The sequence below is a fragment of the Myotis brandtii genome, unplaced genomic scaffold (genome assembly GCF_000412655.1).
Source record: "Myotis brandtii unplaced genomic scaffold, ASM41265v1 scaffold363, whole genome shotgun sequence".
In the NCBI taxonomy this organism is placed as follows: Eukaryota; Metazoa; Chordata; class Mammalia; order Chiroptera; family Vespertilionidae; genus Myotis; species Myotis brandtii.
Window position 1 is genome coordinate 96399 of NW_005363938.1, and position 144179 is coordinate 240577.

The 144179-nt window shown below is 43.2% G+C and overlaps 1 protein-coding gene, 1 long non-coding RNA gene and 1 pseudogene across 2 annotated transcripts; all 3 read left to right on the forward strand.

The window, feature by feature from the left end:
* Positions 1-45772: 45772 nt before the first annotated feature.
* On the forward strand, positions 45773-64260 carry LOC106727088. The gene is made up of 3 exons (XR_001363243.1): positions 45773-45782; positions 46985-46988; positions 64225-64260. It is a non-coding gene; the product is annotated as an uncharacterized LOC106727088 (long non-coding RNA).
* A 214-nt stretch (positions 64261-64474) lies between these two features.
* On the forward strand, positions 64475-70928 carry LOC102262711 (annotated as a pseudogene).
* Positions 70929-75265: 4337 nt separating this feature from the next.
* SHISA9 (shisa family member 9) lies at positions 75266-102709 on the forward strand. The gene is made up of 4 exons (XM_005872046.1): positions 75266-75296; positions 76323-76478; positions 83335-83382; positions 100022-102709. Exons 1-4 carry the CDS (start codon positions 75266-75268, stop codon positions 100399-100401), a joined length of 615 nt encoding a protein of 204 aa, XP_005872108.1. The 3' UTR covers positions 100402-102709.
* The last annotated feature ends 41470 nt before the right edge of the window (positions 102710-144179 follow it).

Below are 144179 nucleotides of genomic sequence, written 5' to 3' on the forward strand. Positions count from 1 at the left end.
GTACCCCACAAACCCTTGTTAGGTTGGCAAGGAATTAATGGTAGAATCTACTTGGCTTGGTGTGTGAGAAGTGTGTGTGGGGGACAACATGTAGATGTCAGGTTCTCCAGTTCTCATTCATGGGAACTGTCCAAGGTGGTCCCAGCTATAATGGGCCTTGGCTCCAAGAAAGCTTGTCAGAGCATCGTGGTTCATGGTGTGGCAGAATGACATCGCTGACGGTCTCAGGAAGGAGCTGAAATTTCAGATGGGAAAGGTGCTTAGAGAAGGTGGAGCAGAGATGTTGTCTGAGCACTGGTTTCAGAGCACGAAGCCAACCTCTCTGAGCCCGTGCCTGAAAAGAGTCTTGGGAAGGGTGCGTTGGAACCCAGTCGTTCCTGGCACATGGCAAACACTCAGTAAATATTTGCTGAGTATGTGAGTGGAGCCAGAAAGCCCTGTGGTCCAACCCTGGCTCTGATCCTTGCCCCCATCTGTGAGATTTTGGGCACATTTCTTATCTGAAATGAATCTCAGTTCCTTGTCTGAAAATGGTGACGATAATGTCTACCCTTCAGTGTTGCTGGACAAAGGAGATTTCGTAGACGTACAGTACCTGACACAATCACTGGCTCATAGTGTACGTGTAATAAGTACATTGCACTTAGTGTAGGTTAGGGCTCTTGTATGTATCAGGGACAAAGGCCCAGGAGACACACATGTATATATATTTGTTCCCATGCTATTTTAGTTGTGTGATACTGGGAAGTTTGTTGTTGTTTATTTGTTTTTAAAGACTCTCAGCTTCAGTGGGTAGGCATTAACACAGTAGACTTCTGATACTACGATGACATGGTGTAGTGCTGAATGTTGGCCCTCAAGAAAATATAGCCAAGTCCTAGTCCCCGGAACCTGTGAATGTGACCTTATTTGGAAAAAGGGGTCTTTGCAGATGTAATAAAGTTAAGGTTCTTGAGATAAGGGGGTCATCTAGAGTATCTGCATGAGCCTAACTCAGTGACAAGTATCCTTGTGAGGGACACACAGAGGAGGCAATGTGAGCTCGGGGCTGAGATCCTGGAGCCACAGAAGCTGGAAGAGGCCGGAACAGATCCTCCCCTAGAGCCCTCAGAGGGAAAGCAGCCCCTTGATTTCAGACCTGTGGTCTTCAGGACTGTGAGGAAATACACTTCTGTTGTTTTAAGCCACCAGGTTTGTGGTGATTTGTTACAGCAGCAATAGGAAACTAATACAGACCGTCTCTGTGCTAAGTTTTGTTTATATAAGAACCTTTTGCACACCACAGGTGCTTACCGAAATGCCCTTGAGAAGCTCACAGTCTAGGGATGGGAGGTGAAACCTACACCCAGTTACACAATAGAGCAGGGGAAGGTTGCCACAGAGGGAAGCACAGGAAGAGCAGGTAACCCAGAAGGGAGGGAGACGTGTAGGGGTTTCCAGGAATATTTCCTAGAGCTTATCTAAGCAGAGATCAAGGGGGAGTGATCCAGGCAAGGAAGCGGGGAGAGCATTTCATTAGAGGGAGCTGCACACAGAGGCATGAGACAGCAGAATAGGCAGTTATTCTTTTCTTCCTTACTCTTGGGAAGATCACATAGCCATCTAGAGTGGTGCTCTCAAACAGTGAGGTGCACAGAGCTCACCTTGGGGATCTTGTTAAAATGCAAATTCTGCCCAGCTGGTGTGACTCAGTGGTTGAGGGTCAACCCGTGACCCAGGAGGTCAGGGTTCAATTCCCAGTCAGGGCACATGCCCAGGTTTTGGGCTCAATCCCCATTGGGGATGCGCAGGAGGCAGCTGATCAGTGATTCTCTGCCATCATTGATGTTTCTATACCTCTCTCCCTCTCCCTTCCTCTCTCTGAAATCAATAAAAACATATTTGTAAAATAATGCAGATTCTGATTCAGTGGGTCTGGGATGAGATCAGAGATTCTGCATTTTTTTTACAAGCTCCTAAAAGATGCCTATGCTGCTGGTCTGTGGACCACACTTTGATGAGCAAGGCCTGAGTATTCTGAACTTGACAGCACTTTCCCTCCTTCCTTTCCACACATGAGCCTCCTTGGAGAGAGCCAGGTCCTCGATTTGCAGCTGAGAAGCCAGAAGCTTGAAGAGGGGGGTGCCGTTCCCAACATCACACAGCTTCAACCGATATCTTTGATTTTAGATCTCAGGTTTTCTGACCTTGAATGCAGGTGCTCTTTTAAATAACTCACCATGCAACTTATTCTGACATGCAAACGAGGGCTCCATTTGGATATCTTGACCCAGCCTGAGAGTCTTTTTCTGGCAATAGATTGTTTTATCCTATTTCCACTTATAGATATCACGGGCATGTTTATTAGTTGTCTTCGTTTTTCGGTGATGTTCTTGTGTTTCACACATTCTTGCAATTGCCCTTCCCTCACGTATCTTTCGCTGTACAGTGGTGCTTCCCAGCGTTAGCCACACACTGGAATCACGTACTAGAACAGTAACGAATTCTGAGGTCTGGCTCCCACCCCGGGCAGATGTATATGCTCTGGCATGTGGCTTAGGCATCAGGATTTGAAACCCTTCCCCAGGTATTCCAATGAGCAACCAAGGTTGGGCATCACTGATCTAGATACATTTTAGCCTCAATTTTTCCTCTCCCTTCTTGCTATTACTATGATTTCTATAGTCAATTCTAAAAGTTGTTCTGCTGGTCACCTTTATGTTTTTAACTAGTACATTCCATTTTTTTATTCATTCATTAACAATAAACCTGCAGTGGAATCTTTTAATTCTTTATTGGGAAAAATGGGAAAAATGTAGATGTTCACTCACACATACACCTCTTCATTGTTCCTCCTATGCCAGTGAGTCTCCCTTTCCATTTATTTACTTATTTATTTGTTTGTTTATTTATCAATTAAAGTTGACAGTCAATATTATTTTATATTAGTTTTAGGCATACAGCATAGTGATTAGACATTTATATAATTTATGAAGTGTTCCCCCCAATAAGTCTAGTACCCACCTGGCACCATACATTGTTATTATAATGTTGTTGACTATATTCAGTGCTGCCCTTTACATCTTTATGACTATTTTGTAATTACCAATTTGTACTTCTTAATTCCTTCCCCTTTTTGCCCAGTTCCCCAACCCCCCTCCCATCTAGCAACCCTGTTTGTCCTCTGTATCTCTTGAGTCTGTTTCTGTTTTGTTTATTTTGTTCTTTAGATTCCACATAAAAGTGAAGTTGCATGGTATTTGCCTTTCTGTCTGACTTACTTTACTTAGCATAATACCTTCTAGGTCCATCCATGTTGTTGTAAAGGGTAAGATTTCCTTTTTTATGGCTGAGTAATATTTCATCACTTTCAACTTAATTAGTAACCCAGGTGTATGTGTGTGTGTGTGTGTGTGTATGTGTGTGTGTGTGTGTGTGTGTGTGTGTGTCCCAGGAATGTAGGCAGTTTTCGTTTTATATTTCAGTGGTTTCCTTTGTTAAGTACTTTGAAGAAGCTGAAAATGCTAGAGGGATGGAAACAATTATTAGTAATTTTATAATAATAATAATACCATGTACCAGGACATGTTACCATCATTATCTATAAATCGTGACATCTTACTAATCAGGTGCTGGGAATTTAAGTGCCTTGAATCAGTTAGGTGTGTGTGTGTGTGTTGTTGTTTTTTTATTGACTGAGAATCAAACCGGCAACCTTTCGGTGTATGGGACGATGCTCCAACCTACTGAACCACACTGTCTGGGGCAATTTTGTTTTTGTTTTGCATCTGTATTCATAATAGAGATTGGTTTTATTGTGTGGTCTTTGTTTAGTAGGAGATATTGAGTTAGGATTCATTTCTTATGGTCTTTGTTCAATCGTGGAACCAAGATTATACTGGCGTCATAAAGTGACAAGGATAACTGCCCATCTTTCTTCCATGTTCTAGAACACTCTAAAATGAGATCAGTTAGGGGTGTGTGTGTGTGTGTGTGTGTGTGTGTTGTTGTTGTTGTTGTTGTTTTTTATTGACTGAGAATCGAACCGGCAACCTTTCGGTGTATGGGATGATGCTCCAACCTACTGAACTACACTGTCTGGGGCAATTTTGTTTTTGTTTTGCATCTGTATTCATAATAGAGATTGGTTTTATTGTGTGGTCTTTGTTCAGTAGTAGATACTGAGTTACAACTTTCTACTTTTTCTTGCGCCAGTTGGGAAATGTAAATTTTGCTTGAAAAATTGACCATTTTACCTAGATTTTTGATTTATAGCAAAACCTTTAAATAATATCCTCTTGTCATTTTTCTTATCTCTGTTGTGTCTGTAGTTATAACATCTTTATTATTTCTCACATTGTTTTACTTACAATATGTTGTCTAATCCCCACAGTGACTTTATGAGGCAAATACCACATATTATTGTCATTTTACTGATAAGGACATTGCAACTGAGAGAACTTCAGTGACTTGCCCAGGGCCAGACAGCTGGTTAGAGATAACGCCAGGGTCTAGAGCAGTGGTTCTCAACTTTCCTAATGCCGCGACCCTTTAATACAGTTCCTCATGTTGTGGTGACCCCCAATTTCATTGTTACAAATTGAACATAATTAAAGCATAGTGATTAATCACAAAAACAATATGTAATTATATATGTGTTTTCCGATGGTCTTAGGCGACCCCTGTGAAAGGGTCCTTCGACCCCCAGGTTGAGAATCGCTGCCTTAGACAATCACTACATGGTAAAGGTAAATGGACCTGTTTTCGTGCCAATAATGAGTCATAAAAGGTGGAGAAGAAGCAATAAAGTAAAACCATGTTCGTATGTGTGTGGGGGACTGGAAGTTTATAGCATCCCCCTCCCCTTCCTTACCACACCGAGCCTCCTCTGGAGAGAGCCAGGTCCTGGATTTGCAGCTGTGAAACTGGAAGCTTACAGAGGTGAGGTGCCACTCCCAAGGTCACACAGCCTCAAACGACATCTTTGATTTTAAAACCCAAGTTTTTTTACTTTAAATACAGGGGCTCTTTTTAATAATTTATCATGCAATTTCATTATAACATACAAATAAGGGCTAGATCTAAAATTTTTGACCCTGTCTGGGAGCCATTTTAATAGATTGTTGATACCCTATTTCCACTTATTGATGTAACATGCATGTTTGTTATTAATAATTACATTATATAATTAATTACCAAGTAATAATTATGAATGAATGAATATTAATTATCATCAATTAATAATTATATTAATGATCATTAAGCTGCCTCTTTTCATAGCCTCCTATAAGGCATGGATAGCAATCTATTTGCTGTTTCCTTTGGGGAGAGAGACCCAGTGGGGTTTGGGGCTGAACTGGGCTATACCCAAAGCAGTTTTCATTCTGATCAGAGCCTTTGAGGACTGCAGTGTGGATTTTAAGCTTAGCTCAGGCAAACGTGCTGTTACTGAGTTTTTGGCTAACTAGTTCTAACAAGTACTGAATATTAAAAGGGGGCTGATGTTTTGTTGTTGTTGAGGATTGCATGAGATTTGAGCTACCGTGCACGTTCACTGACAGCAGCAGCACTAAGAAGGATGATGAATGACCTCGGAAAAAGGAGAATGGACTCCAGGGAAGATACGTACATGGCAGAGAGCCATAAAGGGATGAAGACAGTGTAGTCTTAGCGGTCAGATGAGAGTGGGATGACTACAGCCAACATGGCCTTAAAAATGGCATGATTATAGTTGACCACAGGAGGGGCAGAGAGTGTCGGCATGTCTGCAGACAGCACTGAGAATGAATTTAAGGAAGGAAGGGTGCATATATACAATTATACACACACACACACACACACACACACATCTACTAGAGGCCTGGTGCATGGATTTGTGCACCAGTGTATATATATACGCGCACACACACACACACATATCTACTAGAGGCCCGGTGCGCGGATTTGTGTACCAGTGGGGTCCCTCGGCGTGGCCTGCGGGGATCAGGTGTATGGCCTGCAGGGATCAGGTCAAAACCAGCAGCCCTACGCCGCCTGTGGCTCCTGCCCGCCGCTCCCGCTCATCGCGGCCCCGCTGTGCCTGTCATGGGCTTGCACCCAGTCAGTCCCGATCAGGAGAGGCTCACGCAGCTACAGTGGCACTCGCCAGCCCTGTGCCAGTGGCTGAGTGGTGCTCCTGCTATGGGAGCGCACTGACCACCAGGGGGCAGCTTCTGCGTTAAGCATCTGCCCTCTGGTGGTCAGTGTGCATCATAGCGACTGGTCGTTTCAACATTCGGTCGATTTTCATATTAGCTAGGCTTTTATAGTTATATATTTATTTATTTTTTTAACTTTGGTCAAGCAAGTTTGGGCACAGAGTTACTCCCAGCACTGAGGGAACTTGCAGGGGGCTATCTATAGTTATGCTGTGAAAGCTGCTAAATTCCATTCTACAGCTTTGGAGTCTTTGGCATATCAGCAAGGACCTGCTCCAGGGGATTGCATGTCAAACATCTGTTCCTCCCCAGGACTCAGGATGAAGTTGGTGGCCCTGGTGCATCACCAGGCTGCATGGAGGCCCCATCACAGTGCCCCAGAGGCTCATACATGGGGTGGAGAACACTGGGAACTGGAGAACATAGTTTTTTTTACACATAAATATTAATGTCAAACCAGCTCTGCTAAGGAGGTGGTGAAACAAGGCATGAAAGCACATTGAGACAGCGCAGCCTGACATTTTGCAAATGCTTATGAGTGAGGAAAACGCTGAGAGAGAGAAATTGCCCTAGAAGGTTGGCAAAGAAGGAAAGAGAAACATCAAGATTGTCCCTAGCTGTGGGAAGGCTGCTTTGTTGAAGAGAGAAAGAATACAGGGTAGGGATGATCAAATAAGGCTTTTAGGGAGGGAAAATTTGACACTTTTGATTTGTGCTTTTAATCTCTATATGACAGTCACTTTGCTATAAGCACATACAATTCTTTAAAATAGGCATTAATAACCCATTTTATAGATAGGGAAACTAAGAGTCAAAGTGATTAAGGGATTTTTTCAATTTACTCAGCTAGCAAGGGAATTCCATTCACATCGAATTGCCGCCATCCCCATGGTCTTTCTGCCACTAGGCTGCAGCTGCCTGACCAAGTTCAGGCCTGGACAGTAGTGTGATGGGCAGAAAGAATCCGTATCAGCATTCTGTGCATTTCCTATGATAACCATTATTACTTTTGTAACCCAAATATAAACATTAAAGATATTAATGCAAAACTGTCATAGAAGAAAGGTCTAATATATGAAGAATTGTATTTCATGTATTTTTCTTTGGCATAGGCAATGTCTTCAAGTGTCTACACCAAATGGTGTTGGTGGTAATTTTAGGGGGGAGGGCAGGAAGGAGAATGTCAACTTTAATGTTTCATTTTGTCCATTTCTGTTTAGACTTTTACAGTGAACATTGTGACTTTTATAGTAGAATATCTCAATATTAAACAACATGCGCGCACACACACACACACACACACACACACACACACACACCAGGTCTATATAACAGGCATATCCTTCTCTCCCACCCTCAGTGTCCTCTTTGGTAAAATGATGGTAATAAAAGTTCTATTTCGTGGGATCCTCTGAGGGCTGAGTGAAACAATCCTCATAAATGACCTCAGCGCCCAGCCGGTCAGAAGCTCTCTGTCCATGGCAGATGTCAATATCATGTTTCTCAGCTCATTGAAGAAGCCCATGGAGGGTGGTCAGTGGTTGTAGGGGCTCAATGCTTTTGTTGTTGTTGAAAAAGGAAGAAATTCCCTGGGACTGGCAATGGTTTGAGGGGAGGAGGTGCAGCCTCTGTGTGTGCGCAATAGCTGTAGGCGCTGGACAGCCAAGTCAGAATTTTGTTGTTCAGCCAAAGGTCCTCCTCTCCTGTCCCTCGAGGGCATAGCCATTTCTTGCCAAGCCACCAGCATTTTTTTCTGCCTCTGGCAAGTAGTTATCTTCAGGTTGACTTGAGAGTCCTGTGTGGTTTTTTTTGTTTTGTTTTTTATAAATGCTGGAGGGAATGGAACAGAAAATTCTCTGTAACTTAGGAAACCAGCCAAGATGTGGTGGTGGAGAAGGAAGGAGATGCCCCTGAGATGTTTGGGCATTTTCTTAAGAAGAAGTTGGAAAGAAATATATCACCTGGGTTTATAGATTTGCTCCTAGTGTTATTCAGCACCAGTTTTCTATAAGGAGCAACTAGGCACATATAATGATTGGTGGTTGGGGGAGAAAAGGGAGAAGTGTGTTGACATTAATGATGGTCCAGTGTCCAGAAATTGTGTTTGGTGCCCTGTGTATGTTTTCTCATTTACTTTTCAAACAATGCTGCAGGGATGATAGCATCATGTGTGTTTTAAGGATGAAGAAGCCAACTTGCCTACGTTCACAGAACTCAAACAAATGGGATAGAACTGGGGTTTGAGAACTAGAATATCTGCCCAGATCCAAGTCTTTGGAAGAGTGTGTGGGATGGGAAAATAAAAAAGATGCGATAGTAAAGGCATACATCAGAGTACAGTCAGTTTGGTTTTCTGCTTTCTTGGGAAATGAGGCAGGAAAGAAGAGATTTTGTTATCTGAAAAGGATAAGCTTGATGAATCCACTCATTTACTTAGAAGCTGTGAATGGCTTGGGCCATAGATGGAGAGAGCCTAGTCTGATCTGTTGATAGTGGCTACTCAGTGGGCAATTGATTAATGATGCCTGTATGGATGTAGGATGGGGAATTAGTGGCCCATTTGCTATTTCTCTGATACCTACTCATGAAGCAGAGGGGTGGCTGTTCTGAGTAACACAGGAAGGCGTACTTTTTGAATGGCATGCATACGGGTGGTGGATTACACCCTTGTAAGAACAAAGGAAGGAGGTGGATGGTGAGCACAGATGGCAGATACCGAGAACCTAGTGAGAATGGGCAAAGGTCTCATTTTGTCTTATAACAGGAGATGGTGAACTCCTAACTCTTTTACTGAGTCCAAGGGAAACAGCCCAGTCTGGACAAAAGAGGGACTAGGAAAATCCAGGAGTTTAAGCCGTTCTAATGCTAAAGCAGTGATTAGCAATGGGACTTTTGGAGCTAGAAAGATCACACTTCAAATCCTGGCTCATGAGTTGTGTGACTTTGTGTTTTCACCTCTATATTTTGCCCACAAAATGTGAATACTACTTGTGACTCTTGGTGTTATTCCGAAGATGAAACACAATAACATGATTAAAGTGCTTTGCATACAGCAGGTACTCAATGTGTGCTGGTTTCCTTCTTCACTCAACCCATCATACCTTGCAGTTGGTGAGGAAAGTCCTCATGGGAGGGCACCAAATCTTGACCCAGACTTAGTCCAGCCCTTGGTGTACAGGTGTCTCTAATCCCTTCCCATGACCCAACGTCAGAACCCACTTGGCTTCCCCTATTACTATTAATGGAAACTGTGTTCCTAATTCTCCTCTCACTGTGCAGTCAATTTACCTCTTAATGCCCAGCAGAGGCAGCATGCAGAAAGATTGACAACATTGTTCACACTGTTTAAAGGTTCCACTGTGTGTTGAAAATTGTCTAAATGGGGGATAATGAACAATCACCAAATTGGAGCTTTCTCAAGCGGAGAGGGAAGAAAGGCTTTGGAGAGGGGTTGCCACGTGACCAAAGTTATTAACCAGAGTGAGGAGGGGAGGGAGATAGCGCCCGTTCCTCAAGCCCAAGAGAGGTTGGACCTGCCAGAGCATAACACATTTGGAGTCTGTCACTATTTGCAATTTACCTGGTAACTTTCCAGGGGATGCTGGGATAAGAGGGACAGCTACACACACCTTGGGCTCCATCAGCTGCGCACAAGTTCATAAAACTGTGAACCCATTGTTGTCCTCCACAATCTGGTCTGACTTGACATATGGATTCAGCATTGGTTTCCTGATAGTAACTTCCCTGCTGGGCTGGGAGATCCTGGGTGGAAGGATTGTGTCTCAAATTCTGGCTTTCAGCTGTATTAGCAGCTGGTCTTTGGGCGGGTGACTTCATTTCTTTGAGTCTCCTCTTCTTTCCTGAAATGCAGGGTTGATGATATATCTATCTCACAGAACCATAATAATGAACTATAGTCATGATACTTAGAAATTGTAAGTGACATCTACCAAGTTCTTATTTTATGAGGGAGGAGACACTGTGCTAGTCTCCATTATGATGAACAGCCTTGCAATGTAGCTATTGTTATCCACAATGTAAAAATGCGACATTGAGTCTCATAGAGTTGAGGTTTCTCACCCAAGACCTCGGAATTAGGAACCCAAATTTGTTTGATGCCAAATATGAGACTTAATCCCATGTATACAAGACTTCCTCAATATGAGATGCTTACTATTGCAAAACCACCCAGTCTGGTGCAAGGTCATAATAGTTGCTCAAGAAATATTTATGGGTTTATTGCTCATTAATCTGTTCTCATGAACACTGAGCATTGATCAGCTCTGAGGTAATATTAGACATCAGCTGGTTAAGACCTGACATTATCTGACTATTGATCATTACTTGGGATGGAGAGCAGACAGGTGGATAGCAGACCTTTTTTTCTCTCTCTCTTGACAATGACTATGGCTATTTCAGCAATAGCCAGCCCTACTTGATATTGACAGGATGTGAGAAAGGGTCCAATTCCATGCCATTCTCACTGGTGGCAAGCCCTTAAGCATCGTGTTGCACAAGTTGGTAAGTCAGAGATCTACAGAAGTGGGCAAAGCCTTGGCAGCCCCATGTGCCTGGATGGTGACATCTTGAGTTTGCACAGCAGTGTCACCAGTGATGTAGAGGCTACCCTGAAGAGAAAGCCTTTCCTGGGGCTCTCCTCCATGCTCCCAAAGCCCCCCGCCCCCCAATTCCCGCCATCATATTGCTCACCTCACTGCTGCTGTTGTCTGTTTTGCTTTTTGTGCCCCCTCCCTACCTGAGTGTGAGTTCCTACAGGACAGAGACAATATATAACGGATCTGCCTGTTCCCAATGTGTTGCATAAGGCCAAGCAAAGGGTAGGTAGTTAATTAACACGAGAGAGAGAGAGAAAGAGAGAGAGAGAGAGATGGGGGCTGAAGGAGGGAGAGAGAAACTGAGGAAAAGACATTGAGGAAGGGAGAGAGAGAAACAAGGAAAAGAGGAAAGAAAATGAAGGACAGAGAATAAAGGAAGAAAGTTAAAGAGAAAAAAGTGAGGAAGGAAGGCATGGAAGAAGAGGGAAGAGGAGGGAGGGAGAGAGGGGAAGGAAGAGCAGAGTTTATAGGACAACCTTGCAGAGTTTCTTTTGCCCTTTTCCAAGACATGAACTCTTAAGCTATAAATGTGAGCAATTTCCCAGGACACCGGGATTCAGGGTGAGCTTAGGAATTTTGTTCCAAAAGACCCAACTTTCTTTCTAAGGCAAGAGTCACAGCCCCCAAAACATGGGAGACTGGAGTAGAGATGAAGCAATTTGGAGGCGTAAGAGTCCTGAGAAGTTCAAACAGGAAGGAAGGGATCATCCTGGGAGAGCCCAGTTTCCACCCTGACCTGTCGGCCTTTTCTTTTCTAAGTATTGCAGTTGTTAAAATATTCTAATGGATAATTGTCTCTGCCTTAATAGGCCCATGCCTGAGAACAGGACCTTACCTGGGCTGCACCAAGACTGTGCTATTTTGAATTCTGCATCATTAAGATAATTAAGCACCCAGACAGAGTTTCAGTATTATTAAGGTTTGGTGCACACTGGCTGGCCCTGGTGGTAGAGTCATTTGGGGACACAGCCTCTCTTTGCTGCAGGTTTTAGAGCTCAGAACCTTGACTAGGATGACATGGGTCTCCTGGGCAAAGGACAGGAGGGAAGGGGAGGTGGCATCTTACTGAACTCCTCTAAGTGCCAGGTGATCTGCAAGGAATCCCAACTGCATTGTCTGATTGAATTGCATCCTCCCAATAACTTACCAGGTGTGTGTAGTTGCTCTCGATGAAGACACCAAGTGGTGGAAGGGTGGAGGCATGTGCTCGGGGTCAAACATTATGGCAGCTGCTGGCCAGGTGACCTTGAACTCATTCCTTCAGCTCTCTAAGCCTGAATTTGCTGACTTGCAAAATGAAGATAATCATGATACCTGCCACGTAGGGTTGATAAGAGAATTATGTAAGATGGGACATAGATAACACTCTTATCACAGTTCTGAGCAGCTACAAAGAAGTTAGTGTGAGTTAACATTGGTATTCATTCCCAGATTATCTGCATTCAAAGCCTAAGCTTGGGCTATGACTCTGTGCCCAGCTATGTCCCCCCTGGGAAATGGATGTGGGTCCCACATGGACATGGGGTCTGAAAGTCCCTTCTTCTGTCTAGGACATGAGCACTTTTGTCCCCATGATACTGGAAGAGTTCAGCCATGCTGGGTCTGTACCCATGTGTGCACCATGATGCTGTAAGAACTTGGTGTGGCCATACCTATATGCACTCTCTGTGCCTGTGTGTGCGCAAACCCACATCTGTGGTAATGGTAAACATTAATATCTGTATAGAACTTTGCTGTTTACAGAAGAGTAGTTTGTATGTATGCTTTTATATCTTCTGTTCAATGGTCATCAGTTGCTATTTATCTAGCCCTCACTTGCTAATATATTTTGTCTACAAATGTTTACTGAGTATCTTCTTTATGTCAGACTGTTCTAGAGAGATAAAGGTGAATAAGAATAAGTTCTTATCTTCATGAAGCTTCCATTTTGGTGGCAGTAAATGTGTAAAGAGGAAGGAAGTAAGGTATCTTATGTATTAAATAGGATACTAAAGAATAAAAACAACCCCAGACTCTCAGTCCATTAATGTAATAAATGTTTATTTCTTGTTCACATCCCAGTGAGCTCTGCTCCATGCAATCATTCAAGGACTCAAGATCCTTCTATCTTCTGGCTCCACCATTCTCTTAGGGCCTGATAGTCCTCCACTGGGTCCCCTGCATCTGACTAGCAGACTAGGAGAGAGTAAGACAGGGAATAGATGGGAGGCTTTTCCTAGGATAGGCTATGAGGGCCAATATAATTTCTACCTAGGTTCCTTTGGCCAGAACTATTGTATGGCTATATCCAATTACAAGGGATGCTGGTGAATATGGTGTAGTAGGTTTCTCAGGAAAAAGAGGGAACCAGTTTAATAAAAATGCATACACCCTCTCCCACAGTGTACATGCTGTATTGTACATTTGCAGTTGCATGGGTTTCTTTGGAGGGGCCCAGAGGGGCTCCTGTCTGTAAGAAAAGGAGGCATCCTTGGTGCATGTGTATGATGTGTGTGAGCTCATAGAGTTCAATAGGAGAAATGTGGCCTCTAGGCCTGTCTTTTTCACATAGTCCTTCCCTCCCTTTGCTGTCTCTTACCCCTTGGCCTATGCAGTGCTCAGATCTATCCAGTGCTCTGCTTGTGTGCCTTTTTTTCTTCTCCCTTCCCCGAGTTAAGCTCTTTCACTCTGTGAATCCCTTCCCCACCACCACTCCTCGAAGTCTTCTCACAACTGGGAACCCAGGTCATTTCTTGTACCTTTGAAAAATTCTCAGCCATTGGTAGCATTCATAGTAATTCCACCACTTAATTTGAATGGCCCTTTACCATGTTCAAAGAATTTTCATGTGCTGAATTTCTCACTCAAGGTTGTCTATTCCACTAGACCACAAGTGCCAAGATGGCGGTCATCAGTTGCTATTTATCTGTCTGCGCAGAGCTGGACACCTGATGACTGCCATAGCTACAGGCACTCAGTGGGGCAGCCATTTGACATATTCAATGAACAAATGAAAAAGCTGTTGAGCACATTTTATTTAATACTCCCAGCAACTTTAGAAATTATGTATAATTATCCCCATTATGCATTATTCCCCTTTCCTGGTTTAATAATGTTATCCTTAGTTAAGAAAACTCAGACTCAAGGGATTTAATAACTACTCCAGATCACAACAGTAATAATTGGGTAGATTTGGATTCATATGCAGGTGTGCTTGCTTCTAAATCCCATGCTGTCTTCCTTCCTTTCTTTCTTCCTGACTGTGCCACATTACATCCCCATCCTTTACTACTAATGCCACAATGCATATATTTCTTAGTACTTTTTCAAAGTACTTACACACATGTCATTGCATTAGTGCATCATGATATTTCAGTGTAGTATGCAGCACAGGTATGAGTTTTATTTTCCTGCTTCACAGATTTGGAAAGAAAATCTACAAAAAGATACCTCTACACTAGGGCTCAACCAACTTCCTCTGTGAAGGGCTAGATGGTAAGTATGTTAGGATTTGTGGACCACTCAACTCTGCTATGGGAGCACAAAAGCAGCCATAGACAGTATGTAAAAGTTGCGTGTGGCTGTATCCCAATAAAACTTTATTGACAAAAACAAGTGACTGCCATATTTGTCCTATAAACTACAGTTTGTCAACACCTACTCTATGAAGAGCTAAAATGGAAAATAACAAAAAGAAAACTCAGGCTTGAGAGTTTACATAACTTGCCCAGAGTTCCACAACTTATCTGTGGCAGAACTGTGGCCTGAATCTGGTTTCTTCCTTCCTGAAATAATGTTCTTTCCACTATACCAACCTCCCTCATTAACCACTATGGTGGAAATAGAAACCAGTCTCGTACTCACAGATCTGCCATTTGTTCCCCTCAACTGCAAAAGCATTAGTCACTGTTTCATTTTCAGTCCTGACATCTCCCTTCCACCCAGTCCTACACAAGTGCAAACTCTGCTTTGTTGCATTTGAAACTCAGCCTCAAGCACAGGATGCTGGTCTCTTTCCTAAAGAAATGAATCCAGAAGCAGGACGGGAAACCTCCCTGATTTCAATTCACTAAAGTGGCTAAGAATACAGATGTGGAGCCAAACCGTTGAGGTGGGAATAGCATCCCTGGAGGTCACTAGCTGGGTGAACTTGGGTGCCTTGGTTTCTATGGGGTGCGGCTACAGTGTTTGGACAGGCTCAAGCCTTGGACTAATGAGAGGGCAGAGTCCTCTCGTTGCCACATGCAAGTCCCAGCTGGAGGGCAGAGCCCTCCCAGCACAATGATAGCCAACAGCTACAGCTGTAAGCTTGAACCTGTGGTCCGAACACGTGGCCCCACGTGCCTGTGTGATAGAGTTCAGGTGCATGTAGTTGAGTAGGGTTGAAACTCACGAGAATGCTGTAAACAACTTGATCACGCCCCTACTTTGCCTCGTGGCATCTGCTGTAAAATAAAGACACGGTTTGTGGGCGCTGACGCTGTCTCCTCATCAGGGAAGCAGCGTCCCACCGAGACCCAGCTTTCATTCTCATGTCTGTCTTTTCTAAGCCTTTCACCCCCCCCCCCCCACTCAGGGTCACTGAACCAGGCTGAGCTGGCATGGCACATAGGCGCCCTAGGGCTGAGTAGGCCATGGCCGTGCCGGCTCCCCACAGGTTTCCTCATTAGTAAAATGGGGACAGTAATCTTCCCGGCCTCAAAGGGCCGTTGGACGAGGACTGACAGTTAAAGTGTAAAGCACTTAGAAGAGTGTCTGCCATCTAGTAGGTATTTACTGCTGTTGCTAGTTATCATTCTCATCATCATTATTCTTCCTTACATGGAATGTGTGACTTCCCATACCTAATGCTTCCAACCTCCAATGCTACCAATGCAGAGCTTCTTATCCTCTTGACATTTAGGGCTGGATAATTCTTTACTGTAGAGGCTGTCGTGTGCACCTTAGGAGGTTTCATAGCATTCCTAGCTCTACCTTTTAGGTTGAGTGGCATCCTCTTCCTCCAGTTGTGACAACCAAAAATATGTGCACACATTGGCAGAGGTCCCCTGGGTGCTGAGGGCAAACTCTTCCTGAAGTTGAGAACCACTGCTCTAATGTCACTGCCTCTTCCTCATGACTATTTGGCAAGTCCTGACATGTGCCTTCCTTATGAAGAGAGGAAACAATAGGTGTTCAGAAAAAGTCTTGAAAGCAGTTAACTCCTAATGGAGACCTTCTCACTGATATGACCAATTGAAGGTCATTGGAGCAAACTTTGGGGAGAAAGTGGGCAGCTTGTGAGAAGCATTTCTGATTGAAACCAAACATTTTGGGATCTGTCCCCTGACCCACATCTCTAGGTCCTCATGGGGAGGATATTGTGTGTGACCAAGTCCATCACTTGGGGAAGATGTACTAGGAGAGAGTCACCAGGCTAGACCATGACAGAAAGAGGCAAATCATCCTTTACTCACTCAACAGACTAAGGGCTACTTTCACAGCACTGGAAGCAATGAGGAATGAGGTAGCATTTCACATTCCAGAAACATACAGTCTAGTAAAAAAGACAGGCAAGTAGACAAACTGGTGAGCAGTCTTAGACTGAGACTATAGAGCTAAGTAGGATCTTAGGCAAGTCCTTTATTTTTCTGGATCTTGGTTTCATCAAACATAAGGGGATTCTGCATTGATGTGAAAGTGTGGGAATGTTGAAATCCCCATCCTCTGTTATGATAAAATATCCATAAAATTATCACCCAAGGGCCAAGAAACAGAAGTTCATCATAAGGAGTATTCGTGAATTTTATTTCTCTTTTCCTGAAGGAGTAACAGTTTGGTGAGCAGTGGGCTGTGGAAACTTGAGTCATTGCCCAATAGTGTCTGTACAACTTCAGATGCCAGATTCCTTCCTGAATCCTTCTTGCATCTTTGCAGCTCTGGTCATAGGCGTAGGCAGGGTCACCAAGGGGAGATATTTCTCTGTCCTGATGTGGCTGGGTGATGGCAAGCCCTTTGGATTTGCAAAATGGGTGGTTTTTATTCTCTCCCAAATGCCAGGCCCATCCAGCTGGGTTGGATGGTTTCCCCTCAATTTTGCCCACATTTCCCAAGGGAGGCAACGTGTCAAACAAGGCTATGGGCTTTGCTTTAATTGAAAGTCATGGAAGTAATTGGCTTGTTCTCTGTCAACTACTGCATCTTCATGATTCTCATTATCATGGATTCTATTAACTAGTTCATTCATTCATTTAGCAGCCATTTGGTGTTGCATCAAGGGGGGAGGGAGTTGGAAAGGATCGAAGGATTGGCCCTGGCAGGGAAAATTATTTCATCACTGACATTGTTTAGAATTGCTAGTGCATGGTGAGAATACCAAGCAGACCAAGTTTTAGTTGGTCTATTTATACATTTTCATGGTCACTGTATTCCCTCTATCGCTGCAGTAGGGACAGATCCCTCCAAATACGTTGACCTAATATATCATTGCTACCACTCAGCAAGTGTCCACTATGTGTAAGAAACTTAGTTAGAATCTGGACACAGGCGAATTGCTGCAGGGTAGCACAGTGGATTAGAAGTAGGTGATAGAACCAGAGTACCTGGTTTTGTCATTGCCAAGTGCCGACTAAGTTTCTTAATCTCTCTGAGCCTCAGTTTTCCCATTTGTAAACTGGGAAACAGGAGTAATACCTACTTTAATTTAATTTAACATAAATTAAATCAGATAATCTATATTGAGCACTTAATGCAGTGCCTGGCACACATTAATACCTCAGTATATGTTAACTATGATTTATTCCAACAAATACTTATTGGGCACCTGCTGAGTGCCTGACCATGTGCTAGGGCACTGGGCAGGGCTTAACAAAATAGGTTCTACCCAGGCCAATGGGGAAGATTAGAGTTGTTTCTGCCCAGGGAGAAGGGGTGAGGGAAAATTGCATAGAGTAGAGAACATTTGAGCTCAATCTTAGAGAAGGGGAAAAAAGATTTTCAAGAAGAGAAATGGGTTTGATGTGATTGAAGCAAAGCAAGGAGGTGAGGCATGATGAGAGACTGGAGAGATGGGCAGAGGCTGGATTATATTAAGCCTTGCTGTAGACCTGGGGCTTTATGTCTTGTAGGTGATGGGAGGTGTTTCAGTCAGACGAGGCTAAGTTATGCTGTGGTGACAAACAGCCCCAAACATTTTAGCTGCTTGAAACAACACAGGTCTCTACCTGACTCATATACATGTTCATTGTTGTAGAGGCACAGCTTTTGCTCTGTATGCCTTTACTCAGGAACCCATTCTGAGGGAGCAGCCCCTGTGTGAGACATCCTGGACTCTTAGCAAAGGGAAAAAGAAGGGAGAGAAGATGACACGCATGTAACGACTCTTAAGGCTTCTAATCAGGAGTGGTACATATCACTTTCACTCATAGCTCATTGGTCAGTGCAAGCCACATGACTGACCCTTCTGTCAGGGGAGCAAGTAATTCTTCCATAGGGAAGAACAGCACATATTTTGAACAATAAAATCTACTACAGCACACCATGATCAGATCTGTATTGCAAGGAACAAATGTGCTAACAGATATGAAAATGTCATACATTGTAAAGCTCCATTCAAATATCAGTAGTTAACATTCATTTTGGTAAACAGAGATGTACCATGTGGGTTCTCTTTCAAAGAAGCACTTGCTGTACAGCCACAGGGAGTGTGGTCAGCAGGGAGCCTAGAGCTGTCAGCCCTTTCTGGTCCATCGCAGCTGTGGAGAGCTACATCATCACATTCTTCCGGTGACTGGATGAGGCAGGTATGTAAAAGCTGGACCATGTTGGCCAAAGGGGAAACCCTGATGGATAACATTGTTTCAGAGCTCCTTGCTGGATGTCCCAGGCTTTTCCAGCATGATCGCAGTTCAACTTCTCCCTCTGCACAGTCTTGTTTCCTCCCATTCACAGGTGTTGATCCCCAATAATCATCCTGCACCCTAAATTCCATCTGAGATCTGCTTCTGGAGAACCCAACCTGTGACATTGTTATAATAGTAATACTGATAATAAAGGAATTATTGTAATACACAATAATATAAACAATAGGATTAATGTATTTATTTAATTATACTCCCCATAAAGGGAACTAAACCAGATTGCAGAATTAGTAATTAAAACAGCAGATCATTCCTTTGAGTTTTGTCTGATAAAACCACCATTTTGGTCCTTAAGGATTCTGTGCTCCTGGGGTAAACATTCCTGGGTCATTACCAGGTCCTTTTGGGATCAACCAGAAGCTGAAATTTGGGACACACACCATCTGAAACTTAGAGATTCTGGGCCAACAAGGGCCCTTTAAGAGAACCCACTGGCTCTTTTAACTACTGAGCTCTCTAGGAAAAACCACCCTGAAGCCCTTGCTAGTTTGTGGTCTTGTTTTTTCATCAATATCCTATCTGTGATGCCTTTGTTTATTAGAATCTACTGTAAAAGGACCCATATTTTAAGCCAGAGAGACCTGGGCTTGAATTCAAGCTCTGCACCAGCTGTTTGAGAGCAGGCAAGTCACTTTAGGGCTCTAAAGCTCCACTATAGAGTGTGGATAACAACATTTACCCCATATGGCTACTGTACGATGAGGACTAGATGAACTATTCCATATGTAAAGTCCTTAGGAATGTGCATGGCACATAGTAGGGGCTTATAAATGTGTACTTTCTCTCTTTGGGTGAAATATGCAAACATCACTTTCTGAATAGAATGTTAGTCACCCCACCTGATGACCCTGGAATAATGATTCTTCTTATTGAGAAATGCATACTATGGGGGGGGGGTTGGGATGGGGGATGATGTTGATCCTTTTTCTCCTGTGCCTGGTAAAACAATTATTTTGACTAATGTTCTCAGTTGGCCAGGGATGGTTTGAGATTGTTTCTGTGATAGTGTCTGGGCTAAGCAGCTAAGAGAACAGGAATTGATTACTGATGTCTGTCACAGGAACAGAATGAGGTAATGCTGGCACACATGCCATACACATATCCTCCCATTTATGTATTTTATTATACTCTCCATGGTATATACATCAAATTGATGTACCCTACTTTTCCCCTCTAGGAGTTTCAGGCCTGTCTCAGCTCCTGGGAAATTAGGTCCAGTTTTGCCTTGGAAATGTTGTTGACTTTCTGTGTCTGGTCAAGTGAATAAAAAATATTTGTTGGTGCTGAAATAGGAGGCAGACAATGGAGTCTCTGATAGATGCTGTTGTATGAGGTTCAATGTTACCTCTTTCTTTGGGACTCAGTTCAAATAGATCCCCAACCATGCTGCTTCTCAAATGTCAGCATGTGTGAGTCACCTGGAGAATTAAGTAAAACTCTGATTTCTAGGCTCCACCCTCAGAGATTCTGATTTAGTGGGTGTGGAGTAAAGCCTGACAATTTGCATTTATGCATACTCAAAGTGATGCTGCCGGCGGACCATGTGTTGAGTGGCTCTGTTCTCGGACTTTGCTTCTCCATGTCTGGGCTGTGAACCAGCAGCTGCAGCATCATCGGGGAGCCTGTTGGACTAGCGAAATCTGAGGCCCACCCCAGGGCTCCTGAATCAGAATCTGCCTCTACAAGATCCCAGGGAATTCATTTGAGATTCAAGCATGAGAACACTGGACTAGAAGCTCTTCTCTGACTCTCCTTTGCTGGGAGGGGTGTTAGCACTTTCTTCCCACCATCCCTGTCCTACATTCTGATAGCCCTTTATCGCACATTATTATAATCAGGATGATCTACCTATTAGATTTTGAGCTTTTGAAAATGGCAGCCACATTTTCATGGTTATGTATCATCTCCTAGGACAGTACCTGGAATATAGGAGGCTCTCGGAAAATGAATGTTGAATGAACAAAGATGGCAACTCCCCAGACCTTAGAATCCACTGACCACCCCAACCCAAGTCTTATTCAAGTTCTCTTTTGTACAGTCTTGGAGGAGAGATTTTTCTCAGTGATTCAGGGTTATGGGTGCCTTACAAGGGGAATATTTGAACCATTTAGGAGGACAAGGGATTTCCAGACACACCAGCTCTTATTTACATGCAAACAGTTGCTGCCCTAATTATGAATCATTTTCCTCTATTCATGTGAGCAAGTCATGAAGATTCTCTATTTGGCAACATCTTTTTGCAGGATTCATGGCTCATGAGATGGCCAGAGCAACTGATCTCCTATTTGAAGTTTTTAATTTCCATGATACCACCTTTGATTTTGGCTTCATTGGGTGTGTTGGGCTTGGCACATTTGTTAGGGCACCCTATTGCATTGTGGCATGGAGGGGAGGAAGATGTAGCTAATGGAACTTCTGTCTTTAAATGTGGTGGACTGATTGGGAACGAGAGGATGAGGGTTGTCATCATGACAGTGGCATCTTCTTCCTTTGTAAACTCAGAAACCTCACCACTCTCCTGAGTCTGTTTTCTCAGGACAGATTTGGATTTTATTAGTAGTTTTTCTCCTTTCTTTTTTTTTGTTTCTCTTCTTTCACATTCTTCCTTTCATATCCCCTTTCCTCCTTTCCCTCCATTCTTCCTATTCTTCCTTCCTTCCTTCCTTCCTTCCTTCCTTCCTTCCTTCCTTCCTTCCTTCCTTCCTTCCTTCCCTTATTTCTTTTCTTTCTAGTTTCTTCTTTTTCTCTTTCCTTTCGCCTTCCTTTGTTTTGTTTCCTATGTCCTTCCATCTCTCTCCTCTCTTTCTTTCCCTTCCTTCTCAATCCCTTCTTCTCCCTCCTTCACCCTTCCCTACCTTTGTTTTTTTCAGCAGAACCATTTCTTCAAGAATTTCCTGTGGATGCTAGCACATACGCCAGTTACAAATGGAGCTGCCCAGTTAATGTGCTCCAGTTACAAATGGAGCTTCCCCACATTCCTGTTGGTGAAACAGCTCTACAGAATCCCAGATTTCTGTGAAACGCAGTTTACAAACCACTGGATTTGATTATCTCTGATGGGTATTTTGTTCCTAACAATATGAGATACATATGAGTAACAGACAAGTCGGGTTAGAGTCTCTTTTTGGCATCTCACAGCAAGGCAACTTTAAAACTGTCACCGTGGAACCTCAGAAGGGGCAGCCCTTGCTTCTCAGAGTCACTCACATTGTTTCTGACTCAGATGAGGTTCCTGGTCATCTATATCCCTGTGCCTTTGTCGTGGTCCTACCCACCTCACCTGGCTTCCCAGCTTGGCTCTGGCTCTCTGCTTTGGCTCTTGGTCAAGAATTATTCTTTTATAAGTAGATAGTGGTCCCTTCTGGGGGTAGCCAAACATCTGCTGATGTGTCCACTCACTAAATCCACTCAACAAAGATTTATTATGGTGAGTTCCACATGCCAGGCACTGTACTAGTCCCTGGGGGCCCAGTGATATATTAGACACTATGCTGCCCTCAATGATTTTGTAGTTGGGCTAACATGTGAACACATCAGTACCAATCACTGTGATAAATACAATGATAGACAGCTGCATATGGCAGTGAAAGGAGGGTGTGATTTATATAGGGAGGCTTTGGGGGGGAAGGTGTCAAAGAAGGTTTCCCAAGAAAGGTGACATTTCAGCTAGGTGTTAAAGGAAACATCCAAATATTAGACTAGGGAGGAGGTAAGGCATTGGATGCTGTAGGACTAACAGGGGTCCTCAAACTTTTTAAACAGGTGGCCAGTTCACTGTCCCTCAGACCGTTGGAGGGCCGGACTATAGTTTAAAAAAAAAACTATGAACAAATTCAGCAACAGGCAGCGACGGCAAAAACACCCGGCGGGCCGGATAAATGGATAAATGTTTTCGGCGGGCCGCATGTGGCCCACGGGCCGTAGTTTGAGAACCCCTGGTAGAATAACGAAGACTCAGAGTTGTGAAACCACGGAGCATTCTAGGACAACTGTTGGCTTTTAGAATTATTCAGAAATACTGCCGTTTAAAGCAGGATGGGGAGTGGTGAAGGATGAAATTAGAGAAGCAAGCTCAGTATGAAGGTCCTGGTATATTAAGCCAAGCAGCTTTATGTTGTAGATGGCAGGGCAACAATGAAACCTTTTTGCAAATCTCTTTTTCCTTAAAAGTAATGGTGGAAAATTTAGAAGACAATCAAAAATTCAAGCAGGACAAAACCTCCACCTTACCTCCACTCACCCTCCAAAGGTAACAGTTATTGTCATTCTTGGTTATTTTCTTCCAGTGCTTTTTCTATGCAGTTTTGCATTGTGAGGTAATACCGATGGAGAGTTTTAAACAAGAGTCTCATTCAAACTTGCCTATTAGAGCAATCACTATGGGCTGAGTGATAGCTCGAACCCTACACAGAATCGCAAAGAACTAGAAATGCTTAATAGTCTTTTGTGTTTTTAATGTTTTTAGAATAGTTTAGATTTATAGAAAAGTTGCAAATATAGTCTAGAGAGCTCTGTGTACCCCTCACCCTAGTTTCCCACTTAACCGTCTTTTGGTTAATTGAGGTTTATTGCCATCACTTGTTAGTCAAATAAGAAAATAGGCAAGACATGGGCTTTGTCTAAAAACATTATGGCTGGGTGCTGCCTCCCCAGGCCTCCCCTATCCCGTGCAGCTGTAATGCTGGACATTGAGAGTTCCCATCAACAATCATGAAGGGACACATTGGTGGCTCTTCCACACGGCAGCAGGAAATTACCTCAGACGGTAGTGAGATTCTTCACCTCACAAGCTAAAATGAACACAGCTTGCTAGTCTACCTGAAATAAAGTCACCGTGTCCCCATTCTAGGAACATCTCTGAAGCCCGTCCTTGAATTCATAGCCAGTTGGGTTGAACTCACAGCGCTGCTGGGTTTGACTCTAGGTCTTTCTTGTCTGGGTGTAGACTGGGTGAAGTGGGAGCCCAGAAATCATTATGTTGGTACTAGAAACAGGGTGTCTAGCATGCCCAGGCTGAAGTATAAACCATCATGAAAATGTATCTCTTGCCACCGAAGAACAGAGTCAACCATCAAGCAGACAATGCTGAGGCAGATAAGGGAGTTCTCCCTCATGGGCCAACCACATGGGAAGCTAAATTACAATAAAAGGATTCCCGAGGCATGACCACTAGGGATGGCAGTGCCCACTTGTTAGACTTACAAGAACCAATTGCACTCCTCTCTTCCCAAATCCACATCCAATGGGTTGTACACATCTGTACGCAGAACTATACACATCTCTTCCCAAATCTAATATTCATGCTGGTTGCTTGCAATAGGCCATGATGGGAATATCTACAGCATGACAATTGGCAAAGGTTACAAACTAGAGCTTTTTTCTCCCCCAGAAATCTGGTTGTTAAACATTTACCAGCTACCACTTGTCCTATGACATCTGCCAAGTTGGTAGGACAGTGTATACATGTCATGGACAGTCTTGGAAGGGCAGCATGGCCAATGTCATCTTCTTTTATTGTCCTTGTTGTGTGTGTGGCTGGGTAAGAACCCTTCTGATGGATGGATCAACTGTTACATCCTAGCCTGGGTGATTTTCATTTTCAGTTCTTTTAAGCTGATGTTACTTATCTTTACTTGGCTGTCCACTTACATTCTGTGGCTAACCCGGTTTCTAGGTTCCAAATTCTTTGGAGCCACCTCACTGTTGGCATTGTGTACACTATTGGGGAGGGAGTGGCGGGATGAAAGAAAAAACAATGGTGAGGAGAGGGCCGTTGCCATTTTTAGTGACCGTTCCCATCTATCATGCAATGTCTTTCCTAAAACAATAGCAATGGATTGAAAGGAAACTTAAATTTCATGCCCAAACTGGCCTTCTGCTGATCGTGGGCCCTGGTTTGGACAAATGGAAAGCAGCAGAAGTCACCACTAAGTGGATTTTGCTCTTCTTAATGAGGGCTATGGTGCCAACAAAATTAAGTTTCTTTCATTAGTGAAAATGAGGCTCCTTCATCAACTTGTGCATTATATAAAGAAAGGAGGGGGGAAAATAAGGCAGTAGAAGAGGGAAGCAGCCTAGGCAAGGTAAATAATTATTTCTGATTTATTGATCTCTGCAAGAAGATAGAGCTTGTGGCAGAACAAGCAGCATTTTTCTTAATTAGTGTCATGAATTTTCGGCAGTTATTGACAATGAACTTCCTTCAGCCCTATTGTTTTTTACTGCCAGCCTTTCCTTTGTGCTCCTCGCCGTCTCCTTTGGGGCTCCATCAGAGGGAAAGGAGATGCTCTGCCTCCCCCAGGAAGGCTCAGGAGTGCCTGGATTGCAGCCCAGCTCAGGGTTAGAACCAACCTCAGACTTAGATCCCAGTGGTGTCACTTAGCAGTTATGTGGCCTTGGGCAATTTGTTAACTTCACTGGGTCTTAGAATATGAGGCTTGCTCATCTGTAAACTGGAATAATCAGACCTGCCTCATGATTTTGTTGAGAGAATTAGAGATGTGGTATGGACCGAATTTCACTGTTCATGTGGAAAGTGGCAGTTGTTAATAATAGCAATGATTGGACAGATTAATTTCTGCAACTGCTGACAGGAACAGTATTCATTATCCTAACAAATACTTCCTGAGCACCTTCTGTGTGTCAGAAATCATTCTAGATACGGAAGTTATATTGGTGAACAAAACAGACAAAAGATGTCCATGACCTCATGGAGCTTATATCCTAGTACATCGTTACAAATTCACAGTGAAAATGTTTATTTAACCGAAGAAGATGCTGGATGCCTGAGCTAATGGACAAGGCTCTTAACTGGAGCCACATTCCTGTATTCAGAAAACAAAAGGGGCCAGATCTAAGCCCATTGGGAGGAAGTTGGGTGCAACTTTTTTTTAAGAATAGATTTTTAAAAATAGGTCTTTATTGATTTTAGAGAGAGGAAGGGAGAGGTATAGAGAGATAGAAACATCAATTGCCTGCCTCCTGCCACTGGGGATTGAACCTGCAACCTGGGCATGTGCCCTGACAGGGAATTGAACCAGTGACCTCTTGGTTCCTGGGTCAATGCTCAACCATTGAGCAACACCGGCCAGGCAAGGGTGCAACTTCTTAAAGCCGACATTTATTGAGCCCTTACAATAAGGCAACATCTCATTAACCTTTTGAGGTAGGCTTGCTGCATGAAGCAATTGAGACACAGAGACTTTAGGAAACTTGCCTGACCACACATCTGAATGTTGGCAGAGTCAGGTTGCAAACTCAACTGGACCTACTCCTGAGCTCATGCCCTGAGACACTGACTTGATGGATGGGATCTTTTCTTCAAACTCTCCTTCTCTCCAGATGCAGGCACAGGTTCTGGGAGTAGGTTTCTGGACAAAAGTCTGATTTCAGTTCATTTGCATGTATAAGCTTTACAAGGGCAGGGAACATGCCTTTTTGGCTGGCGACTGCATTCTAGAAGCTAATTGAGTTTTTGAAACTTATTAATTTCCCCCAAAATACTTTGAACAAATGAGTGACTCATTCAATGAATGGGTTTGGTAGGATGTATCCTTTCTGGTCTTTGTTGGCTTTTCTGTAGAAGAGAAGACAGACGAGTTATATTTACTCAGCACAAGGATAACGACACATGTTTCTTTGTGCGATAACATTGCCTTTGATGAACAGCCAGCAGATTGGTGAACTTAGAAGGTCTGATGACATAGAAGAATGGCGGGACATGAGAAACTAGTAGAGTCAGGCCATGCAGGGTCTTGGATGGCATGCTAAAGTGACTGGATTCTAACCAAGGGCATAGGGAGCCAATGAAAAGTCGTTAAATGTGTAAATATGTGGCTGGAGTGGTTAAGCGATAAAACGAAGATTCTAGAACCAGTGATAGAAAATCTTTGCCTCAGGTTAGACCACAGTATAGTGACAGAGCAGAAACCAGAATCCCTGAAGCTGAAAGTTTTCTTCTAAGCCACACTGTATTTTAACTCTTATGGGAAATTATGAAGAGCTTTAACTCTAGGCTATTTCTGCTCAGGTCAGACTTTTTGGTTTGGGTTTGGATCGTCACCATCAGGAGGGAAAATCTGCCTGTAGACCAGAGTTTGAGAGACCCACATATGTACCAGTAACTGCTAACTTCTCCAACACCCGTGCCTGGTCAAAAGGGTCATTAGAGGCTGGAACCCCAGAGAGGCAAAGGAGGGCAGTGGGCCAGTATTCTGGAGAACACCTGCCTATTTGTCTCTGGGAATATGTAGAAGGGGGATTTAGAATATTTTAAATATTGGGGAGGGTGCTTAGGACTCTGTGACTATCTTTTCTGGTGTCATCAGCCATGGTGTGCACAGCGCGCGTACACACATACACACACACTCACAAGTACACATACACAAATAGGCACAAACCCCTTCCAACATACACCTGAGGCTGAACTCATACTTCTGGCCCTACCCCCACATGCACACTGTTGAATTATACTTCCCACATAGCCCCACACAATCTGAATACACACAAACACACATTACCCACACTCAGTAAAATACATCCTCCACACACTCACATAAGCAAAAGCAGATACAATGCCTTAAGTTCACACACCCTTACACATACCTGCAAACACATCAGCATTGCACCTGCCATGCACAGTTTCAGCAACACACCATACAACTCACACTCTCAGCCTCAGAAATATACCACACACTGTGTCAAAACCTTCCCACCCACAAAATACACACTCCTCATGCTCATCTACCCACCCAACTCACATTGACACTCATTCTTCTACACCTCACCACAGCCCATATTCTATATTTATATAGCTATATATAACCATATTTCTCCACCTCTCTCTATATTTATCCACACACACGCATCCCATACACACACATACACACTCTCATCACAGACATATATACACACACAAACATGCCACAATGACTCCACATATATCTGACACTCATTCTTCTACACCTCACCACAGCCCATAGTCTATATTTATATAGCTATATATAACCATATATTTCTCCACTTCTCTCTATATTTATCCACACACACGCATCCCAGACACACACATACACACTCTCATCACAGACATATATACACACACAAACATGCCACAATGACTCCACATATATATGCCACATTTATTTCCTAGGGATCATAATTCAACAGTGAAAAAATTGCCTGGGGCCAAACACCATCCGCACCTAGGATCACTTTATTATTTAAAGCCTGAAAATTTTATAGGGAAATAAAATTCTATTTGCCTATTTTTAGCTCCCCTGAGGTTAAATATGGCCTTATTCCATGCTCAGGCAGCTTCTGGGATTATGTAACTCCAACAGCTCTGACTTCTGACGTCAGCGCCTGCTCTACCCTGGGTGCCGGGAGTGCAAGGCCCTTTCATCCACCAGCGGCAGCAGCAGGTGTTCCAGGCAGAGGATATTAATGCTCTGGCTAAAGGATAGAATGTTTGGGGGGAAGTAATGCCCTCAGCCAGTTTGATGAGCTTCCTTGATCACAGTAAGCCCTGCTCAGTGATGACAGAGGCCCAGACCAACAAAGCAAGAATGGTCTGTTCTTGACATATACCCCTCTTTCCCCCAAGCTCTCTTAGTGTGAGACAGATGTCTGGGGAAAAGAGAGGAGACTCCAGCTGACCAGGCTCAAGTTCTGGGCCTGAATGTTGAAGGGCAGCTGGGAAGAGAGACCGTGGTTTATTGCCTTGCTCATGCTCACAGAGTGTTTCCAGAATCCACCTCCTGGCAGAGATGGAGTGCACTGTAGCACCAGGTTGGGTCAGTGTAGCATAATGGTTAAACCCATGGTGCCTGGAGCCAGGTTACCTTGAGTCAAATTCCAGCTCCTTTATCTCTTAGATCCTTGACCATGGACAAGTTATTTTACTTCTCTGAGCCCCACTTTTCCCAACTCTAAAATGGGGATTGTTGTGATATTCAAAAGGGAGAATGATGAAAAGAACTGAGTACAGTGCCCAACACAGGAAACAATAGTCATCACCATCGTCACTACTTAAGAATCTAAGCCTATTTTGTGTGTGTGTCAACTTTGGCCAGGACTGAATTCTCAGGAGTCTCTGCTCTTTTATTTTTCCTTTGAAGTCAACACCTTACTCTTCATCCATTTTGACCTTTCAGTAGTTCCCCAAATATACTACATTTGCTCACAGCTCTGTTTCTCTTCCCATGTTGTCTCATCGCCATATGCTGCCATCCTCTCACTTGTTGGCTTGGCAAACTTTTACTCACCCTTCGAAAGTGGGCTCAAATGTTATTTGTCCTGTCTGGCCTTCCCAGATATCTACCACAGACTTATTTTTTTTTCCTGCTCTCTCACTGTACCTTTTGCCCCCACCTCCACCCCCACCCCCAATCTTCCCCTTGTGACAGTCTTGGTCCTCTTTGGCAGCAGCAAGGGACAGGCAGAGTAGCTAAGAAGGAAGGTTCATCACAATGTTCAAGATAATTAGATCAATCTACTCAAAGCCTTACTACTCAATGTATGTTCCGGGAGTCATCCTCATCACCACAGAGCTTGTTAGAGATGCAGAATTTCAATCCTACCCCAGACCTACTGAATCAGAATATAAGTTTTAATAATGGGGTGATTCATTTGCATAATGATGTTTGAGAAGCACTGACTAGGGCTCCCCTATGCAGTGAAGGTGAAGATCAGGGTAGGTGTAGTCATGGGCATCCATGAACACTCAGTTTATTTAGTCTGGTTTCAACCATGACCATGGAAGAAACCACAAGAAGATATCATATGTATGCAAGATGCAATCAAGTATACAATCCTGGTCTATTCCTTTTATTGAATCCCTAAATCTTTCTCCATATTATCTTTATTATTGTCCTCATCTTTTAAAATTTTTTAAATTTATTGGGATGACATTGGTTAATAAAATTATAGAGGTTTCAGGTGTACAATTCTATAATACATCATTTGTAAGTTGTATTGTGTGTTCACTACTCCAAGTCAAGTCGTCTATCTCCTCTCCCAAACTCTATCCCAATATTTCCAAGGTAGAACCAGCACATTATGGTTTACCCTGCTCCTAATTATTAATAACTTTCCTTGCATATGGATTTCCTTTTTATATTATCATTAATGTGAGGAGAAAGCTCCACAAATGGGGTAACCAAGAATGGCACCCACCTTCTTTGAGTTTCAATGGACTGAATCTTCTCTCTATTTAGCTGAACAATAGACTTCAGTTTCTTCTTATGGTCATAAGAATATAAAGATTTTGTAGCTGTCTCCTCTTTCTATATCTTATCCACCAAGACATGTTCCCTCGAATCTCCTCAATTAGTATCTGCCTCTGTTGTTGTTTTACAAAGAATAGTCCAAATTTAAATGACAACATAATTAAATCTTTGCAAACTCTTGAATTAAATATGTTTGTATGCTTATTAATTAGCCAAATACACATCTCTCATTCAGAAAAAAAAAATAGATTTCCCTGCTGATCATTTTGTATATCAGCACATGCCTCCTTTATAGCCTTTATCTCTAGACTCTAATCTCCATGAAAACAGCACCAGGGAGTAGCTGGCACCTCATAAGTATGCTCAGGAAAATTTTCTTAGATGAATGAATAAATAGGACCCGCGAATCCAGGGAGTCTGACTTCTTCATCTCCATATTACCAAGGTTCCTGGCACAAACTAGGTATTATAATCTCTCTTAAACAAGTGAATGGACAGAAGCAGCAATCAGTTCCTCAGCCTTTGCCTATAGGGATCAGCATGGCTCTCTAAATGAAATTATGTGAGAAAAAGATCAGGGAAGGAAACAAAGCAGAAACCTTATTCCATGCATATTATTATACTGCTTTTTCATTTAGTGTAAACAAAAGGGGCTAGTTCCAACAGTGGAACTGTGAAAATACTCAGAGATTTATATAATAAGTCTACCACTCTCTGGAAATAAATTCATCTGGTCGAGCTTTTTATTTCAGATGAACTCTTTTTTCCCCCTTTCTCTAGAATAAGTATGGTGTCCTCCATATGAGTCAGGAGAGGTTGTCTGTGTGTCTGCTGTATCGTTAAGCTCTGTGGGTTTCTCTACTTATCTTCTCCTGTCTGTCTTTGAGTCTGAATCTCTCAGGACTTGTGGGTTGCATGCATCAGAAACCACTTATAAATGACTTAAATAAATGATCTATTAAGAAAAAAGTGGGTAACTCACAGCATTGGAGGAAATGCTGGAGAAGCTCACTTTAGGGAAGTTTCAGAGAACTGGAAATAAAGGTGTCTTTTCAGTACACTCTGTCATTGAGATGATTGAACTTCAACCATTTTCCACCATTGGGCCACTCAACCCAAGATTCAAATTCCAGTGTCTTATTAGCATACCTTGGGTCACATGTTCAGTCTTTGGACAGGCAAGGATAGAACACCAGTTTGATGGATTGGTCCATACTGCATCAGAAGTAGAACAGATAACATGGTTGGCAGAATAATGGTCCCCCAAAGATGTCCACATTCTAACTCCAGAAACTGTGAATATGATATGGAACATGGCAAGGGGTATTTAAGGTTGCTAATCAGTGGACTTCAAGATACGGAGATTATCATGGGTTAATCACAGAGGTTCTTTAAATGTGGACAAGGTAGGCAGACAGGTGTCAGAGTGGTGCATTATGAGAAAAACTCAGCTAGCCAATGCTGACTTTAAAGATGGAAAACCATGAACCAAAAATGAGGGAAATAGAGGGCTGAAAAAAGTAAGAAAATGATTCTCCCCTATAGTCTCCAGAAAGGAATGAAACTCTGCTGACACCTTGATTTTAGCCCCATGGAACCCAGTTTGGACGTTGACCTCAAGAAAATAAATTTGTGTTGTTTTAAACCACCAAATCTGTGGTAGGAAATGAGGATGGATATCAATCAGGGGAAACAACGCACGTCAAAAACAGGGTCAGCCTCTAAATCAGTGGTTCTCAACCTGTGGGTCGCGACCCCTTTGGCGGTTGAACGACCTTTTCACAGGGGTCGCCTAAGACCATCCTGCATATCAGATATTTACATTATGATTCATAACAGTAGCAACATTACAGTTATGAAGTAGCAACGAAAATAATTTTATGGTTGGGTCACAACATGAGGAACTGTATTTAAAGGGCCAGAAGGTTGAGAACCACTGCTCTAAATGTTTGTTTGCTTTGAACGGAAAGTGTAGTGGCTGCAGTCCACTCAGGGGTGGAGAATCAGAGTTTTGTTTTAAGAGGAGGTGCCTGATGAATGTTGGCTTCCTACATTGATAGCCAGTGGAACTTTGTTTCTCTTGGTTCTCCCCAGTGTGGTATTGAGTGGATTGTAGAAGTATTTGGTGCCCATCATTCTAGAACCTTCTGGTAGAACTCCAATGTGTGACTCACCACAAGGGGAGGGGAGGGGGACCTCAGGTCCTGCTTCCCACAAGATCTTTAGATAAGGCAGAAGCGTGCCCCAGAGCATAAATTCCACCTATCACAAGCTCCAGCAAGCAGGGAGAGCTGGCCCTCCCGAGGGGCCAAACCTCATGTTCCAGGATGTCTGCCAGTCTTCTCTGGAGCATGAGAAAATATTGTACTTGAAGATCGTTCATTTTGATTACACTTCTGCTCCGGGGCGTGTGGTACTTTTTTTCTGCAATGTTTGGGAACGAAGCATCTCTGGGCATTGGTCTATGCCCATCAGAAATCAGTGTTGTGATATAATTATACTTGTGAAGCAGATGGATCATCAACGAGCACGTGGCTGAAGCTCCTGTTGCAAATAGAGGCAACAGATCTCAGGGCTGGGATGGGGGTGGGGGTTGAAAGCTTCTCTCTGTTCCCAGAGAAGAGCCATCTAATTTGTGTCTCTGGTGGTTTTGTAAGGAGGATGATAGGGACATAAATACAGGGGCTTAGGGAAGGGAATTTATATTCATTAAACACCTACTGTGTGTTACATTCTTTCCATGCCAATCTCATTGAACATTTCCAATGGAGCTAAGAAGTAGGCTTCAATTATCCCTGTTTTGCGAGTGAGGAAACTGCAGTTCAAGGAAACTAAGTTAGGAGCCTGTTAATGACCCAGCTGATGTGCTGGTCATTAGTGTTGCCCATCAAATCTTTCTAGTTCCCCTCGCACGCACATGAGAATTTCTCCAGTCTTTGTCTTCTCCAAAGTACGATTTCTCTTCCCTGACCTTCAAATGTGGATACAAGCAATGAAATGTGAGCAGAAATGAAGCGGATCTCTTCTGGGGGGAAGATGTAAGAGCCAATCGCCACGTGCTCTCTCCCTCCACCATGGTGACGGGAGGTGTTCCAGATGGAGGCTGCTCTGTCAGCTGGGTCTTGGCAGTGAGGAAACCATGCAGCAGGGCCCCAGCCAAGGTGTGAGGGACATGAATCATGAATGACAAATAAAACTTTGTTTTAAGCCGCTGAGTTTGTCAAGGCAATTCGGTATAGAACCCTGCCTAATGCATCTGCTCAGGCAAAGGTCTGGAATTGGACCGCTTAGTAGTCTGGCTTTGACCCCCCATGGCACCAAAGCAGTCATGGCTTCTTATTCATGATCTGCACAGAGTAAGAACATCAGGGATTTTGCCCACGATTCTTGATTCACCTGGGTCTGTGAAGGCAGACAGGGTTACATGGCTCTTACACTGTTCAAAGATGGGGTCTGCTCCCTCTCATATTCCTCATGGCCACGGGGCTGCTCACATCACAGATGCTGAAGCAAGACTTCTGGCAGGAGTGATAAGAACATATTGAAATCGTTAAGAAGACAATGAAATAATGAAAGGGATGGATTGGGATAGAATGGCATTAACTGGGACACAGTGGCTTGAAATGGGGGAGCTTGAGCTGCAGTGGAATGAGATGAAATGGAAGTCGGTTAGGACAGAATGGGTTGAACTGGAATGGAATGGGATGAGTTGGAATTTGACGAGGTGGGATGGCTGAGCCTGAGAATGGACTAGTTTGGAGTAGAATGTGTGGAATGATGTGAAGTGCAATATTCAGATAGGATGGAATGGAAAGAATTGGGTAAAACAGAATTATTTATTGGATTAAAGGAATAGGTTGGGTTGGACAGAGTTCTTTTCCTCTAGTCTCCTATCCCCACCTACTGCAGGGGGTATATAGTCAACATTCTGTTGAGAAAATGCCTTTGTTAAAAGATGCTCCTCTCTGAGGCAAATGCTTTCCTTCTCCTCATTTGCTCCAGCAGGCTCTTTCAGGGATGGCCTCTGGCCTTTCATACTAGGCACATGCATGTGCGTGCAGTGGGATGGAGGATGACCCCAGGTGGGGTACCCAGACCACAAACTTTGAACCAACTAGCAATTCCCGGGCATGGCAGACATATTGCTGGGTCAGGGGGCATTTGGCCAGTTCCATTTGGGAGAAGTGCATCTTCCTATCCCATCAGCTTCTCTGCCCCTTCCCCACTTCTCTCCCCCTGTCCCTGTTCTGTGATTCCTCTAGAGAAGGGGTGGGGAACGCGCAATCATTTGGTCTGGCCTGCCAAGGCATCAGGGGTGAGTTAATGAAATGTTTGACCAAATAGAGCAGCCTAATTTTTAAATTGGTAATCTTGCCTGGCCCACGACGGATGTTATAAATATCATAATGGCCCTTGGCAGAAAAAAAGGTTCCCCACCCCTGATCTATAGTGACAGAGCCTTTCTCTGCCTTTCCTTCCCTCTCCCACAATGAGGGAATGTGCTTGGAAACAGTTGCCGAGGGAGCAGTCTTGTTTTTGAAAAAGGAATTATAAAAAAGGTGTTTGTGGGGTTGCCAGAGTGGAGTGAGCCATATTTAAGTGAGTGGGGTGGTGGGAATGTGTTTACACAGCAAGAAAACGCAGACTGGGTGTCTGCTGTTTCTTAAGTAGATGGTATTTTGAAAGGCCTTTATGATCTATCTTTTAATTCATTATTTCTCCTTCCAGCCCCAGAAAGTGTGCCTTCCTGGTGTTATTCATGTCGCTTAGGTTAAACAGCAGAAAATTGATAGCCAGTCTGAGCCTGTGCTTACCTAACAGCAATCTGTGTGTGCAGCTCAGGCAGTGCCGTGCACATGTGCATAACCAGGTACATCCATAATCGCGGGGGGATTAAATGCGGTGATATTTGCAATGTGCGCAGGACAGAGCTTGGCACGTAGAAAGCTCAAATGTTTGTTAGCCCATTATTAGCTGCGTGCACACGTGTGTATGCACCTGATCCTGCAAATGTTCACCGATACGTCCAATATAAAATTAAATCCTGCACCACTATACCCCAAAGCTGAGCGCACCTGTAGGATTCTGTGTATACACAGACCCCTATGCACATCTCTAACGATGTGTATACAGAACCAGATATACTCTTATCTGTGCACACGACTCCACACTGTGTGTACCATCAAAATGTAAAGGCACAAAAGAAGGAGCTGAACACTTACGGAGTGCTTTTTGTAATACAACAGGTTTGCAGAAGCGATTTGCAAAAATATCCTTTGGAAACTTGGCTGCAGGCTTTTCAAGCATGCATCAGAGGATCCCCATTTAGAGCCTTATTTCTATTTTTTACTCTTTCTTGGTTCCAAATTGCTCTTTCCTCACCATCTCTTTGCTACCATTTGAATCCTCATCTTATTTGTTCCTACGTTCGTTCATTCATTCATTCATTCATTCATTCCCCTAACGTGTTTTCTATGCCTGTTGCAGGCTAAATATGGTGCTTGGTGCTGAGCTACAAGGCAGATATGTGTCTTCCTTCTTAAAACTGCTAATATATCTTGGCATCAAGTAAATTGTTTACTAATATGTGTGAAGCAGTTTACAGTTGCAAAGCTCTAGTGCATCCTTTGTCATACTTGGTTAGCATAGCACTGAAGATCTTTGACTTTGGAGCTAGAATACCTGGGTTCATATCTTAGCTGTACCAATTACTTGCTATAGCTGGACAATTTCACCTTTCTGTGCCCCACTTCCTAATCATAAAACAGAGATCACAGAAGTACTCCAAGTGTTGGTAAGGATGGAAAGAATTCATATACAAGAACCCCTTAAAACAGTGGGTGGCACATACTGAGTGCTACAGGTTGCTCTAAAGTTACTATTGTCCCTTCTCTCAGAAAGACCTGTACAGTTAGTGGTGTTATCCCCATTTTGCACGTATAAAAACAGGACTAGAGCAGCTCAGTGTTGCCCCTCGATGACTGTCACTGCCTCTCAGCTGTTCTCCCTGCTTGCTCCCAGGAGGGAGACCATCCCCCACCCCCAAGATAATCATTCCCTCTCCGAGTTTCCCAGGAACTGGTGATGAACGCAGATTTGAATCTTGTTCTGAGAAGAGAGCACCAGAAACAGCTGCTTAAGGTCCAGTGAGCCCCCACCTCTCTGTCTGCTCTCAGCACATTCCTGCTTCTGCTCATCTCCAGGGTCTCATTCCCTCTAACATGAGCTCCTCAGTTAGTTTGAAACAAGAGTTTTATGTTGGGAAGTGGTGGGCTAGAAGGTGAATTGTGGTACATTAGAAGAACCAGGGGCTTGGAGCTCAAACCTGGGTTCCAGTCACTTCCAGGCTGGGTGGTTACCTGTCCTCTGTGTGCCTCATCTGTAAAATGGGATCAGAGATTTTTCCAAAGTTCCCCTTTATGGCGGTGTAGAAATAGTGGAGAAAATATGGGTTTTTCCTTCAGATTGACCAGCATCCAGTCCCAGCTCTGTGCCACCTCATTGGGACTTGCTTGTCTTATCGAAGGCGGAATCAGCTGGACTTCTTAGTTGCAAGCAAAAGGCCCAACTCTGAATAATTCCAGCAGAAAATGAATTTACTGAAGAGAGCGATATTAGGGAGCTCATAGAATTTCCAGGGTGTCTGGAAAACTAGCTTGGAAAACAAGCAGAGACAGAGACACAGTAGCCAGAACCACCACCAAAACCATGCTGTCCTACAAGGACCCTGCTAATGCCCCCCACGGGACACTGGATGCTGCTACAGTATTTCTTCCCCTAACATGACTTCTTCACCGTCCCTGTTTCTTGGGCCATCAGTTCCCAATTCAAAGTTTATGGCTGACACATCTGATTGGCCAAGTCTAGGTCACATGATCTTGCCTGAATAGCAGGGGAGGCTGGGAAAGCAAGTATCTGTTTTTTTAAATTTCTGGGGTAGATCCCATCTCTTTCCAAGACTCATAAGATGTGGAGCTCCCCAGACACAGAAAGAGATGCTTAAGATGATTGCGACAACAACAAAACAAGTGTAACTAAACTCCATTGTCAACTACAACATTGATTCCTCCTCTGTAAAATGGGGAAAAGACCCATCTCTAAGAATTATTGTGAAGGGTCCATGAGTGAGCCTCATGACATGCTTAGGCATAGCACATAGCACATTATGTGCACTCAACAAAAGTTTATTTCCTGACCCAGTTTCTTAGAAGCAACTTCAGGACCTGAGTTTCAGGGGTGGTTCCCAGAAAGCTGCCTTCAGACTGACCAGCTGTGGAAGTGGTAGAGACTGCCTTGGTCTATGTTTCCAGACCCCCAGTGGCTCATGGGAATTTCTCATAATGACTGTCTATGCTTGAGATATGAGGGAAGCAAGCCTCGTACTGTCCGGTGAGAAGTCACTCAAGATGGACAATGGTCTTGTTCCCTTGCCTAGAATGAGTGACATTTCATTCGGGAGACTGACAAAAATGGATATGAATGACTCTTGGTTCCCTAATCAAAGCATATTCTTCTCTCTTTATAACCATTTGCTACAATTCTAAAGCATTTCTTGCATTAGATACTTATAAGTGGCCCCTCTTGTAAGAGAGCATAGGCTCACAGAGATGGTCCGAATCATTTCTCATCCTCCAAGGCCCAGACTCAAGTCTATCTCCTGGGTGAAGCGCTCTGTGACCATTCAGTCTCCAGAAATGTCTCCCTTCTATGAATGCTCCAGTAGCTAATATTGCTTACCCCTTTCCCTCAATCTTGTTCTTCCTTCCACACATATTTGCTGAGGGCCTACTATGTGCCAGGCCTTAGAGATAAAGTGGATAATAACACAAAAAAAGCAATCTGCTCTCAGAGAATGTTCATTTTAGTAGGAGAGAGAAGTAAACAAGTGAAGAAATACTAGTAAAATAATGTCATGCTGTGGAGGGTATTAGCAAGACTCAGGGAAGGCTGGGAAACTTTCTGTGTGGATGTCAGAGAGGTCCCTTCTAAGGAAGACTGAGCCATGTGAAGACCCTGGGGAGAGAGCTCCAGGTAGAAGGACCACAATGCTCAGGCCCTGAGGTAGGTTTGAGCTGGTGTGTTCCAGGAATAGATAGAGAGTTGGCCTGGCTAGAGAATAGCGAGGAAAGGACAGAGTAGTATGCATGGATTAGTTAGTAAACATTTAAAACAAATTAAACCTTATATAGATAACTTTAATAAATCAGTTATTTAGATAATGACTTCTTATCTTGGCTTATTTAATGGTGTTTTCTGCAATTAAACCTGTCTCCTACCACTTAGTTTCTGCCTGTTAATTGTGACTAGAGGTACTTATAGTTTAAACACTTGTTCATTGACATTAGTTCCTCCCCCAGTTGTATATTGTGCTGCATAGGTGGCCCTGGTTCCTTTAAATTATTATGTTCTACAAAATAGTGAAGTCAAAAGCGGAAGGTCATGTAAGAGGTTCTAAGGGGGTGTGGAGGGGCAAGTGTGCAACTACAACTAATAAAAGTTGGGTCATGTTTTGCCAATGCAGTCAAATCAGGAGGCCCAAACCCAAGCATCAAATATGAGAACCAAATTCTGATGGAGAAAATTCTAGTATGTGCTCTTTGGGGACAGTTTTTATATGTCCTTGGGCTCAGTTTAAAGATACGGCTCTCTGAACCCAGCAGCTAACAACCTTCTTGTCACATAAGTACGCAGACCCATCAGAACACTTCTGCTAGGGTCACTGCAACAGGAGGGAGACCATAATGCCTCCCAGAAGCCTCCTAATTCCGCTGCCTCTGGCTGAGACAGGGCAGGCGAGAAATCTACTCCTTTTCACCTACTGGATGGCATCAAGGAAAGAAGTAGATGCTTAGCCGTGGGGTAGATATTGGTGTTAAAGTGACCCCGCTTTTTCTCCCTTATTCCATTTCCCATGGCAAACGAAGTAGAAAGGTTGGCATTTGAACCAAAGCTTTACAATACAAATAATTCGCTGGAAAAGGCAAACCCAGTGAGAGGCAGAGACATATATATTTCAAAGCAGCCATAGAAATTCTCAGGGTTTTCTGCTCTGGCTCCAGGGCAGTGGTGCTCAACCTTCCTAATGCCGCGACCCTTTAATACCATTCCTCATGTTGTGGTGACCCCCAACCATAAAATTATTTTCCTTGCTACTTCATAACTGTAATTTCGCTACTGTTATGAATCGTAATGTAAATATCTGATATGCAGGATGTATTTTCATTGTTACAAATTGAACATAATTAAAGCATAGTGATTAATCACAAAAACAATATGTAATTATATATGTGTTTTCCGATGGTCTTAAGCTACCCCCCTGTGAAAGGGTTGTTCGACCCCCAAAGGGGTCGCGACCCACAGGTTGAGAACCGCTGCTCCAGGGGATTGTGAGCAGAGAGAACTATAGGCTGTGGGGAGCTCCAGGCTGGCCAGGGCTTTACTGAGGTCTATGGAAAGGAGAACCTCCCAGGATCGTCAGAAGTTGGGGGAGGAGGGGCCTCTGCTACGCTGGTAGGCCACTTTCTTTGATATCACTGAGGGCATCTTCCCCAGCTGCCTAGGCCTTTATGTTATCAGACTCAGCTGCCGATGTAGAAAGTTCCACATCAGACCTGGACCCTAACATCCTCTCAGCATGCCTTCTGAACACTTCTCTTAACCTCTAGCACTTTTATGACCAGATTCGGACCCAGTTAATCAATCTCTGTCATTTTGGTGTTCCCAGCTCAACCTCAGCTGACCCCTACTGCGAATATGCCATGTCCACATGAACTCAAAGGCATTTTTCTGCCCCGGCCGTCCTGAGTGTCCCATATTGGCCAAGACCCATGGTCAGAACCAAGGCAGTAATGACCAATCTATCTTCCTTGTCTCTGCATTCGGTGTCTTTCACCCCGAGTCTTTTATAGGTAGCGGGTCCTTTGGGTGCCCACCACATGCAAGATAAAATTACGCATGGGCTGGCGTTGGAGAGTTCGTATTCTGCCCCATAAGAAAAAGCCATTTCTGGTTCTGTTCCCCTACCAATGCTAGAAATGGGGAGTTTCGAAAGATTTGTTTTCCTGGAGACTTTGTACTGGGGGAGGGAAAATATGAGGACAGAGGTAGGCCTCAGATGTGGTTGTTAAGAGGAGATGAATTAATGCACATGGCCCCAATATTCTAGCTAGGTAACAGTGTTTTAGTACAAGTAGCCAGAAGAGTGGATTTGGAAGGAAGTGGAGGAGAGCTTTTTCTTGGGGATAGGAAATATGCATATTAGTCTTGGGTTCTGTGAAGGCCTAGTGGGTGTAGAAGAAATGAGCATAAGTATGAATTTTTAAGATTTATGAGTGAGTGTAGAATGGTGTAAATTTTTTTTTTTTGAAAATAAGGAAGGTAGGCACTTGATTGGATATAGTAGTCATCAGATACAAATAAATAAGAATTTTCAGGTGATTCTTAAAGGCGGTTAAGGAAAAACACAGAGTTGAGGACGTTCTTTTCTATTTTGCATTAGCATCAATCACTGTGCTAGGCGTAGAGCATATCTTTAATACATGGAACTGATTGCTAGAATGATAAACCAGATTCCATTAAAACAAACTCAAGGCTTGTCCAAATTCTTTTCTGTGATAGAATGGGGGTATAGCAAATGGACTTAGAAATAAGTAGGCCACTACTGGGCCTTGATGGTGTGTTATACATAGAATTTTGTTGTAATGCTATTTGACATAGTAGGTGACTGTTATCATGTAGTTATATGATCACTGTCATAAGAGAAAATGAGAAAGAATCTCAGCAAAGATGTCAGAACACTTAAAAAAGATTTCAATTGCAAGTGCTCTGGAAAGGAATGCAAATGAAATTAGTCATTTACATGATAAAATCCTGATGCAAGAAGAAGAAGTGGTTTTGAATACATCCTGTTTTATCACCTTGGAATAGGTGTTCTCTGTCAAAAGATAGTTCTTGCCCTGTTGGTTGGAGGACCATCCTGTATACCAAAAGGTTGCAGGTTTGATTCCTGGTCAGCGCACGTATCTAGGCTGCAAGTTCAATACTGGGTCGGGCACATATGGGAGGCATCTAATTGATGTTCCTCTCACATCAATGTTTCTCTTTCTCTCCCTCTAAAAATCAATGAAAACACCCTTGGGTGAGGATTAAAAAAAAAAAAAAAGATGGTCTTCTCAATCCTAATTCTTAAGGTGAATATGTTATTTATAATGTTTCTATTTGTCAGGAAGAAGAGATAGATAAATAGATGATAGATAGGTAGATCGCTAGATAGCTTTTTCTAGAAGACCATCTTCTTAAAGAATATGAACAGAACCTAAGTGACCTTGAGCAAATCCCTTAACTTACCTGAGTTTCACTTTCCTTGTCTGGAAGGTAATCATGTTAAACTTCTAGTGTCATAGTCAGGATGAAAGTAGAAAATGTGTTTGGAAGTAACTGCCTAGAATAAGTCCTGAGGAAAGAGACGAGATGAGTGCCACTAGTCCCAAATGCCATTTATGGGAGGAGGGAGGCATGATCTTCATTTGACTTTGGGGAAATTATTTAACAGCTCTAAACCAACTTTACTCAACTTTTCAAAGTTGTGCTTTGGCTTACAGATCTTTTGAATTTCCACATGAATGTTAGAATCGGCTTGTTATTTCTATAAAAAAAAATCTGCTTGGATTTTGATTGGGATTACATTGAATCTATATATTAATTTAAGGAGAACTGATATCTTAACCACACGAAGTCTTCTAAGCCATGAGCACAGTGTATCATTCCATTTAGTTAGGTCTTCTTGATTTTCTCTCAGTAAGGCTGGCTTTGTACTTTTCAGTGTATGTGCCTTGCATATCTTTTGTCAGATTTATTTCTAAGTATTTAATATTATTTGGCTGTTGCATTGTTTTTACCTTTCAATTCTAATAATTTATTACTATTATATCAAAATACAATTGGGTTTTATATATTGACCTTGTATTCTGCAACCTTGCTAAAACCATATTAGTTGTAAGAGGAAGGATTTGTTGTTTTTTTAAATATCCCAACTAATTTTCTACACAGGTGATTATAAAGATAGTTTTAATATTTTTCAACATGGATTTCTTTTCTTTTTCTGCTTTAATGTGCTTACAAGAACCGCCAGTATAATGTTGAATAGAAATGGTGGAAGTGAATATATTCTTGCATTGTTCCTGACTTTAGGGGAAAGTATTGGGTATCTCACCATTGAGTATGATGTTAGCTATACATTTTCCCATAGATGCCCATTGTCAGTTTAAAGAATTCCTTTCTATTTCTAGTTTGAATTTTATTAACTGATTTTTTTGGATCCATTGAAATGATCATATGGATTTTCATTTTAGATGGTCAACATTATTAATTACATGAAATAATTTTAAAATGGTGAACTAACTTTGGACTTATGGAGTTATTGCCACTTGGCCAGAATGTATTAATTTCATATATTATTGAGAGAGGTAAAGTGACTTGCCTCAAATCACCCCGAAAGGAGTAGAAGCAGGAGGAGAATTCAGGCAGTCAGAGTTCACAGCCTGAGTGCTCACCTTTCTCATGCATCAGCTCACTGTAGGATCTACGTACTTGGTTGCACGTAAGAAAACTTTAGGGAGTCCATCAATGCATTTATTATAATTTTTATTACAATCTACTAGAAAAATATAACTGGCACATCAAATCTGCAATTTTATAGGTGTTACTGCTTGGAATTAAGCAAAGGTAGTGATATTAGACTTGCATTTAAGAAGAGTTATTTTAACAAACAGTATTTAATTAATTTGTTATTTAATAAACAGGAAGTGGGCAAATTTGGCAAAAACCATGAACATGTCACAAGCTTAGGAAAACTTATTTTGCATTCTCTATCCCAGGGGTGGGGGACATTTTTTCTGCCAAGGGCCATTTATAATATCATTCATGGGTCATACAAATTATCAACTTAAAAATCGGCCTGCTAGCTCAGCTGGTGTCACTCAGTGGTTGAGCATCGACCTATGAACCAGGAGGTCACGGTTTGATTCCTGCTCAGGGTACATGCGCAGCTTGTGGGCTCGATCCCCAGTGGGGGGTGTGCAGAAGGCAGCCTGTCAATGATTCTCTCTCATCATTGATGTTTCTAGCTCTCTTTCCCTCTCCCTTCCTCTCTCTGAAATCAGTAAAAATGCATTTTTTAAAAATTAGCCTGCTATAATTGGTCAAACATTTAGTTAACTCACCTCTAATGCCTTGGCAGGGCCAGATCAAATGATTTTGGGGGCCTTATATGGCCTTCGAGCCAGACATTCCCTACCCCTGCTAATCCCATTGGATGGATCTCGAAACTGAGGTTGAGATGGGTTCAGATTCCTCCTCCTGTGAGTGGAAAAGGCACTTTCCAGTGTCTTTCCTCTCGTCTTAAGGTTTACAATTCCTCACACCTGCCCTTCCCACAGCAGGCAGGAGAGTGGACTCGCTCTCACATGCTGATCGGTAAGTGAAATTCTTTCTACTGTGAATTTATTAAGATTAATTTACTAAGGTGGTTGGCGGATTTATGGAGCACTTAAAAATGTTAATGGACACCGTGCCCCATAAATCATGTCAACAGATCTTTATAAAAACAGGAGGGAGCTTTTCAGTGGGGCCCAAGGAGCAGCACTGGCTCCACAAGGTGGACTCCTACAACCTTTAAAGGAAATGGCAGGTATTATCAGCCCTCAGTCTGGAGTGGTTCTCCAGCCAGGGAATTCTCAATGGGAAGCCATTCTCATAATAATAGCTGTCATTTGTTAATGCCTAGGGTTTGCATGGGGAAACGGGAAACCGTGCTTGGGCTTTTATATATGCTCTCTTTGATCCTGAAAATGTCAGTTTTATTATCTCCCATTTAATAGATGTGATGATCCTGGGAAGGGAAGGGACTTGCCCATGATTGTGGCAAGTCCCTGTCTCGCAGCTGCAACTGTGCCAGACTATTTGCAGTTCTTTCATGCTTCTAGGCTTCTGCGCTCATTGTTCCTTCTGTCTGGGGCACCCTCCGGCTCCCTCTTTATGCAATACTGGCCAATTTGTCCTTCACATTCCAGCCCTCCTCACTTCTCAGCCATCTGGTCATGGCACTCCCATGCCTACCCGTCTTAGAACATCCCCTTCGCTTTAAAATCAAGTGGACACTTCTTAGCACGACTAGCAAGGCAAGGTGGGAGAGGCCTTTCCCAGTGAAATCTCTCTCCCTTCTCCCTCCATACTCTCTTTCTCTGTTCCCACTTTACTTTTCTCCATAGCTTCATTATTATCTGACATGATACCTGTGTATGTTGTGTTGCCTTTCTCCCCCACTAGAATGTCACCACCATGCAGGCAGGTATTTTTGTATCTTTTGTCTACTGCTGTATTCCTAGTACTCCCCCACTGTTGCAGAGAAGCTATCAAAAATGAGGGCAAAGGAAACGTCATTGGGTGTGATCAGTGGGAAGCCAATGGTGATCTTCTTGAGGTGTTTCTGAGTAAAGAAGCCAGACCCTGAGGAAGGAAGTAGGGACTTGGAGGAGGCAATGGGTAGAATAGTCTATTAAGATTTTTTTTCATTAGGACAATACTTTTGCATTCTCCTTTTGCTGCACTTCTTAGCAGCAGTTGACACAATTGTCCACTCCCTTCATTTCTGGCCTCTTCCCCTAGATTTTCTATGTTGTTTTATTTGCTTTAAGTGTATATATTCTTGCTCTTCCAGTGGATGATGGCTTCTTAGTCAGGCCACCTCACATTTCTGTGTAATAACCATGTTTTCTAGTTTCTGTATTTGATTGCTTTGACATCTTGAGGACTTGCTGGACCCTGGTGGGACTGCCCATCCCAGGGTAAGCCTCTTCCTGGAGATGGTAAAGGACTTGCCTCAAGCATACCTTTCACATGCAAGCCAACAAATCCAGAGCCATACCACCACCCCAGGGACTACTCTTCTCCCTTAGTCACCCAGGTCCAGGTACTAGACAACTAGGAATAGCTCCTGTGCCACAGATCTCATCAAAATTATCCAGAGTAACCTCAGCCTGCCTACCCCGCCTCTCCCATTCCTTCCTGCAGAACCCACAGTAAAGGCCCTGCACATGTTTCCCCCTTGCTTCTCCCTCTGCCTCCTGACTGACCTTGGCACTCCCCCCTGTGGCCCCCATGTGTGGCATGGCCCTCCTCTCAGGATCTGTGGGGAGAATACAAGTTATTTTTTCAATGGTAATTGTTTGTTTCTTGATCTCCTGATCTGTTGGCTTTGCCATACCTGAAAAATAATAAAACCTACATTTCAAAACAATGTCATCTCCCCAGAGAGCCTTTTCCTGACTACCTATAAGACTCAATCCAGGCAAAGTGTTGGTTTCCTTCATGGAGAGTACCATAAGTTGTAATTATTTAATTTGTGTGTTCATTTGTCTACTTATCTCTTTACCTCTACCAGACTCTTTGTATTGGTCAGAGAACCAGAACCAATAGGAGATGCATCTACTTCTACATGTACAGCAACATCTACATCGATATCTATACCTATCTCTATCTACATCTGGTAGAAGTTCCCGTTCAAAAGCCAGCACTCTCGAAGCCCAAGAAGAGCTGATTTTTCAGCTTGAGTCCAAAGGTAGGAAAATTCCAATGTCCCAGCTCAAGTAATCTGGTAGGCGAAGTTCCCTCTTACTCAGCCTTTTGTTCTATTCAGGTTTTCAGTTGATTGGATGAGGTCCACCCACATTGGGGAGGGCGATCTGCTTTACTTAGTCAATGAATTCAAATGTTAATATCACCCAGAAACACCCTCACAGACACACCAATAATGTTTGACCAAATATCTGGGCATCTAGTGCCCCATCAAGTTGACACATAAAATTATGCATCACAGAGATCCAGGACCATGTCTTCCTTGATTACCATTGTATCTCTGGTACCTTGCACACAAGAGATGCTTAATAATGTCTGTCGATTGAATGCAGAATAAAGACAAATGATTATTCTGTGAGAGGATCTTCTAGTTAGGTGAGGCTAGGCTGTGGACCAGAGATAAATAAACCTTGAAACTCCGTAGCTTAATACAATAAACCTCTGTTTCTTATTTACACAAACTCTGCTGCATATTGGCTAGCCCACCTTCATCTTGTAGCAATGCCATCCAAGCATAGGACCTCCAATATGGCCAAAGTAGTGGCCTGGAAATGGCTTAAGTCACATCTGGCAACTTCCATTGGCCAACATTTGATCACATGTCTCAGTCTACCAGCAAAGGAGACTGGGAAATGTAGTTTTCCTGTGTGCCCAGCTGTGGTGAACTGCACAGCATCGTTTCTCTGTACCATACCAGAAAAGGGAGGAGGGGGCCTGTGAAGAGGCTGTGAACTGCTGCCATGGAGAAAGCTGCCCAGGAAGCAGTGAGAGCTTAGGAGTAGCTAGAGATCTTGGGTTTGCTCTACATCTCATCAGCACCTGGTTTCCTATTTTCTCATCATCCCCTGAGAGGCTAAGAGCCCAGGATGTGAAGTTAGAGGGGCATGATGTACATCCACTTCTGCCACTGACCAGCTGTGTGGCTTTGGGTGAGTCACTTCACCTGTCAGTTTCTTTCTCAGCAACTGTGGCATCCATATCTGCCTCCTAGAGTTGACGTGAGAATTGGAGATTATACATGCATTCTGTCTGACACGAACACTTGGCTCAAGGAGCGATTGTCATCATTATAGTTGTTTTTATCTTCTTCATAAGGATAGTGACATCCCCTGAGACATGGCCCCTACCCAACAACGAGGAAGTGGCTTCTAGCTTTTGGTTTCCAACTCCTTGCATATGGCGACTCCATGGGAGAACTCACACCTCGGAGAAGAGAAGTACCCTGCCCTGGTTTGGGCCATTTCCTCTGTCTTAAGTTGCCACATGATCCGCACCCCTCCCAAGTCTGGTTGGAAGGTCAATTGCAGTCCAGCCCTCTTCCAGGGTAATCAGTTTTCTACGTAGATGCAATTAGTGAATACGGAGTTGATTAGTTCATTATGAAAATACCAAGAACAACACCATTTGCAGTGGCAGAGCTCTGGGAAGACAAATGTGCTCTCTTTTCATTTTATCAGTTGGGTCAGAGTGCCGAGAAAGTTAACATATTTTACCATAATATTAAGCCCTTTTAACACTGAAAGGCCATTATGTTAGAAAAAATTGCCCCTCTGGGGTATTAATTAGAGAGATAGAGCTTAAAAAGTATCACAATCTCATTAAATTTCTCTTATACTTATGTTCACAAGGAATCCTTAATGTGAAATGTGGATGGAAAAACGCAACTCTGGCTGAAGAATTTATGAGACACAACAAGCACCCTATCTATCATTTTTAACGGAGAGACAAAAACAAAACATTTTGTCAGATTCCTGGCTTTGGGTTTCTAAAACAATTACGAGAAGCCTGGGCCAGAAGTCAGAGAATAATGCAGTCTTTGTAGCACAGTCTCTAGCCTCCCCCAAGACTAATGATGACGGATGATCCCTCTGGGTGGAAACTGATGCTCCATGTTCCAACCCTGAGTCACTCTCTTTTCTTGGGGCTTTCCTGGGTTGCACTGCGTCTCCTGCTGGCATCATGATTTAATTCTGAATTTTTACACATGTACTTAAAAATATAGACATTTAAAATACATGTTAATTTGTTCATTTATTCATCCCTATGGTAAATATCTATTGAGCCACCCTGGGTGCCATATGCTGGGCTAGATGCAGAGGATACAGTGGTGATTGGAATAGTCCCTGAACTTAGATGCATCTAGTGTAATGGAGGGGCTGCACATTAATCAATAAGTCACAGAGACTGGTGTGACCTTGCAAGTGGGATAGATGTAATGCACGTGGGAGGTATGACGTGCTGAGGCAGCTGATGTCAGGGAGGGTCAGGACAGGCTCCCCTTAAAGCTGACCTGTGGGGTTAACGAGGTAGGGCTGAGTGGATGAATGGGGGTGTTTTGGGCAAAGGAAAACAGTGTTTGCAAAGGTCCTGCCCTAGGAGAGAAAGACACAGGACATTTGGGAAACGGAAAGGAGGCCAGGTGGCTAAAAGTGTGAGTGAGGGAGAGTAGCCTGAGGCTGTAGAGTGGGCAGGGGCTGTGTATGCAGGTTAAGGACTATCATCTTATCCTCAGAGAATGGAAAACCATTGGAGCGTTTTAAGAGGTGACATGGTCATTTTACAAATATGTGTACACATAGACACACATACATACCATAAACATGCAACATTAACTATGTGATGCTGAGTGAATTGCTTTCTCTATCTAATCCTCTTCACATGTATTAAATTATACTAATAATAAGATTTACATCTCATTTTAGTTTAGTTATTATATGAAACTAGAGGCCAGGTGCACAAATTCATGCATGGATGGGGGCCGGCTGGCGCACCCTGATTGAGGCCGATCGGGCCAGCCCAGCCGGTGGGGAGGGGCCTCGGGCGGTTGGCCAGCCCCACCCCCTGGTCAAACTCCCGGTTGAACTCCCAGTTGAATTCCCGGTCGAGGGGGCAATTGCATATTAGCCTTTTATTATATAGGATAATCCAAGTTCAACTGCTACTCTTAGTGTTTGGTATGCTGTATGTATGTAAGAAAATTTCCTTCCCTCCCTCTTTCCTTCCTTCCTCTCTTCCTTTCCTTCTTCCTTTCTCTCCCCTTCTCTCTCTCTCTCTCTCTCTCTCTCTCTTCCTCTTCCTCTCTCCTTTCCTCCCTCTTTCCCTCCTTACCTCATTTCTTCTGCCTTTATCAACCTAATATTCCTGGTGAGGAAAAAAACAAAACAAAACAGCTAGCCGAAGAATGTATTTTGCTTCTTTTAACTTTTGGGACTCAAGGCTAATTTAAAAAACAAAACCACAAAACCAGGGACTCTGCCTTGCTTATTGCTCTTATTAAATCATTTGCTTTTCAAATTGATCAATCAGTGAGTATGAACTTGGTTCTGCAGAGATGGCCAGGAGATTGGACAGCTCCCTAATTATAACTCCTGCGCATCTTTATGGCACCAAGTACTTAAGCAGCCCTTATGTAAACAAACAGGTGGCTTTAGGAATACAAGGTTGCCCTAAACCAAGTAACTCCCTGATTGCTCTTCCCCAGGGTAATTTGAGTCCAGTCATTAGTCACGGTATCAAATCAACATGCAGGGCCACTTCAAAGATGCACAGTCTCCTTGATTACGGTGTGGACTGTTCTTCCCTCTTGTGGCATCATCCATGGCCCCTCAGTTCCTTTTTGTGGGAAATAATAATGAAACATCATTCACCACCAACAGCAATCATTCAGCCTTCCAGTGACTGTTTTTGCCTGTCTCCTAGGCTCTTAGAAAAGTGTTAAAAACAATCATATGACTTAATCACAATTCACTTATCTTGATGATTTTTTTTGTTTTATTTGGGTAAATAATCTTGCTATAAATTCCTGGTGGGCTATGAGAGAAGACACAGAATTTTAATTAACTAGTGATGAAGTGGAAATATTTTGAAACACCAAATAATGTATTTTGCTTGTCACCTAATTACTTATCTTCCAGTTAAGAGCACATTTCATAATATCTTACTTTCCAATCTGTTCATCTGGCATAAAAATTCCTCCTTGTGATTGTCATGTGCTCCCAAGTAAAGATCAATGCATTAGGAGCTCAATATGTAACGATGCTTTAATGACCTGATAATGTCTCTGTTATGCGAAGGGTTTTCTTGTTTCACTGAACATTTATTTTCTTCTCCAAGTGAAATTGTTTAAAAGGGAACTGTTATCAGTAAAAAGAGATGAACACACACACACACACACACACACACACACACACACACACACACACACACCAATCCAGAAACAAAGGGTTGTTAATTCCGACTAGCTAGTGCCAACATTTTCTGTTCCCTTTGCTTTAACAATGCAACATAAACACACAGAAATGTGGAATGCATCCCAGAAGAAAAAACAGTCTTGTATCCTTTGACAAATTATTTTGAAAACCATGTGGGAATGGCATGGGCAGTGTGTGTGTGCATACACTCACACCCCCCCCCCACACACACACATACACACATTATTCATAAGTGTAGACTCAGTTTGTTGACCGTGTCAGAGGCCCTGTGCTGCATAATATAGTATACAGGACAAGAAGACACTCTTTCTGGCCTCAGAGATCTCGGTCTAGATTAGCAGTTATCAACTGGGTGCAGTTTTGCTCTTCCACCCTCCCTATCACCCCAGGGACATTTGGCAATGCCTGGAGACAGGCATTGTTGCCACAACTTTATGGGGGAGGGCTGTGCGACTGGCATCTAGTGGATACAGACCAAGGATGCTAGGAAACATTCCACAGTGCTCAGGGCAGCCCCCACAACAAAGAATGACTTGGCCCAAGATGCCAATTGTGCAAAAATTAAGAAACTGTGCTCTAGTGGAAAAGATAAACAAAACAAACAAACAAAAATCAGCAATTACAATAGAGTCTGATAAGTAAATTCTAGGCCTTAGGAGGCCTAGAGGCTGTTGGAGCAAAGGGAGTAGAGCATCTAACCCAGCTTGGGAGTTCAGGGAAGGCTTCCTGGAGGAGGCGATGTCTGTATTCAGTCTTGAAGGGCGAGAAGATATTAACTAGAAAAAGAAATGGGAGAAAAAGATATTCTGGGAAACATCACACTGACTGCAAAGTGGGAGTTGTGGCTCATGGTGTGGCCTTAAACATGTGCTATCCCCTCCCTGGGTCTCAGTTTCCCACCTCTCCCCTCCACCACAAAATGAGAGATTGGACTAGATGATTTCCAAAGTCCTTTCTAATTTCGTGTTTATTATTCTATGCCTCTGGTTTGCATCCATTTGTAAAATACAAAATCAATTTCTGCTTGTTTTTGTTTTTTTATTGTGGGGCTTTCTCCTATGACAACTGCCAGCCTCCTGTTTGTTTACCCAGTAACAAATGACTTTTCCCTGGGCCCAGCCTCATGCTGGGTTCTGAGAACACAGACATTTCTCTGCCTCCTGCCCCCGAAAGTCTGGCCCTGCAGTCTGCTCAGGGAAGCTTCCCTCCATCCTTGGGACGGGCTTGGGCATCTCCTGTGGGTTGAAGAGTTGTGAGCCCCTGAGCGCCTTTCCTCTTTCCTGAGCGGTGGTCCCAGGAGAGCTGGTGATGGCCTGAATCAGGACAGGAAACGTGAACTGGAACTGGGGACGTGATATGTGAGGAGTGTTAACGAAAAAGACGAATAGGGTTTGGTCTGTCATTGGGGCTTGGGTGAGATGGTGCCAGGAGAAAGCCCGAGGCTGGGACCTGGATAGTGGGTGAGTGGTTGCTCTCCTCTCAGAAAAGGGAGGCATAGAAGGAAGAAGCTGGTTTCAGGTGAAGATGATGCTGTAGGTTCTGTCTCCTGGTCATGGAGCCAGGGAAGCCTGTGGGAGCGTGAGAGGTCCACAGGGGCCAAGAAGATGGAGGCAGCTCTGAGATGGGCAAGGAGGACTCCTCATGTGGGGAAAAGTCACGTTGTGCTCCAAGCTGTTACTTCCTGACCCTGCGTAACAGACCAAGACCAGGACATGAGGAATCTATGGCTGGATCCCAATCCAAATTCAAAGGAGAGTTGAACGTGGAGTAAAATAATATGAGCTCCAGTCCCAGATCCGTCTATGGAGTGTTTGCTCTGGGGCTTCACTTCTCCCCTTTTAAAGGGGGAGATGACCCATCCTATATCCCAGAGATGTTGTAAGCAGTGAATGAGAGGCTGGATGAGAAGAGTTCTTTGGAGGTTGCAAAGTTCTGTGATTTGGGTGGACATGCCCAGTGCTGGGTGCTGAGGTGGGCATATACTCAGGCAGAAGGTGAGGGTTAGATGTGACCCATAAGGGAGGCAGGGCTGGTTAAAAGTCATTCTCCAGCTAGTCTTAAAGGGGCCTGGGATTACTTCCAGTGTTTCTCAGCAGGGCCACTGTCCACATACTGGGTGTGATGAATCCCTTTGTGGGACCTCACACATTCAGCAACCTCGATTCACAGTGCCCATAGCCTCTCCTTCTCTCCTTTATCATGTTTGCAATAAAAAAATGGCCTCTTCCACCCACCCATATGCTTCCAGGGGTGGGTGGGGTGAGAGGCATTGTGATTTAGAATGTCACATATAGAAGAACCAAGTAACAGAGAGCAACTAGTTGAAGCTATCAGGTGACAAAACTAGAATTCAAACCAAGGTATACTCTCTCTTTCTCTGAAATGTAAATATATATATATGTAAAATATAGAAATCATATGTAAATATAAAAATATATTTATTTATTTTGCAAATAAATTATATATGAATCTATTATATATAATATAATGAATAAAGATGATATTAAACAAAGATTAAGCTAAGATATAAATATAAATAAATATATACCTATTTTAATATATAAATATGTATATAAGTAGATGCATATATACATATATATTTACACATATATACATATATTTATAATTTAGCTTAATCTCTATTTTAGGTTCTTATTATTCCTAATGTTAAACACATCAGTCAATTAAGATTTCCTTACTCAATCCATTTGACCTTCCCCTTTGTCCCCAAGATCGCATCTAGACTCAGAGGAGGCTTACATCTGGCCTTGATTATGTGTCCACAGTGGCTTCTCCTGATGGATACATCTTCTGGTCTAGTTCTTGGCTGATGGGAGGCATCCATCCTTGCACCTGAAAAGTTGCTCATTCTCTTTTTCAGTCCCTCAGCATCGGGCCCATGCCATTCCTGCTGCTGTGCCCCTTTGTCCTGACCCCAGGGTCTGTCCAAGTTCCAGAGTCTCCTTTCAGAGTCCAGACCTCAACCACTATCTCTCTTGGGTCTGGTTGTTCTATTCCAGCCAGGGCCAAGGCTGCTGGGAGGCCTGGCCCAGGTCAGCCAGACAGACAGACCCAAGAGCATGGACTCGCACTGGGGTTTCTGAATTTAGCCCAAGGCTTGGGCCCCTCGCACTTACGTAACTGGTGGTGCCAGTTACATCTGTAAGCTGGCTTTTGACTCAACACTATTTTTTTTAACAAGTAAAATATAATTGCAGGCTTATTGTTATATTATAACCTTAGATGGAGGAGTGGGTGGTAGGGTGGGCTGAAACTCAAGACAGATAATGGCCTTATAGGGCTGCAGCTCTCAAATCACCCACATCTCCTCTTCTTTCTGTTTTTAATCTCTGGTTGAGACAATAGCTAAGCCATGATGTTGAGTTGGTGTTATTCATCTGTGTGGTTACTCCAAGGCTGGGAGGACACCAAATTCCAATTATAGGCCATTTGCCACGCTTTGATCTTTGAGGACCCAGGGTAGGGAGCCTTCACATTTGCTGATGGGGAAAGCCTGGTTCTCTTTGAATTTTCTTCTCCCTGCCCACCAGCTAGGACTCTTTCTGATCCAGGGCCAAACTCTCTGATGTGCTTGGGGATCTGAGCTGTGGAGATCTACGTTTCATTCCTACCATGGGCAGCCTACAGAACCCTGTCTCAGAGAATACACACCCACAGCTAATCAGTTGCTCTCTTATCTAACTTTTCCCTCTCCTATAGCCCAGAGTTCCTCATGTCTTCTGGGCCCCAACCCAAAAACTAGCTTAGCAAATGCTCATCCATCCATATCAATGCTGTGTTTTGAAAATCAAACCCCTGGAATTTGACTCTTTTCTTGTCTGTTTCTCTTCTGCACACTCTTCATTGGGACTCTGGCTGCCCTATGGCCACCTGCCCAGTGAGGAAGGGTCACTTCATAAAAAGAGGCATGGGGGGGTGGCAGTCAGCTCTTCATGATACCCCAAACACACAAATTAGGCACAACTAGTGCCCAATATTTTTTCTATAAAAAATGGACATAATTTGTAAGTATATATCCATTCATGGGTGGCAGTCAGCTCTTCATGATACCCCGAACACACAAATTAGGCACAACTAGTGCCCAATACTTTTTCTATAAAAAAATGGACATAATTTGTAAGTATATATCCATTCATGGGATTTTCTTTTTGCCTAATATCCATCCTGCCCACTAAATTATGAAGCAGGAACTTGGTCCATATTTTCATTGATATATTCACAATGCCTGGGATGACACTTTGCACATAGAGGCACCTCAAAAATACCTATTGAATGAATGAATTAAAGATCGAATAAATGAATGAACAGTCAGGTCTATTCAAAGAATATATAGAGAGGACGAGGTGCTTGCACCGGAAGGACAATGTGCGCATAGAGAAGAGAACTGGGAGTTTTATTCTCAAGTTCTCAGAGAATCTTCTCCAGCCATGGTTAGATGTAGGTTGAGTCAGGTGTATGTGTGGAGAGAGAAGTAACGTAGAATTCTGGAGACTTGCCTCTCAACTGATCCTGGCACTGACGTACATTTGCTGAGTGACCATAGACAAGCTCACTTCCTCTTTAGGTCTTGGTGGTTTTCTTTTTTTAATTGTTTCCCATCTGTAAAATTTTTGAAGGGACTGGAAGAGTCTTCAAGGTACACAGTTCTACAGTCTCCTGAGGAGGCTTCTGCCGTGGATCTAGGGCCTCACGCATTGTAATATAGTCACTCTCTGGGCTCCTGACACAGCAGATGGGGCTGGTGCCACCCACGGCTGACAGATGAGACTCATTTACAGCCCTCAGCATTTAACCACTTGGCAGAGTCATTAGCTCTGAGATTCTGGGGGAGCCCTCCTGTCCCCAGCAACACAGACAACTTCCCACCCCCATGCCTCTGTCTGTGCCAGAGACCTGGGAACATGGAAGAGAGGAGCCAGCCTCCAGCTATGGGTCGATGAGGCCTTAGAGAGAAGCCATGTTTGAACCTAGCAATTTGCCCAGAGAGCAGAAGAAGATGAGGTGGTCTCCAGTAGAACATTAGCTGGCTTAGTCGCATTCCAGGTCCAGTTCCTCAGAGGCCAGCTGGTTATTTTTGTTGCCCTATTCAGTAACAATATCAGCCATTCTAGAAAGGCCTGATACTGAATATAAGATGGCCTGAAAATTGAAGCAAACTTTGTTCCTCTCTCACTTGTTGACATTTAAGGCTTTGGGTGGCCAGTTATTTCCATGACAATCACAATTCCCTAATATCTATTGAGTGTTGACCAGGTGCTAGGCATAAACATCTTTACATGCTTTATCTTATTTTGTCCTCACATCATTACACGGGAGGTACTATGATTATCACTGTTTTATAGCCGAGGAAACAAAGAATTGGAGACGTTAAGAAATTTACGCAGTCATACAGCCACTCAAAGGCAGAGCCAGGATTCACACTCAAGCAAACACACAATGCCTCTCCTTTTTTTCTCAAGTGATTGAAGGAACTGCTCTGTTAAATAAGCATGCCTCCTGGCCTCAGCCCAGTGATGGGAAGGAAGGTGAGGCTGGAGAAAGTGCAAGTTCTCTCCTTCCTGCGAATGAATAGTTTTGAGATTCAACAAGTCACGGCCTAATTGGAAAATTAAAGAATGAGACAAGGCCATTGGGTGGGAATAGAGTCCTTTTGCTGTAAAGAGGACCAGTCACAGCCCACACCTCCCTCTGCTACTTCTTTCTGACGGAAGGATGTGTGTTAAAGTACTGTGTTGGGAGCAGGATGGAATGGGTGGGACAAGACTTGAAATATTTGTTTAGATTTCTTTCTTTGAGTTGATGTTGGCCCCGGACATCGACCTTTATTATATGAGGGAGTTGCTGGTCAGTTAGAAAACTTTCCTAAGAGCCTGTTAGGCAAAGGACTCTGGCTAACATAGTTCCTTAACTTAGATTGGCCAGGAACCTATGACTTAGAGCTCCAAGGGGTGAGTAGGTCTAGACATGTACAGTGTCCCTGAAGTGTTTGTTGAATGAATGAAGACTCTTTTTAATACTTTTACACTTTTACCTCTTGGCTCCCACAAAGAAGTATAGCCCTAGCCAGTTTGGCTCAGTGGATAGAACGTTGGCCCACGGACTGAAGGGTCCCGGGTTTGATTCAAAGGCATGTACCTCAGCTGCAGGCTCAACCCCCTGCCCTGGTTGGAGCGAGTGCAAGAGACAACCAACTGCTGTGTCTCTTTCACATTGATGTTCTCTCTCTCTGTCTTTCCCCTTCCCTTCCACTCTCTCTAAAAATCAATGGAAAAATATCCTCCGGTGAGGATTAACAATAACAAAAAAAACTATAGATATATTCAGGGTGTCTTCCTCCTATCTAACTTTTAAGATAAATTCACTCCCCACAGCTCTGTTGAAAGAAATTTGTTGTGTTGGGTTGTTTATGACTCCACCCCTGTCTCAAGCCACAGAAGTTTGAAGCGGAGAGTTTGGGGAGAGGAAGGATGGTTTGGGATCTACTTATGTAGCAGCTACTTCCACTGCAGCACAAAACTGACAACCTGGCAATACCCTCACCCCTTCCATTTTCCGGGGCCCGCCACCTCTGGGATGTTTGAATCCGTCCTCTGCAGCTCTCCTCTCTGGCTCAGTTTCCATTTTAAATCTAATCCCATTTGGACCCCATGTTTCAGAGATTCCTCACAGTTTCTGGTCTGCCAGCAGTACGCATTGTTTCTTAGCAGGGCCATGTCTTTACATATTTTGAAAACTTCTAAACATTTACTTTACATTTATATTCAGTAAAATTCATTCTTCTTTGTGAACGGTTGTATGAGTTTGGACAAGTGCATGGAGTCATGTAATCACCACCACAAATGACACACGTGGTTTCATCCCCTCTATTCACCCCCAAAATCTCTACAAAGACTGCCCCTTTGTAGTCAACCCCTCCTGCAAACCCCTAGCAACCACAGACCTGTTTTCTGTCTCTCCAGTTTTGCCTTTTCCAGAATGTCTCATAAATGGAATCACATAGGATCAAGCACTGTGCGTCTGCCTCCTTTCATTCAGCATAATGAGGGTATTAATAGGCGGTTCCTTTTTATTCCTGAGAGGTATTCCCTTGTATGGATGTTCACAGATTGTTTGTCAGTCAGCAACTGAAGGACATTTTGTTTGTTCTCCGTTTTTTGGTGACTATGAATGAATCCACTTTACATAGCATGCAGGTTTTTGTGTGAGTATAAGTTTTCATTTCTCTTGGTTAAATACCTAGGAGTGGGATTGTTTGGTCCTATTATAAATAAGTGTTTAACTTTTTAAGAAACTGCTAAATAGTTTTTCCAAAGGGGTTGTACCATTTGCATCCCTCCAGCGGCGTGTGAGAGTTTTAGTTGCTCCGCATCCTCACCAGGACTTAACATTGTCAGTGTTTTTGTTTTTGTTTTTGCTATTCTTATACATATGCCATGATATTTTCTTGTGGCTTCATTTTTCATTTTTAAAAATATTTTTATAATAATTTTTAAAAATTTGGTAGAGGAGGGACGACTCTAAGGTATGCCCTGTCTTGAAACAGAGGTTGCCTTTGATCTTTGTACCTACTTTTAAAAAAAATATATATTTTTATTGATTTCAGAGAGGAAGGAAGAGGGAGAGAGATATAGGAACATCAATGATAAGAGAGAATCATTGATTGGCTGCCTCCTGCACGCCCCCCACTGGGGATCAAGCCCATAACCCGGGCATGTGCCCTTGACCGGAATTGAACCTGGGACCCTTCAGTTCGTAGGCCGATGCTCTATCCACCGAGCCAAACTGGCTAGGGCTGTACCTACTTTTAATATTACATATGTTTTAGGGAAGTTGTCTCCCTGTCTGCTACGCACATTGGACTGTGAGCTTCTCAAAGGCAAGGGTGGGTTTTATTCTTTTCTCTTTCCCTGGTCCCCAGAAAGATGCCTGGCCTAGGATTGGACATGGTGATTATTTGGTAAGTAGGTTATTCAATGAATAAATGTGCTCAACCTGTAATTAGAAGGGATTTGGTTTATTCAACAATCTGAGAGTGCCTAGAGAAATAAATGATTAGGTTGTTTTTATTGGGCTAGCATATATTTTTTTTAAAATGGTAATGTTGCCCTGGCCAGATAGCTCAGTTGGTTAGAGCATCATCACGATATGCCAAGGTTGTGGGTTTCAACAGATCAATCTCTCTTCTCTTCTCTTCTCTTCTCTTCTCTTCTCTTCTCTTCTCTTCTCTTCTCTTCTCTTTCTTCTCTTCTCTTCCTCTTCTCTTCTCTTCTCTTCTCTTCTCTTCTCTTCTCTTCTCTTCTCTTCTCTTCTCTTCTCTTCTCTTCTCTTCTCTTCTCTTCTCTTCTCTTCTCTTCTCTTCTCTTCTCTCTCTCTCTCTCTCTCTCTCTCTCTCTCTCTCATCAATAAATAAGACATTTTAAAAAACGGTAATATTATGGGAAAGAGGATTTAACATTACAGACACTTACGTGTGTCAACCAATAAGGCAAGTGTTTTCAGGACATGTCTTGTTTTATCCTTTCCTGTCCTGAACTTGTCATAAATAATCAGATAGTATGGAGACAAAAGCACTGGCTTTGGACTTTGTCTCTGCTACTTGTGATCTTGAATAAGTAGTTCAAAGCTTTCCTTTGCCTCAGTTTATTCATCTGCAAAATGAGCACAATAATGCCTAATTTATAAAGTGGATTTGGGCATAATGAAGGGCATGTGGGTAAAGCACTTGATATGTATGGGGTTTTCAAATTGTGGTAAAGAATACATAGCATAAAATCACCATCTAAATGTACAGTTCAGTAGCATTAAGTATTTTCACTTTGTTGCAAAACCAATTTCTAGAACTTTTTCATCTTGCAAAACTGAAACTCTCTACCCATTAAACACTAACTCCCTATTCTTTCTCTACCCAGCCCCATGGCAACTATCATTCTACTCTCTGTCTCAATGAATTTGACTACTCGAGGTACCTCATATAAATGGAATCACACAATATGAGTTTTTTGTAACTGGCTTATTACCTCAGGGTTCAGGTTGTGGTACCCATCAGACTTTATTTTTGAAGCTGAATATCATTCCAATGTATGAATATACCACAGTTTGTATATCATTCATCCCATCAACAGACACTTGGGTTGCTTCTACATCTTGGACATACAGGAGTATGTGAATATCTCTCCGAAATACTGTTTTCGATTCTTTTGTTCACTTGTGTGCTGCATTTGGTGAAACTTAGTTTCCCATTTTCCCCTTTTATATGCAATGAAAGGAGGTGCCAAAGGTCCGTTAATTTGCCTAAGGCCTTATAGCTGATAGTTTTGAACGCAAGTCTTCTGTCTCTCAATGATCTATTCTATCTCAGTAACCTTGCTTTCCTCTCAAATCGTTCTCAGGAAGAGGGATTGGCATTTTGAGTGACAGAGAAAGCTATTGGCAGAACTTGAGGAGATCTGGAAGAGGGGTGTCCATGACTGTGAATCTCATAATCGTTCACTTATACGCTTTGTGACAGGCCCTTAAAAATGGAATTTCCAAGCTAAGTGGGAGAGATTTGCAGCTCAATTACGTGAGTAATTTAATAGGCAAAATTTTTCAGGCTGATAGGGTGATAGAGAAATCAGAGTAGTATGCCTCCGTGCATTGTGAATCTTCAACCGAAGCATGAGCTGAAGGCCTTTCTGGTGCACACTGCAACAGCCCCTGATGGGGGCCTGTCTGTAGGCTCCTCCAACTCCTCTATAGAATCATCTTTACCTGAGATTTCATGGAGGCATATTTCATCTTCTATCCATGGGCACTTGTGCCGTGTTCTCACTTGGAGGGTACACACATGAGCGGTGTAGCATCCCGGGTGCCAGGAGGAGCCCAGTTTTCTCATTTGTTATATTGCTTTGCTTTTTTTTTGTTATTATTTGCTGTCCCAGGCATCAAATGGTCCATAAACAGAACACTTATCCATCGCATATCCAGTCGAAAAAGATAAAAACAAATTTCAAAGCAACTAAAATAGCTGTTGCTAAGCCAGCACATGCAATGCATTTTTCTATGTGACTACCTGTCACGGCGGGTGCCTGAAAAATGTTCCTTTTTCCTTATCTTTTCCTGTATTTGAATTCAGTTCCATGCAAGCAGCTAGGCTAGGTCCCGGAATGGAGGGATGGGGAAGATAAATTCCCTGACTTCAGAGGTCTGGGACAACAGTCATTGAAAACAAATAACAGTATTCTTATGGATGAAGAGGGAGTTAAGGAGTGTTACATGTTGAATTGTGTCCCCCCAAATTGATATGTTGAAGTCCTAGCACCCAGGACCTCAGAGTGGACCTTGTTTGGGAATAAGTCGTTGCAGGAATACAGTAGGCCCCCTTATCTGTGTTTTTGCTTCCTGGGGTCTCAGTTACCCATGGCCAACTGCGGTGTGAAAATATGTGTGTGTGTGTGTGGGGGGGGGAAATTCCAGAGATAAACAGTCCATAAGTTTTAAATGGCAACTGTTCTGTGTAGAGTGATGAAATCTCCTGCTGTCTTGTTGGTGATGTGAACCGTGTATTCACACTGCATACACTGCTCCCCAACCTTCAGTCACTGAACAGCCATCTTGGTTTTCACATCTGTTAGGATACGCAGTGCTTGTGTTCACGTCACCTTTATGTTACTTAATAACGGTCACAAAGGGTAAGGGTAGTGATGCTGGCAATTCAGATATGCCAAAGAGAAGCCAGAAAGTGCTTCCTTTACATGCAAAGGTGAGTACAGTCCAATTAGATACTTTAAGAGAGCGATAGAGAGACAGACCACATTCACTCAACTTTTATTACAGTATATTGTTGTAATTGTTCTCTTTTATTATTATTGTTGTTGATCTCTTACTGTACTTAATTTGTAAATTAAACTTTATTATAGGTATGAATGTGTAGGAAAAAGCATAATATATATAAGATTCGGGACTATTCACGATCTCAGGCAACCACTGGGGGTCTTGGAATGTATCCCTGCAAATAAGGGGGAACTACTGTAATTAAGTAAGATGAGGTCATACTGGAGTAGGGTGGCCCTCTAATCTAATATGACTAGTGTCCTTATTAAAAAAGGGAATTTGGACACAGATGTGCACACAGGAAGAGCACAACGTGAAGATGAAGGGACAGAGATTGGGGTGGTGCATCTATAAGCCAACGGACTCCAAAGACTGCCAGCAAACTACCAAAAGCTAGGCGAGAGGCCTGGCACAGCTTCTCCCTCATCATTCTCATAAGGATCCAACTCTACCGACACCTTGATCTTGTTCTTCCATCCTTCAGGACTGTGAGAAAACGAACTTCTGTTGTTAAGCCCCCCAGTCTGAGATACTTAGTTATGGCAGCCCTAGCAAACTAATACAGAAACTGTATTTAGGATACGATGGGGTTAGGAAGGCCCTTGGAGGGCATGATGGTAGGCTGACACTGGTAATATGATTCAGACTTACCTTGGAAAGATGTAGGAGAGCATTTGCAGAAGAAAATAGTATTTTTCCACAGGCTAATTGTTACTTTAGGGTTTATTCTAACAAATTGAGAATCTTGTTTGAAATCTCATAACATATTAGGGCTTGAAACAATGGTACCTGAGAGGACTGGCTGCTGCTCACCGTGCAGCGGGTAAAGCAGACTCAGCATGATGGAGGAGAAGAGAAACAATGATTAAATAGATGGAATCATGAGAAGGAGGACATAGGGAAGGGAAGAAACTGAACAACCATGTCACTCTTCACTCTGGGGCTACTGAGTGAAGGGGCAACCGTCCACTGTTACGTGATCTGATGAAATGGGCCACTGTGAGCATAGACAACCTTTTGTATTTATAAAAGTGATGCTGAGCCACCAATGGACTTTAGCCACCTTTGACATGTCCTGTTTCCAATAGAGGAAGCGAAACCAAGAAATTGTAGTTTCTTGAACATACATGCAGTGCTACTCTAAACTAACGCGGTCTCCTCTTCTTGTTACTGTCTTTGATCGTCTCCCTTTTCCAAAATGTGGATGAAGAAGGCTTTCTAAAACTGGGTTTGGTACCCTCTCCCGTGTGCTTTCACAGAGCTCTGAGCGTTGCTGTATCATAGCACTAGCCATGCTGATTTTAACATCCTCCATCTCACCGGCCGTATTTCTGGTCTGCCTCCCACCCTACACTGTCATCTTCTTGGAACACAACCTGAAATCTGAAATGTATCTTCATCCCCCAGAGCCTGCATAAAAATTGGCCAAAAGTGAACATTAAGTAAATATTTATTTAACAACCTCAGTTTTTAAAATTTTCCCATCGTAAGTGGTGAAAATAATTTTTTTTGCATGCCCTTGGGTAGCACAAATGCTTCATCTGCCAAAGGTTTTACAATGATATATGCACATTTTGTTCTTCATTGCAAATCCCTGCCACCAAGATTCAGTAAGATGGGCTTAATTCTTTCTCTACATAAACCTTTTCTGATCAGAGCCTAGCCTGTTATGTCCTCCTCTGACAAATTCAGGGTAATTTTGAGATTGATTTTATTTATTTTTTTGCTTGCTTGTGGCCAGAGAAAAAATCTACATGGTGTATCAAGCTATAATTTTCAGGTTTTCTCTTAAAAAGGATGCTGGCCATAAAGGTTTGGAACAGAGAGAAAGGAAAATAGAATTGAAAACCAGAGCTCTGTTATGATTTCTGAAGGTCTATTCTCTTACCAGTGAAATGGGCTCTGAAAGAACATCTCCTACGTATTTGCTCTCATTTGTCCAATTGGAGACAAGGGAATAATCTGGAATGTGTCCAGGAATCTGAGTCCAGAGGGGGCCTTATGGAAACCTAACACCCTCTTCTTCTCATGGTCACCCCATCATGTTGTCTTGGTTTCCTGGGCAGGAAATATACAAGATGAGCCCAAACCATCTTGCAGGACATGAAAATAAAGTAGTTCTTAAAAAAAAAAAGTGATGTAGGTATGTCCAGTGGACATCAGAGTCAACTGGAAGAGTTTGCAATTGCCAAACCTGGAACAATTTGAGCAACAAAACAAAATAATTAGCATTGGATTATAACCCAAAGTATAAAATGCATTCTTTGTGTGTCCAAATTGATATAAATAAATGATTGAATAAACAAGCAAATGGGGATAAAGAAGAATTTAAATAATTGATATAGATACTCCATCCTTACACGTGGGCTGGCTATAGTGACTTCCTTCCAAGGAGTATGATATGAAAAAGAGGGGAAACAGCATAACTTCTGTGGAAAGACGTGTTAAACACTACCTCGGCCAGCTGGTTTGGGTTCATGTCAATAGTGATAAGTCCTCCTAGTACCTATCCCTGATATGTTATGACAAGAATGTGCCTTTATCTCTATGGTTTTCCTCCCCCAAATCCATAATGCAGGTCTAGTGTTGAGAAAGCATCAGACAAATTTCAGTTGAGGGCCATTCTACAAATACCTGACCAGTATTGCTCAAAACCACTCAAATCATCAAAACAAGGAAAGTCTGAGAAATTCACAACCTGGAGGAACCTAAGGAAACATGACAACTAAGTTGAATGTGGCACCAGGATGAGATTCTAGGACAGAAAAAGGACAGTAGTAAAAACTAAGTGAAATTGAATGGACCAGGGCTTTAGTGAGCAATATTTCTGCATTAATTATGCCAATAGATGATATTAGTAACAGGGGGCTCTGGGATATGTGGGAGCTCTCTATATTATCTTTGCTGTATTTCTGAAAATCTAAAACTGTTTTACAATAAAAAATATATTTTAAAAAAGATATTGTCCCTTGCTGGCCAGGGGCTGGAGCCCATGGCCACCTCTGCTGCCCCCAGAGTGGCCTGAGTGGAGGAGGTACATGTGAGTTGCCCAGAGTCCTCTGGTGCCAGAATACCTAGACCTCTGGGCAGGAGCCCTTCAGGTGGGCTGAGCTGCCTTTGCCCCTCCACACCGCATCTCCCAAGCCCTGACAGCAGGGCTGGGTCTCCCTGGATGCTGGACTGACTTCTCAAGCCGAGCCCTCCATGATGAGCCAGGCCCTGGGTTTTCCTGGTCTCGGGTTTCCTTCAAACTCAGGACAGAGGCTGGAGGGCAGTGAGCACCCTGGACCTGGGCATTTTCTTGGGGCCCAGGCTGTGTCTGGGTTATAGCAACTTGGAGCTCCCTCCTGCTGCCACCTGTCCAGCTAGGGAGGGGCTGGCACATTCCCACTGTCTCCTTCTGCACCTCTCCCTCTCCTCCCATCCAATAACAGGTTTCTTTTCCCTCTCCATTGGAAATCCAGTCTCAGAAGGACACACAGCGATTTGTGTGTCCTTTCCAGCTCCGGGAGCACCCTTAGAAATATTACCTACTTATCAGGGCTAAGAATCGCTCATTCTTGACTTGACTTTTCAGCCCCTTTGGGAGACAAAAATTGTCCCCTTAACAGGCTTTTAACTGACACTTCATGCCTAGCACCTTGTTCATTCAGATCACCAGCTCCCTGGCCACATCTATGTGACTTCCCCCATCTGTGAGTTCTATTGTCCTCTGGTCTCTAATCTCTTGCTCCCAGAACATCTGGTCAATTTCACCCCTGGGTGGGAGTGTCCAGGGGGCTTTGGCCCAGGATCCCTCGCCCTAGAAGGCAGCTCCAAGGTAGCGAGAGAATTGGGCATCAGGTACAAACCAACCTGGCAGCTCAGGAGTGGGTGCTCCACTCACCCCACACAAGAAGATGAAAAAGCAGTGAGCTCAATGCATTGATTGGCTTGTCTGAGGACAGGCAGAGAAAGAATCCCAAGGAAGGCTCAGGCCACTGCCTGCTTCATGCTGAGCCTCCTGCCTCAGACACTGAATCCAGCTCCGAGGAGGAGGAGGAATTCGGTGTAGTTGGAAATCGCTCTCGATTTGTCAAGGGCAACTGTTTACGATGCTTCAAAGTATGTTCTCTGCTCTGTGCTTTTGCCGTCCTGGCCACCTGCGTTGGCTTGCTGTGGAAGTCCACTGCTCTGAAGGAGGATCTGGATGCCCTCAAGGAAAAATTTAGAACAATGGAATCTACTCAGAAAAGCTGATTCCAAGAAATTTCCAAAGTTAATGAAGAAGTATTCAGCAAACAAAAAACAACTAGAGAAGATTGAATTAGAGAGCTGGGCTTGAACAAAGTCCAGAGAAACATCATAGACATGAATAAGCAGATTTCTCTGTCGAATTCTGCAGCAAACCACCTCAGAGTCAATGTTAAGTCAGCGGCAGATTTAATTAGCCTGCTTGCCACTGTGGAGGGACTTCAGATGAGCGTAGCTTCCATTGGCAATACCGTAAACAGTGTCCCTCCTGCTGTGGAGGCAAAACAGAAAACTGTGGACGGACACAAGAAGCCATGGAGTTACCACAGTGATATGAATCAGCACTCCTTGGCAGAAACTAGGGGAAACAACCAGATTATTCCATTGCCTTCAGCTCCATCAGAACTCGGCAACAAAACCCACAGTGAGAATTTGAAACAGGATATCCTGTACCTTCACAACTCTTTAGAGGAGGAGAACAGTGCCCTGGGGGAGGGGGGGGGGGGACCAGAGACAGAATGATCTTAAACTTGAGGGGATGAATGAGGCAGTCAGTAATCTTACCCAGAGTCAACTTGGTAGAAAGAGATCCGGTTGCTATGGGCAAGGTAGAAAAGCAAGCAACTGTCCTTCAAGAGGAGGGGTGATAGAGCGGCCACTCTGAAAAGAGAGTCTTTGCATTAGGTGACCAGACACAGTAAAAACCCAAAGCATAGAGAAGCTAGCTCAGATTCTCGGGTATCTAAGCTAAGCCAGACACTACAGCTGATCAGTATTCTCACCTACAAACTGAGAGCAACAGGTCTCCAATTAAGAGCAAGTACAGAGTTTCAGAGCCATCAGCATTGCCAACATTTCCAGTCTCTGAGAGATCATGTTGAGAAAGCTGCCCAGCTAAACCTATCTCCCTACTATGAATTTCTAGCGTCTGAGACCTTTGGGATTTATTCCATAAGACTGGCCAGAACATGGATGGGAAGCTGATCTCCCAGGAAATTTAGAACTTGAGTTCTGCTATGCCAGCACCAGACAGTTTGAGAGAGTTTGATGCTGACAAGATGGACGATATTCATTCCTGGAGCTAAGAGTAGCGTATTTAGAAACCCTTAAGTTTTTTGTTTTTTTAAAATATATTTTATTGATTTTTTACAGAGAGGGAGGGAGAGGGATAGAGAGTTAGAAACATCGATGAGAGAGAAACATCGATCAGCTGCCTCCTGCACGACCCCCAGTGGGGATGTGTCCGCAACCAAGGTACATGCCCTTGACCGGAATCGAACCTGGGACCCTTGAGTCCGCAGGCCGACGCTCTATCCACTGAGCCAAACCGGTTCGGCTGTTTTTTCTCTATATGATATTCAGCTTGGTGTTGGCTAACTTTGATTTTTTTTTCTAGAAATCTTAAAATTTAGTAAAAGCGAGATGAAGTCTTTTCCCATGAATGTGTCTTCTTATCTCATTATGGCTTATGTTTCTCTCTTTCAAAACAAGTTTTCTCCCCAAAAGAGCTATTTCACTTTCTTGGAAAGGTTAAAATATAGTATAAAATTAGCTTGGTACTTTAGGCAATTTGAAGATTACTCTTCTGGTTGCCTTCCATGCCCCTACCCCTTTTTTAAAATATATATACCCTGATGGATTTTGTAACAACCAAAGAGCATTCTAGCAATAAATTGAATTATACTGCTATATTTGTATATACGGTACCGTAGACAGTATATCTGTACCTGGAAGGTATTTTTTTTGAGAACTAATTTATATAAACTATATTTGAAGGTAATGTAGCTTGTCCTTTTTAGTTTCAAATTTGTATTCATAGGCAGATAGTTTGAGAACACCTTAACTCTTCGTTGTATGTGCGTTTCTTTTGCAAGGGATAGCTATCCATGGAGGAGTCTTCTGTTTTTTAGTTTATCATCTGTTCTCACCTCAAGCTGGTCCTGCTAGCATCATCCCTGAGCAGGTATAAAGTTCCATCCTTTCCCCCTACTCATTTTGGTAGAGGTGTTCCTACCATACTCTCCGGACTAGTGAATACCCTTGTCACGCAGCCTGGGAAAGTGCCCTATCTCCAGGCACAATGAGGACATCTCGAACTCCTTTGTTCTGTGTTGATCAGATTCATTGGCTTAAGAAGAGCCTCAGAAGCCTATTCTTCAGTATTAATTCTGGATTTTTATTTGTAAATTATCTTAACTTACCCAACCTGGGACTTGTGTGTAGCTGTCTGTAATCAAGACTCACCTGCCACATCTCAGCTCTGAGAGGAAGGTCGATGGTAGTGCTGAGTTTGGTTTTGGTTTTGAATACTTTGAACTTTTCCCTCTGGCAGCCACTACTGCTGCTTTCCTATATTACCCAAAACACTGCTTCTTGGACTTCATTTTCTTTTATTCTGTACCATCTGGTATAATGTTTACTTAAAGGACCTCCTTATAAATCGGGCAAAAAGGTTTGGTAGGAAGAAAGGAACCAAAAGGAGAGTGAACCCAGCTTAGGGGATGGCTGTGGTGTGGTCTTAAGGGAAGAGAGGGGCCTGGCACTTAGGAATGTGCCTGAAACATCAAAGCTGAAGACTGGGCACTCTTCATCTGGTGGCCACGCCCATTGGGGTGGACTGCTCTCAGTGCCCCTGCTGGACTCGCTGGTCACAGTGGAAGATTCTGACTGTGATGGGCTCATGTTCGTAATGGCCTGCTGTTGAGTTGTTTTTAGTGACATTTGCTACACCTCTCATTAGCTTGCTTACCCACACCAGCCAGATGCAGTCCCTTCTTTCATTTCCAAACCAGAACACATTAGGATATTTCTGACTTTATAGAGCATGCATTGTTTGCTATGCCAACCTAAGCTACCTTGTTTTTTTCTCATATTAAGAAATGTCCATCTCCTTTGCTTTAGTGGAGCTATTTTGATAATGTATAAGCAGTTTTGGTTTTATTTGGGGAATGAATTCAAGGTTTCCATGACTTGATTTGAACTTTGGTTATTTCATATCAGTATTATAACCATTTTAATTTATCTAAATTAAACATTTATTTTTTCCAAAAAAAATATTGTTCCTTATCACTACCTTGTAGAGTTAATATAAAGCTTAAAGGAGATAGTGCATAAAAGTTCTTTTAAAAAATTATTTATTTTTAAATTAAAAATTTTTCAATTGCAGTTAACATGCAATCTATATATATAAAAGGCTAATATGCTAAGTGTCCAACCATCTGACCAGTCACTATGACGCGGACTGACCACCAGGGGACAAACACTCAATGCAGGAGCTGCTGTGACGCGCACTGGCACCACAGACCTGGCATTCACAAAGCAACACTCGGCTTCTCCCAAGTGGGACACAGGCCCCACCACCAACCCGGAGCGACAGCCCACGAAATCGCAGCCAAGGCTGCCAAGACCCCATAGTGCAAAATTAGGCCCACAGCCCAGCTCAGCGCAGAAATGGTTGCTATTGGTGCCAGGTAATGATGTCACGTACCATTGCCTGGCTTCCTCTCCCTAGGGACGACTAGTCTCCTTGCAGTTTCTTCAGCCCAGGAACATGACTTGCTTTATAGCCAGGTGGAAACATTTCACACTTTAACCAAATATCTGTAAAGCGTTTTCCTGTGCCTCATCTCATTTGATCCTCACAAAAGTCCTGGAGTAGGTAGGAGACTCGGGGGAATCCTATTTTCTTTTCATTAGCCGGAAAATGGAGATTTAGAATGTTTAAAAACTTAACCCAACTGAAAAGAAGTAAGAAATGGTGTACCTTGAAAATGACTTCAGGTTTTCTCACTGCACAGAATATAGTCAAACACTGCTGCAGTTAAATATTTTACCTTTTGTTCTCCCTGCGTGATCTACAATAATAATCTGCTTCGTGTTGATATTTACTGCTGTGTTGCTGACAATTACCTGAAAGAGAAGTTTCACTGGGCTGGAAAAAGTTCAGCTACATCAGAAAGCAGGTCTAATTAAGCAAGTTTATTCTATATATATAAAAGGCTAAGTTGACTCGTGCATGCACAATACATATAAAGCTCTTGCTGGTGCCAGTCGCACGCATGTGTTTCAATCTGTCATTGTCAATCATGAATTTAGTTAACACTTCTATTATAGAGAAAGGGCGAATAGCGATATTGAAATACTTCTAATTAATTTATTTTCAATGTGCATGAATCCGTACACTGGGCCATAGTATTGTATTAATTTCAGGTGTACAACACAGTGATTAGACATTTACAAAACTTACAAAGTGATCACCCCAATAAGTCTAGTGCCCCCTGACACCATACAGAGTTATTGCAATATTATTGACTATAGTCTCTATGCTGTACTTTATATCTCCATGACTGGCCACCTTCCCTCCCATTTATATTTGGCAATTTGTACATCTTAATCTCTTCTTTTTCACCAATTTCCCACCCTACCCCCAAATCTAGCAACCATTAAGCAGGTTTTTCAAAAAAAGAACTACCATAAAACTCAGCAATTCCACTCTGGGTATTTATCTGAAGAAATTAAAAACACTAATTTGAAAAGATATATGCACATCTCTGTTCATTACAGCATTATTTACAGCAACCAAGATATGGAAGCAACCCAAGTGCACATTGATAGACAAGTAGATAAAGGAGATGTGGTACATATATATGTGAACCCTGAGGAAAAAATGACACCTACTAAGAAGAGCTCCTGGTGGCTAATTGGGCTCAAATTAAAAACAAAACAAAACAGAATCTAGCAGCTATTTCTGCACAAGGACCTCTCATGCAAACTGCACTTCAGGGAGAAGCCTGTGCTGAACTGCCTACCTGCCATCTGAGCCTGTCCTTATAAAGGAGTCCCTGGAACCCTATTTCAACCAATAGGACTGAGGCTTTCTTCATGCAATCAGAGCTGTGCAGCTCCTACCAATCAGATGGCTCTGTTCTGATCAATCAGGACAGTGCCTTTTGGACCAATCAAACTGTGAGGATTTGGAGTCCTCATTTGCATGAGGATGGTCCAATGAGGAACCAGGGGTGGGGACTTCTGTTCATGTAAGCCAGCTCCCCTCTGGCTCTGGGAGCTCACTTTACCTTTCCACCGGTGACTGATGACTAGGTCTCCCTGGCTTAGCTGAAATACCAAAGATGTCTCACCAGAGCAAAGCAGAACAGACCAGCGCAGCACAAAGCAGACCTGCATGGAGCAGAGCAGGCCATTGAGGAGAAGAGCAGAGCTGTCTAGCCGGAGACAGGCCTGGCCCCGGGGCTGCCTCATGGTGGTGCTATTTTACAATTGAGCTCTTTTGCAATGAATAAAGTTTCCATCTTCACTGCACCACAAATTGGGGATTCCTGTTGGCGCTGAATTGGCTCCAATGACCATTGGTTGACATATGCAATGGGATATTACTCAGCAATGAAAATGAATGAAATCTTTTCATTTGCAACAACATGGATGGACCTAGAGGGGATCATGCTAAATGAAATAAGCCAGACAGAGAAAGACAAATACCATATGGCTTCATTTATGTGTGGTATCTGAAAACCAAAACCAAACAGGAACAAATAAATGAAGAAACAAAACAGAAACAAAGTTATAGATATGAAGGAGTTCTATATCAAGTGACTGGCATATAATGTATGCTCCACAAAATAATATTTCACCATCTTGTACCTTTCTGTGCTATTCTTCCTTGTGATATGCCTTGAAAGACGTTCTATCTATCTATCTATCTATCTATCTATCATATTTATATTCCTTCTCTCAATTGGCAAGGGCAGGCTGTGCAGATTATAACCTTTCCTCCCAGAAGAGCCACGTTGGTCTGGTTTCTGATAGTCATTGTCTCCTGGACTGAGAAACCTGGAGCACCATCCCAGAGTTTGTAACTGAGCATTTTTACCTTAATGATCCTATCTGAATGGCATTCGTTTCATTTCTCTGTTTGGTGACTAAGATATACCACGTAATAATGACACTTACACGGAGGTTACCTTGATGTAAATCTGCCAGATGCTTCCAATTAGAATAACTGAATCTTAACTTTATTTGAAAAACTGTTGGTCAAATACATGAGGCCCCTCTTTTCTCTTAGGAAGGAGAGCATAAGGGTGCCATCAACTTTCTGTTTGCTGACTGAAGGTCTTGACAGAATGCAGCATCACAGGACAGCACGTTCTTATTAATCATATCTAAGCTTCAGAATGAGCTGCAAGATTATAAGGAGGCAGGGAAAGTCTTCTTGTGGCTGTGGGTAGGAAGTACCTTTCTACACAGGTGAGGTGTGTCTAGAAGGGAAATAATCCTGCTAAGAACAAGACATGTTGGTCTTACTGAATTCCCTTTATGGTCATGACTGTGCAAAAGACATTTTATACATCTCTATATGCATCTATTCAAACATATTGATATCTATATCCTGCATATTCAAATCTATCTATCTATCTATCTATCTATCTATCTATCTTTAGATTCCTTCTCTCAATTGGCTACGGTAGGATTTTCAGATTATAACCCTGATCTTATCCACTCTTCACTCACCTTATTGTTCTACTTTCTTGGATGCCAACCAGGTTTTCTCTCCATCTACACTTTTGTTTCTCCCCCGTAGCTGGATATATTTGTGGAAAATTCACAGAGAAACTGAGTTGTGAGGTCCTGTTCAGGAAAATGAAATAACATTTTAAAAACCCAGTCACAAATGTCTGTTTAATAATTCTTGATCGCTGGCCTGAGACTGGTTTCAATATTTCTGAATATTCAATGCCTGGAAGCTAGCACAAAATGATGATCTAAAACTGCCAGAAATTTGCTTCCTGTGGTTCTGAATGTGAAAGCAGGAACTTTGGGGCAGGCTCCTTTCTTCCTTTGTGAGGGATCACTTTGGTGAGCCTTCTCCGTCATACCCACTTACATTAAGTAGCTAATCGCTGCCCTTGAGGTAGCTCAGGGCTTGGGAGAGTCATCCAAGAGCAAATATTTTATAATGGAATATTAAACATTCTGTTTAATAATATAAAAGGCTGTCCCAAGTGGTGAGGAACATCTATACAGATCTTTATTTTCTTTAATGAAGTGTTTAGCATTTCCCCTGACCTGCCTGGAAATAGGATTTGTGCCTAGTGGGTGGGATCTGGGACTGAGGGAGCAAAGAGATGGGAGGAAGGGCTCCCACTGGCTGCTGGGCTGAGGAGGTCAACTCTGTAACTAGATAGACTGGTGTTTGGAATCTATTTCCAGGGGGAAAATGGGAGGGGAGGGGACTTCCATTAAGACATTAGTTAATTAGCTTATGAATATCCTTGAGAATTCTGTATGCACTACTAAGGCAATTTGCTCTTTGAAATATCTACTGAAGCTCTGGAGAAAACCCAGGAGTATTGCCTTTTGTATCTGACACAATCCTTAGAGCCCCATGGGCAGCCTCCCCTTTGGTCAGTTCCAGATAACAATCACACTAGTCAGAAGTCTACCTTGCAAGTGACAGTAATCCCAAAGCATACTAGCTTATTTAGAAAGGGGCTTCCCTCTCCCCTCTGCTTCTCGCCCATTGTCCTTTATTTCTTCACAATGGAAAATGCTTTTGTCCATGTGGTAGATTCATACTCACTTGACTTCATGCCTTCTAGCTCCTTGACACCAAAGGTTCCAAATAGAAAAACTCAGGGAAGAACTCTGATTGGCCCAGCCTAGATCACACACTCACTTCTGGCCTAATCACTGTGAGAAGAAGGTGTTGTGATTGGTCTGATTTGGGTCATGGGCTCACTTCTGTGGCCAAAAGGGTGAGGTACTGGCCTGATTTCCGACTGCCAGCTCTTACATCTCTGAGTAAGAGTTTCTCTGGCCACTAGAGCTCACTCTGCTCATGAACAAGGCAGGTTGCAAGTGCTGAGGAATAACTGTCTCCTGGTCCTCAACCAATGACTAATGGGAGTGAGTGTATAAATACTAAGGTGTTCCCTTCTCCTGGGGTGACAGAATTCTAAGACATGTATTCTACACCAACATACCAGAATGCCAGAGTGGAATGAAACTCCAGTTCACCACAGTTGCTTCTTGCTTAGCATTGCACTCTCTAGCTGCTTCTTTCTCTTCCCTGTTTCACCCACCCTCCACTTTACCAACATTTCCTGAGATCATCTCCTGTTTATGCTTCTTGCACTTGTGTCCTTTTCTCAGTGACTTCTTCTGGGGAAACCCAAACTAAGGCAGTTACCATGATTGGCAGCTCATCTAGTGACTCAAATGGGGATGAGGAAGTGCCAGAGGAAGTGGTGGCTCTGAACTCACATAAACAAAGCTGTCCACTAGAAAAATATGTCATGAGGAAAAGCACAGAATGAGAACTTACATAAGCCACTTACAACTGGACCAACATTTGGGCACAAAACATGTCTGGACGGCCATGCCCAGGGAAAGCAGACAGACCTCCCCAGCAGGTTGCTCTGGAGAGAAAAATGTCAAAGGACCTTGGGGTCCGGGGTCCAGTGAAAGTTGTATCTTATGCAATATCTTTTCCTCCATTAATTCATTAATCTTAAGCCTCTCCTGCCCCAGCTGAATGTTAGCCAAAAAGCTATCATGGAGAAGGATAGGGCTGCCTCCTCAGATGCTGGCCAGAGGCTGGGCACTTGGCTTATGTTTGATGACATTTCCATTAGACAGTTGGGCTTGTGTGATGGCCTGTGCATGGGCAGTGATAAAAATGCTCTCCTTATCTCTGTGTCTCAGCTGTGAAATCCCTGCCTCTTTCCATTTGGGTTTATTGGTTTCTGAAGCCCAGCTCTTCCATGCATGCCATGGGTTGAATTGTCTAGAAGCAGCACTTAAGAGGGGTACAGGGCATGAGACTTGAGAGAGTGCCTGTCAGGTAACACACACACACACACACACACACACACACACACACACACACACTCACACACACACTCACACCTCTGAGGTTGTGAGAAAAACAAAATGTTAAAGATAAAGGAGCCACACTTAAGAATCTCAGATAAAGTCTAAATCTGGGGTGTCAAACTTCAGCCCTTGAACCAAATCCAGCTACCGCCTATGTTTTTCAATAAAGTTTTATTGGCACAAAACCACACCCATCATTTACATAATGGGCAGAGTTGAATAGTTACAACAGAGACTGGATGGCAAAGCCTACTTATTTATGATCTGGCTCTTTACAGAAAAAGTTGCCAACCCCTGCTCTAAACTTGTCCCAACCCCTGGGAGCTCTGTGGTATCTATTGCTCCATAATTCATCCCCACCTGAGACAAAGGCTGGTCTTTGGATCTTAATGTCAGCTGGATGTTGGTCGCTGGCCACACCAGGTGGTGAGGGTGAGGTGCATTAAGCGCCCTAGAACTTGGGTGGTGGCTCCGATCAGCCTAGAGAGCAATTTTCCTGATACTTGGAGCAGCTGTGAGCTGTTAGCGGCTGACACAGCAGCTGGGAAATGGGTGCATGTCTGGGAATCTTCAGGGCACCACCAGCAGCCCTGCCGTGTTTGTCTGGATCTGCACATGTGCTTCTTGAAGTTGGAGAGAACCTGTATTTCCTGCCTGAAATGGAGCCATAATTATGTCACCTAGACTCCTGTCTCCCATTTGACTCTTGCCTCTTGTTCATCCATCTCATTGCTCTCAGGGTGAGGATGAAGCCCTTAACAAGGTTACTGGGTCCTGCCAGCCTCTCAGCCCCACCTGGTCCCACGTCGCTCAGACCCTGCTCTGCAGCCATGCCTGGCTAGTGGCCACGGAGCATTCTTTCAGTGTCTGAGAATGAATGCACTGTTCCCTCCAACTCAGGACTTTCATCCATGCTGCTTCCTCTGCCTGGAACGCCCTCCCCAGCACCTTCTACCTCCCCACACTTGACTAACATCTAGATCTCCAAATCTCAACTCAGAGAACATTTCCTCAGAGAAACCTCTTGAATCTCCCCACGAACCTGATTTCACATAAGTAACCAGTACTCAGTTTGTGTGTCTTGACGTATTTTTTCTTTGCAAACCACAGCACACAAAAATATGCGTAGATTTTCTTTTATTCAACAAAAATGCGATGTTCTTTTTAAAAAATATATTTTTATTGATTTCAGAGAGGAAGGGAGAGGGATAGAGAGATAGAAACATCAATGATTAGAGAAAATCGCTGATCAGCTGCCTCCTGCATGTCCCATACTAGGGATCGAGCCTGCAACCCGGGCATGTGCCCTGACTGGGAATTGGACCGTGACCTCCTGGTTCATAGGTCGATGCTCAACCACTGAACCACACCAGCTGGGCAAAAAAATGCTATATTCTTTTCTTTTCTTTTTCCTCTTAACAATATAAAACCATAAGAAACTATTCAGTTTAACATGGTTAACTGATTTTTAACTTATTGTTTTCTGGTGGATGAATGATATTTCATCATATGTATGTATATATTATGTACATAATATGGATGTACAATAATTTATTTAAGAACTTTGTGAGCATGGATTATGTTCTAGTTCCTAAGTTGGCTGGTGGGTGAATAACTTCCATATATGTGCATGTATACTTGCTATTTATCAATTACTACATAATTAAATTTAAATAGTGAATAGGAATAAGAGAATGAACATGCTCAAAATAACAGTAAAAGAAATGAATGTTCAAATTAAAAAAATTATTTCCATATTGATAGGAGTTCAGATGGTTTCTCTATGAGTATGTGTGTTTTCACTTTACAAACAACAGTGCAATGAACATCTCTCAACAAATATCCTTACATCCTGGTGCTTATATTTCTGAAGGCTCAGTCCCTAGAAGTGGAATTATTTGATCAACATGCACATGCACTCTAAATTCAGGACCCACTCCCAGATTCCTTTCTGCAAATGCAGCAGATCACACCAAATCCACCATCAGTTGATGAGACTGCCCAGTTTCTAGCTTCCTTGCCAGTATTGGTGTCTTTCAATGTTTTCAATGTTTTCCCATCTCTTGGCAAAGGAATGGCTTCTCATCATTGTTCAGACTTGCATCTCCTTGACTATTATGAAGTTGATCATCTTCTTATTCATATATTGTTTTGATAATAAAAGTAGTCCCTACAGGTCCTAGCCTAGTAGCTCAGTTGGTTAGAGCGTCGTACTGATATGCCAAGGTTGTGGGTTCAATCTCCAGTGAAGGCACATACAAGACGCAACCAATCAATGCATAAGTAACTGGAACAACAAATCGATGTCTCCCTGTCTCTCTCTTCCACCCGGACCTCTCTCTCTCAAATCAATAAATTAAAAAATAGTCCCTACAATGATAGGACCTTGTGCTAATTTATGGTGGAGGTGGAGACTTTCTGGGCACATCCTTTGCCTTTATCATCTGTCCTCACCTGCTCTCTAGTGAAGACTGTGTTCTGTGGTTCTGATTGTGTCCCAACATCGGTTGCTGTTCTCTCATGTCCCCAAAGGATCCGGAGTTTTGGTCTCGATGAATACAACAATGGTGGGGTTGGCAGAAGGACCTGTGCTCTCTGTGACCATCTCCCTCTGTCTCTTCATTTCCAGACTCTACCCAGATGAACAATGCAGTGCCCACCTCCCCTTTGCTGCAGCAGATGGGCCATCCGCATTCGTACCCCAGCCTGGGCCAGATCTCCAACCCCTATGAACAGCAGCCTCCTGGCAAAGAGCTCAACAAGTATGCCTCCTTGAAGGCCGTCGGTAAGTGCTGTTTTGTTTCTCCTCTCCTCTTTCTTCTCTACTTTGCTGTTCCATCCAGATCTTTCCCTCTCTCTCCAACTTTTTTTCAACTCCTTTTCCATTCTTCTAATCTCTCCCTTTCTTCATCCATCTATCTCTCAAAATCTCTCTCTTCTCTTTCTTCTTCTCTTTTTCTATCATCTACTATCTATCTATCTATCTATCTATCTATCTATCTATCTATCATCATTCTACCTACCTATATATTCTGGATTTATCTACCTGGGATATAGTTTACTAAGGATCAGACCCTTCAGATGCTTTCTGTGTGTCCCAGGTCAAGTCCGTCCTGGCTGTGTGGTGCAGGATGGGTGGGCAGCACATGTTGGGGCTGTTGCCTGGGGAGGAGGATCCGTATGCTCATCAGGTCTCACTGACACCTCAGCCCCTTCTGCATCTACCATCTGCCCTGGTGAATCCTCGGGGAATCTAACATAGAATCAGGACATGGAGTCACTGAATGCCTTGCCCTTTAGTGGACAGAATTCATCTACACACATTCTATCTCTGAGAAGTGGGTGAACATCACATTCCCATCCCAGGAAGCTTCCGCTCTTCAGGATGTAAGCATTTCCTGGGACAGGCAGCCTGGAGCTGCTACTAACCGAGTTCTTACCAAGTGCGAGACAGTGCACTGGGCCTTTTGACCCTGTCTCATTTCCTCACAGTGATCCAAAGAGGAAGGCCAGTTATGGTTCCAATTTTCTGATTAGGAAACTAAGACTCAAGGAGGCTAATTGAACTTGCCCCACATCAAGCAGCTGTGGGCGACCGAGCTGAGACTTGAACCTGTGTTTTTATTACTCTGGAGCCTATGCTCCTGCCACTACCCTCCCACAGCCCTTCGGTCCATTCCCCAATCAGACATGAGGGAGTGTGACAGTGACCAAGGATCTTCAAGAATGTACTCATGACAGAGTCCTATTGGGTGACAGCAACAGCCACGGCTAAGTCAGACTTTGGGCAAACAGAAGACCCACCGACCACGTGCTTTCTTTTATTATCAGCTTCTCATCCTCTTTTCTTCTCCCACTGCCAAGGCACTCATTAGAGATGGAGTGGGAACGCTTGCTGATCGATTCCAGTGTGAAATATCCTAATTCCATTATAGAACTCACACCAGAAACCCAAGCACAGACACTGTCACGTGTCTATGATGCTTGTGGTTGCCATGGTCTACAAACATCGGACTCACAAAACGACCACATTGGTGCCCAGCAGACAGCCAGGCACATACTAGGAGCTTAGTATGTGTTTGAGCCAGAACTCTATCTTTAGGAATTCTTGTTCCCTGATCTCCTAGGATTTCCAGATGGAACCCTGCAAAGATGGGTTGAGCCAAATTTATAATACCAAGGACGCGGGCTGTGCAGACTGACACGGGCTTTTCTAAATCTGAAGCTTCATAAGACCTTACATACCAGTCCCCTATGCTTCATGTTTAATTTCTACACCCAACTGAACCCTCATCCGCATCTCATGACCACAGATTCCTCTATTCCATATTGTGTGTTTGCACAGCACCTACATCTTAAGCATGTTCAAATAGACTCAGATATCACTAGGAAGGGATGAGGGCTGTTGCCTAGGAGAGGAAGAGTCAGGGCATCTGTGTCGATGTAACTGTGGAAGCCTCGTTCACTATTTGATGGCCTGCCTCCCATTCGGAGCCTTGCATTTAGGTCATAAATAGTGTCTGCTCTTAATATTTCATTCCTTTCTTGGCACAAAAAAATCGGTCCAGATGCTTTATCTTTTGGAACTGGTCACATTACCCTAAACAACTCATTTGTTCAACTTAGGCTCAGCGTCTCATCCCCCCTCAAAACCCAGTAGCTCCTTGGGTAAATAATGGATACATATTACCACAGAGTTCCTTGATTTCAGAGTTCAGGATTTATGTATCGTGCAGAGCAAATGTCTGCAGTGCATTTGGAATTAAATCTGCAGTATGACAATTTATTTGACATTCTTTGAGTAGCCTTTCTTCCTCAAAGGAAGAACTCCTAAAATGTTTGTTGAATGAATGAATGAACTTGTATTTGACGAGAATCAAAGAATAGCTTAGTAGGAAGAGAGCCACACCTCTATATCCTCTAAAACTTGTGAAGGATCTCACTTGGGGAATACTCCCTAGTCCTGGATATGATTAATGGGCCCTCTTGCTTCTTCTCTGACTATTGTGGGGGTTTAAAGATAGTTTTGGGAATCTCTAGTGAGTGGAAGTCCACTGAGGAGCTGACTGAGGGACTGCCTGACTCAATGGGTTACCGGGAGTCCAGGATCTGCCTGCACAAATGACATGCAAATCCCATAATAAACATTATTTCAAGAGTTCTTTATTAAGTCATAATGTGACCATGGTGTGAATGATGGGATACATTTCATTATTGAAATCATTACTACCCAGGCGAGAAGTCGTTTAAAAAATGTTTTGCTGTTAAAAGCTCAGCAACCTCTGATAACCAGACTTATTTTATAAAAATGTCAATTCAGTAAATAAGAGGAGACTTGGACAGATTTTAGAGTGAACTGCCAAGTTTAAAAATACCGCTGAAAAATAAATTTCTCCTGGTGGCTTTAATATCCAGAACATCAGGTGGGTTAGGTGGTCACTGAAACCCTTCAACCCAAGTTCCTGCATTTGAAAAATGAGGAGGCTGAATTATATGGTCTCCAAGCACCGCTCTAATTTTAAAATTAGAAAGTTAAACAATCTCACTCATTCTAGTTATTACAATATCTAGTTATTACAGTATGGGCCATTAAATTGTCCCATTCATTCAATTCCAACTCTGGGGAGAAGAGGGTAGTAATTGTTGGTTGTTCCTTTTAATTTAATTTTGTTGGTTTGCTTGTTGAAACACACTCACTCATGTTTAAAGAGAGCTCTTTTCTCTCTGTAATTCAGGAATTATAACATTTGCTTTTATATAGCATGGGACTACAGAAGCATCTCTGTTCCCAAGGGATTCACTGCCCAGTTATCGGTAAAGATTACCACATGTTAGGGAAATGTCAGAGGCTAAACCTCATCGGACTCTGTACAAGAATGAGGGATGGAATTGACTTATCATATGTTCATTCATTCATTCAATCAATCATTCATTTATTCATTCCCCAAACATTTAATCTGACATCCCTTTTTTATAGGTTTCATTGAGGCATGAACCAAGTCTGCCCCATGCATCAGTGTATCCCCGGCATCTAGCACCATGTGGGGAACTTGATAAGTGATCCCGCTATATATTTGTAAAACTGGTGAATAATACCATGTAACCCCACATCAAGTCAGGAGCAGGAGGTGATCAGCAAGATGGCAGAACAGCATCTGCAACATGGCCTCCTCAAGTGGTCAGGACTGAGTTTAAGATCTAGTTCAGACATTTACAAGTAATTGAAGAAATTACTTAACCTCCTCAGGTCTCAGTTTCCCCATCTGTAAAATGGAGATTAAAAATGTACAGCTAGTGGTTAGGTGGAAAGATTTAATGATACAGTGCATGGAAAGTGCTTGACCTGGTCTATAGTCTGGCCTCAGTAAATTCTGCCACACATTTAAGAGTTGTTTGTTGCTCATATTTTTTTCCCTGAATCTCCAAGATACACTGGTGCCTTGATTAACACGCAATTGCCCAGCTTGCACTTTGAAGGAAGTAGATAGATCCATATCCTTTCCTCTAGTTGGATGGGAAAGACGTGCCTGAAAGCTCACTCACTGCGGGAATTTCATAAAACAAATAAGCAAGTAAGCAAACAGCAGATGACTTTTCAGAGGACCAGTAAAGAGGCAGCCCAAACCTCTTTGCCCGCCCCATCTGTCTCCTGGACAGTGAAGACCCATGCCCAGGTGAAGGGCGACGGTCTATCAAAGAAGGATTCTATTTCACTCAAGTAATCCTCTTACTAAGTCAGGAATGTGGGTACAAGCATTTTAGAAATGTTTTCCCCAAGATGGAAGTCAAGAGGTGTGTCTGATGATACACTGAACCAAAATGTTGCCTAAAAATCTAGGTAAGCACCCAAGTTCTCTGACTTGAGCCACCAGTGTGAGGGGTGATTACAATGTGAAGACCCATTTTATGGTTCCTCATAGGTCAGTCCTTATAAGATGAAGGGGTTTGTCAAAATATCCCTAAGCATCACCTGATAGTTCAGAGAAGGGTGAATCCTGCCTCCTGAACTAGAAAAGGCCCGCCCTTTTCTGCAATTACTGATGGATTTTGCCAACAGAAGATTGCCCCCACATTGGCATTTATCTCCCATAGGCCCCAAGTCTAGTTTCTCCTCTCGGTGTCTGAGACTTTAAATCCTCAGCCACCAAAGGTTCCCAAGAACGTGCCCTTTAGATGCTTCAGTGCAACTTTGGTTGCCTAGTGAGAGAGACAGGATGTACCAGCATGACTGATAGAATGCTGTGCGTGGTGCCTTCGTTTTTAATTCAAAATTTTAATAAGAAAATATTTTCTCTGTTGCTGTTTGACAAGACGATGGACTATTTTTGCTGGAACCGTGTTACATTTTCCAATAGCACTTCTTAAAGCCACAGTAACAATGCGTTTAGACATGTGGAAATTGCTTTTTCACTTTTTTTTTTTTTGGTGTGAAAACCCTAAATGATGCATACAGGCCTCACCCATGAAATGACCTCTGTTAGTTTATTATTTTGTTTAAAGTTACGGCAGAAAGGGAGCTGGTATCTTTGAACGCCCAAACAGTATACCTCTGTGTTGTTCCAGTGTTTTACAGATGGGGAAAGTGAGGCTCTGTATAGTTAAGTGATTTTCCCAAAGTCACACTTTTGTAGATGACAGAGATAAGAGTCATATTTAGGATTTCCTGATGCAGAATCCTATGTTCTTTCCACAAAACGACGCTGTCATCCAGAGAGCAATTTCTGGCATCAGAAGGATATAACCAGCCAAAAAAAAAAGGTGGAGGAGGCCCATTCTCCTCTTTTTGTAGGGGGAGACTTAGTAAGGTGTTAATTGTTTTCCATTGTTTGAAGACAAAAGTTTCCCCGTGATGCTGAGTATAATTGAAATATATTTAATGTATATTATAGTTGAAGTATAATTTACACATAATTAAATACACAGATCATAATTTTACAATAGTGTGATTATTAAAATATACACATACTAGGGTAACCAACATCCCAGTAAAGATAAGAAATATTTTCATCTCCCAGAAAGCTCCCTCATGTCCTCTTCTTCTCAATGCCTTAGGTCCATCCCTTTTTAATAAGAATTTAATTTTTCACACCCAAAATGTTTATCTAATGCCCACTAGTGCCAAGTGCATAGTGAAACCTTACCTCTATGTTTTGATAGCCCATGTGCCCTCTGAGTCAGTGTCCTTATTATCAATGGATTTTATGAAACAAAATTTGTCGGAGCGAAGCCCTTTCTTGGGTAGTGGGGACAGAGGTGACCACAGCATGGTTCCTGTCTTCAATGCAAACAGTGATGGCTTTGACTGGGGGTGACAGGGCTTCCTTGAGGCCAGTGACTCAGTGACTTGGTCAGGCTTGTGTCCACCCACAGAGGACGACTGGGCCAAGTAACTGTTTCCAAGTGTCAAAGACCCCGGCTCAGAGGAAGAAGAAACAGGAAGTCATCCTGGGCGGGTTCCACTTAATTTTAACTTGTTACTCTTCTCCTGTCACTCCAATTTCCCCTCTGTTGTGAGTGATGAGGGTGTAGAATTCAGATCCACAGGGGGAATGTGGCAATTTGAGTGTCCTTTGGAACGCCTGTGAGGCCAACCGGAACTGTTTAAGTGGGGACAGATTTGTGCTCTGTAATCATTCAGATCACAGACTGTTCCCTGCGTCTCCTCTCAGCTGGCAGTCTGACGTGTCTCTGGAAACTTTAGAAAAATGTTGAGAACTTGGTCTTTCCTGGTTGATTCCTAAGAAAGAGAAGCTGGTGGTGCACACTGATTGATCAGACCTGTAGCCAATGGGCAGAGGCTGCTGCAAAGACACGTGGGCAGGTTTGCCCCGCTTTGAGTAAAACCCAATCTTACAGAGAAAGCCTACCAAGGACAGGCTAGGGTGTGTAGCCAGAGCCATCTTTTACTTTATGAAAGGGGTCCCCCTGGAGTTCTGCTAATAATGTGAGAGTCCCCCAGCGCTCATTCGGAACCTCTGAAATGGAATTCAATTTGGAGAAATTGATTTATAATAAAAATTCTGGGCATTATGGAATTCTCAATTCACCAGCTTAGCTTTTAAGGGAATTTCCATACCTTAGGAAAAGTGAATCCTTGGAGAAACTTGAATTCATTCATTCATTCATTCATTCAACAATATTTTTCAAACACAGCTGCAGTCAGCAGGGTCTGCCCCTACCTGGAATTTGATGCTAATAATGCACCCCACCCCTTTTTCAGGAGGGGGATTGCTGTAAACCAGGATCAAAATGTATCCCTTGTCAGCACAGTGTTGTCATCATTAACCAAAGTCACCTCATCTAAACAGATTTTTCTCTGTTTCTTAGAGGGTTGAGATTTAGAGCTACTCACTGTCTAAGAATTCTCTCTCCCTTTACATTACTGAAAATATCTAGGCCTTTTGCAGGGGGCTTCTTTTGATCCTTTGTGGGCTTTGTCTTGAAACTGCTTCAAGGCCTTGCAGAAAGAGATGCCCACATAACTTCATTTGCACATTTGGTCCTTCGCCCTGTTCCCTGTGTCCCCTGAGGCCTGTCCCTCTTGGAGGCTCCAGCTGGGGCCGCCAGCAGCACCTGGATGTGAAGACACAGCGAAACCGAAGCAAGAAACAGATCAGCATCTCTCCATTGTTATTTTTTAGGAAGTTCTGATGGTGACTGGGCAGTGGCGACACTTAAGTCACCAAAAGGTACCGAACGGTGTTCTGTAGCTTGTTTGTACAGGTGTTGTCAGACTTGACATTAATCAGTGAAGGCACAGAGAGTCCCAGTGTCTATGTATGACTCAATGCAAACGTGTGTCTGTGTTGGGTGGACCTGCAAGTCCATCTAAGCGTCTAGGTTCTAGTGTATAGACGTTGTGTGTGTGTGTGTGTGTGTGTGTGTGTGTGCCGGGCCCATTGTTGAAGAATTACTACTTCTTGCTTTCCAATATATATTGCCTGAAGGAAAATGTCACTCCCAGAAACCATCCCAGATAAGACCTCTGGGAAATGCTGCTTTGTCTCAGAGAACATGGCAAAACACAATGTAAATTAATGCAGGAAAAAACACAACTTCCGAGGGAGAGATAAACAGATAGATAAACAGAGAGAAAACATTCCCAGGATCATTGGGAATGATTAGGCTTTTAGGGAACAGAACGCTATTTTCAACTTTGCTGAGGTAGCATCAAAAGTTAAGGAGTTGGTCTACTTGAAACTAGCTGTGTGAGCAGGAGGTGGATAGAGCTTGTTACCTCCTTACTATGTGCCACGCAGAGTGCTTTGTTATCATTTAATCCTCCCATGTCCCAGCGGGGTAGGTGTTGTCAATCCCCTTTAGAGGAGATTGGCTTGCCTACAGTCGCAGGGCTGCTAAGTGGTAGAGCTGTAATTTACACCCGTGTCTCTCTGACTGTAATGTCTAAGTTATTTCCCATGGTGTGATGGGAGCAGCTCTTTTCAGAACAGACTGGAAACTTGGTTCTCTTCTTTCTTCACTCTGGTGCTTTGTTGGATCGGTGGTGGGGAGAATGTAGGCGACCCAAAGATGTTGAAGTAGAACTCTTTCATGACCTTGAACAGGGGGAAATTTGAAGGCATAGCAGGACTTTAGGCAGGATCCTAGCACCACCAGTTTTGCATTCTCAAAAGCTAGATCTGGTTTCCAAGTGGAGACTGGATTAGGAGAGAGTGGACTGGCATTGGTGACACCCACTGGGAGGCGCCTGCCATCACCCAGGTGGGCGGTAACCTGAACTGGGGCTGGTAGAGGAAGGAGAGAAGAAAATGGGGGTAGAAGAGTAATTAAGAAACTGGAATACAGTGAATGAGTGCATGTGAGTGGGAAGGAGGGAGTCATGGGCCCACCAGTGGTTCTCACATTTGAGCCATTTGAGTGCATGCACGTCAGCATACCCTGAAGGGTTGTTAAAATCCAGATTCCTGGGCCCCATTAGAGATTCCTATTCACCAGCCTTGGGTGGGTTGAATCGCTAACAGATTCTAAGGTGATGTTGATGCTGCTGGTCCGGGGACCACACTTTGGAAATCACTGCAATTGGAAACGACCCTTTGATTAGGTTTCCAGGTATCCTGTGGGCTGAGGGTTCTGAAGAGAGGAGCTTGACCAGGGTCCCAGAGGCTCAGAAACAACCTGAGCTCTGGGGGAGGGGGGTGAGAGGGGCTGCACTGCATTCCCTTATTAGGAGCCAGAGCTTTAGATCCTCGTGTCTAATGAGAATCCCTTGGCGACTCAGTTGTTGCCTTGAAAGAGGCAGATTTTCGGGTCTTGCGTTAGATAATAACTAGTCACATGTCAACATCCATTTTTAGAAATGCAAACAATTTGGAACATGACAGACCTACTAATTTGAGGCATAAACTTTTTTTCTCCCCTGTGAAAAACAAAGCCATTATGAGTCCCGTGACAGCATCAGGAGGCAGTCAGCATCCCTGTCCGTATTATCAGCCTGTTGTCTGATGCATTTAGAAAATAGTTCAAGCTGGGTCAAAAACAAGGCTTGGAAGCTGTTTTTCTATGCCAACCGGGCTAATTTCACCTGTCCTGCTAAATGCATCTTTTTTTATCCTGGCCTATCTAGGGAAGAGAGAAGGGGGCCCAGAGAGGGCCAGGTCGAGTTCCCCGGGGGTCACTGATCTTCTTCTAGCCTGTAGACCCCGAGTCTCAAGTCACCATGAGGCGTAATAACAAGATTGGGGAGTTTGTTGGCTCCCACACTTGCCACCTTCTTGAAAGGAAGACATAAGTAGGGAGTGATGGGCTTAGCCTCAGACATGCCTGGGTTTCAAGTGTGGCCCCTTTGTTTGGTATTCTTGTTACCTTCAGCAAGTCACTCTACCAATCTGAGTCCCTGATTTTTTGTAAGAATGAGATGAGACATCGTGTACAACACATGTCACAGTGCCTGGCATGTGGGAAGTCTATATGCATGAGGGCCATGACTAGTATCATTACTGTTACTATCAGGTGAACTAATGAAAGGTTCTGAAAAATCCCGTGTCATAAACACACCAATTTGTATAAACCACCGTTTTCTGACCAATTTCGACGTCTGAACTCTTCACTTTAGGAAAATCAGTTAGTATTTTACCATCCAATGGCAGGAATATTGCTAGCAACCCACTATGGGGACATAGGGAATGAGCCAATAAGAAGGCAGAGGGGTGAGTGTCACCTGGGGAGGCTGGATAAGGGAGGGGTAGCTGTGAAGGAGAAAGGACAAGGTCCCACACTGACTGTAAGTCACTTTGGAAGGGAATCATATCTGCCAGCAAAGGAAATGATAACAGCATACCAGTGTGCACTATTCACTTATCGCTACTTAGGTCTCCCATGCAGGTCGCCCGCTAGTGGTCCTGCTATTGATCCACCCATGCCCAACCCTGGGAAGTCTTGGCATATTCTTTTAAAATCCAGGACAGAAGACACCACCACCTCAAGCCCAGGGGACTCTACTAATCACAATAGAAAGGAACATCGTTTGAAATCTGTTTATTTTGCAAAACGAATCCTCGAACCTGACACTGAACTTGGGGAAAACTGCCAGCACAGTACTGTGATTTGATCGCTCTGGCTCTGATTAGAATCAGGCTGTACGCTCTTGTGCAAGCCATTCACATACCCAGAACATCCATTTCTACCATTTCCAAAGCAGAGGCGATGATAATATCCACCCTCCATCGGGGTTGGGAGAGTAATTTTATGAGACAATGCAAGTAATACACTTCAATGAAGACAATGAAGAAAATACACTTCACTCAACCTTTCTGCTTTTACAGATGAAGGAACTGACATGAATGTGATAAATGATGTTGCTCAAAGTTACACAGGAAAATTACATCACACCCAGGACCAGGACTCAGACTTCAAAGAATGGCTTAAAGACTTGATCCAAAATTACTGGAGATGCTTGTTAGAAGTGCAAATATTATACTTGGATGAGGGGGCCTCCACATTTTTCATTCACTTTTTAAAGTACACCTTCTAGATAATTCTATGTAAACTAAAGTTTGGACCTACTTTTCCTAAGACCCAATCATAGATGCAAACACAATTTTCCCTCAAACACCATTTTTTCACATGCCAACCCTCCTCCAGACATGATTACTTATGTTCTTTGCTGAAGTAAAACTGTTTTCTTAGTTGGAGTTTGAGCTGGAAGGTAAGGATGCTGGAGATGGACAGTCTTGGGTTAGCTGTCCTGCTCTGCTACTTATCAGCTGTGACAGAATAATTTGGCAGCCAAGTTACTTTATATCTCTGGGCCTTCATTCTCATCTGTCACAGGGAAAAAATGATATTGCCTTGCCACCTATCTTAAGAGGGTTTAAGTGAGATAATGTTGGTGAAATGGCTAAAGCAATGTCTAGTACATAGTAGGTACTCAATAAATCTTAGTTATTTCCTTTTTCCCCAAGAAAACTGGTATCATTTAGTGATAAATGTGCATCCAAGAGATGCCAGAGAAGGCACAAGGCAGAGAGAATGTGTAATTTGGGCTTCAGTTCTGCTGGAGTGCACACCTCTTGGGGGAAGAACTCACCTGAAAGCAGCCGTAAAACATTACTTCATGAAATTCAGGCTTTTGAAGTTTTCTGATTTGGATTATTGGTTTTCTCGTCAGCAGTAGGGTACAGAGCGGGTGGAGGATAGGAAGGTGATTTTCTTTTTTATTAAATAAAAATCAAACCCCACCAGTTCCTGAGTTTGGCCTTTTCTGAAAAGCACACAGCAAGCACTGGAGTTTTGATGAACTTCCTTGGGATCCTATAGGGAATGAAATGAGTCAGTGGAGGAGATTCTTTGCTTTGCAGAAAATTCCATTGCAGCAAGATTGCAACAAGCATTTGAGTAGTTTGAAAGTCTGTCTCTCTGAGGCTAAGCCAACCAGATCATGTCATTTCAAACTTCCCCAGCACCTTGCATGGTGCCCACAGCACACAGAAGATGCTCAGTGTACACTTTATTAGTAAATTATTAAGTGAAGCTGGGCATCCTGTTGTCTTTTCTGAATAGGTGCTGGGATATAGCAGAAAAATCAACCAGATAGAAGTCAGGAGAACTGTATTATAGACTCAGGGCTGCTTCTACCCAGTTGGGTGTCCTTGAACTCAGAGCTTCAGTTGCCTCTACTATAAAATGGAAAGTTTGGATCACTGATCTCATTAACCCTCTTTATGTCTGAGTAAAAATACTGAGCTTTGCTTTGATTGGTTTGCCTTATCATGTGCCTACCTCTGAACAAATTGTTATGGTAAGAACAATGAGATGATTTTTTTTTATAGTCACTGGGTAATACTTAGGGGGTAGGGGAGTAGAGAGGTATATCATCCAGACCACATGGACTATGAATAGAGGAGAGGTGGATCCTCCCTGAAAACTGGGGCTTTTCCTGGAAGTAGGGTGAACAAATGACTGGTATTTGTATCAGTTATCTAATGCCACAATAGTGCTGTGTAACAAATGACCTCAAATCTCATGCCTTAAAAATTATTTAGTTCAGCATTTATTGAGATCAAGAGTCTATGTGCCAATGATTTATGCTGATGTGGGAGGTTCTTCTGGTCTCAGGTGAGTTTGTCCATGTATCTGAGAGTTGGCTTGGTGTTGGCTGATCTAGACTGGTTTTAGCAGGAATGACTAGGATGGCTTAACTCTGCTCCAGGAGGCTTTTATCCTCAGAGAATGTAGGCTAGACATGTTTAATGATGTTGGCAGAGGTGCAATAGAGCAACCCAAAACCAGGAAGCACCTTTTCAAACATCAGTTTATGTCATGTCTGCTTACATTCATTAGTCACATGGATGAATTCAGAATCCAGTGGTGGGGAAACAAGATCCTCCTTTTTGGGGGTGAGTTTCAAAGTCACATAAAAAGAGTGTGGATACAGGGAAGGGTGAAGACTTGAGGTTAACCATGCATTAACCTAACATAGGGTTCTAAATCTTAAAATCATCTACTTAGAGCCAGTCTTTTGCTACAGCAAATTGGAAGGAGGTACATAGGATTTAGCATAGTTAACCTTTATTTGCTTCATTTGAAAACCCACCAATTGGATAAAATTTTACCAGCTGGGAAAATGATCAGAAGGCAAACCACACAGTGAATCTATGGAACAGCAATGCAGGTTGCATGCAAAGGCAGTGAATGAGCACATGGTGTCCATCTGGAGCCTTCTGTATGGAGGGCTCTGTGGTCAGCCGTGGCGAAAGCATGAGATCATCCACCTTGTTCAACAGCCTCTCAGGAAGTGGTGACTGCATAGCAGACGGCCTAAGAGAAGAGACACAGGACTTGAAGTTTCAGATGCCTGTCAGCAGCAAGACATTGACAGAGGGCTCCCTGCAGCCACAACAGAAGGGCTCATGGGGCAGCCTGGACAGCTTCGGTACAAGGCTCCAGCAGGCACTGTTTCAGAATCCTCTCCAGCAAAGGCAGCAACACCTCCTGTTGGGAGCCCTCAGGGTTATGACCAACAATGGGCGAGGCTCCTGGATTCCCCGGGAAGAGACACAGGGCTTGAAGTTTCAGAAGTTTCAGCAGCAAGACATTGGCAGAGGGCTCCCTGCAGCCACCACAGAAGGGCTCACAGGACAGCCTGGACAGCTTCGGTACAAGGCTCCAGCAGGCACTGTTTCAGAATCCTCTCCAGCAAAGGCAGCAACACCTCCTGTTGGGAGCCCTCAGGGTTATGACCAACAATGGGCGAGGCTCCTGGATTCCCCTCATCAGTTTTCTCTCTTAGACATGGCTGCAGGAAAGTTATGGGGCCCAGTGGAAAGAACTCAAAGCCCTGAGTTCCATTAGGACCTGGTTCAAATGTGGTTTTCCCTATGTGTGTCTCTGCAGCAAGGCCCAGAACCAGGTGAAATGGGGCTAATTCACCATAAAGATGAATCTTTTTGTCTCCTCCCCAGACACCTCTTGCCTGGGAAGCTAGGCTTCGTTTCTGCCTTTCTTGTTTCTGCCTGCTGAGACAGCCTTAGGAACCGCATGGCTTTATAGAATGTATTTCAAAAGAAATGAGAAATACCTGGGCATTTCTTTTAACAACATGAACTGTCCTCCGTTTTACTTTTTAATTTAGCTTGTGAAGGAGAGAAAAAAACATTGAGACCCAGAAAATATTCCTATATAAGTAAAAGGTAAATACTGTCCAACTGTCCAAAAGGCCCCACAAATACAGTGTCTTAAATGAAAGGAGTCTATTTCTCTCTCGTGTAGTAACCTTCAGGGTCCAGGTTGGTGGGGCAGTTCTGCTCCATGTCATCACTCAGGGAACCAGGTTCCTTCAACATTGTGGCTCTACCTCCCTCTACCATATTATCCTCTTCTGCACTGTTATAGTTTGTTGTTGGTATAGCCTGTGGAAAGGGGGAAGAGACCATCTAAGGCAGCCAGTTTTCTTTTAAACAAGTAAGGTGAGGTGAAAATTGGATGCATCAGTTTTGCTAACATTCCATTGGTGAGAGGTTAGCCACCTGGCCAAATTTAGCTTCCAAAAACAACATGGTTTTGATCTATATGAGTAAATTGAAAAAAAAAATCATATATAAATCCCGTGCAGTTCAAATCCATGTTGTTCAGGGTCGACTGTATACATTTATTATTATTTATATACTAGAGGCCTGGTGCACAAAAATTTGTGCACTCGGGGGGAAGGGGGGGTCCCTCAGCCGGGCCTGTGCCCTCTCGCAGTCTCTCCAGCTCTGAGATCCCAGCTCGCTGAAAGCTGGTTTCTGGGTTTTTTTTAGCTTCTATGTTTGTTACGATGTTCAAACTGCAGGCTCAGAGGCCTGCAAGGCAGGCGGGGAACGTTGGTTTCCTCCGTCACTGAAGGAAGCAAGCCTCATGTTAGTTTCAAGCTGCCTGGCTGCCGGCCGCCATCTTGGCTGTCAGTTAATTTTCATATCTCCCTGATTAGCCAATGGGAAGGGTAGCGGTCGTACCGCCAATTACATGTTTCTCTTTTATTAGTGTAGATTATATTCATATATGTCATAAATATAGGAGATATGTGCTATTGGTTTGGTTGAACCAATATTTCAAAATAAATATCTTTTATGCATGTATATATATCCTATTACTCATCTATATGAATATTCATATAGGATATATCTATATTTTACATATATGCATAAAAGGAGGTTTATTATAAGGAATTGGTTCATGCAATTATGGAAGCTGAGAAAGTCATCTATTGTCTGCTAGTTAGAAACCCAGGAAAACTGGTGGTGCAATTCTAGTCTGAGTCTGAAGACCTGAGAACCAGGGGAGCTGCTGGTATAAATCCCAATCCAACGGGCAGGAGAAGACCAACATCCCAGCTCAAACAGGCAGGCGGGAGGGGCATGCTTCCTCTTTCCTCTGCTTTTTATCCCACTCAGACTGTCAAAGGATTAGATGGTGCCCACCTACATTGGGGAGAGTACTCTAATGAGGCTACCAATTCAAATGCTAATCTCACCCAGAAATATCTTCACAGACACACTGAGAAATAATGTGTAATCTGGACAATACATGGACCAGTCAAGTGGTCACATAAAATTAGTTGTCACAGGCTAGATCAGTGATGGCAAACCCTTTGAGCTCGGCGTGTCAGCATTTTGAAAAACCCTAACTTAACTCTGGTGCCGTGTCACATATAGAAATGTTTTGATATTTGCAACCATAGTAAAACAAAGATTTATATTTTTGATATTTATTTTATATATTTAAATGCCATTTAACAAAAAAAAAATCAACCAAAAAAATGAGTTCGAGTGTCACCTCTGACACGTGTGTCATAGGTTCGCCACCACTGGGCTAGATGATCAGAAGATGAAGCATCCTGCCCATTTCTAATGTTTTAGAGAATGGCATTGCAACTGAAATACATCTGGTGCTTTCCTTCCTTCATCAGATGCAGATTATTGTACCCCTACTCTGTGCCAGGCACTGGGTTAGGTGTTGAGGGTACAGTAGTGAGCAGAGCAGATATGATCTCTACCCTGATTGGAGCTTATATTCTAGTCAAGGGAGACAGACAATACACAAGTAACTAAGAAAGATAATTTCATATAATGATACAGGTTAAGAACATATTAAAATAGAGAGAGGTGATAAGAGCAACTGGGGGTGGGGTTCTCTGTTTTGATTGGGTCAGCAGGAGGAATTTTCTGAGGAAGTGACCTTTGATCAGAGAACCAAATGACAAGAAGGATTCAGATACACAAACAGAAAGAAGAGCATTCAGCAGAGAGAACAGCGGGGACAAGGTCCAATGGCTATGAGATGAAAAGCTTGGTGGGCTCAGGAGCAGACAGGGATCCTGTGCGAACTGTGTTGAATAGTGTCCCCTCCCATCTGTCTCTACTCAAAACGTCAGAATGTGACCATACTTGGCAATAAGGTCTTTGTAAATGTGATCAAGTTAAAATGAGGTCATACTGTGTTCCTGTGGGTTCTAATCCAATGACTGGTGTCCATACAAGAAGAGGGACATTTGGACACATGGACACATATACATGGGCATGGGCCATGTGAAGACAGAGACAGAGACCGGCATCAGTGATGCAGCTCCAAGGCACAGAATGCCAAGAATCACTGCAGCCACCAGAAGGCAGAAGAAGCAAGGAGAGAGCCTCCCCCAGAGCCTGCAGAGGGCGCATGACCTTGCTGCCACCTTGATTTCAGACTTCTGGCCTCCAGAACTATGAAAGAATACATTTCTATTATTTTAAGCTGCCCAGTTCCTGATAATTGGTTATGGCAACCCCAGGAAACGAATCCACTCTGTGATGGGTTCATAATAAGTGTGGGAGAGATGAAAGTGGACACATAGCCAGAGGCCGGGTCATGCAGACCTCGGGGACCACTGCAAATAACCTGGGTTTTATTCGTGGGGGTGATGGAAAGAATCACTTCATTCCCACACATTCTTGGACCAAAAACAGGAGTGGTGACAGCTTCGGTTTGCTTACCAGGTGAAATCCATCACCGGAGGCCCAAGAATATCACCCTGTGAGAATGAGCTGTAGGGGCCCCTCCTTAAGATATCTTTGGCCCAAGGAAGGAAGGTAGGTGGGAGGCCACCTGCTGAGACCCTCAGGTGTGCAACTTGTTTTGAAAACTGGTTATTACCTTGACTCTCTCCATTCCTACGGAAGCAATGCCCCCTCCCACCCCGCACCTGTACAAGTAAGTGTCTGCTGCTAATTAAGAGAGAGACAGATGGAGGAAGGTACAGTTTAATTTTACAGCCTCTGTTCCTTCAAGGCAATTAGGCTCATTGGAAGGAAAGCACCTTTTTCATTCTTTCTTCCTCTTTTTAAATGAAGAAAAATCAAATCAGAGAGGACCAGTGTTGTTGAAAGGCTCACACATCTGTTTCCTGGTCGGCTTGTCAGCCATCTGCCCACGAGGTAGCAGGGCTGATTAGGTTAATGCATTTATTAATATGGCTTACAGAGCTGTTCAATGAATCTGTTATTTCTTCCAAAAGGAGCTTTTTTAATACACTAAGACAGGGCCCCCTGCACAAAGCTGAGAGTGGCCACGTCAGCATTCCTTTCCCCTCCTCCAGAGCCCGAGCAGAGGCGACCAGAACACTGGAGAGAGGGTTTCGGGAAAATTGCATTTCCTGGTTATGGAAACAGTTCACCCACCACCAACCAGAGTCTTGGTGAAATGCTCGTGAAAATAACTCTTTGAAGGACAGTTTTGTGCCCCAGGCAACAAATCTGTGCCTACTCTTCCCTTCTCTAAAACATCTCAGAGACTAGTGGAGGGAGGATGGTAAGATAAGCAGGTAAATGATCTATGCCAGTGGTTCTCAACCTTGGCTGCACATTAGAATCACCTGGGAATCTTTTTAAAATCCTGATTTCTGGGCCTCATCCTCCGGAAATTCTGTTTCTTTGTTATGGGGTGGGGCCACAACATTAGTAACAAAGAAACAGAATTTCCGGAGGATGAGGCCCAGAAATCAGGATTTTAAAAAGATTCCCAGGTGATTCTAATGTGCAGCCAAGGTTGAGAACCACCGTCTTATAAGAACTCTTGTGATTATATTGGTCCCACCTGGATAATCCAGGATACTCTCCCCATCTGAAGATCCTCAACTTAACTACACCTGAGTATCTGATGAGTAGGCAATGAGTAGGCTGTTGGCTATGGTGATCATGGGCAACTGACCTGCAGGTGTCTCATCCTGCAGGAGGCCAACCTGGGATTCCTTCTTAACATGGAGGCAGGATTCCAAGAACCTAGGAGCAGAAACTGTAGAACTTATAAAATGCCAGATTCAGGACATGTGTGACATCAAAGCCAGTTACAAGGCTAGGCCAGGTGCAAAAGGTGGAGAAATAGATTCCACCTCTTGACGGAAGGAACCGCAAAGTAGTATGGCCATCTATAATAATAAAAGCATAATATGCTAATTAGACTGGACAGCTGAATGACCTTCTGGATGTCATTCCGGATGTCCTTCTGGATGAAGCTGCCAGGGCCGGGGCCAAGGCAGAGGTGGTTAGGGGTGATCAGGCAAGCAATTAGGGGCATCAGGCAGGCAGGCAAGTGATTAGGGGTGATCATGCAGGCAGGCAAGTGGTTAAGGGCAATGGGGCAGGCAGGTGAGCAGTTAGGGGTGATCATGCAGGCAGGCAGGGTGGTTAGGGGTGATCAGGCAGGCAGGCAAGCATTTAGGGGCATCAGGCAGGCAGGCGAGTGGTTAGGGGTGGTCATGCAAGCAGGCAAGTGGTTAGGGGCAATGGGGCAGGCAGGTGAGCAGTTAGGGGTGATCAGGCAGGCAGGTGAGAATTTAGGGGCATCAGGCAGGCAGGCGAGTGGTTAGGGGTGGTCATGCAAGCAGGCAAGTGGTTAGGGGCAATGGGGCAGGCAGGTGAGCAGTTAGGGGTGATCAGGCAGGCAGGTGAGAATTTAGGGGCATCAGGCAGGCAGGCAGAGTGGTTAGGGGTGATTAGGCAGACAGACAGGCAGGCGAGCAGTTAGGAACCAGTGGTCCTGGATTGCAAGAGGGATGTCTGACTGCCGATCGGGCCTAAACAAGTAGTTGGACATCCCCCAAGGGGTCCCAGATTGTGAGAGGGTGCAGGCTGGGCTGAGGGACCTTCCCCCTACCCCCCACGCATGAATTTTGTGCACCGAGCCTCTAGTTTTGCTGTAAACCACATGTTCCCTCTCCTGGAATGCTGCTTCTGTGACTGTTCAGCTACAGATCACAGCTACAGAGCACATCTTCGAGATGCTTTCCTAATCAGCTCTCCATCCCAAACAGACCAGTGCCCCTCTTCATGCCATTCATAGGGCAAACTAGGTTCTCAACACATGTGGGGGTAGAGGGAAGCAAAGAGGGAAGGAAGAAATGAAAGAGGGATGGTTGGTTTGGATGCGTGCCTCCTTTGTGCTTAGCAGGTGGCCTGGCACAGAGTGAGTGCCCAATAAATGTCTGCTGGATCTAGCCCAGTTCTTTCATAGGCCAGGAAGCAATATAAGTTACAATATTTCAGAATTGTGCTATGTAGCTTATAGATCTCATATAATTCATTCCTCATGATAAACTGGAGAGTCGTTTATATTATCCTCACTTCACAACTAAGGAAATAGTTTTAAGAGGTTACGTGACATTCCCGAGGTCTCAGAAACTCAGATGTGTCTTATTCCAGACCTACAGACTTTCCTGGCCACTCCACTCTTATCCCACATACTAAAAACTTCCTATGCTCAGGGAGTACCTGATGCCCAGTTCACCAGGAGACCAATTCAGGGTTGGGAGTGGAGAAGGGTGTAGATTTTCCCTGTGGAGCTCCAGGATTCCTCTTAAGGGGGGGCTGCTCCCCATACCTGCACTGATGTGGCAAGAGTGGAAGGCCTCTCTGACTATTTTCTTTTGAACTTTTGGAAAAGACATTACCTATCTCAGCTGTTGGGACATCTACTTCATAATCAATTTTCTCAGCTTGTCAGAAACAAGAACCCTTGAAGGCATCTCTTGCTCTGAGCAGACCTTAGACTAATCCATTGATTGGAAAGGGAAACGTGGGAATGAATGATTGTGGACCATGCCTGGGGGCATAATGACCACGAGTGAGACTTTCATTAAGAGACTGCCTACTAGAAGGAGAGGGGAAAGGAGTATCCACTCCAACAATTGCCCTGGTATTCTCTCTTCTGTTATGTTATTTTGCTCATGCAGTCGTTCACTGAATATTTATTTATGGAGTATCTAACATATGCTGGGAACGAGGCTGGACATGGCCTATGCAACCATAAAGCAAAAGTCAGACCTGGCCTTCTTTACCTTCTTGGAACTCTAGTGGGAAATGCCTGTGGTATATCGTTAAAGGGAAAAGCAAGTTGAAGGGGTTTGGAAACTACAACCCCATTTTTGTTCATTTAGAAAGTGTTTGCATTGAGAATTGACAGCCCTATAAAATGAACTGCTTAAAGAAGTGTGAAGTGGCTGGCATGATCGGTGCCATGGACCAGAGCCTCCAAAGGTGGGATCTGACCTGGTCAGACTTCCTAAAAGGGAGGGGTACCTGACATGAGAGGCAGTTGGGGATAACAGGAGGGAGATGGGAGGTCACTGCCTTTTAGTTTTTTATAAAAATCTATGCGCCGGCACTATGCTAGATGCCGGGGCTCAGCCTGAGATTCTCAACTCTGCCTGCACATTAGAATCACCCAGGGGTGGGACTTAAATAAAATCTATGTCTGAGCCAGACCTTCAGAGATTCTGATTAAATTGTTTGGGGGATGGGCCCAGGAATCTGAAATCTTTAAAAGCTCCCTCATGGGATTCCCATGGACTGCCAAGGGTGAGAGCCACTGACTTGTACAGCTGGAAAGATAGGGTTCCTGCTATCGAAGCACTCATGGTCTAGTGGGAGGACACTGATGTGAAAATGGAAACCTATAAAGCAGCATGGACAGTGCTATGATAGAGCTGTGGTGCCTTAGGGAGTCTCAGGGAATCAGGAGGCAACACCTTGGCTATGTCTTGAAGACAAATAACAGAGTCTTACATAAATGAAGGGGTGGGACAGCTGAGCTCCAACATCTGGTTCTCAGATCAACTCAAAGACTTCATCGTACTCCTAAGACCAGATATTCTTCATAGCACTATCATAAAACCATATTTAACTTTTATGCAATTTGTGGGACTATTTGGTCACTGTCTGTCCTTCCCTAGGAGGGCAGGGATCACGTCTGTTTCTGAGTCTGCCTTATATTTCCCATATCCAGTGCATGACCCATGCCTACTTGATGCATGACTAAATGACTGAGCAAAGTGCTCGCAGAGGTTTTGGTAATAAGTGACACAGTTGGTTTTGCATTTTAGAAATATGCCTTTTATTGCAGTGTGGAGAATGCACCCGGGGAGGTGAAACTCGAGGCAGGGAGTGGAGCAATATTCAAAGTGAGGGGAATGGGATAGGTTAGAGAAGTATTTGTTAGGCAAGGCTAGAAGGACTTGGTGGTTCAGCAATTGTGCTGGGGGAGAAGAGGAGGGTTGAGTTGGCAACAGCGCCATGTTTGTGGCTTGAGCTGCTATTTCTATGCCAGAGAGAAGGACGAGCCTGAAGAACAGATCCAGGTAATGTTGATGGGTTCAGGCTGGGCCACCTAGACTGGGAGATGCCAGTGACTCTGTCCTGGATGTCACTGGATACGTGAACTTTGAAGTTCAGGGTGGATATCAGAGCATCCTTCTATGGGAAATTCATGGCCTTGGAAACCTAGAACTTTCCCCTGGAAGGCAGAAAGATGGAGATCTGATCTCACTCATGCCGCTCTGAGCAATGCGTGGCATTTCATGAATGTGTGTGTGCTTGTAGCATCTTCAGTAGCAGACTCCCAGGTTCCTTCTGGCTCTGACATGCTGTATCTTCTGACAGCTCTAGGATTTATAGAAAGAAGGACTTTCTCTTGAAAGATTGTGTCTGTCAGGGTTGTGTACATTGACAGGAACAGAAACCCAACTTAAACTGTAGTGAGCCTGGAAAGTCAACACGTGCCTTCCTGGGGCGTCGTGTTGAGAAGGAGTCTGAGTGGAGGCCACACTTGCCAGGAAAGAGCCCTGTGATGAAAGAGTGATGTCTACCATGGATGCAGAGGGGCAAGTGGAATGCATTTTTGCCCACTCAGCTCTGAAACCAAAGCTTTTCCTTTCAGAAGCATCAAATGATGTCTACTGGACTTAGGTTCTACCCTGGCTCAGCCATTAGCTATGGGTAACCTTCATTAAATCATTTCACATGCCTGAGATCGACAGTTTCATAATCCATCAAGCAGGGATTAAAATTGGGGTTGTTGAAAGGATCAAAGGAGATAAGAAACATGGAACTGGGGTGGGCCCCATGAATTTAAATAAATTCACGTGTGTAATAGAATGGGATGCTCTGAGTGTGGAAGAAAAAACAGCAGATATTTCTAGTCTCTCAAAAGATGTACATTTAAAGGTGTATTGATAGACATTAATTGAAGAAGTGTAGAGGATCTTATTTATAATAATAAAAGCATAATATGCCAATTAGACTAGACAGCCGGACCACCTTCCGGATGAAGCCTCAGCTGCCAGGGTCGAGCCCCTTGCACGAATTTCGTGCATTGGGCCTCTAGTAAGGAAATAATTGTAAGAGAAAATAAAAAGAGGTATCACAAATTTATCAAATACATAAATAAGGAAACTTAAAGAGAAAGAGAGAGAGAGAGAGAGAGAGAGAGAGAGAGAGAAGGAGGAAGGAGAGAAGAAAGGAAGGAATAAAGAAAGTAAGAGAAAGGAAGAAAAAAGGAGAAAGGAAGGAAGAAAGAGACAAAGAAACAAAGAAGAAAAAAACAGTAAAAAAAATAAAAGAGAGAAAAGGGAAAGAAACCAATGAGGAGAGAAGAAAGGAAGGAGTAAAGAAAGTAAGAGAAAGGAAGAAAAAAGGAGAAGGAAGGAAGAGAAGGAAGAAAGAAAGAGACAAAGAAACAAAGAAGAAAGAAACAGTAAAAAAAAATAAAAGAGAGAAAAGGGAAAGAAACCAATGCTGGAGAGTGTGGTGAAATGGAGTGGAAATTGATATAACTCTTTTGTAGCACAGTGGGCAATATATATCAAGGGCCTTAATAATGTTCACACCCTTTAAAAGTAATTTCACTTCAGGTAATTCATTTCAAGGCTGGATAGTAAATATTCCAGGCTGTGGGCCAGGCAGTCTGGGTCACATGGACTCAAATCTACCACTGCAGAGCAAACACCGCCACAGGCACTGGAAAATGAATAGGTGTGGCTGTGTTCCAGGAAAACTTTATTTTCAAAAATAGGCGGCGGCTGGATTTGGTCCATGGGCTGCAGTTTGCCATCTTCTGATGTAGATTAAGAAAATATTTTTAACATCATGCTAAATTCAAAATTCTAAGTGCAAAGAGAGCTTTAATCCAGAAGATTCTCATCTCAGCTTTATCTTTATTAGCACAATATTGGCACAATTGAATGTTCATCAACAGGGGCATTGATTAATTTTTAATAGTTCCATTCAATAAAATATTCTTTTGGCATTAAAATCTGTTTATTACTAGTTTATAACAACGGGGGGGGGCATGCTTGATAGAATATTACATGAGAAATCAGCTATTTATAATGATAATGATGATAATGGTGGTGGCTAATATCTAAGCATTTTACACACATCATATCATTTAACCCTCCAAACAATCCTATTGGATATGCTTTTTATTGTGGATACGTGCCTTATGCAGAAACCGATGATAATAAAAGTTAAGTCATTTAGCCATAGTTACGCTGCTAGTAGCAGGCAGAGTTGGGATTTGAACACAGGTCTGCTTGACTGCTACAAGCAAACACACCAATAAAAATCCCCAATTAATTCTGTTTATTGAGAAGACCAGGAAAAAATACACTCAGGTGTTGATATGGGCTCTCGTGAGTGTGGGGATAGACAGGAATATTACTCCACATGTTCAATATTTTCTCTATGGAGAATGCATGATTTTAATCATGGAGAAACAACTCTTGCATTTTATAAGAAAACCAAGGATAACAGAGTGTTAGGGTTAAGTGTGGTGGGAATTGCTTATTTGAGGGGTGCTGTCAGGGTGCCCTGCCCCCTTGGTCCTGCTCTTGTCTGTGAGGACACGGTCCTGTCCTTCCTTCTGTCTGTTCCAGGTGGAGTTTCTAGTGTGTGTGTCGTTTGGACTGTAGCCTACTTTGATGCCATTTCTCAGATTGACTTGCCTGTCCCTAACTGTCTCTCTCTCTCCTCTCTCCCTCTCTCTACTCTCTCCTGCCCTTCTCCGTCCACCTGCCCCACGCTTCAGCCGACAAGGCCAATGACGACTTCTACTCCAAGCGCCGGCACCTGGCCGAGCTGGCGGCCAAGGGGAACCTCCCTCTGCACCCCGTGAGAGTGGAGGATGAGTCGCGGTCCTTCAGTCCCGAGCACGGCCCCGCCAAGCAGAACGGACAAAAGTCTCGCACCAACAAGACATCCTCACACCCCCTGGCCTACAACTCCAACACCAACTTCAAGGGCTGGGACCCCAGCGAGCATTCTCTCCGGCGGCAGGCTTACGGCAGCAAGGGCAAGCTGGGCACTGCCGAGTCCGGCTCCAGCGACCCCCTGGGAACTCGCCCCCAGCACTACCCACCCCCACAGCCCTACTTCATCACCAACAGCAAAACAGAAGTGACTGTCTGAGCTGGCGCCACACGGAGCGTCCTGGAGACCACACTCAACTGAGAGGCAAAAAAATCTTCCAGCCCACACTCTCCCTGGCCTCGCCCCACACAGCCACCCACCACTCACTCTCCACACCCACCGACCAGAAACCCACTGGTGACACGGAATCACGCTTGTCCTGGGTCATGCCTAACACGTGTTGGCGGGCAACTGAGCAGAAATGAAGCATGGACGCCCAGCAGTACCGCAAATGGGGAAACTGAGGCACACTCTTTCGGCCTCAGGCCCAAGGTTGCCGACTCACATGCCCAAAGCGTGGGGCTAATTGTTCTTTTCCTCCTAACTTGAAACTAAAATCCATGATGAGAAATAACAGTAGCACAATATAGAGAAATTGTCCATTTGAGCACATACACTATTTGCCACGAGCTGTCCATTTCTGGGTGAACGAGCCAGGGCGGAGGGCGGGGAGAAAATGTGGGGACACCAGAGATGGGTGTACTTGAAAAGAGGAGTCGTTTGGGAGGAAATCTGCACTTTAGTAGCGTTTTCTAATCCTAAGAAGTGGTGGTGTGGACACACCATTTTGACGAACGTGAGACAGTAGCTGGACCCGAACCATTCTATTTCTAGTCCTTTTCATATGATCCATGTCCGAAGCAAAACAAACAAACAAACAAACAAACAACCTTCAAACTCACAAAACGTAAATGATCCTGAACCCACTCACAGTGATGGGGAAGAGAGAGCATTTTAGGACTCCCATTAAGACCATGACTATGGACATGGGAGGGATGGGCTTTGCTGGCAGGGAGAGGGTCCAGAGGATATTAAATAACTTTTCTTTATAAAAAGAAAAATGAAATGTGAGTCCACTACAAAACAGACAAGATCAGCAAACTCATTTTCATCCCAAATCTTCAAGACTTAGGAAATCAACGGCAACATCGAGAACAATTAAAAGAAATATCACAGCTGAAAGGTCAACGAGAGGCGAGAAGGGGACCCAGGGGCCCGGTTTCTGGCATGTCCCCCTGGCCTCTGAGACCAGACAGACACACTAACCAGTCCTCCACTCACCGCCAGTCTGCGGCTCCCTTCCCTTCAGCCCATTGCTGCCGCCGCCGCCACCAAATTCCAACTGCTTTGGACTGAAAATGTCATACGCGTGGGTGGTGCCTTCAGTGTGTTACTGTGTAGTGACCGTCTCATCTCCCAAGTGCAACCTGTGTTCTTTTAGCCTCCCTCCCTCCTGTGTTTCTGCAGTGATAGAAGATGTGTCCATCCTCCCTTTGTTGGCGAGCCCACCCCACCATCCCCTCTGGGGGCGCTGAGCAGTGTCAGGGGGACCTACAGACCAACACCTCCCTATCTCCCACACTGTCCAAAATCCATGCTCTACCACTTTCTAGCTCCCAGACCTAGCAAGCATTTCCAGTCCCATAATTCCCAGGGACCCCCACACCGCCACTCTAGACACTTAAGTGCGTTCATCTCCCATCCAGAATTCCCTGAGGTGGTTTTCAGGTTGGTTCTCACAGCCAATGTCCCAACAGAGGCAGTTTTCGTGCAAGTTCTATTTGTTTTATGGAAGCCCAAAGAGGGTTGTTGAGAGAGAAGAGATAAGTATTTAAGGTGAGACGTTCTCAACCAGTCCCTAAAGGTCTAGGTCTTAGCTAATTGACAGGGATCTTTGAGAGCCCCCAGCTGTTCCTGTGTCAGAAGCTGTACATGGTCCCAACAGGTCTCAGAGCACTTCCTGGGATGCTGAAATCCAGCGCTCTGCCTCACCCATCTCTCCCTCTGATGTCATGGGATCAGGCAGACCAGGTGGTCCTTCTCCTGTTCACTCCCAGCTGACCTGCGGACATTGACAATGCATTTTATCTATCTGGGTTTTAGTCTCTGGCCTGAAACATGAGGAACTGAGGCCTGATCAAGCTTTTTGAAATAGCAAAACCTCTGCCATTTTTTTAAAAAGGAAACTGCACAGAAGCCACCATATAAGATTCCCCTGTCATAGCGAGGCTCTGTGCTGGACGAAGCAGGCATGAGAGATTCAGTGCCCACTGTCTCAGCCTCTTTGCTGGGACCCCAGTGCTCCCCAGAGTGGAGGAAACACCACTGGGCTTGGTTTCCTTGACTTCGTTACCTGTGGACCTGCAACACACTTTTGGTATCTGTCTCACCTTCACAGTATTTGTATCTAAATTGATTCACTTTTAATATGGTTAACTTTTAAAAGAAAAACTTCCTGCCATCATCACAAATAGAAAACCAGAATCAGTCACCCTAAATAGAAAGTAAGTATAAAAATCAGTACAAAGGCAACAAAACAGCAATTGTCAAGTTCTAGCTAGATACTATTGCTGTGGAAGTATCTGGACCTATAGACTGGCACTTGCGTCTCTCTCTCTCTCTCTCTCTCTCTCTCTCTCTCTCTCTCTCTCCTCTCTCCCCCCTCTCCTTTTTTTTAATTAAAACAAGATTAGCACATGTTAAAGAGTTGTCAAAGATATACCAGGCTCTAATGAAGACTTTCTCCTTGAAGTAACTAGATGGACTGAGAAAAATGCAAAGGGAATCATTTCCTATGTGGCTCAATGCTAATTAGTGCCATGCCCATGTACTACTTAAAATCATTTTGCGTATGCTAGTGGTACACAGCCCATGCTTCAGGAAGCACTGGGCCGGCTTATCTGGGAGGATCCCTCCAGCTCAAAAGTTCTGCAATTCTAGTCTCCCTCTTAGGTCAACTTGGCTCTCTGCCCTCAACTCACTTCATCTCACCTTTACCCCAACCCTGGTTAAGGACTTTTTTTGGTCTCTGAATCTACAGGATTTTATTTATGGCCCATGTTCCTTCTCTTCTGAGTCAACATCATCCAGTGACTTCTGTTAGTTGGGGGTCTGCAGCTACAATTTTGGTGGCAGGGTTGTGACATGGTCAAAAGGATGTAGCTGTGATGGCGACCCAAGAAGAACCATGCTTCACAGTCTCGTCACCTTCCAATTGGTTTTGGGAACCAAACCGAAGGGGGGAGTGTGGCCAGGAAAGTGTATTCTTTGGTCTCCTCTGGGGAGGGTAGACAGACCTCATGATGCTGAGAGTGTCCCGAGGGATGACCTAGGGAATTGTGACTGCCCTGGATCAACAAGGATCCAGTAGCTAGAGGAGGGAGACACAGAAGAGAACCCAGAAGAAAGCAGAGAGACTATTTCTTCCCCAACCCATGCCCCGGCTCTAGCCTGTCCTTGCCTTTAGCCATTCCGACTTCCAACCCCATGGGAGCAGTCTTACATCCCTTGGCCTTCCCAGAGCATCTCAGCCTCCATCCGCCTTGGGCTCCACCTGGCCTCCCCATCTAACCCCCCAGGTTTTTGTGCAAATGGAGCATATTTTATGTGCGAATATTTTAGTAACCGTATGTTCTGCAAGTAAACCTGTGTTAATACTCGTCAACAACTGCAGAGTTTATGATACCAATAACACTTCCTACAATGAAGACAAAAAACATTTGTTTGTTTTCTAAGAATGTTTATTTGTAAACATATGTATTCACTATATTAATATGAATTTCTTACCTGGCAATAAAACTGATTATATGTGATGCTGTTGGGTTTGCCATGTATCTTTCTAGGGTCCAATATCCTTACCTGAATTTTCATCAGGGGGCACCACTATTAGCATAGAGAGCTAAATTTTGAATATTTGGAGTGTATGGGAAACCTTTACAGGGAAGGCAACATTTTAGTTAAGAGCAATTCAGACACATTTTCCAGCAGGCTATTTTGTCTGAAGCCTTTATAATGAGCCTGTGTCGTGTCTCTTAGTTCACTTCCTGCCTTAAAAAATGTCCCATTGCTACGTCTCCTGTTTATAACTAAATGTATCCTTAATGGTCAAGAATCTTGCTAAGATTTGCACTTTTGTTTGTACCAGCGACCAGGGTTGTGAAACACACAAATATTGAAAGGATGGGAATCTTTCCCTATTTATTAAATTTGATTTCTGGCCTGGCTTCTGTCAGCACTAAGTTTGAAATTTTCAGAAATCTGCCTTGGTATGGTTCCCTGGAAAGGAATTCTGAGACACAGATTTGAGGGCAATTAGTTTATTTGAGAAGCAGAAGGGGATGCTGGTAGGGGGTGGGGAAGTGAGACAAAGAAAGGAAAGCAGTCAAAAATGGTTACTTTATCGTGCCAGCTACCACAGTGACTGACTGGAGTTTAAGGCAATAGGGGAACTTTGGGAAAAGGTATAGAATTAGCACACACTCAAAGTCATTGCACCCTAATGGGTGTCAACACACTGACTCCCATCGGACATCATTTGAGCATTGCTTTCAGGGAGTGTTGATATTCAGACATTTCCAAGTCAGAGGCATTTCCATTGGAGAAAGCCCTAGGCACAGACATGCATCTACTAGTAATTGGAAATCAGACATTGTGTACTGAAGTCCTAAAGACCCAACGGATGGAGTCAGGAGCTCACAGGGGCTGCTCAAAGCCAGAGTTCTGAGGTCTCTGGGAATGGAGCTTCCACTCACCAGATACTTAGGGAAGTTGTCAATGTCAAGCAAAGGGGATAGTGGACCACAGTCTGTAGTCAGAGGCAGTGTTCTTTCACTGGGATTTGGAGACCCTTCATTGGCCAGATGGTCACTTGGTGTCTTCCTGAGGAGATCTCATGGTCTCTCTCTCTCTCTCTCTCTCTCTCTCTCTCTCTCTCTCGTAATTCTAGTTATCAGAGAAGCACGGATGACAGGGGATGCTCCTCCCGTACTTGGAAACTGTCCAGGGGTGGAGTCATTCACTGATCAGCACACATCACATCCCTCAGGATGCAGTAGAATCTTGCCTTGGGGTTGGGTTTGGGTTTAAACACTAAAAATCCAATAGTTCAGCCACTGCATGGCGACAACTCATACACAACAATCATATCAGGTCTATTTGTAGAGCTCCCACTATGTGCCAAACACTGTTGAAGATTTTACATGCATTGTCACATTTGACCCTCACCGATGCATAAAGTAGCACGATTAGCGTTGGAGCTGGGAAATCTATCTACAACTTGAGCAATTGTGATTTAAGGAGTAAGTGGTGGAACTGGGATTTGAACTCCAGAGCTCATATTAACTACTATACCAGTAGTTCTCACTTGGATGAGCATGTGAGTTAGTGGGGAAACTTGATAAAAATGCTGATTTTTAAGCTTCCCCCACAGAGATTCAGATGAGGTAGGTCTGAATGGGGGCCCAGGATTCAGTGTTTGTAATAGACACCCTATCATCACAAAGCAGTGGCTCCTGGGCCACACCTGAGAAGTGTTGCACGATGCCACATTCCCTGTTCCAACATCTACTGGCTGTCACTGACTTGGAGGCTTTGAACAGGCCAGATGCTGCCTCACTTGATGTTTCTGTCTTTTAAGTCTGTTCTCCAACAAAACAGACTTTATTTCAGAATGCTTGAGTGTTTCTGATGTAGACAGGAAACAATGACCAGAGTGACCTCTGAGGCAAGCAGACAGTGTGCCTTAATTTTGTATGACCTTGGGAAAGTCACTTCCACCCCAGAGGAGGTGGTGTGATCTTTTGGGTAAGAGCAGGAACTTTGCAGTCAGGGGACCCATGTCTGAATTTAAGTGGGCACCATAGTAGCACCTATCAAAGGGTTGTTATGAGAATGATATAAAGCAATCTACATGAAGCTCCCCAAATAGCTCCCAGACAATATTATTTTCAAGATTTCTGAACCTCATTTGGAAATCATCATCTACCCCAGGCTCTGCACAAGGGATTAGAAGCAACACCAAGTTTCTTTGCTTTGGGTAAGACGTATTTGAACTTGGTGTGATGCCATTTCTTCCAATGCTTTGGCTGTTGGTGATGTTACAAGCATGTTAGAGCTCTGATTTTACTGCAGATCCCTTTGGATAAAGCTTCAGTGAATGTTAAAAATGGGAAAGAAAATAAATTCTTGCTCAGTGTGGTTTGCTTGAGGGAGAGAATTTTTCAGATCTACAGGTCTATAGGGCATAAAATCATAATGAATAAGATCCATGGTAATAAAATACCTGTAAGTTGTGAATTCCTGGCTTCTGATGGTTTATCAGTTACCTATTGCTGCTTAACCATGCGGGCACTCCAAATCCTTGCAGCTGACAACACACATTTATTGTGGGGGGTCGGGAATCTGAGCATGGCTTAGCGAGGTCCTATGCTCCCGGGTCTCTCAGGAACCTGCATCAAGGTGTCAGGCAGGGTTGGCGTCTCCCCTGAAGCCTCAAGCCACGAGAGAGCTGCTTGTGAGCTCACCCGTGTAGCTGTTGGCAGGATTCCCTTCCTCAGGGACTGTTGGCCAGAGGCCGTCCTGTTTCTGCAATATGGCAGCTTGCTTCATTTAAGACAGCAAGAGAGTGTCTGCTGGCAAGAAGGAAGTCACAGTCTCTTCTCATCTAATGACAGCAGTGACAGTCTCTCAACGTGGCCATATTCTATTGGTTAGAAGCAAGATGCTCAAGGGGAAAGGATTACTTATGGCTGTGAAGACCAGAAGATGGGGGTCATGTGGGATCACCACGTTAGAGGCTGCTGCCACAGATCCTTGCAGTACAGACATCGGAGCTGTTAGGTGTTTTGTGGATGGTGAGTCTAAGCACAACTCTGACATGGCTATCACTTTCAGACAAATAGCTAACTTACCTGGGATCAAATCTTAGCCCCACCATTTCTGTGCCTCGGTTTCTCCATCTTCAACAGCAGAGATAATAATAGCACCCAGCCCTCCGTTTTATTGTGTGAGGCATGTACTATGGAATGGATGAGCAGCACAAGCGATTGCCCGACAAAGACGAAATGTGAGCTCCGCCTTGCTTGCCAGCCCCTTCCTCTTGCATCTGGATGGGGGGCATGTGCGGGGTTTTGGAGAATATAAGTGGAAACTTATGTAGGCCACCTTCAGACCTGGTTCATGACAACCTCCAGCATAATCCTCCCAAGCCTCTATCCCACCTGCTGGAGAGATGCCAATGCCCAGGGCAACCTTGGAAACCACGCATTGAAGCCGGCAGAGCCTTGGTCGGCTCTGCCTTTGCATGATTTTGTGGAACAATGACTTTGCTTGCTACCACTCCCAACACTAACTGGGCTTATTGTGCCTCAGAAATGATGTTATGTTGTACTAATCCCTGAGATTTTTAGGGTTTATCTGTTAGAGTAGTTAAAATGTCCTTAACAAATACAACAGATGACAGATTTTGAACAGTGTCTGGCACATAAAAAACAATAAATGTCAGGTCTTCTGCTGCCATCATCATCATCATTAACTAATCTTTAAACTTCTCCTTTGTGTAAAAAAAATTTTCTTCCCAACAACTCTGAAAGGGTTAGAAACCCCATTTACTCGATAAGAAAACTAAGAACCAAATGACTTACTTAAGGTCACAGAGCAAGTGCTGCAGTGGGAAGGTAAACCTGGCTTTGGCTCTCTGGTTCCACCATTGCCAGCATCCCACTTAGCCCTCTCCAAGTAGCTGGTACCATCTGGATCCAGTTATGGAGGCAAAACCTCTGTAGGAGAAGAATGGCTACACCGTCAGCCTGGCATCTCACTTATTTTCTTGTCAGATCCCAAATCCCAACTCGTGCTGTGTTGTACAGTTCAAAGAAAGCACTTCACATCGAGAAATGTCATGGTTGCTAGAAATAATTTTGTCACATCTTAAATTTTTCCTCTTTGTAAGTTCAGAGGTTTGTTTCAGTTAAATTCAAATCTTATAATGCCTCATTTTAAAATATTATAAAAGGGCATCTCATTTTTTAAAAATGATGTTTTTATTGATGAGAGAGAGAGAGAGAGAGAGAGAGAGAAAGGGAGAGAAAGGGAGAGGGAGAGAGAGAAATGCAGTTCGGCTGCCTCCTCCAGGCCCCCTACTGGGGATGGAGCCTGAAACCCAGGCATGTGCCCTGACTTGGAATTGAACCCTTGACCTTAAGGGATAATACTCAACCAACTGAGCCTTACCTGTCAGAGAAAAGGACACCTCATTTAAAAAAAAATCTCAGCACCAAATAGAACACTTCATTGTCTTCATCTTAAAGATACAAAATGAGAAGATTCTAAAAAGGCAATTTATAATGCACAGGTGCCTTATTTTTGATAATTAGAAGCTACTTTTGATGCTGTAATTTTTTTTTTCGGTTTTGCTCCCCACTTGTCAAAGGCAGTAGAGCTGAAAGTACAGGAACTCTACAAGTTGGGTGTCAGTTGAGTCCCCAGATTTAGGGCAACAAAAATTAACACCATGTAGGTCTTAAAGCCTCTATCCTGGGTTTCATTATTTGCCATGGGAATCTGCCTCATGGGTATTCCATACTTCCTCAAACTGAGCCAATAGAATTTTTGGAGAAAATTTAGAGACACTGCTGTGTTTGTTTTTTTCTCAAAACATCTCATTTAGTTATTTGTTCAACAAATACAGAGCACCTACTATGTGCCAGGCATTGTACTGTGCCTTGAGGATACAGAGATTCCTCCCTTCCCCACCAAAAACAAAGGCAGATGGAAGATGGACAAGTGGATAAGCCAGTCCCATAAAGAGAGTCATCCTGGGTAGAGGAAAGCCTTGATGTCACATAGTCTTGGATTCAAGTCCCCTCCCTAGCACTTCTAGCTATGTGGCCTTGAGGACATTAATGAGCTCTTTTTCAGAGCCTAGGTTTTCTCATCTCTAGAATGGACACAGGGATCCCCAGAAGGATTCGTGTGCAAGGAGAAACTGGTAAGGGAATGGTGGGAATTAGATGGCGAAGAAGCCAAACAAGGGTACAGTTTCAGACAGTGTCCCACAGAAGGTAGCTCTGGTGTGCACTAGATTAGAATCTGCACCTGCCCCAAGCAAGGAAGTGGGGCTTTCATTCTCACACAGCCACCTATCATTAGCTAAAGAGATGGGAACCCCCAAGAACTCTGGCTCCCTGCATGTGGGGGAAATGTCAATGGTCTTTGGGAAGACCTGCAAAGCTGTGAGGTGCTGATAGTTTGAATCAGGGGCACATGGGATCTGAAAGAGGTGCATAAAAACAGAAAGATATAGGAGGGTATCTGGGTAAGATGCCAATGCCTTTTTCTGACTTCTGGGGGCCATTAGTCTTGACTCAACTAGCCCAATCAATAAGATGAGGTTCTCCTTGGTTCATAAGCACAGGGAGCTTGGAGAGCTTAACCTGTCCAAATGTGGCTAATGGGAGGCATGGGGGCATCGCTTTGGGGTCAGTCTGGTTTCAGACAAAATCTCAGCCCCCCTTTTTATAGCCAGTGTCATTGTGAGTCACTGTTTTAGCCTCTCTGACTTAAATTTTCTCATTTATAAAATAGGAATAACGATACACTTCTTTTGTAGGCTTGTTCTACAAAGAGATCTTTCTGTTCACGGATTTGACAAATATATACTGAGCAGCTGCTATATGTCAGGCTCGGGGCTAAGCATTGGTACACTGACATGAATCAGACACCAGTCCTGCCTTCCAAGGCGTTGGCATCAAGTGGAGGAGGCAGACGTATAAATTGCAGACTGCGTGTCCTTCCTTGTACATCCCCTCGTTCTCTGTCTCCCTCTCTATCGATGTCTTGTTTTTGACACTGGTCATTTTTCCTCTCCTTCCTTCCACTCCACTTTCTTCCTCCTGCACTCGCTCTCTACATTTCTGTCCTGCATCCTCCTACCCTCACCACAGTCCTCATTTTCACATCAATAGGACAATATCCAACCTTCTGCCCTGTCCATTTCCTGCCTCCCACTGGTGTTTGCCGAGGGTTCTTCTGAAGGCTGTGGAGTCTATGAAGTCCTGAGAAATTCAATTCATCCCAGTCCCTCAGGTTTGACCAAAGGTGACTTAGAGACAACATAAAACCACCCGGTGCCTCAAACCAGCTTAGGGGCCAGGTTAGGGTGGAGTGGGGAGAGCACAGGGGCAACTGTGTCCTGGGGAAGGGCAGATACACTATATGGCTAATTGCTCTGGGGCAGTGCTGGGTCTCGGAGGATCTGGATGCCATCGCTGATCTCTCTGCTATTCTGCAGATGTGTGGATGCCCACATGCACTGGGATCAGAGTCAGGAAATTCCGGGTTTCCATTCTAGCTTTGGGACTAATGTGTGATCTGGGACTTTGTTTTGCTCAGCCTATACTATAGAGCAGCGGTTCTCAACCTGTGGATCGTGACCCCTTTGGGGGTCGAACGACCTTTTCACAGGGGTCGCCTAAGACCATCGGAAAACACATATATAATTACATATTATTTTGTGATTAATCACTATGCTTTAATTATGTTCAATTTGTAACAATGAAATTGGGGGTCACTACAACATGAGGAACTGTATTAAAGGGTCGCGGCATTAGGAAGGTTGAGAACCACTGATATAGAGGCTGTGATCTTTCAGGACTGCTGGGATCCTCTTGGCCAAGAACTCTGCCTTTAAATATTTTAGATTCCTCCTCCCCTCCCCCATGGTGTGTCAGTCTTGAAATGGCACCCACTCGGTGATCCTATAATAACAATCAACTCTTTTTTTTTTTTCATTCCAAGAGTCTAGGGGGTGATTCCCTTTGGGTTTGAGAAAGATCTAAACCCAGGGCTCTGGAAGCCTTGTTAAGTTGATGGCAGCTGCTGCAGTGAGAAGGGAACTCTGGCGATTCGTATAAGACAGTACTCAGACCAGAACATCATGCAGTCTCTCCAGCAGGCTCTGAAACCAGCATTTTAAGAACCATACCAGGGAGTCGGTGGATCACTGAAAATTACTTCAAGACGCATGTGCTTGGCTTTGCCCCCAATACTCTGCCTGAGTCGTGGAAGGTCCCAGCATCTTTTGTTGTCTGCACAATAGGGCTCTTCACCCCTGGCCCATTTTCCTGCAGAATTCCTGGCAGGAACAGGTGAAAAAGCAGATGGGAAACTCTCAGAGAGTCCAAAGAATCAAAGATGATGGCCTTTGTGTGTGAAGTTGCACCACCTCAAGCTCCCACCTCTTTTATCGGAAACAGGCAGAATACTTGACAGAACACGTGAGCTCCTCATCCCACCTCCTGAACCACATATCTCTTGAGCCCCACTTCACTTCCTCTTGATCCATTGTTTTTTCTTCAGCCATGGCTGTGGCAGCCAGCTGAGCAGGTATACCCACATCGCACCCGGTCCAGGTGTGCTGCTGAGATTTTACCTTCTGCCTCAACACCTTCCTGCCTGTCTCCATCTTGCAGGAAGCATGTGCAATGTGAAAGCGTGAGGGGTTAGCACCCCATGGGCCAAGCCTTGACCAGTAGGGGATGGGAACTGGAGGTGCATACTCCCCATTCCGCCTCTTGGAAGAAGAGCTCTGAGTGCATTCTATCAGCTCCTCAGAGGCCCCAGTGGGCCGGAGCCCACGTGCCCACAATGGTCATCAAGTTCATAAAGTCTTCTGTGATTGGCTTTTCCTCCTTTCCTCTTTTACTCTTCCCAGCCCCTCCTCCTTTTCTGGGGGTCTCTCCCCAAAATAACTGTCTTGAAGCTCTACTTTGTACCTGTGTCACATGGAAAACCTTATATAAAGTGGTTCTCTAGAATGATTCTGCCAATTACAACCTTAACCTTGAACCTTTTCTCCAAACCCACCCGCACACCCCACTCTCCATCCTGTAACGCTCTCAGTTATTTTGAGGACCCACCAGTTCTTGAGCCGGAGGGGATACACATCCACTTGGGCACTAATTAGCCCTGGACAAGAGTGTTATGAAACACCCCCATTAGGTGAAAAGGTGAGTACAGAAGAGAGGTTTTATCTAATGTCTCTTAACACTCACTATGATTAAGAAGACAGAAATGAGATGCCATTGAAAGTTAGCGCCTGCTCCCCCCACCCCCCAACACACACACATACTTTTTTATAATCCTCCCACTTCCTGTTTTCTCTTGGGAGATTAAAAAGTGTCTTCTCACACATTTCTCATATCAGAAGTTAATGAGAACTCTAATTAGGGTTACTGCACACTTTGGTGGTAGTTTGCAAAAAAATGTGGCTCTGGCTTCTTGTTTGTCAGGCTGCCAGTCTTTTGCATCTTCGCCAAATATGCCCTCTCTAATAATCATCATCATCACTATCATTTATTGAAAGTCTACGATGTGCCAGGCAATTTGCATACATTGGCACGCGCCTTCACAAAATTCAGATGGGGTAGGAACGTTTCACCCTCATTTTGGATGCGGGAAGGGAAGCCCAGGCTGGTGAAGTGGTTGGCCTGAAGCTATGCAGCTAGGAATTGGCAGGCCTGGGATTCAACCTCAAGTCTGTTCTCTCGTCGAGAACTTTCCATGCCCAGCTTGCACAGAGGATCTTGGAGAGAGGAGAGGAGACAGCAGGAGAACCTGTCACTGCTTCTGTTTTCCAGCCATTTCAAGCAGAGTATTTGCTAAGTTATGATGTCCCCAGCCTCGGTTTCTGGGTCTCTCTGGGAACAGTGCTATAGTCCTCATTTTCACATCAACAGGACGATATCCAACCTTCTGCCGAGGGTAGGGAATCCCAGGAGACTCTGAGACACCCAATTAGAAGGGGAGTAATACCAGACCCGGGAATAGACTGATTGCTTATTCATTATTCTCGTTATGTCTGAATTTCCCCATCCATCGTACTGAAGGCTGTCAGCAATTACCACTGCGTTCCTTTCAGAAAGGGGCCTCTTGGCCTGGTAATCATCTCTCCCAGAAACGAACAGTCTCAGGGCAGACCTCCTGATGTGACATCAAACTTCTGCTGTCTCTGCGGCTGCCCAGTGAATCCTCAGCCAACACCTTGGGGGCAAAGCGAGAGAACTGGACTGTTGCAAAGGCAGAAACAGTCCCGTCGGCCTTGTTAAGTGCCAGTTGTCTTGTTGAGCAGGTGTGCCCAGAGGCAACGTGGTCTTGACAGATCAGCAGGTTAATGCCAGGTAATGCAGGATCTGGTAGGAGCTGGATCATCTGCACAACAAGAGGAAGCTGGGTCCGTTCCCCCTCTCTTCTCAGCGAGGGCCTCTTTCTCGTCTTTCTCTATCTTCCTCCTCTCTCCTTTACTCATCCTTGTGTGCCTGACTTTACCAGGTCAAGAGCCTCACCCTCCCACTGCCTTCTCACACTTCCTCCTCCCCTCTTCTATTCTGGTTCTCTCTCTCTCTCTCTCTCTCTCTCTCTCTCTCACACACACACACACACACACACACACACACACACGCGCGCGCGCGCGCACACACACACACATTCTCTTTCTGTCTGGATCTCTTTCTTCCTTTGTTGTTCAGGCACTTGCCAGCCTCTAAAGCCTGCCTTTCCCCCAGACACATTCTCTCTTTCTGACTCTCTCTCTGTTTCTCCTCTCTTCGTCCCCACCTGTGGGGCTCTATGTCTCTTCTCTGACTTTCCGTTTCATTCTCTCTCTTTTTCATAGACATAAAAATGATTCATTCTATTTTGAGGTCAGTCTACATTAAAGCATCACCGTCTTCTCCCATTTCCATGTGTGTTGCCCTAAACAAGCATCATTCAAGTTCAAAAGAAGTTAAACCTAGATGTGGCTGACTCCATAGCTTGTGCTGTTAGAAGCAGCCTCAACTTCCCTCTTCCACATCCAATCTGTCTCCAGGTCCTGACAAGTTCATACTCTATTTCTCAAACATGATACATACCTCCCTATGTATCCATTCAACATATACTACTTAATCACCTGCTATATGTCAGCATCTATACTAGTAGGTTTGGGACAAGTGACAGAAAAGACAGAATAAGACATGATCCCAATCCACACAAAAAAAGAGATGACCACTTTCTTTGTAAAAGTTTTCTTCACTTCATGCCTGGGTTAGTATAACACATTTTTGTCAACTCCCTCTCCATTATGCAGCTAGATCATGCAAAGCTTTGTTTAAACATTTTAATAGAATCCCTTCCCTGTGGAATAAAGAAGTGTTATATGGCACCCTCCATAATCTGTCCTGCAGCCTCCCAGACCCATCTTTTACTTTTCTCTACCTTTTTGTGTTCTAGGAAAATTAGGCTGTTGGAAGTTCCCCGTTAAACCAACAGCTGTTCCCTGCCACCTGGCCTGGTTCTTTCCTCTGCCCAGAATGACTCTCCTTCTACATCTGGTCAACTGTACTCCTTTAACACTCAGACCAGCATCTTCCCTCTTCACGGCCTGTAAATATTCATTATTAAAATGATAACATTGTTTTATAATATTCTGCTTCAGAGTCTTTCTCCTGACTAGACTGGGAGCTCCTAACGATTTATTTGTCTCTGAACTGCCATTTCCTAGATTGGGTGTAGAGTAAGGCAGGTAATAAGTACTTGAATGAGTAAATGAAAGAATGCTATTTTGACTGCAACTCGTTTTCTTTCTGAGCATTGATAGTCCAGGGCTTACTGAGCACAGGGGACAATTTGTGGTTTGAAAGATGTAAGGATCTTCCTTTGGTGGAGGTGGGGGTGTCTTAGAGTGCTTTGAGCATCTGATGTGATCATTTCACCAGAAAAATACACAATCAATATATTTGATATAGTCATGAGGAATTCATGCATTTCCCATGCCCCGTGGTCCCCTTGAAGCCAGTATGAAGAACTCCATCCCTGGAAACGAAGCTAGGATACGATGAGCTGCCAGAGAATCTCTGTCCATTGAGGAAGTTTTGAGGGAGCAGAGATGTGATTAGAACTCTCTGCCTTCTCTGTCTGTTTTCCCTGTGAGATCACAGTTCCTCTTGACTGAAGAGTTTGGCCATCAGCATGGAAATCTTCCCTGGATAATATTTTCTTTCTTTATTGCTAGACATGAAAAGCTTTGTTATAACCCGGAGAAGTGACTTTTTTCTCTTGACTGAAGAGTTTCGCCATCTGCATGGAAACCTTCCCTGGATAATATTTTCTTTCTTTGTTGCTACTGACATGAAAAGCTTTGTTATAACCCGGAGAAGTGACTTGGTTGATTTTTGGAGATGCTGGGTAATTGGATATAATTAAGCTGGCCTAAGTAGCATCTGGCTTAGTTCTAATTAATTATATGGCAAGTTACTTAACTTCTTGGATTCTTTCTCCTCATCACTAAGATTGGGCTAATAATAGCAAACCCATAACGTACTGCATAGATAACATTCAAGGGAGTGGACTAGGACAGTATCTGGTATTGTCAACAATCATACCACCACCCCCACCATCATCATTAGCATTGTCATCATCCCCAGGATGCAGGTCTCTTAATCTGACTATGTGATGCCTTTTCAATATCATCTTATTTGGATCAGTCCTTTTCATAAGCAGAAGGGATGCTGGCAGAAGTCATTTCCTCCAGGTATCATTTTCTCCAATTTAAACATTGTGGTTCTGAGAAACAAGGCAGATAGCTTTGCAGATGTTACCAACTCTTTAGGAGTGTCCACCTGGGATCAAATACTTATGTAAAAGTCCTAACCTGGACCTTTAGAATTGGAATGCTCTCTCTTCCTTTAATGTTTCCGACTCCCTTTGGTGCTGCTTAGAAACTGATGAAACCTAAAATCTGCTCACTAAGTGCTTTTTGAAGGAACACCCAGTTTAAACACTTAATTTTATTGGTAACTAAAACCTGTGTTTGCCATTTTCTTTGCAAAGAACTCTGAGATTTTGAAAGCAGCCCTCTGCAACTAAAAACATCCTGATTAGACTTCTCAGCATGCCCTGTGTGGATGAATAGTTTTGCAAATAGAAAATATTGTGCATTTTCTTTATTTCAAGTGGCTGGAATTTTACTAGAAAATCACAGCGGCCCTGAGGCCATGTAATTCAGTGTTCCCGACACCATTCGGCCATCTGCCATTCGCTTCCCCAACCTTAGTGCCCTTCCCTACAACCCTATTTGGAGACAGTTAAACTTTGATTACATAGAATAGTCAGAGTAGAGAAGGTTCTGAATAAATACAATTTCTGGTTCATTAGGGAATCATCCCAGTAGGAAAAGATCACTGTGTAGACCTATGAGGATTATCAGTGCCACTTATTAACTGCGTGTCTTTGTTCAAGTCACAACTTTCCAGTCTTTATTACTACAGCCAAGGTTTCAAGGTTACTTTGAGGATTAGAAATAAATTAGAAAGGCATATGGCATATTATAGGTGTTCAGAGAGAGTTGCCTCTCTTCCCTTCTACTGTTTCATTCATTTATTTAACAATGTATTGAATAGCTACTGGGGGCCAAACACATTCCTAGGAATTGGGGATATAATGTAAAAGAAAGCTATGTTGCCCATGCCCTGGAGATAATATAGTTAAACTGAGATATACTCTAAGATGGGGAAGGTTAGGGTCCTTTGGGAGTTCATGGGAGAGGAATCTAACCCAGTCTGAGTCCATTTATAGATTACAGATGGAGTATAAATGATGGTGATGATGATGATGACAGCACTCATATTTTGTGCTGAGCACTGACATTAAGTGACTTGACCAAGGCCACACAGCTGGTAAGTGTCAGAGTCCAATTCAAACTAAGGCTCTTCCTAACTCCAGAGTCTAAGACTCTCTCCAGCTCTCTCCAAGCTCATGGAGCTTAAGGATTCACTCTGAAGTAGACAAGGAATGAAAGTTGGGGCATCCATATCTTTGCACTGTGATGACATCCACTATACTCTTTCTTATAATCCAAACCCACTATTTTCAATATTTTATAACTTCATATAAGAAGAAGCTGATGGGTTAACAGTGTCACTTGCCTACCAAAACCATGTGCCGAGACCACGTGATCATGAACACTCTCTGTGACCGGGAATGGATATGGGCTTGTTACCAACAGCTTCCATGAGCCATAGAGGATTTTGACAGAGAATATTGTGAGGTGGGAGTTAGTGAGCTTCGAGCTCATCTGTGGCTAACTCGCTCTGGATCAGATATAAACATCCTCAGGAATCAAAACATCTCTTGCTTTGCCTCTAAGTTCTGTGGCTGAGGTTGACAGTAGATGGGAGTTTGCTGGCAGGTGGAGCCCACAGGTCTGTCATTGTGCAGCTTTAATATCTACAACATGACAACAGCTTCAAAAGTGGCAGATAGACAACACAGACATTAATTAAATCAGCCAGCTCAGTGGGATCCCTCTACTGAGATGCAGAAAGTAGAGATAAGAGCCAGCAGTTGCCTTTGAGGTGCAGACCGAGAGAACGCCAATATCCCCACCACCCTTGAATGCCCTCAGACACCCTGGCACAACAACAGGCTGTCTATCATCCAGTGAGGAAAACTCGTCCTGATATGCTTGGTGCCTGAAAAGAATGGGTTGATACCAGCTATAAACTGATGTGAGGCAGCTTGAGCACTTACATGGCTGATCACAGCCAAAATGAACTGGTTTCATACAATAGCCTTAAAAGTCCAAATTCCTGATCCTGGAATCCATGGTTGTTTGGTGAATTTCAGCCTCATTTCTCAGCTCCTTTCTTTCCCAAACACATTATCCACTTGTAGCTCTCACCACAGTCTGTCTATATTCAAGGACTTAGCAGATTGACCTACTGTCTTGCCCACCTGCCTGGAAGATCCTTAAAGGTAAGAATTATATCTTATTCATCTTTTTAAAAATATATATATTTTATTGATTTTTCTCTATCTTATTTATCTTTTTAAAAATATATATATTTTATTGATATTTTTACAGAGAGGAAGAGAGAGGGATAGAGAGTTAGAAACATAGATGAGAGAGAAACATTGATCAGCTGCCTCTTGTACACCTCCTACTGGGGATGTGCCTGCAACCAAGGTACATGCCCTTGGCCAGAATTGAACCTGGGACCTTTCAGTCCACAGGCTGATGCTCTATCCACTGAGCCAAACTGGTTAGGGCTATCTTATTTATCTTTTCAACTCGGCCCATAGAAGGACCAATAGACCGTCTCTATTCTGGTCCAGGTAGTAGGTTCTCAAAGCTTTTTTTATGTTGAATGAAGAAAGGAAGAAAAGAAAGAAGAGAGTCCAGTTGTCCACGCATGTAGTGGGCCACCCAGTATGAAGCATGGTGATTGGGGGGCACTACATTCACTATGATCACCCAGTTAAAAATGTAAAGCCAATCCTTGCTCACTCAGCTGTCAGTTACCAAATGAGACATTAAGTATCTCTCTACCCTGCTCCTTCTAAATCACTGTTCTTAGGTACATCCCTGTCTTTCACCCCCCCGACCCTCATGCATAGCCATGGGTGTTTCTTCTACTCCTCATTTCAATCTAAGTACCAATAAGCCTCTATTTACTTGTCTTAAGTTGTCTTCAACGTGATTAACCTTTCCTTGGATAAAAATATTTTGGGAAACATCCAAAGCACAAAATGTGGGTTGAAATACTAACCATCTCCTTGATTCCTTAGTATTCACCGTGCCTGACCTGCATTTTTCATGGTGGCTGTTTCTGTGTAGCCTATACTGCATTGACCCAAGACATTATTGCTTGTAACTTTTTGCACTATTGTTCGTGCCTGACCTGCACTTTTCGTTCGTGGTGGCTGTTTCTGTATAGCCTATACTACGTTGGCCCAAGACATTATTGCTTGTAACTTTTTGCACTATTGTTTTGGCTGGATTTGTATTAGTGTGTATTTTTTTTTATTCCACACTAAAAATAAACCCCAGGCAAAACAAAATAAAATATAGTAAAAGTGTTTGTTCTGCAAAGATTAATCCCATGATAGTATTTCTCTTATACTTTATTAGGATAAACAGAATGTCACTCTTCTTTCTAGCCTTGACTTGCATTTCAGATGATCCTCCTTCAAAAACCTTAATTTTGAGTTGATAGAAAGCTCTGGTTTCTGAGTAATAATAAAAGCTGAGTGTATAGAATCTTTTTGGTGCTGGTCTTTCCAGGCTTCGGGTCCCAAAGGCTGTGGACAACTTGTAAGCAAGCCACGGTGTCCAACATCAGAGCCACCAAGAGTCCCCAGGTCTCCTCTTCCAATTAGAAACATAGTCCATGAAGAAGGCAACATGGCATCTGGGTTAGATTCATAAATTAGCTGAGCCTGGAGACAGAAGAACTGAGTTCTGGTTACACCAGTTATCAGCTATGGGACTTTGGACAATCTTTCCAGGCCCCAGTTTCCAATCTGCCAACTGAGAAAGGTAATGCTACCCTCGTGATAGAGCATGACAATTGCTTACAACAGGCATGTGACAGCACCTTGAAAACTCAAAAGTGAGACACAAATCTGAAAGATTATCGTCATCAAGGAGAAAGATGGGAATAGAAATGACCCAGGTATGGGATCTGGGTGTGGGCCAAACCTGCGCTATGTGTTTATAAATGTTCCCTAAATTATAAACACCGACTGCTGGATTCACAGACCCAAAGCAGAGGAAGATATATCTCCATCATGGAGATCTTAATGTGTTCTCGAGTGGAGGAAAGAGAGTAGACACGTTGACTTCCTGAGACCCAAGGGAATCCTATCCTATCCTACCCATTCATTTAACAAATAATTCTCATCAAGCATCACAGAGCATCACATGACATGATATACATTGAGGATATGGAAACCAATGAGACATGATCCCTTCTCTGTATGAGTGGAGAGTGAGTATGGAGACAGAAATTACTCCTTTCTAGGGAAAGAGGCAAAAGGTAATCAAAGAAAAGCAAGCAGTTTTAGGGGATTTTTTTTAGAAGAATAATCGCCAACATCCAGAGGGTTTTGGCCATCAATCCACATTGCAAGCAATCTTTTAAACTCTAATTTGTCTCCATCTGCAGGCTTGGATGGTGAGAATTTTTGTTTTCAAGATAAGGGATCAGAAAATAAAGATTCACTTCTGCTCACCAGACATCAGATATATATATCTTTTGCATTGTCATGTTCAATGGATGCTTTTTAAGATCAGTTATTTTTATATCAAAGCAATTGCATGCACAGAGTTAGCAATATCAATCAGCTGTCAAAGGAAAAGCAGAGTCTTCCTCCCCCACGTCTCAGCTTCCCTCTTGGATACCTTTCCAAAGGCAAGGATTTTCAATGGTTAGCTCTTTCCTCCAGAAAGTTAGCGCTACACGACTAAGTATGCATGTATCGCTATTTCTTAATCAATTTCCCCCAGACATTAGGGATTGATTTCCCTGTATGGGAAGATAAGGATTTTATTCTATTTTCTGGGGGCGAGTTCTGGCCCCTATCTTGGACGAAAGTGAGGGTCCTGTGGTTCTGAGAGCTCGCAGCGCTTCTCTGGAATTCTGTGCAGGCTGCTCCCACCTTGAGGCTTTTCCAGACTACAGAGAGATAGCTTTGATGGGGGCAACGTCGGCAGGTTCAAACACACAAGCAGCCTTCCCACAGGCACTGGCTGCTGCTGTTTCCCAGTGGGAATTGCTCAGGGAGGCCGGGCCTCCTGGAATGTAGGCCGGCATTGCCAATGCAAAAAGAAAAAAAGCAAAGCAAAACAAAACAACAACAACAAAAACCCGTACAGGATGGCAAACTATTTGGCTGAAAATCCAAGGATAGCTCAGGGGACCTATGGGAGGAGGAACTGAGTAGGTGGCAGTAGAAGAGAGAGGAGAAAGGACATCCGCACAGGCCCTTGCACGGTTCAGAGAAGAGAATGAAAAACACTCACGCTCAGGAATAAGACCTTAATATATGATAACAAGCCACGGGGAAGCTGAAGGATTACTCAGTGCATACTGCTGGGACAAATGCTAGTTAGCGATTTGGCAAAAACTCAGGATGTCCTCACATCAGATTTAATACTGAAAAAAAAAGAGGAAAACAACAAACCTTTCAGATAGAGTATTTTTAATGAAAATAATCATGAGAAACAAATAAAATTGAACATTTATTGACTTGTTGAAACAGATAGGAAATAGGTAAATAAAATATATAAATATAGCAATATATCTATCTCTCTCTATATATATATAGGATTATGGGTAAATAAATATATAGATAGATTTAAATAGACAGGACTATGGGTAAATAAAAGATTCTCTCTCTCTCTCTCTCTCTCTCTCTCTCTCTCTCTCTCTCTCTCTCCATATATGTACTTAAAGTCTATGGTTTAAAAAATGTTAAAAGGAAGCAAAGTGGGACAATATTCTAAGCAAAGATGACAAGCCAAAGCTTGATATTCTTAACATAAAAGAGCTTATAAAATCATTATGGAAATCATTAAGATGCTGAAAGTTAAATTAGACAGGACAATAAAAATCACAAAGAGGCAACAAAACGGCTTTAAAAACATACGGGAAAATGTTCAGCCTTACTAGTAATCAAAGAAATGTAAATTAAAATGGCGATACTATTTTCAGCTAGCAATTGTGTAACATTTCCAAAAACCCAAGAATACCCAAACTGAAGGGAGTGTGGTAAAATTGATGCTCTCACCCACTGCTGGAAGCAATGTAAATTTGTGCAGTCCTTTGGAAGGCAATTTGGCAATGTGTATCAAGATCCTCAAAAATATCCATGCTTCTTAACTCCACAATTGTACCTCCAAGGCGGCAATCCCAAATGCAGCCAAAGCTTTTTGAATTAGAAAACTTCATCACAGTGTTGCTTACAATGGGGAAAAAATGTACCATCTACATGTATAACAAGATGGGAAATGGTGAGGTAAATGATGGCCTCCATTTGTGGGATGATTGCAACCCATTAGTACTGAGTCAGACCAACCTGGGTCTGTTCCTTGCTTATCTCGGCATCCCTGGGACACTTCTGCTCATACTTCCTTATCTGAAAAATTGAATTAATGGCCTCTTGCAGGGTGGTTGTGAGAATTTGGCTCCATATTTGGTACATTGACTAGGGGGTGCTTTTTTTGTTTCTCAGTCTTTCATTTAACACCTGGCACTGTTCTTCCTATGATGCAGGATTCCTGTGGTCAAAGGATTTCACCAGGAAAGCATTAGCAGGGAGGAAAAAGGACTAAAGGATTTGGGGGCCAGGGTAGATGAGCTGGATACAACTACTACATAAATGCATAGATGCCACATACCACCCCTCACTCTCTCCTGAAACTCCCCCATTCCATTGGGACCGAGCAGATGTTTTTGTGCTAGATACTGAAGGTGGGGTAGGTAGGGTTTGGGGAGACGTCTGGGATGCCTAGATGAACAGCCATTCCTTATGTTCAGTGAAAGTTTTTTTTTTTTTAATATATTTTATTGATTTTTTACAGAGAGGAAGGGAGAGGAACAGAGAGTCAGAAACATCGATGAGAGAGAAACATCGACCAGCTGCCTCCTGCACACTCCCCACTGGGGATGCGCCCGCAACCCAGGTACATGCCCTTGACCGGAATCGAACCCGGGACCCTTCAGTCCGCAGGCCGACGCTCTATCCACCGAGCCAAACCAGCTAGGGCCAGTGAAAGTTTTTCTCTTTGAAATGCTCATGCTTTGCAAGATGCTTATCAGTGTGTAATGTTCTCCAAACAGAGAAGAACGTGAAGAAACTCCTCTCCAGGTCTTGCTTTCATCCTCAATGCCAGCATGGCTTCCCTTTTCCCACGGTGGGCACCATTCCTGGTGATATGTCCTTCCTAATGAGCTAAAATGCCTTCATATTAATCCAGGAGATCCTTTAATTAAAGAAGACTCAACGTGCAACCATAATAAACAGCAGTTCTTGGAAGAACCACCGTCACCAGCGCTGTGACATATTCAGCATGTATCACTGAGTACCTACTATGTGCTGTAAGCACAGAACCCATCCAAACGGGCCTTGTGTCACCCAGTCCAAATCCCCGGCAAACTACATAATAAACCCCCCTGACTTTCAGCATGCGGCCCCTGGAAAGCTGTGATCCTTTAGCGCCTGGGCACTAGACCCTCATTATGCTGAAATAATGCAACTCTATAGAATATGCATAACTTTCTCCACTTCCTTTTAAAGTTTCCCCAAAACCTTCAGCTGGGGAGACAGATTTGAGCCTTGTTTCCTGTCTCCTTGCCAGTGACTTTGTAATAAAAGCTTTTTTTTTTTCTTTTCAAAAGCCAGGGCCAGGTCCTGGCCCAATAGCTCAGTTAGTCAGAGTGTTGGGTTTGATCCCTGATCGGGGCACATACAAGAATCAACTAATGAATGCATAAATAGTTGGAACAACAAATTGACGTCTCTCTCTCTCTCTCTCTCTCTCAAAAAAAAAATCAACTAAAAAAAAAAGGAAGGCACCATAGTATTGGTTTCCATGCATGTCAGACAGCCATAACATGCCCACTGGACACATAATACCAATTATACCTGCATACTTATTACCAGGTATAGTTGCAGCTCTTATACAGCTGCAGTGGGCAGATAGAGTTAATACATGAGCTTGTTCCTCAACAAGCACCCATCAAGTGGTGCCAATGCCCAGGTCAAGAAAGAACTATAACATGGAGTTAGAAGAGCTCCACAATTATACTGCCAAGTGCCTGGTGGCAGAGGAAAGAGAAGAGAGTCTGTTCAGGAAAGGAAATCAAGGAAGGCTTTCAGGAGGTGGTGAATTTGAGCTGATCCTTGAGAGAGGAATAGGCTTCCAGATGTTCGAAAGCTGAGCTATGCAGGGTGTTCAACACACCTCTACTCATCTAGGCTGCATAGGAATAGCTTTGAAGGCAGAGAGCACTGGATTAAATCCCAGCTCCGTTACCAGCTAGCTCTGTATTACAAATCTACTTAGTCTCTTTAAGTCTCATTTTCCATGTGTAAAATAGGCAACGCAATATTTAGTCCATGGGGCATATACAGGAATGAATCTTTCTCCCCTTACCCAGGAATGCTCAGGCTCCTGGTGGTCATAAATAGGAAGCACCTCTCCTAAAATGAACATTTTTTTAAAATATATTTTATTGATTTTTCACAGAGAGGAAGGGAGAGGGACAGAGAGTTAGAAACATCCAGGAACGCTCAGACTCCTGGTGGTCATAAATAGGAAGCACCTCTCCTAAGATGAACATTTTTAAAAAAATATATTTTATTGATTTTTCACAGAGAGGAAGGGAGAGGGACAGAGAGTTAGAAACATCCATGAGAGAGAAACATCGATCAGCTGCCTCCTGCACACCCCCTACTGGGGATGTGCCCGCAACCAAGGTACATGCCCTTGACCAGAATCGAACCTGGGGCCCTTCAGTCCACAGGCCGACGCTCTATCCGCTGAGCCAAACCGGTCAGGGCCTAAGATGAATGTTTTTAAGTTCCCTCTGCTCCCTGCCCACCTGTCTCTGTTTGCTCTCTTAACATGAGCCTCTGTTGACTGATTCCCTGAATGATCTTAGAAAAGTCACTTCCCTTCTCTGTACTTTTCTCATGTACAAAATGAGGGAGGTGGGCAAAATGGCCTCTTTCATCTATAATGTTCTGTGGGTACTCTAGGCAGAGGAATAGTGTATGCAAAGGTTCTGGGGGTGCTATACGCAAGGCATAATAAAGAGAAAGAATAAGGAGGGAGTGGCTGAAATAAGTCTGTAGAGGTGGGTGGGAACCTGTGACTCAGCCTTGTAAATGGAGGATCTGAAATTGGATCCCAGGTCCAGGGAATCCAAATCCATGCCCCTTGCAATCATCATAGATCTGGTAAGGCTTGACCTCTAGAAAGCTACCCTCCCCTCAATAGCAAGGCTGACATTTGCCAAAAATTAGCTGTAGTTAAATGCAAGAGCATTGGAATGAGACCCTGAGAGACTGACCCAATTCCCCTTAACATGAGCCTCTGTTGACTGATTCCCTGAATGATCTTAGAAAAGTCACTTCCCTTCTCTGTACTTTTCTCATGTACAAAATGAGGGAGGTGGGCAAAATGGCCTCTTTCATCTATAATGTTCTGTGGGTACTCTAGGCAGAGGAATAGTGTATGCAAAGGTTCTGGGGGTGCTATACGCAAGGCATAATAAAGAGAAAGAATAAGGAGGGAGTGGCTAAAATAAATCTGTAGAGGTGGGTGGGAACCTGTGATTCAGAGAGGTGATATAACTTGCCTGGGGCCATATGCCTTGTAAATGGAAGATCTGAAATTGGATCCCAGGTCCAGGGAACCCAAATCATGCCCCTTGCAATCATCATAGATCTGATAAGGCTTGACCTCTAGAAAGCTACCCTCCCCCCAGTAGCAAGGCTGACATTTGCCAAAAATTAGCTGTAGTTAAATGCAAGAGCATTGGAATGAGACCCCGAGAGACTGACCCAATTACCATCACCTTACCTGCCACTGAAAATTTAAAACCAGCCACACTGGGAGAAAGTGTTTGCTGGGCTCTGATAAGGGCTTAAATGGAGCTATGCCCTGCCTTGCTCACCAGACTCCAGCAGAATCCAGCTGTTTATTGGATGAAAAATGCAGTCTGTCTTTAATTTGCATTGCCCTGATGGTGAGGGTCTGCAGGCTGCAGCCTGGCTGAGACAAAGAGTAGGACTTGATAGCATTGGGCGGATGTGACTCTACAGACTCAACTCGGAGGCAACGCAGACTTAGAAACAGAATGTACCTTCCTAATGACTCTCTGTTAGGATAGTGAAGTAGGAAAGGAGAAAATGAGGGCAATTGAATGAGCTTTGCAAGAATGTATTTACAATTAAATTACATTTTAAAGGGAATGCGGAAATCCTTGCTCTGCAAAGAAGCGAGGTGGAGAAAACCCAGCAAATTGTAGTAGGAAGTTAGAAAGTGACATAGATTTTAGAGTCAAGAAGACTGAGTTGAAAGGTTTATCTGCAATTATCAGTTGTATGACCTTGGTCAATTAACCTAGCAGGGAATCAATGTCTGAAAATAAGGATAATGATATACTTACACAATGGGGTGATTATGCTGGGTGTGACCCAGCAGTCACTGAATATATTTTTTCTCTGTGCTATTAATCAAGAAATATGTGCAATAAGTAGGAACAGGGAGGGGCAGAACACCTTGGAGTCATAAAAGTAGGCTCTAATTAGTAGTATAGTAGCTGGCACCTTGAGATCACTTGGAGTTTCCCTTAGAGAGAAAATCACTTTTGAGCCATTAAGCGTAGCACTCCTTAGAGAGGGGAGTAGGTTCTGGAGCCACAGTTAGGTCCCATTCTTCTGGAAAAGAGAAGTATGTAGGGCATTTGGTTTCTAAGGGTTTAAGAGAAAAGTAGAGCGACCATGACCTAGACCCTGACACGGGGAATGGATGGGGCTTTGGAGTTCTGTGGGTAGCAGGTGTTTGTCCCAAGTCTGACACTCAAATGAAATGCTGAAATACTGAGCTCACATTTGGGTATCCTTGGCCAATCTTAATTCAGAAGAAATGAGATTTAAAAACAAAACAAAACACAATGGTGATCCAGGAAAGGTAGCATCAAGGTAAACAGAGAACAAAGGTTATCTGTTAGATTCTATAGTACAGTGACTCTCTTAGCCTGTAGAATCATCTGGAAAGCTCTGAAAACTAACATGGTTTATGAGCTTTACTCAATACCCATAAATCAAAATCATTATGAGTAGCCAAGCTTGAGAACCACAGGCATAGACCAATTTTAAAAAGCACCCAAGTTATTTTCAGTTTGGAGCTAGTATAAATAATACTGCCATGAACATCCATGTGCAAGTCTGAGTGAACACTGGTAAATGAATTGAAAATATGTGGTCTATCCATCAATGGAATACTTTTCAACAATAAAAAGGAATGAACTGTGGACACATATTACATCATGGATGAGCCTCAAATACATCATGTGAAATGCAAAGGAACAGACACAGGGATCACAAATTATATACCTGGTAATTCTATTTATATGAAATATCCAGAAAAGATAGAAAAGAAAGTAGATAAGTGGTTGCCTGGAGCCTGGGGTGGGAATAATGATATATGTAAGTGGGCATGCGTGTGTGTGTGTGTGTGTGTGTGTGTGAGAGAGAGAGAGAGAGAGAGAGAGAGAGAGAAAGAAAGAGAATGTTCTCAAACTGCTTTATGATGGTTGTTGCACCACTTGGTAAAGTTACTAAAAATCATTGAAGTGTAAAATTGAAATGGATTCGGACAGCAGTGTGGTGATTGCCAAGGAGGAGGGGGGATGAAGGGAAGTGGAGGAGGGTATAAGGGGGATAAATAGTGTTGGATGAAGATTTGACTTGGGATGGTGAACACACAATATAATGTACAGATGATGGGTTGTAGAATTTTGTACCCGAAACTTGTATAATTTTGTTAACCAGTGCCATTCAATAATAAATAAATAAATAAATAAATAAATATAGTGAAGTTGAAATGGATGAATTTCATGATATGTAAACTATACCTCAATAAAGTGTTGCTAAAAGCCATTCAGTGAAGCAGCTGGAGGCAGTGGTGGTAGTGGGTTATTTTAAAGCCTTGGATTTTCCTGTTGAATGAGGAAGTTGGACAACTACTCCATGTCCCTGACCCTCCACCACATGGAGGCTGCATAAAACCCTAGTTCTTTCTGGTGTTTGTGAAGTTGATGGGGAGACCCATAAGAAGGTTATCAGAATTTTTGCCAATCTAGTAAGTGAGGAGGCTAAGATTACTTGGAAAACTAAAAGAAGTGTCACCATATTTGCACACTATGTTTATGGAGCAGCTGGTACCAGTTATGCGAGGATTAAGTGAGATGATATACACTGAGTGGCCAGATTATTATGACCACCTGATGTTTGTAGGCAAATTAGCTATAATTTTGTGCTGAAGTTGCTAGAGGGCCAGATCATTATAAATAGGGAAGCAGGTTGTTTACCACGACAGTAGAAGTGATTTTTTTTGAAGATATGGGTAAACAACGTGATTTAACAGCCTTTGAACTTTATATATATATATAATGTATGTATGTATAGGTAGAGTACCTACACAGGTGGAAGATGTACAATACATATTAGTCCCCATCTCCTCTGCCTCAAGAAAGCCTATTGTCTTTCTGTCTTAGGATCTACATCCACCCCATTGTTTACACTAAAACTAGGTATGTATCTGCTGGGATTTTCACTTTCTCCACAGCTCTCAGAAGTACCCATGTCCTTTGTCAGTACTAAAGACTTGCCTGATTGACTCACTGAGATGGTCTCTCCTCTCTCTTACTCTACTTTTACTTGGGATTTTAAACTCTCAGGAGAACCAAAGTTATTGCTTTCGCTCCCACTTTCTGAACTGGGGAAGCCATGGAATCTCAGAAGTGGTGGTGACTTGGCGAAGCTCTCAGTGGATAAGCATCAGAATCGGTCGTTTTCACTGCATCACACTGACTCAGCCCATCATCAGCTGTGAACAGTCTACGGGAGTATTATTAAGAACCCCATTTCCAACTGTGGGCCTTTCCACGCCAGTGCACCCAAAGAGACCTCAGCCTCGTGGGGAGACATGTCAGTGATGTGGCCTAACGGAGGCATTTTGCAGTTTCAGGTGTACATTGTGTGACTGTGGGCACATTGCTTAATTCTCTAGACTTCATCTGTTAAATGGGAATGACTGCTGCATAAGGCAGTTATAAAATATTATTTATGCGAAGAGGCCACAGGTCCAGGCCCAGAGTAGAGCCTCAGTGAATTCTCGTCTCTCCCCTAAGCTGCAGAAAATTAAGGAACTGTTGGATTGTCAGGACTTGTTGAAGTCTATGGCTATCTATTCTTGGAGAACAGAAAACGCTTGAAGTTCTGGCCACCCCCGGATCATTAATCAGAGCAACAGTTTTGAGTGGGTTAGAATGAAAATACCAATGTTGAAAGTGAATCCGGGCTCTTCCACCTGGGTTGTTTTTAGGAATGAATCACCTGGTGTGTGACCTTGAGAAAGGCTCTTAAAATAAAAGCCTCATAAAATAAAAACATAAAAATGTGTTTCTGCCCATCAGTTATTGGATCATTCCAGAGTTGTCGGGCACCTGATAGAAGGGGAAGATGGGCTGGCCATCATCTTGAATTGCCATTTTAAATCATTGATATTTTTAATTTAGCACCTTAGCTCTCACTCTCTCCACATGAATCCATTTTGATGCTCTGGATACATTTTCAATTGTTATACACACAAGATTGTTCTTCTTTAATGTTAGCTTTTATGGTTCAATTACTTACATATATGCTTAAGAAATATGCTTTATGCTACTAGTATTCTCTTGGAAAAAAGCTTTCTTTCTCCTGGTAATCAGTTGAAATGCCTTGAAGAGGTTACTCACTCCTATGGTTTCAAATGCAAGGGCTTGAAAATGGTTTTATTTTCAATTTTAATTAATCATTCCAGCCTCTAGCAGCTGTGCAGTGGAGTGGTAGTTAAATCCCCATGGTAGAGATAATGTGGGTAGACAGAAGGGAGCCAAAATACTGCTGGCTGACCCTGAAAGAAGGAGGGAGGAGAAAGCTCTGATTATGTCGAGTGGCCCAAATTCCATGACATGCCAACTCTTGTGGAATCAGAGTGCTTGAAAAAAATCATTCATGTTTCCTTGAAGCTGGAAAAGCCACTTGGCCATAATTCCCATCCCTTTGGAGGAAACCCAGTGGAATCAAACAGGTTGCAGGGAGAGCTTGCTAATTCCCCTCAGCAGAAAGACATCAACCATCGCTGAGAATTCAGTCAGTTGTCCTGTAGTCAAGCAGAAATCCCCAAGGTCCACTGGAAGTCTGGAGTTTAAAAACGACCAGAGTGCTAGTTGTTTAGTCCACTTTGAATTGGTGCAATGGTACTCTGATGTAACATGGATATTTATTACTCAGTATCAAGTTTAAGTTCTGCACATTTGATGACAATGCCTGCAGTCAGACATCCTATTCAGAAGGCATGGATTTGAGTTCAGCTCTATTCTCTACCAGCTGTGTGAGCTGGGTCAATAAAGAAGAAAATAATCCTTACCTCACTCACAGGGTTGCTGTAAGCATCAAGTGTGGTCATATTTATAAAAACTTTATCCTGTGACTAGTTAGGTGTTCAACACACTTCTTTTCTGATATTTTCTATGCGTATTTTTACATAATTGAGAGGACACTGCAAATACAATGTTGTCTGACATATAAATAAAAGTTGAAAATCATATTCTGTCAGTACTTAGGACATTGCTCTATTGTTCTCACAGAAAATGCATCAATATAATTCTGATTTTTGTCACATAAACTTTTTCTCTTAACTATTTTAGCATTTTATTTTTAATTTGTGTGATCATAATGTATAGTCATGTACATGAATTTGATTTAGCAATATTTTAAGGATATCTGCATCTGTGTTCAGGAGTAATTTGGATCTGTAATTTTATTCATTTTTGGAATGTCTTTGTTCAATTTAAATATCAGCATTGCCCTGACTGCACAAAACATGCTAAGAGGTGCTTCCTCCCCTTCCCTATCTGTTAGGAGCTTAAGTTTGGTGTGACTTCTTCCATGAATGTTTGATAAAATTCACCAATGAAACCACTCTGATTGCAAATATTCTTCATGGGAAAGTTGTTGATAAATTCAATTTCTTTATTAATATCTCTTATTCTTCTTCTGCCTCTAGAATCTATGGAGCTAAAAACCTCTCTTTCATTCCTGATTTTGTTAATTTGCATTCTTACCCTTTTTTTTTTTCTAAATTAGTCTAGATAGAGCTTTATCAATTTGGTTGATATTTTTAAAGAAGCAATGTTAGGCTTTATTTTCTCGTTTACCCATGTCATTGATCTGTGGTCTTTATTATTTCGTTCCTTTTACTTACTTCGCTCTTATATTTCTACTTTCTGAAGGGGCAATATTAAGCCATTAATTTCATACCTTTCCTGCTCCAATCTTACTTTCCTTTATTTTGGGGGCTCTATGTATATCAAAGTTGATGTTATCTCTCAGGATCATGGGGCCCTATTAATTTTTCTTCAATCTTTTTTCTCTTTCATTTTTAGATTGGATAAATTCTAAGTATGTCTTAAAATTGATGGACATTTTCTTTTGCCCATCTAGTAAGGTTTTAAATTCCAGGTATTATATTTTAATTTCTAACTTTCCATGTGCTTCCTTCTTTTAGTTTCCATTTAATTGTGATTTTCTATCTCTTTACTCATTAAGACTATATTTTCCTTTAAATCTTTTCTTTTTTAAAAAAATATATTTTTATTGATTTCAGAGAGAAAGGGAGAGGGAGAGATAGAAACATCAATGATGAGAGAGAATCACTGATTGGCTGCCTCCTGCATGCCCCCCCCTGCCCCCCCGGGGATTGAGCCCGAAACCCAGGCATGTGCCCTTGACCAGAATCGAACCTGGGATCCTTCAGTCCACAGGCTGACATTCTACCCACTGAGCTAAATTGGCTAGGGATAAATCTTTTCTTTAATCATTTGTACTATTTATAATAACTCCTTGAAAATCTTTGTCTGCTTAGTCCCACATTTGGATCAGCTTGGGACTCATTTATAATGACAATTTTATTTTCCTTTTCTATGGATTACCTTTCCTTGTTTCTTTGTATAACTAATGTGTTTTTTAAAATTGAATACTGGATATGGTATATAATATATTATGGAGACTTTGGATTCTGTTTTTCTGAAGAGTGGTGATTCTTGTTCTAGTAGCCAGTTCAACTACTGGCTGATGACCATGAATTTGTGAAGGTTTGGTTTTATTATTTTCTAGTGAAAATATATTAAAAAGTGTTTATTAAACCTCTCTAATTTAACTGACTTCAACCTCTAAATTCTGTCTCCCCTTAAGATCTTATTGGACTTGTTTTTAGCTTTGTTAAGGCAAGCCAAGGTCGGTCTCACTCTAGGGTGTATCCTTATCTCACTATGGGGGATGCTTGCATCTCAGCTGGATTTCAGGTTTGTTAAAAATATGTTGGGGGATAAATGGTGATGGAAAGAAAGAAAATTAAAAATATATATCAGTAAATATATATGTTAACAAGATCCCTCCCCTCTAGTGACAGAACACCAACATCTCTTTGCATCCTTTTTCCTCCAGTGCCCTTGACCTCGGGTCTCATTTCACTTTCAACCCACAGCAGCTTCTGTCTGGTAAACCTTGGAGGTCTTACGTTGAGAATGGACAACCTAGCTCTCATCTGTAAATTTGCAAGGGACCCCTTCCTTGGACTTCTAGGGTTTTCTCTCTGTACAGCCTCCATCTCCTTGATGCCTCCATTAAACATTACTTCATTCATTCAACAGATTCCAAGTTACTTTCTTTCAGATGTCACAAACCCTGACCTATACCCCCTCAACTTAGCAGTACTGTTGTTCTCAGATTCTGGTTTTCTGTCTCATGCTGGGGAAATTTTCCCCAGGCAGAGAGCATGTGATCCTGGAACTCACCTAGGAGGGTCCCTTCTTTTAGGTATTATAGTTTTGTGTTGACTGTTTTCCACTGTCTAAAAATCTGTTGACTTACATATTTTGTGTAGTTTTATAGTTGTTCACATTGGGAGACTCATCCAGTACCAGTTATTCTATTATAGCCAGAAGCAGAAAAGTTGAGCACTTTGTTTTAATATTTAGAACTCAGATAACTTCTCCAAGATATATTTAGATGAGATGTTTATCTTCCTTATCACTGCTTTATTTATTTATTTATTTTTTTAAAAATATATTTTATTGATTTTTTACAGAGAGGAAGGGAGAGGGATAGGGAGTTAGAAATATCGATGAGAGAGATACATCGATCATCTGCCTCCTGCACACTCCCCACTGGGGATGTGCCCGCAACCGAGGTACATGCCCTTGACCCGAATCAAACCTGGGACCCTTGAGTCCGCAGGCTGATGCTCTATCCACTGAGCCAAACCAGTTAGGGCTTATTTATTTATTTTTAAATATATTTTTATTGATTTCAGAGAGGAAGGAAGAGGGGGAGAGAGAGATAGAAACATCCATGATGAGAGATGGGTCGGCTGCCTTCCACAAGTCCCCCACTGGGGACCGAGCCCACAACCCGGGCATGTGCCCTTGACTGGAATCAAACCCAGGACGTTTCAGTTTGCAGTCAATGCTCTATCCACTGAGCCAAACCAGCTAGGGCTCACTGCATTTTAAAAAATATCCTCACCTGAGGATATGTTTTAAATTGATTTTTAGAGACAGGAAGGGAGAGAAAGAGAGAGAGGCAGAGAGAGAGAAAGAGAGAGAGAGAGAGAGAGAGAGAGAGAGAGACATTGATAGGTTGCCTCCTGAATGAGCCCCCACTGGGATGGAACCCAGAACTTAGATATGTGCCCTGACCAGGAATTGAACCCGCAACATTTTGGTGTATGGGATGATGCTCCAACCAACTGAGCTACCCAGTCAGGGCAAACACTGCATTTAAAATAGTGCCTGACACACAGGTGGTCAATAAAAATTTGTTGAATAAATGATATATCCTGGCTGATTACCTGGTCAGTAATGTCTTCAGTTCAGAAATGTTTTCGTTTTTAGTTAATTTTGATAATTTTCTCTCTTTCATTCTTTCTGAAACATTTACTAAACAGATGTTTGTTGACCTTCTGGATATATCTCAACATTCCCCTCATTTGTAACCTTTTTCCACACGTTATGAGACAATACCCCAGTTGTTATGAGACAGTAACCCAGTCCAGATTTTAGTCTTCATTGGTGTCCATTTTTCTATGCAGACCATCCATCTACTAAGTTTTAATTCAGAAATAATGTTTTCAAATTTTGTTTTTGAGAGTTCTGGTTGTTTCTTTTCCTTTGCATCCTGTTCTTTCTTCTTGATGTAATAACTCGATAAGTTTCCTTCAGTTTATTGTGTTAACTGTTCCCTCACACATTAATTTGCTGTTCATTGTATTTTGAAGTTCTTTTTCACGCTGTTAGATTTCTTCAGATCTGTGGTATTTATTGGTTGCTGCTTGTAGTGATTGATGAAATTTAAGTTGAGTGATGTTGGCAGCTGGGGAGTAATTCTTCAGTCCAAGTGAAACTTCATGTTCTCTTGGCAATGAATGCAGATTTAGATCACAGGGCCTTAATGTTGGTGTTTTTATAAGAGAAGGGAGTGGAGGAGGGGATGGGAGACTTTAAGGTGCATAGGTGGAGGATTTTTCATTTTGAGAATGTGATCTCCCTGTCTTTTCTGGCAGCTATAAGTTGTCCGAGACACAGGCCCACTTCGATGCCCACAGATCTCACTCTGGGAGCCTTTGTCAGAATATCTGGGCAAAACATTTATACGCAAAACATTATCCTGGGGACAAATGGCAGTCAAGACACACTGATACTCACTGTCTGGCTTAAATGCTCTACCTTTTAATTGCTCACCATGAGGACAGCCTACAACCATTTGTTTTCATCCCTTCTACTCCCAGTGTCTGTTCTTTCCAGCTGCTTTTCCTTCCATTATAGTGTATCAGTGGTACTCATCCCATCTTTCAGTTCTGCTATGGATTTTTTGATTACCTGTATTCTTTTCTTCCGTCGCTTTAGTCATGCACATTAAACCAGAAATCTCCACTTACAATTTTATATCCTATTTACCTGTACCCACGCATTTTCTTTGTCACTAAAATTTATTTGCGCTCATGTAAAATCAAAGTCAATGGCCCAGATAAAAGAGGCAAACATATATGTGAGCCAATTGTCTGGGTAAAATATAACAGTCAGTGTTTGTTTATTCAACAGTGAGTAGAAAAGGAAATGAGTAACAAGAAGGAACATGCAATTTGTAAAGTCCATCTGAGAACTTTAATGAGTGCCTATCACAATTGTTGATAAAATAAATCTTCATTCTAAAATCTCACAACATCAGACATTGATGGATAGAAAAGATTTTCAAGACAAAGATAATGGAATTAGTATAGAGGACAAATAAACTTCTGACCTTGTAATATATAAACCATAAAAGTACTTACAGATAGTTTGCTTAGAAAGGTAATGCTGTGGGAGTTGTTTGATTGTTTTAGTAAGTGCTGAGCTGAGTGAATTATGGTACTGTGCAACTGGAATGTGGATATGAAATTGTATATTTTTTGTATATATTTTACACTCATTACTTTATTGACTTACTCATTAAACAAATATCAATTAAGTATCTACCATGGACCCAAACACTACTCCTATAATTAAGGAACTCATGGTCTAACAGAAGAGGGAACGAGTAAGCCCATCTATACTAATAATAGACAAATATGTAAATTGACTGTCCCTTTGAGACACCCACAGCCAATCAGGAGTGAGTATGCAAATTAACCCAAAATAGATTGGGGGCCTGTGGGCAGCGCTCACGTGCTCAGACACTGATCGGCCAGGGGCAGGGTGGGCTGCTTGCGTCGTCGCCGACGCATGCATTCCACAACGCCCCAGCCACTCTGGGCCCCTGGGCAGTGTGGGAAGGCAGAAAGTTGGCTCCTGGCCAGAGTGAAGGCAATACCAGCAGCCAGGGGAGGAAAGGCCTATTCTTGCACGAATCTTCATGCATCGGGCCTCTAGTCATTTATAATACTATAAAGTCGTCCTTCAATAAGATTCATAATATAGTCTATGAAAGCCTAGAACAGGCTAATTAAATTTGGGGGGAAGAGAAGGCTTCCCAAAGGAAGACTAACTAAGCTAAACCCAGAAGGACTAATAAGAGTTAATCAGGTAAAGAATAATAGAAATGATTTTTTAGATAGAGAGAATAGATGTTCAAACATTCAAGGGTATTGTTGAGAATAATATGGTCCAAAAGAATTGTAAGTAGATCCACATGGCTGAAGTAAAGACTGTGAGGGGGAAAGAGCAAGAAGTAATGCTGGAAAGGTTAAGTGGGAGTCAGTACATGCAGGGTTGTTGATTTGTGTTGAGTTTTGTGCTGAGGAATAGCATCATCAATTGGGCTGAAGAGTGTGAAATAGATTACAGGGATCAGAACTGGAGTCATGGAGACCACTTGGGAGAGTTGTGTAGAAATTCAGTTGAGCAATGGTGGTCACTTTCACTAAGGTGATGTCAACAAAAGTGTGGATAAATGGAGGAGTTCTGAAACTACTTGGTCATTATAATAAATCGAATCGATGAGTGTTTGCTCCTGGCGGGAAAGGGGCGGGGGGAAGAAGCCTCAATGTTGACACCCTTTTTCCAACGGGTGAATGTGTGTCCGTTCACAGAGATGCAGAGTGTGGATGGGAACAATGACAGAGGAGGCTTCAGGAGATAATTTTTGGACATCTGAGTGCAAAGCACCAGTGGAACTATCTAGTAGGCAGCAAGCTATGCTCATATGTAGCTCATGTGGGAAATCTGAGCTGAAGATGAAATCTGGAAGGCCTACGTGATAATGACCATTGAAAATATGGGACTAGGTAAAACCAACCAAGAAAATAGCATAAAAGGATAAAATATCAGAGAAATAAGAGGAAAACTAAACTAAGTTGGTGTATTAGTCAGCCCAGACTGCCATACAAAATCCTACAGCCTGAGCAGTCTAAACGACAGCAATGTATTTTCTCACAGTTCTGAAGACTGGCGTCCAAGATCAGGGTGCCAGAATGTCTGGGTTCTGGTGAGAGCCCTCCTGCTTCCTGGCTTGCAGACACCACCTTCTTGCTGTGACATCACATGGTGGTGAGGAGAAGAGAGAGAGAGAGAGAGAGAGAGAGAAAGAGAGAGAGAGAGAGAGAGAGAAATTGGTTTGTTGATTTATTGATTAGTTCTGGCAGCACTGAGTTTCAGAATGAATCTTCAAGCCCCAAACCCCCAAAACGTTTCCTCTGATCATTCTGAGCTATCCAACTTTCTTTACAGACACACGATCCAAAAATTTCCTCTTTTGTCTAAGCTAGTTTGTGTTTAAGCTTCTATAATTTTTGAAGAATCCCGACTAATACTGAGATTGCTGGTATGGAGATGAAAGCAAGAACATTGTGATTTGACGAAGTAATAAATTGTGAAAAAGTAGAGAAAAGTGTGGTTGTTTTGCAAGAGAGATTCATTGATTTCTTCAACAAACATTTTCTGTTCTATGCACTGGAGATTCAGCATTGAACATAAGTACATGCATAGCTGAGTGTGAACAAATCTCTTTGATAAAAAATTCTGTTGGAAATCAACATTCAGAATCTATCTGTGGTATGACCTAATCTTCATTTCTCCGGTATTACATATGAATTTTGATAGAACTTCTCTCTTAAGTATAACATTGGTTTTGGGAATGAAGATGCAAACAGAAACACACTTGGCTGAATGAAGTCCTCTCCTCGTTATTCTTCCCCGTGGTCAGCATTCACTTCTGTGTTTAGCCAAGAGGAGCACACAGGGAATGAAATGGCACACGGTTGTTAGGGCCTGGGAAGGGGAGGGAATGGGGGGAGGCTGATATAGAAACAGACCTTCTGCACCAGGGAACGTGGTATCTTGTGCTGCTGCCAATTAATTAGTGATGAGTTTGTTGTGCTGCCTGTTGCCCAGGATGATTAATCTGAGCCTGATTCCAACTAAACCATTAAGGAAAGTTCACGGCGAGATAAGCTGTGAGTGACAATGTTGCCCTTTAGAAGAAGGGGAGCTGACAGAATGAAATGCAACCCCCTGCCACCCCCTCACTGGCTCCCAGACTGTCACGGTAAAATCCCCCAGCTCCTGCTGTGACTAAAAACTGAGAAGGCATGTGATCAGGCACTAGGAGAACTTAAAGGGCCTTGGGGATTCACTTCTCCAACTGGCTCATCCCACAGATGACGGGTTGAGGACCAGAGAAGTCAAGTCGTGCTACTTGCTTCTGGATACCCAGCAAGTTGCTGGCTGGGCTGGTCCCTGGACACTCTGTTGTCCCTTTGCTATGCATCACAGAGTCCTGCTCTCTCGGCAGCTGCCCTTCCTACAGAGGACATGGGATTAGAGGCCTGGAGATCCAGATTCTAGTCCAGCCTCTGGAATCAGCTTACTCTGTGGACTGAATCTTCTATGGAAAGAGAGGCTGGCTGCTGACGAGGCACCTTGGTGGTTTCCAATGTGGCTTTTCATTCTTCATTAGGTCAGATCTACTTCCTTATGTGATGGTCTCAGAGAAGCGTTTCAAGAGAGTGAAGGCAGACACTGCAGCACCTCTTGAAGCCTAGACTCCAAAACTTGCACAGTATTGATTCCACTGCTTTCTATTGGTCAAAGAAAGATGCTGGGCCAACCCAAACTCAAGGTGTGGGGAAAAGGTCTCCAGCTCTCAATGGGATGAGTTTCAAAGTCACAATGCCAAGAGTCATATGGGGTATATCAAATTTTTTAAAGTAATCTTTTCAAATTGAATCACTTATTTCTAAAGTCTAGAAACTTTAGGCCCCCAGAAAATACTAAAATAACCCCACTGACTCCAATCTCCCACTGCACTTTATATCTACTCTCTGGATCATATTGCTTATGAATTGTTCTCAATTATTGTGTTTTGGTAGTGGTGTAAGGGCGTGGTGCTATGGGAAAGAATATTATATTGTGTATGTATATCATGTGATTGCATATATGCTGCATGTCACTTTATGTCCAAGTGTATGTTTCAATTTGATGTTTGACTGATTTAGTTTTAAGAAGAGATGCCATATGACACAAATAGAAAGACCAAATAGAAAGACCAAATTCAAAATGAATGCAAGGTAATTAAAAAACAGAAAAGAAGAGCAATCAAATGCAGCCAAAAATGCTTTAAAAATGCATAATATTATGTCCTTAACCACTTGTGAGAGACCAATCAAACCTGACTCTGAGCCTCCTAGGAGACACCAGGAAGAGCACAACATGTGCTACTGCAGAGGGAGAGGGACACAGTGGCGATTGTTCGTCTCATGGTCACAGAGCCTTCTGTTGAGATTGCATTCCCTCCCTTGGATTTCATGACCTACTCACATAAAAGTGCCCTCTTTTCCTTTTTTGTAGCTTGAATGGGGTTCCCTATAATAATTTTAATTTTTGTTTTAAAATGCAATCTTAAAGAAAAAGAGAGACCGAATGTGGATTCGTCATGGCCTCTGTGTTCGGTCCATGGGGTTGAACTGGGAGAAAGCCCAGGTGGACCTAGTTTCTAACAGCCTGTAGGGTCTGACTGACAACAGTCAATTACAAGTCAAAATGTGTGTGTGTGTGTGTGTGTGTGTGTGTGTGTGTGTGTGTGCTGACTGCTGCTTTAAACCAGGCCACTCGGAACCCACTCTTTTTCATATCAAGCCGTTGGGACGCTACAATGAAGGAGTTGCATACCCCTGCCCAGCTCACCAGGAAAGACTAGGGTTTCCCTTTTGTTCCTACCTTTGCACCTTGCCTCTTGGAAGATCCCTGTGTTTACATTTCTCCGATGTAACACTCTGTGCTCATACGAAATGGTAGATTTCCTGAGTTATTTTTCCTCTATTGAATTTGATCTCAAATATCCAGTTGGCACTGGTCTATCCCTTTCTGATAGCCTCCGTCATATAGATAAGTCCAAGTGCCAGAAATCCATTCCTCATCCTGGAATTGGTCACCTGGTCCCTATCAGACAGCACCAGTCACTCAGATGCGGGGGAGTCTTACAGAAAGAAATCTGAACCTCAAGCCAAGGCTGGAGCAGGGAGGAGGTGAAGGACTGGGAGGCTGTCTTGTATGGAGTGCCCCGAGGGGTTGTCTAGAAAGAAACCTCTTCCAAAGCACTTGCAAAAATGCTGTCGAAGAGCACCATTTCTAGGGCGCCCAGTTGAGTGGGAACTCTCTCCTCCCTGCTTCTAGCAGTTACCTCTTAGAAATAAAGAAAATATATTTGCCGGCTTGAGCAGAAAAGCCGGTATGTGTCTCTATTCGACAGAGAAGGAGTGCTGCTCCTCCTCAGACAAGGATTTTTTATTTTCTTAAAGAACAAGACAAAGCCGAGAATGCCCAGGTTTTTTTTTCTCCCTCCAAATGGCTGTTTATCCCGTTGAGTCTTGGCTACTGTATTAACTGGAAACAATCAAGGAGGCAAACAGATTTCCAATAGCCTCCCCTTATTCTGCAAGATTGAAATGAGTACCCTGCTGTGGTAGACCAATTCAGAACAAGTTATTTCATACAATTGTTTGAAAACAATCTGTTTATCTGACCACCCTCCACACACACACACACACACACCCTAGAAAAACCAAATCATGTTATTTTTGAACTGTATTGAACTCTCTGTTCCTTACCCCATACGGCTAATCAACCTCTGAGTCCTGTTTACCACCTGCAAACCTCTTAAATAATGCAGTAGGAGCAGGATCCTGCAGTGGTTAAGAGCCCAGACTCAGGATCTGGATTTCCCGGTTTTGAATCTACCATTTTCAGACTGGGTCATTTCAGCCTCAACATCATCATATGTAAAGTGGAAGAAGTAATAGTACCTAATTTATAGGATTGTTGATGAAGTATATGCAGTGCTCTTAGAATAGCAGCTGACACATAAGAAGCACCTGATAAGTATTGTTATTGACATTAATTTTTTAAAATATGTTTTTATTGATTTTTAGAGAGAGAGGAAGGGAGAGGGCTAGAGAGAGAGAAACATCAATGAGAGATAAACATCACTGATCGGCTGCCTCCTGCACACCCCCTACTGGGGATAGAGCCTGCAACTCGGGCCTGTGCCCTGACTGGGAATCAAACCGGGATCTCTTGGTTCCTGGGTCAATGCTTAACCACTGAACAACACTGGCCAGGCTGACATTATTTTTATTATTGAATCTGCTCGCTTATTTCCTTTCTTACTTATACAGTCTCCATTCAAGCCAACACTATGTTCGACCTGGACACCTCCAATAGCTTCTCAACTTTTCTTCCTGACTCTGCCTTCCCCAGTCCATTCTTTCATTGTGTAGCCAGAATATACAGTCAAGACAAACAAACTAACAAAACTTGGTGATACTGTGCATGTGTATGAGAATGTGGAGATGACAAGAACCCTGAGAAAATAAGCGGGGGGAACTGAGAAAATCCATGAAGGGCTTTGGGTTGTATCCTGCTGTGTCCTGCAGTTTTGTCCCAGGTGGCGTGAAGGGTTTGGACATCAAACTGCAGCTGGTTATCCAACACTGCAACCCTTGGATGTTTGACTCTTCATGTGAGTTAGCGAGCAGCCTGGTTGTCAGAGAGTTTCTGACCATACCCAACACAGATAGCATCATCGTTGTATTTTGGAAAAATTTGCCATGTCGCCTTGGGTCACTGAGTGATGCTAACGGGTTCCATTGGACAGTTTTTCAGCTACTTTCACCCCAAAACTAAGAGGCTTAAAACAACAACCAGTTATTATATCTCACATGAGTGTGGATTCACTACAGATTGGCTGATCTAGACTGGTTTCCGCAAATCTCTGATGGCTTTGCTAATACTTCTGCAGGTCAGCTGGGACCCAATGCTACATGGACTTGTGTAGGTCACGTCAACAGGGAAGCCCTGCTTCACGTATCGCTCCTCTTCTTCTTGGGACCAGCATTTGCCTGAGTTTTCCCTTCTCAAGAGTAATGGTGAAAATGAAAGAGGGAACGTAAGGCTTCAGCTCAGAACCCGGTCACCTGGCCAAATCAGCACCAGGAAATAGTGTTCCTTTTCTATAATAATGCGGATTTTTTTCAATTGATGGAGTTACACGTATGTTGATATATATGCGATTTGATATGTATGCTATTTTGTTGTATTGACAGCAAGCTTCAAAATTTCATATGTCAAATTTGCTGAAGGTGTTAAGATCATAGATATTTTTACGCTTAAAAATGTTGAATTTCGTGCCAAAAAAAGAGCATTTACGGGAAGTTTTAATTCATTACTTTATTTTGAAGAAAAGTGCTGCTGAAAATTATCATATATTTAGGGAAGCTTATGGTGAACATGTTCCATCTTAAGATACTTGTGAACGCTGGTTTAAATGCTTTAAAAGTGATGATTTTGATGTGAAACACAAAGAACATCCAGGTCAACCGAAAAAGTTTGAAGACCAACAATTACAAGCATTATTGGATGAAGATGCGTGTCAAACTCAAAAACAACTTGAAGAAAGATTAAACATTGCTCAGCAAACAATTTCCGATCATTTACAAGCAATGGGAAATATTTTAAAGGAAGGAAAGTGGGTGCCACATCAACTTAATGAAAGACAAATGGAAAACCAAAAAGTCATTAGTAAAATGTTGCTTCAATGGCACCAAAGAAAGTCTTTTTTTTGCATCGAGTTGTGACTGGCAATGAAAAGTGGATTTATTTTGAGAATCCCAAACACACAAAATCATGGGTTGATCCAGGTCAACCATCAACATCGACTGCAAGGCCAAATCGCTTCGGAAAGAAGACAATGCTCTGTGGTTGGTGGGATCAGGAAGGTGTGGTGTATTATGAGCTTCTAAAGTCAGGTGAAACCGTTAATACTGATCACTACTGACAACAAATAATCAATTTGAACCAGGCTTAGATTGTGAAATGACCAGAATGGGCCAGAAGACACGGCAAAGTAATTTTGTTTCATGATGACGCACCATCACACACTTTAAAACCAGTTAAAGACACGTTAAAAGATCTTGACTGGGAAGTATTAACCCACCCGCTATATTCACCAGACCTTGCTCCTTCAGATGACCACTTGTTCGGATCGATGGCACACACACTTTCTGAGCAGCACTTCAAAACATACGAGGAAGTGGAAAATTGGGTCTCTGAATGGTTTGCCTCAAAATAAGAAAAGTTCTATTGGGACGGTATCCACAAATTACCTGAAAGATGGGGGAAATGTGTAGCTAGCAATGGCCATTACTTTGAATAAAGCACTTTCAATGTTTCTCTTAAAATTATCGTGTTTTCTTTGATTACAACATCCAAATTATTAACTGGTACACCCTTGACCTCCTGGTGCCAGGAAAATGGCAGCTGTGGGATCTCCAGCTTTTGTCCAAGGCAGTATTACCCTCTTGGGTTTACAAAGGTCCCATGTTGGCAAATAGTGTATCTTCATTTGAGGCCAGGGGTCTGTTAATGTACTGAGTGAACTGATGGAGCAGGAAACATAATTAAATGGGGAGGTGGTGCCCTATCTTGAGCAAAAGCAAGGCTGTTGTGAATGCCTGGCCGGTGTTAACAGCGACATAGTGCAGTAACTGTTCTAACACTTACAGATAATGACACTGTTCTGAAGCAGTGCTTATATTAATCCATGCAACTCTTACAATAAGCATTTTAAGTAAGTATTATTATTATTATTTATATTTTACAGGTGAGAAAATTGGGGCACAGAAAGGTTTGGTAACTTGCCCCTAATCACAGAGCTGGGAAACCAGAAAATCTGGCTCCAGAGTTCATGGCCTTAACTATAACACTCTACAACAAAGTCATCTTATTTTTGGGGAAAAAAAGGTCATAAATGCAGACTTTCACATAAAGTCTTGACGATAGACAGTTTATTAACGACATTTATCTGACCTACAGTGTTGGTCTGATCAGAAGTTTATCAGCTGAATTCAGGGCAGCTGCCCAGCCGCTCCAGACCTCCTGCCCTTCGGAAAAGTACTGAACTCAATGAAAGTTTCAAAAACCAATTCCCGAGATCCCAGAAGTGTCTTCATGAAACTCTGGCTGACTCTCCTACCCTGGCGTTGATCCAGGGTATCAGGTGGGAGTTGGCTGATTCTTCTACCTTGACATTGGCCTGTCCTTTACATTGGAAATTGGAACTGGAGCCCAGGGCAGAGACTGGCCTTTCTTTGCAAAGCAGGCTTGGGGCCAGCTGTGAGCCTTTCACCTAGGCCAGTGGTCGACAAACTGCGGTCCCTTGAGTGTGGCTCTTCCACAAAATACCACATGCGGGTGCGCACATACAGTGCTATTGAAACTTCGTGGCCACATTCAATGGGCCAAAGAGCCGCATGTGGCTCCCAAGCTGCAGTTTGCCGACCACGGACCTAGGGTGGTTCACCTTCCTGCAGGGGCCTG

Coding starts and splice junctions, on each gene's coding strand:
- SHISA9 (XM_005872046.1), top strand. CDS start 75,266: ATGGATTATGTTCTAGTTCCTAAGTTGGCTG. Junction 75,297..76,322: donor TCTAGTTCCTAAGTTGGCTG/GTGGGTGAATAA, acceptor CTTCATTTCCAG/ACTCTACCCAGATGAACAAT. Junction 83,383..100,021: donor GACACTTAAGTCACCAAAAG/GTACCGAACGGT, acceptor CCCACGCTTCAG/CCGACAAGGCCAATGACGAC.